The 144,179-nt window shown below is 37.8% G+C and overlaps 2 protein-coding genes and 1 long non-coding RNA gene across 4 annotated transcripts in view; 1 reads left to right on the top strand and 2 right to left on the bottom strand.

Moving 5' to 3' along the window:
* LOC145788454 (lactosylceramide 1,3-N-acetyl-beta-D-glucosaminyltransferase B-like) overlaps positions 1 to 43,106 on the bottom strand; it is a 58,439-nt gene extending 15,333 nt beyond the window's left edge. The window contains exons 1-4 of the mRNA XM_082600220.1: positions 42,836 to 43,106; positions 12,013 to 12,113; positions 5,022 to 5,173; positions 4,052 to 4,187 (exon numbers count right to left, since the gene is read on the bottom strand). Coding sequence (XP_082456346.1) covers positions 4,052 to 4,187; positions 5,022 to 5,173; positions 12,013 to 12,113; positions 42,836 to 43,106 — 660 coding nt within the window. The remainder of the gene's footprint in view (positions 1 to 4,051; positions 4,188 to 5,021; positions 5,174 to 12,012; positions 12,114 to 42,835) is intronic.
* A 29,158-nt stretch (positions 43,107 to 72,264) lies between these two features.
* LOC145765150 (uncharacterized) lies at positions 72,265 to 138,392 on the bottom strand. Of its 2 annotated transcripts, XM_082576924.1 has the most exons (13): positions 137,846 to 138,392; positions 137,043 to 137,117; positions 136,329 to 136,426; positions 130,801 to 130,964; positions 117,413 to 117,600; positions 116,677 to 116,734; positions 114,045 to 114,094; positions 111,817 to 111,967; positions 110,036 to 110,206; positions 106,453 to 106,619; positions 104,254 to 104,376; positions 76,375 to 76,560; positions 72,265 to 74,737 (listed from the first exon to the last, which is right to left on the bottom strand). In XM_082576924.1, exons 1-13 carry the CDS (start codon positions 137,969 to 137,971, stop codon positions 74,693 to 74,695), a joined length of 1,602 nt encoding a protein of 533 aa, XP_082433050.1. In that variant the 5' UTR covers positions 137,972 to 138,392; the 3' UTR covers positions 72,265 to 74,692. The 2 variants fall into 2 exon arrangements, with proteins under 2 accessions (XP_082433050.1, XP_082433051.1); XM_082576925.1 differs by lacking the exons at positions 72,265 to 74,737; positions 76,375 to 76,560 and adding an exon at positions 82,321 to 82,386 and having other exon boundaries at positions 137,846 to 138,387.
* Positions 132,195 to 133,709, top strand: LOC145765158 (uncharacterized). The gene is made up of 2 exons (XR_014288547.1): positions 132,195 to 132,262; positions 133,473 to 133,709. It is a non-coding gene; the product is annotated as an uncharacterized LOC145765158 (long non-coding RNA).
* Positions 138,393 to 144,179: the final 5,787 nt, after the last annotated feature.

Raw genomic sequence — 144,179 nt, 5'->3', positions numbered from 1 at the left:
TTATATACAGTCGTCGATCGGACGACAACACTTCTGGGCATGATGATGGCGAAAAGTGATCAGGACACGATGTTCTTCTTTATTGATTCGTTTATTGATATATTCCAACATAATAAGCTTGACGTTGAACGACAGAATCCAGGCAACAAGAGCACCAAATGAAAAACATTGGAACTGCTCTCCCGTGATTTGTCATAACCTAATATCCGCCATTTTCAAGTTTTCGAGATAAACGACCTTTTTGTGTTTAGCCTATAGCTATAAAATTAACAAGGTAAAACACTCGAAGTTGACTTTTGGAAGGCTGGAGCGGACAACCAAACAAAGTTTTTAAGAATGAAATTTGAGCCAGGTTTTTGTTTGTTTATTAAAATATGGCTTCTATTTGGTTTTGCAAGATAACTAGTTATAAAAAAGTATTAGGTTTGTATGATAAAACCTAATATATACTCTCGATGTTGACTTTAACCGCCTTATTGGCTTATTTAATGTTATGTTTTTGTATGATAAAGCCTCATATAAGCTAAATGTTGACTTTGACCACAGTATGTTGGCTTTGTAAGCCTAAATCAAACCTAAAGTACCGGTAAGCCTCTGGATTTCTCCCAGAACTGTGTAGCCTATCATTTCATCACTGTAATCTCTAGATGACTTTGCTGATATCACAAAAGCCTGCTAGGTTAAAGGCTATCGCTGATTCAAAATTAGTTGCTGGTAGCCCACTTAATAACCATGCCTTCATTTAAGGCAGAGGTGATGAACCTGCGGGCCGCATGCGGCCCGTCAAAGAGTTTTGTGAGGCCCGCAAAACGATTTGACAGTCGCTCATGCATTAAAGACGAAAGACATCTCAAAGCTGTTTTGTGCATTCACTGGTACACCTTTCCTTTGCTATTTTCTTGCCCTAAGCACTAACTTCGAAGGTTTAGAGTTAGAAAATAGGAAAGCTATAAGGCAAAATTGTTTAAACACTATTCACCAACTTCACCTTGTATTTTTGGTCGATTCCAATCTATGACGTCATAGAATTTTGACAAGCGCTAAGTTGTGTGGCCCGATAACTCATGTGTAGGCCTAATTGACAAAGTGGCCCGCGACCGCAAAAAGGTTCGTCACCCCTGATTTAAGGCTACCGTACTACATTGGCTCATTGGCTGCACAGCATCTGGGACAGTTGATTAAAAATGACTAAACACACTGAGTAGCGTAGCCTACTCCCGGGCCTCTGCTTTAAAATCTTAATAATCGTATGCAAGCTAAGTTATTTAGCGTAGGCTACCGTAAAGTCAACTAAGCCATTAGTACACCAGTAGGCTACGAAAAATCAAACTGATCGGCGAGACGTAAATGATACGGCATTTAATGAAAAGAAAAGCTAGTGTGTTCGGATGGACATTTTTAGGCTAGCCTACATAATTAAGCTTACTTAGTGCTTGACAACATTTTCGCCCAATCTACTTTATCAAACGCTTTTGAATCCGCTTCATGCAATTCAAGAGATGTAAGATGTTGTGAAATAGCCTGCTGCAATTGCTTCTGAAATTATGGCTGTCACGTGACGATATCCTGTTACGTGATTGGAGTAGATGAATATGTTAGGTTTCAGAAAATTATTTTTGCACAGATTAGAATATGTTAGGTTTCACCCACCAATTATCTCGAAAACTATACTACATTAGGGCACAAATTTTTGTCAGGAGATGCATGAAGTCTTTAAACGTAGAAAAATGCAAAAAAGTCATTTTCGACAAAATGGCGCATATTAGGTCTACCAAAATCACGGGAGTGCTGACAGTCCCACCACCAAAAATTAAAACAACGCTCTGTAGTCCTACATAGCCAAGTTGAATTCAAAAATTAAGAATTCTCCTTGAGTGAGTGAGAAATGAAAAAAAGACTGAGTTACAAATCAATGTTGTAGTTACGGTACTTAAAAAGAACCCTAATCTTGATTGAAAAAATACCACTGTAAGCATTGTTGGTTGGTTGGTTTGAATCTTTATCTTCGGACTGACAAAGCCTTGATAGATTATTCCTGGTAGTTTCGTATACTTGTAGAGGCTCTTGACGCAGGGCCGGTTACCAAGATTGGCAGAGTAAAGTTTCCGATTGTTGAAGTGTTGTTGCCGGGGAATTATTCCATTCACTAGGTGCCGCTGAATGGAGAGCAGTCCTGAAAGTGTGTTGCTCAAGCGGAGACCCCGAGAGACGAACCAGCGCCGCGTGATCTTGAGTCGAGCGCGTAACCGCTAAGCTAACGGGGCAAGACTGCACACAATTGCAATTGCTGTACACAACCACACAATATAACATAAAGGCAAAGTGTGTATGAAGCACTAGCCAGAATGCGATTAAGCATTCATATAAAAATTCAGTGCTTACATTCCCCTAGATTTCTAAACGAGACGCGGAATTGCGCTAAAAGCCCGCGGTATTTGTACACATTAAGTGGATTCCACGCACTCCAACGCGACGCCAGTGAAGCGAAGCGCGTGAGGTCACAGGAAACTCTCGGGCGCTACAAGTCAAAGCACATTAGGGAACTGTGTTCCGATAGCTAGTGCAAACCGCTACCACCACAGCGAACCAGCAGCATCAGGTTAAAACAGCCTTTGTAGCTACACCGATGAAATTTTAAATAACGTAGTAATCACATGTTATGTGAACGATGCAGCCGTGATTTTTTTTCCAACATTTTGATATAGGCTACCGCTGCACGTATGTAGGCTAGTGATAAAAATACGAAGTGTGGAAAAAAGATATTCATCAACAAGCCTTGTTCGGCTTTTTGACTTATTGAAGTTTATAACTAAAATGTTTTTTCGCAAATGCAGCTCCCGTGCTACTAAAAAGAGACGCCAGTTTATTAGTATGCTTGCGCAAGGCGGGGTAAGTTGAAGCTGGAAGGGAGAAAAATTACAAAAAGTCCAGGTAATCTGTCCACAACAGTTATGTTTGCTTCATCATAAGCAATATAACTTAAAAAGGTTATTAGCCCAGACGAGGGAGGCAGATATTGTTTGCAGCCCGTACTTTGGTCACCTCCTATTTAGATGTTTTTTTTTTTTTGTGTGGCCACCAGTTATAGTAACCGGGAAAGCGTCAAAGGGCTAAACTTTCATCATTTACTTTTGAATAGTAAAGGCAAGCTAGAGAAATGGATCTTGACGACGAAGCTCAAAGACCCACCAGCACAAACGGCCGTGTGTTCTACTACCATTTTTTGGCAAGCGATTACTAGCGTGATCTACAAGACTAAGGCGCAGTCTATAATGGACATATTCATGTGTTCTATTGCAGAGTCAAGTGAGGGCTGTGAAGTCAGATGAAAACTATACCACTCCGACTCTTCGATTTGGGACCTAACTGGCCACTCCGACTTCAGTGTTATCAGATTTTTGATGGTTGCCAGTGTTTTTTTATTTATTCTAGAATTATTTTCGATCTCACTTACTCGACCCCTTTGAACCAGAACCAGTGTTGCAGCGATCGGTAGCAACCTTTTGTCGCGACGGGTGCAAAGTCGCGACCCGGTGGTTGGGAACCCCTGCTTTGAGCAATGACGAGATAGTTCACATTAACAAATTGAAAATTCCGTTCCGAGCGAGATGTAATAAGCGTTTGGTTGTATTAACCGTAACGTATACCGGTGTGACATTTAAAGCTATGACGTTTTGTATCACGTTTCCAAAAAGCAAATGTGTCAAGCTGCCAATCAACTACGTCACAAGGTACATAGCGTTATATGGTGCCCGATTTACATTTGGTTATAATAACAGAACAGAAAGGTGTAGCATATAATTCTTTTAAGGAGTATACTGGTTGGTACCAAATAACGATCCAAACAAGTCAAAATTGAAGCTCCAGGTCCTTTTTAATTTTGAATTCAAGCTTTGATACATTAAACGATTTGTGAAAAAAACTTCTTTTAAATTTAGGCTATAGCAACTTACGTAGCCTACGTAGGCTACTTCTATTGCTAAAAGCAGATGCATTGATGTTTTTACAACCTAGTCCGACATAACCAACAAACAAAAAATAAAAATGTCACCGAATCTTGTCTTATGAGGCTTCCACAAGTTAGTGTATTTTCATCGTTTTGTGAATTCTTCAGCATATATTTTGCAATGAAAATTTTGACATCAATAAAAGCGTTGTCGTTTGCAATCATAAGATAATTGGCATTCCTAAAGACAAGATTGTGTTATCTTCAAAGAGATGTATTCTACAAAAGGTTGCTAAAGTAGTTATCAAAAGTGGTGCGGTGACACATTCGACATTCTGATCAATTAAGACAATAGTTGGTTAGATAAAATCTCTAGAACAATGGTTTTCAACCCGGGTGCCCCCACCGTTTATCCGGGGGTTACAAGAAAATCTAATACAACTGCGAGATAGGATTTTGCGGTGTACCAGCGACAGAAAGGAGGCCGCGTAAACTGCAAGGTAGGATTTTGCAGTGTTCTGTATGGATTGATGACTGTGACGCCACAATCCGTTGTTTGTTCCCCCACTAAGCTGTCTGTTTTTAGAAATTTCAGCATATAGCCCTCAGAGTTCAGCTGTAAGATGGTGGGATGACGGTACTTGTCAACAGTGGGACTGCCACGCTCTGAAAAAAGCGGTTCTCGTGGGGTCTTGTGCAGTCTTCGTTTCGCATTTTTATGATGATACTTACAGGGGACTGCATGAAAGTGATTGTTCTTTCCCCCGATGGTGAGATTATGATAACTGACAAAAATGTAGCCTACAGCATCAATTATTACAGCAGACGGTGCTGTATTAGGCTATTCTGGCTGAGAGTGTTCAATACAAAATTATTTAAAAAAAAATTACTTACAAGTTCGAAATTTGCTTCAATTGGACAAAAAATTGTTGTAAACAGCCCCAAGTACAGTAAATCCACGATATTAATTTATATAAAAGAGTGCTAAGTAAACCATAGCGCGTTGTCAAGTAAAATGAAGCGTAAGCTAACCAAACGAGTAACATAAATTGCGATGTAGCCTATAGCTCACGACCTGCAGTTTTCGTTAAACCACCACAATGCCAGAATGCCCTGCGATGTTGGATCTTTTGCAGAGCTTTGAACAATATCTTCGTACAAGCTAAACTCTTGTGCTATTGCGTCAGACTGATTACCGACGAAATCGAGAATAAACACCACCTGCACCTGCAAACAATAACAACTTAAAAACGTCGCCGTTATTGTTGAACCAAGTTGTCAAGAAAAAATAAGCAACTGGGATTAGTTGACTCAGTTGATGGCTAGTGGTTTCAAACACCGATTTTTGTTTTATAGTTTACGATGCAATCATGCTGTAATTTAAAAATAACCTTTAGGCTGAAAATTACAACAGCAAGCATGATAAAACTGATATTTATACCGACTTAAAGGTAAGATTGTCACAAATCAATGTATTCACAACGTTGTGATATTAGATTTATTTTAGCGTAGTTTTGACATTCAATTTTAAGTTGCGTCATAAACGATAGGCCTATCCGAAATCATAATACCAGAGAGGTTGAAGAAACATCTCACTCATTTTATCCGCTCTCAGCATAAATTTGAGTGCTTTGATATTAATCATAATACTGTAAATTCATTTATTTTCCTTTGGCTTTATTCCCTTTGATGGACAAAACATCTCTGCGGCTAATTGGGCGGACCATAAATGGAACTCTCAATGATAGTCAAGCACCACCAGACTATATTCGTTCATCCCACCGGCCTGGCCCTACAAAGACAGGCGTGTGTGTGGTGTGCACCTCAACCGTCTTCGTATGGGCGTCGGTCTTTTCCGCTCAACCATGTACCAATGGGGAATGGCTTCTTTCTACTCGTTTGAATGTGGTGCTGAGGAACAGACCGCAGACAACATCATTAACGATTGCACCATCTTCAAGCCACCTAGTGGAGTGAAAGGTCTACGTGTCTTGTATGATGAAATGAAAGACCGGCTGTTCTCTAGTAGCCTTCCAGCTTAGTCCGAGAACATCGTGAATCTGGGGTGGTAAAAGGATAGACACTCGGCCCCAGAGGGTCACACGACGACAACGACGAGCTTTATTCCCGACAGATACAATGCTAGTTTTTGTTTTATTCGTAATGGATGCCACGTCGGGTGCGAATTAGCCCACCGAGAATTCGGGAACTTTCCCGATGGGCCTGTTGATTTTTTAAATATTGGTTGATTGAGATTTTTGATATGTGTAGCAGGGATACAAAATGATCTTTACTCTTTCAGTTACACAAATGGGTTGTGAAATAACTTTCAGTAAACTAAAGCTACGTGAAAAACCGTTCAAGACGTAAATTTCTTCTATCCAGTATAGCCTTTTAAATTTGTTTGATGCTTCACAGACTATCACTTTCTGTTGCGGCGGAGTTGTAACCTATAATACTGAAAGGTTCCTCTTACTGCACTGGGTGGTAGGCTAAGAGCACAAGAAGATGTTTCGCTGTTTGAGGCTTGGTGTTACAAATGCACGGAACTGGGCCTGAGTCGTAGCCCCACTAGTACCATTGCAGATTTCATGTGGCTAACACCGGTTCGGAGTCGATTTAATGTTTTCCACTTTGCCAAAGAAACGTTTGCTCCTATATACATTATCTTCTGCTCCTATCACAGTCTCTCCATCTTCTTTTCGGCCTTCTTCGCTTTCGCTTCCCAACTTCCAATTGTCTCACTCTTCTTCTGACGTAATTTGTCTCTCCTTATCAAGGTGACCCAACCATTTAAGAGGTGTCTCTCTCAGCTTATCTTTCAGTACTAAAAAACCTGCAGACTATTTTTTCTAAATGGTCTGTGAAATGAGCATTGTGCGTTGTCGCACAGGCTACATCTTTTCGTTTGATTAAAGTGGGCCGCTTTTGTTTTTAAATTCCCGGCCAGTTTAATTTTCTAATCTGCCCCTGCATTGCCATATGTTAATTTCTCGATTTCTCGTACCACAGAGGTGTCTAAGTGCGAGGCGAGCCAAATTTGACAATGAGGAAGTGCCCACGGGCCAACAATCAATTAAAACATGCAGATTTTTTGTAAAATACAGCTGTGAGTGAAAGATGAAACTGACGTGTTAATTTCAACACCCACATCAAGTTTGGTTCGAGGTTAGTGGTAGAAACTAAGGCTATGAAAAAAAAGATTGGCAAATTTTTCTTTCCCATGCCACTGTAGCGCCCTGCGTTTCACCTTAGGTCTTTTTAACGTTTGTTACCGTTGTGAAATTTACAATTGTGCTTCGGGATTTTCACCTTAGGTCTTTTCAACTTTCCTTAGGTTTGTTACAGTCATGAAATTGTCGTGCTTTTGCATATATGTAACGTTACCCAGTAATTCAAGTAATTTTGTAGTTGTGCCTCAGGATTCTGAAGCGTGATTAGGGATTTTCGTTCCTCAAGAACTTGCATGTTAATAAGCTAAGAGCATTCTTGCAACCGGCAGTTTCAATCACATATGCATAGTTTTTCGTCTCTTCAACGTTTTAGTCTACAGATGCTTGATTCCTCAGCGAATATGTATATCGCGTTTTGGCCTACAATTCGACAGACAGAAAATTTTACTTTTGGTGTAGGGCGTATGTCAGAGTATGGTATAATTTTGGTGCAGCTCACCATAATATGATTTTGGTACGGTAGTGATATTACTTCTGGCTCCGTCAGTCAACGTTCAGTGTGCAGTTTCCTGGGTTGAGCGTATGATTTGAACTATGTTCTGTTGTGGAAAGACGATTGCAATCTTTTGAGTTAGGTGGTGACAATAAAAATCATATATGTAGTAAAGAAGTACAGACATCGTTCTTGGATCATTTCTGTCACATTGTTGTGCCCGAAATGTCGCAGTAGACTAGTACTACAGCTAGGTATGAGCGGATAAGTTAAGTTACCTGCTGTCCGCTACACCACTATAAGTGGAGGTTTTTCATGTTTTAAAAGAAAATATCAGTAACAAAGCTTAACAAATAAAAAAATTACCTTCGGTGGTAAAAACGTTTTCACGTGTATTATCTCATTGCACGCTAATAAGATAATATAATGAAGTAGGCTACAGTGTTTTAGCGGTTTCGACAGTATTTTAAACTTGAGAGCTTAAAGATATTTAAATTCAGTGCAATTCCAGGAAGATAAAACTTCAAAAAAGCATACAACTGTGGATAGTCTCAATCAAATTTGAAGTTCAACAAGATAACTCAATTACTGTTGAAAGAAAAGTTGAAAATGTAATTGAAAACTACGAAAAACATAACCGAAAATAATGAACTAAAAACTTTCAAAATATTGCGCTAAAAACCTTCCGTTTACTCAAAGGAAGAGGTGATGCAGAAGCAGAAGGACGGCCACGCTTCCTGGAGGTATTTACCAAAATCAAGGCTGATGCAACTTGGCCCTGAAAGTGACGTTGAGGTAGCATTTTTTCTCAGGTAGTCCCAGTAACCGGTAGTGTCTTCTATAGAGCAGCCAACTGTTGACCAGGCCAATACAAACGAAGTGCCAAAATAAATAAATGTACCATCTTCGGGATCGTATTCTGAAGCGATATTTGGCAAGAAATGAATCCAACATGTCTATGCCACCTATGTATTGGTTGTAGCATGGCCACCTTGAGATGCGGCCTGATTTGTCACATTTCGCAGATTTTGATTACAGCTACTGCTAGTGCTTGACTGACATTTTTTGAGATGTTTTTACTTTTTGAGGTTTCTTAATGACAAAAAAACTTTTTTGTTGCCTTGGGGAAGCAGTAGCAAATGAGAAAAAGTAAGTTGAAAAACGCAAAATCAGACTGTTATTGAAAATTAACAGTCTGACTAAAATCTCCAAAATCAAATTTTCTTTGTTTTCTAACATGTGAGGTTGTTAAAACCTATTGTGTCATCTGGGGAAAAGAATAAAGAAAGCGCAAAAATCTAATCTTAAGAAAAATTTATTTAAACGTTCGCCCAAAGTTAGAAAAACCTGAAAATTTCTGCAAAATGTGACAAATCAGGCCGTATCTTTAAGTGGCCATGGTTGTAGTTAGTAATTATGAATGGCACAGCCACTTGTACATGCTGTTTTGTTTTCTTGTCCCATTTGTTGCTGTTCTTCTGTGGATCATTGCAGGTTTGGGTGGAGAGTAGGGTGACAGTCAGGGCCCACAAGAGGGGGGGACAACCGGTGTATTGCACCGGTGCCCAGTGAGCTCACGGGGGCCCGACAAATGTATAAATTCACGCGTTAAAGTTGATTTCAACGATTTTGCATAAAATATTGTTCATACATTAGTTCCGTATGTCGATTGGGCCCCCTCATGGGTATGCCCTTTTTTAAAACTACAGAATTGTCATTTTTTTAGTTCAGGGGCCCGACAAAATGTTTAAATTTGCGTGCTCAGGTCGTTTTTGTATGAAATATTGTTTTTATATTAGTTCCGTATGTTGATTGGGCCCCCTCATGGGTATGCTCTTTTTTAGAACTACAAAATTTTCGATTTTTTGCATTCAAGGGGCCCGACAAAAAGTTTAAATTTGCGTGTTAAGGTCAATTTTGCATAAAATATTGTTTTTTATATTAGTTTTGTACTTCAATTGGGCCCCCTCATGGGTATAGGCCCTTTTGCAAAATCTTCAATTTTTTAAGTTCAACGGCCTGACAAAATGTTTAAATTTGCGTGCTCAAGTCGATTTTGCATAAAATGTTGTTTTTTGCTGTACATTAGTTTCATATTTTGATTAGTTTTGTATTTCAATTGGCCCCTCTTATGGGTATGCTCTTTTTTTAAGACTACCGGTACAGAATTTTCAGTTTTTTGCTTTCAGGGGGGTCTGACAAAATGTCTAAATTTGCGTGCTAAGGTCGATTATGCATAAAATATTATTTTTTATATATAAGTTATTAGTTTCATATTTCGATTGGGCCCATCACGGCCATTCTTTTTTTTTAAATTACAGAAAACACATATTGCAGTGTGAATGAATATTTCAGTTTAGTTCAATGTTTTAATTTCAGTGTTAGTTTGGGTGCTTTAATGTGAATATTTGGGTGTGTATGTTTTAAAAAGCATTTGATTGATCAGGTTAGGTTACAGTCATTACACAGAAAGTTTTCCATGCATTTTTCTGACATCTTGTCAATTTATGACACAAGCAAGCAGTGACAGTTATGTGTAATCATGTTGAACTGGCACAATTTTAGTTGTATATATATACATATCTAGTGAGTAGGCTACTGACCACTTGCTGCAGAAATGAAGAAAAAGTGACCTTCAATCGTGCTTGAATGCAGTTTCACCCAAACAAGCAAGGAAAACTAAAGGAGTAAAAATAAGAAGCAGCCTATTGATCCTGAAATGAAGTTGGTATTTCTTAATGTCATGAACAATAGCAATGCATTCATCCAAGTTTTCTCCCCTAGTCTCTGCAGATTTTAACGTCAGAAATGATATTGTATGTTAATGTAAAGCTGTATGCACACATATGCAATGTTATGTCAGCCATGCCGGATAGTGTTGCCATTTCTATCTTTAAAGTGGCTTTTTTACCCAGTTTTCGCCATGGTTACAATCAGAGTTAGGATTAAAGTTAAGAAGGGTTAAGGTAAGGGTTAGAGTTAGGAATAAGGTTAGGGTTTTGATCTTTGCCCAGGACTAAAAAAATTTCCAAAATACAAGTTTTCATTTTCAGCAGCTATAAACTTTTCCTGAAATTACGGCAGAATTCTTTATCTGGCAACGCAACGGTTTTATCTTTGTGTATAACTAGTGTGTATCTGTAAATTTAAAGTCATAAACACCACTACAAATCTGATTCTTTGTGAAGTAATGGAGTGTTAATACTTTAACCTAATGAATTCTTTGTATTCTTTTTTAAACAGGTTTTAAAATAAAAGCACTGTGCGGAACACTATGTATGCATTGGCCTTGTGGATTAACGCTCACTGCAAATTATGCTTGTGATTTGTGAAATATCACGCGACATGTCACGCTGGGGGACCCGGCAGCAACACCTGCACCGGGGCCCGGCAGGGCTCTTGGAGGCCCTGGTGACAGCCTTTTTGTCATACCACAGTACGGCAGCAATGTTATGATTAACTTCCACTCGATGGTCTACAGAGCCTCGGTCTTGTTTTTGAAGTTCTTTTTCACTTGCCAAAGTGCAGTTTCGCAATCGATTTTGTCGAACAGTACCAGAGTATAAAAATCCATCTGCATTGAGCTTTTCCAGAAGAGGGAGACTAGTAAACAAATTGTCTGCAAACACCTTATAATTGGAACTTTTTTCTAATTTAGAGACTAATTCTATAATAACATCTCCACCTTGACCGAGTTGGCTACGTGTTCCATCACCCCCTTGGTATACATCAAAATCATTCAACATGCCGCTAAAACCAGCTCTACCCCATACCTTGAATCCCCATGGGTGAGGTTTGCTTTTGATGTATTGTCTGATGGGGCTGGTCTGCCCCCTATATTGGCACATCATTTCATCAATTGAGCAATGTTCTTCAGGTGTAATTTTCAAACATTGCTCCCTGATAATACAAAGGTTTTCAACACAGGACAACATTGTGTGACTCGCGTCAAGATTAGGCTACTTTCATGTCGTTCAGTGGCCCATGTTTTAGCAACATTCTTATGCATGCACTTAGCAATTTCTAATTTCTACGCCACCTTTAGTGCAAGAAAACTTATGTTTTAAACTTGTCATGTCTACCTAAGTATCCCGCAACACGAATGAGTTGTCGAGGTAGCTTAATGAGCGCAAACTTCACCTCACAAATATACAAAGTTCCGTTTCTAAATTCGTTCAACAATTTTTCTAAAGTTAAAATATTCAAGAAAGAAAATAGAAGACTTGTCATCTAAACTTTTCGCAAACAAGCCAAAATAAGGAGAGCAGCTGACTCGAAGACTATAGTCACTTCGCTGCTTCCTGTCGTCTGTTGTATCGCATCTGTGATCGCAGTGTACTGTATGTTATCGCAATGGGCGCAAAATAAAACACGATTATTATTATTAGTTTGATGCTTACCATAAAAAGATCATTGTGAATATTCCCCCATGATTTTCTTATTCTTTTACGTTGAAAAGAGTTGTCCACTTTGCTGGTCACTGCTATGAGAAATCGAATGTCTGCAGCACAACAGCGTTGGTAACACGAGAGTTTAACCGTTAAAAATAGCTAAATGGCTAGAACAAGTTTCTTTACAATGAAAAAGAGTGAAGTGATTCATCGTACCCCACTAATCATTCCATCATGCATGGCTGGACTGCGAGATGCTATACTTTGGTTGGCATTATATTTTGAAAAGAGCCGCAGCTATATAGTAGGGTCATTATGCTGACCAACCTGAAAAAAAATTTCAAGAAAACGTTTTTTGGTGTTTTCCAATAGTTTTCGATTCAGAGAACAACATATGGATGGTTGGATGGTCATTTTATTTTTGTTTGGATGCGAAACGCCGAAACATACATAAAACAAAAACTGACAGTGTGCATCCAATGAGAGAGTGCGAAAGACCGTAGCTCTGAAGGCGTAGGAGGTCGTCGAGTCTGCACTCTCTCATTCAAATAGTTATACGAAAGAAAGTATTGCGTTTTTAAATATTGTAGCAAATTGACACAAAAAAGAAGAAAAGTTTTCCAAAATTCGAGCATCACAAAGGGTCTAAATATTACGTAATTCAAGATGGCGGCCATTTTACCGAAATACTCGTATATTTTACAAATCAAAAAAACACTGATTCTTAACCAATAAAAATGGAAAATTTAACCATAAACTGCATTACCCCAGTAATCTTAACAGTTAACACAATACTCTAACATTCACTTTTGACGTCATCAATTACATCATCATGACTTTTTCACCTATTTACCCGAATATTTACAATTTTAAAGTATGTGGAGATATTGTAAAAAAACACCGTGTGCGAAAGATATTCACAGTAAACTTAATCAGTTTGCCTCATCTCCGATGACATCAATATGCTAATATCTTTATTCATACGTACATTCATACTTTTCTATTACTAAATACGTTCAAAGAAGACTTTGATATATCAGAAGTCACAAAACTGTCTTATCTGGTGTGAGTTATAAATCAGTCATCAGTATCTTCTAAAATGGGTGCATTGTTAATATTTGCACAGTTGCCGTCATGGCAAGGACCACATGCTCTTGTACACTCTAGTCCATACTTCTTACAACGCACCTGAGTGTATTGCACCCAGTTGAACAATTACAGTGAACCATGTTAGTAGACTGTCAGGAGCAGGGTTTTTGTCTGTCATCACTGGTAATAGCTTATCCCCTTGAATTTTCCAATCCCATTTCTCAGCGTCCATTTGGGTACTTTAGGCCCATCCATGCCATCACTTGCAAGTAGCAGCGTAATGAGTGGTATATCAATGCAGATTCTGTCGGCAGCAACTGCATAAATGTGCTTGATTTCACAACTTTTTGCAAAGGTAGCCGTAACGTAATGATGCGAGCGAGTCAGGTGTTGTCCCATTAAATAGTGATACTACAGCCTTACATCCAGCACTTTCTACATCACCTTGTCCAGAGTGTGGTGCACAAAAAATATTTGAGCATGATCGCAATACAGAGTCTCCCTTGATAACTTTTTGAAACACTGATTTTTTTCCAACACCAAAGATTCTGGAAGATGTATCACAGCCTGTAAATGCATGAACAAACAAAAGATCAGTGCAGACCTGGTCCTCAAGTAAATCTTTCAGAACTCTGATGCTGTAGATAGTTGGCTTCCCCTTGTCTGATCTGTATCCTCTCCAATGAGCGTAGTGGTTTTCTGTTTCGATGAATCCACCGTTCCTCGTACTACTGTATGTCTACATCTGCACCCCCTTCTGCTTGAACAACATAACAGTCATACTGTTTTAGTCGAGTTGCTATCATATCAACGAGTGACTGCTTGTTGGCATCATTTGACAGGAAGTCTTGCTTCTTCCCAACAAATTTGGTAGTTTCGGTCACATTGACCTTTCTAGCAGCAGATGTTTTCCGTCTTTGATGTGCGTTATCCTTTGTACTGGGCCCTCGATATTCATCGAAAAACGAAAGTTGCTTTACCATACAACCCAGTTGTGAAAGATGCGTAATCATCCAAAATTGAACTATATAACTTCCAGCAGGGCAGGTTTGTCTGGCTTGCGTAATAGATTTTGAGCTTCAAACAAAGATGGTGGATATGGGCAGAGTTCGTACTGCATCACTTCATCCAAGCTTAGGTCTCCAGACTGCGACACAACCATAAACCTCTAAAACAGGAGTGATGGTTCTATCATTCGCTCATCTGCAACCTTGACTGCCTTCGCTGATGCCAATGTTTTCACCTTTGTGTTCCGTCTATGTGAATACGAAAATATCAACTGGCCATCCATTTTGGCAACAGTTTCCATACCAACAGCAAAAGGTTGTGTACATTCACGTCAACGTCAGCGTTCTTCCCAGTAATGATATTGCGCAGTGTGATCTCATCTTTAAATGGGCTATAGAGTTCGAGTGTATAGTAGCCAGTGTAATCCGATCTACTGTGTCGCTTGAAATTCTTGCTGAAATTCTTTGTGCTGTTTACTGATTGTATACCTCATCTCACAAAATTCTTGCATAGCACAATTGTAGGCAGATGATACAGGAGGTCCAGATGGCCCGCTGATGTTCCGTCATTCCACTGCCTCTTGTAAGCCACCCAGTACTTTTCAGTGATCTCATTAGCGTCTGTTAGATCACCAAGTCGCAACCTAGTCCAGCCCACAATTTGTCACTTCGCCTAATGACATGATATCCTTGCATGAACATCTGACACACATCAAGGTGTTCAATCTCTAAGACAGTCATCGTTTGGAGATATAGGTAAGCTGACTTCAGATAATTTGGGTGACTGCGGCAGCAAATATTGGCAGACAGTCGGATACACATGCAAATGCATTTCCCATGATCCAGTGCGATCGGCCTCGATAAGTTCTCGGACAATTCCCAACATACGCTGATAAAAGTTCAACCAAACCTTGCTAGTTTTCGAAGTTTCAGACAACTCGCATTTCTTTGCGGCAACTGAACAAGCAAGCATATCCATGCATGCTGATCTGGATAATATGGCGACATCTATAATGCCTTCCTGAGTTTGACTGTATAATTGCTCAAGTTCAAGCAGGCAAATCTCAAACTCTGGGTCACATTCAATGATCTCTGAGACAATTTGGTTGGTGAGACACTAGTCTACTAGGAGATGTCCTCGAAGCGCACGCTGCACAGCGTTTCCCTTCATCATATGTAGGCTACTACAGCATTCTCGCCATAGATTGTTTCTAGGACTTCCTTCAGTCCACTTCCCTCCATCAATGTCCCGATGGTATCAAACAGATTCATGAGTGTATGGAAACTAGCCTACTAAGTAACAAGACAATATCTTTTAGTGGACTTGAGTCTTCAACTTCAGCTACAATTCTAGAAGCCTTCCAAAACAAAAGGCTGATCAAAAGTTATAACAGGTGGAATGTTGTGCCTTGTTGCTAGCTTGCAGATGAAGTCAAGTGTGGATAGAATACATGTTTTGTCGCCAGGGTACACATAGATCATTGGTAGGAAGAGAACAGACGATTGACCTGGATGTTCACGCCTACTGTCCATTGTGTTCATCATACCTTGCCAGTTCGGAACTTTTACATTAAATTTGAGTGACAACTCCCAAAGCAAATCAGTTCTGCGGTCAGCTTCACGCAGATTTGGTGACGTTCTGACCTTGATGTTACTGCGTGCGTACTTGGCGAAACGGTAGTCTTTGGTATGGGACATTTGTATTATATATGACTTTGATATCAACCAACTTTTGTCTACCAATTGTATAGCAGATCTGCCTGCCAGAGATAACAGCATCAATCATTCCCATTCCATGGAACGTTCCCTTCCCACCTAAAGTTACTATGTTGTGGTCAACATTGTCAGCAGCAAACAGGAGCATTGTGTCTCCTACGGTTGCCTGTCCACCAAGGACATCCGGAGCAACTGCGGATGCTGCATTTTGCTCAAAGCGTTGGACTTCATAATGGGAAGAGCAATAACCCATTGCAGATAGGGTGTCAATGAGGAACCTGGAGCGATAATGTTGGTGCATTTGTACAGCAAGTCCCAGCTGTAAAGGAGCTACGACTGTTCTTGGGCGAACTGCTTGAATTATTGAGTGGCCAATACTTGCGTGCTCCTTGCGGGTGTCTTTTCCCACTAGAAGTTTCTGGAGCATATATATCGCAATCTTTGGGGAACATTTTCGAGAGTTGTAACTGTAACAGTAACTGTAACTAGCTTCTTATCGGCAGCAGCACTTCGCACATGTCAGTCACGGCAGAGAAAATATTGCGCAACGCTCCATGTCGTAACAATCGCTCAGTGAAACTGCTTGCTCAGAGGCGGCTATCTCTTACAGGCATCATGACATAATAATGATGTCATAATATCAATTGTAACACAAGTAAAATCGATCTATATTCTATTATAATGGTAAAAGAACAACACTAGACAATTATTTTATGAATTCATTGTCAACAAATTATGGATAAACAGCTATGTTGGTTCACAATTGGCAGTCTAGAGAGATTTTTTACTGGAAATAGGCCACTTTTTGTGACGTCAGATTTCAGACTTTGTGATGCTCAAATCTTGGTAAACTTTTCATATGTTGTTCTATTGAGGTTAAGCCAAAGAAAAAACCAATAAAACGTTTTCTTGCAATTTTTTTCGGATTTGCCCATATATTTCCTGTTTTGACCCTACTAATAATGCAATAAAAACAAATCAGGGAGAAAACCAAAATATTTTTTTGGAGAAGTAGGAAGGTAACACAAAAATTGTCCAACTACAGCCTTTACTACAGCATTTAGTATTAACATCATAAAAAGAGTACACCATGCCTAGCAAAAATCCAAGCAAAGCAAATTAATCTTGAAAGGTCGCTTGTAAAGCCAGTTATTGGAAAAGTTCAAAATTTGAAAGAAACCGTTCTTATACCACATACAAGGCAACCATTTGTTTTCTTTTCCCAATATAAATAGTTTTCCGAAGACATCCAACAATACTCAAAAATCGTCATTTTTCTGTATTCTAAGTTTTCTTGCTTACCAACAGGATTTTGTTTTTAAGTGACTTTTCAGCGATGGCTTGTATTTGGTTTCCAAAAAATAACTTTATCAATGTAACATGCTGATTTATAGATTCTACATGAAATTGTCATAGCCCACCTTGTTGTGAACAATTCTAAACGTTCATTGTAGATTGGAATGAAGCCACACTGCCACAATGATGCAAGGAAAGAAACAGCTTTTTTAAAAGGTGGCGTTGTGTAATTTTGTGTTAAAAGTGATTTTTTGCTTGATTTACTAAGAGGTTAGATTGTTGTGCAAATACCAGCATTTGTTGAATGCAAAATAGCATTACCATCTTTACAGAAGATCAACAATCACCTCAGTTAGACTTCAGGAAAAGCAAATTCCGGCATGAACAGACAAAACAAGATATTTGACATAGGCTACCTAGAATATAAGAATTTTAAAGAATGCGTGAAATTGATAAAATTGCAAACTTTGATGGTGTTTTTGGCAAGATGAATCACATGCCGCATACAGAAAGTAGGCTACATACAGTAGTTGGAAATCGTGGCAGAACACTAGTTTCAGATTTAGGCTTGCAGCTTTTGATTTTAATATTATGTAATTGTGACATGCATAACTTTAATCTTGAACTTTACATTGACGAATTAGACCGTAAACTCAATTATAATAATAATCTCAACGATCTTTCAGTGCATGAATGTTTTGATAAATTTGAAAGCATTTTCTCTGAAGTAGTAAACAATCATGCCCCTTACAGAAAAGCTACCCGTAAAGAAAAGCGCCTCAAGCTTAAACCGTGGATCAGTCGGGGACTGCTAAAATCAATTAAAACGAAAAATTCCATGTTTAAGCGTCTACATAAAAAATTTGAGCATGCAATGCATGAACGATATAAAACTTACCGTAATCTACTAAACCGTGCTATCGAGGCTGCTAAACGTAAATATTATCACAACACCCTAACAGAAAACAAAAACGATTCCAACAAAATATGGAAAAGTATTTATGAATTATCCAGTATCAAAAAGAAAAAAACAACAATGCCCTCTAAAGTAATTACTACAAATGGCAAACCTCTGACGTCTCCAAAAGACATAGCAGAGGAACTAAACAATTTTTTTGTTAACATCGGGCCAAACATGGCAAAAACAATTAAACAATCAAAAGACCAGCGTAATATAACTTCGTCTCCAGACAGTGTCAAAAACTCTCTTTTTCTTGATCCCGCAAGTCCAGAAGAAATATATAAGTTAATCTCTAATTTGAAAGACAAAAAGTCAACAAGGAAATCTGACTGTGAAACTAAATTTATAAAATATGCCAGCCCTGTGATCTCTTTCTTCCTAAGTAAACTATTTAATTTGTGCGTCACTACTGGAGTGTTCCCTGATGCCTTAAAAATTGCTGAGGTTATTCTGGTTTATAAAAAAGGTGATCCTCATAATTCCACCAACTATCGACCAATATCACTGCTATCTCCATTTAGTAAAATATTTGAAAAGCTCCTTCACACTAGAATTTACACATATCTAGAAAAATTCCACCTTTTGAGTGCTCAACAATTTGGATTTCGTCAAAATACATCCACTGCAATGGCAATAAGCACGCTGTATGACGATCTGTTAAACAATGTGAACAAAAATTTCTATACCTGTTGCATATTCCTTGACTTGTCAAAGGCATTTGATACAGTTGACCACAACATACTGACAAATAAACTTCAACATTGCTACGGAATACGTGGCACTGCTCTTGAGCTGATGAAAAGTTATCTTACTAATCGATACCAATATACCAAAGTGTCTAATTCTGCTTCAAGCTTGCAAAAAATCCTTTGTGGAGTCCCTCAGGGTTCAACATTGGGACCCCTTCTCTTCCTAATGTATATTAACGATCTTCCTTTAATGTCTAAATTTTCTACCGTGCTTTTTGTGGATGACACATATCTAGCTTTACGTGGTGAAGACTTGGAATCTTTACAAACAGAAACCAATACTGAACTACAAAAAATTGATGCTTGGCTACGAAGAAACAAACTCTCTTTAAACTACTCTAAAACAAGCTACATTTTAATAAACAAAGTACCTAAGCGTACTGTTGAAACTAATTTCAGGTTGTGTATAAACCAAACAGTGATTGAAAGAATGAAAACAGTTAAGTACCTGGGAATCCATGTCGATGAAAATCTAACCTGGTCCTCACACATTAAACATTTGTCGCTGCAGTTGGCTCGATATTCCGGAATTTTTTATCGCCTTCGTAACTATGTGTTAGAGGAAACATTGCTTATGTTATATTATAGTCTAGTATATAGTCGTGTTCAATACGGTATTACTATATGGGGTACTGCAGGTAAAACACTAATCAAGGAAGTTGACGTAAGACACAATAATATTATTCGCGCAATCACTAGAAGTACAAAATTCAGTCACGTCACTAGCTTATACAAATCTTTGAATATTTTACAACGTGAAGATATTTACAAACTCGAAATTGCAAAATTTGTGCATAAAGTTTCCAATAATAATCTACCGCCTGTATTGCAAGATTGTTTTATAAAACTTGATAATATTCACTCGCACAACACTCGACAACTAAATAAAATGAAGTATTTTCTTCCACAAATAAACAAATCCGTGGCACACAATCTTCTGACACATCGGGGTACTAAATTGTGGAGTGAATTGGATGAATGTATTAAAAGCAAACACCTAGCTTTGTTTAAAAAACTTTATAAAATTACCTTGTTAAGTTCTTATTAAATCGTTAAAATCGTTCAGTTAAATTATTTTATCTCATGTAACCTCGTATTTGTGTTTTTAAACGATATGATTCATTATATGCTCATGTTTTCCCAGCTGGTCTTGATTCAATATTCTACAAAACCTTATATATACAATTCGATTTCGAAGCTACTGTTCCATCCATCATTATATTTTATTGATACAGTTATAATGTCTGATGCTGCAATGTAAGATGATTGATGACAGGCAGCACCTTGACTGGTTAACCGCAAGGTTGTTCGGTGCTGCCAGACCTTTCTATTGCCATATTTTGATTTGTATGTAATTGTGTTTCTTTATATCGAGTCGTATTAGAAAGGCAAATAAACAATATCTCTCTAACCATCTATTTAAAATAGAATTTTTATGCATGTTGATAATATTGGAGTTTGCTTTATTTGTTCGTTTTAGGTATTTTTCAAATTTTCTTTTTACTGTACATGTGCCAGCTGAAAATGCTATTACTATAGCGAAATCGATTTTAACTTAATAAATTACACTAAGAGGTTAGATTGTTGTGCAAATGCCGGCATTTGATCTTCTTCTCTCGTTTGAATTGTAGTAGCTTAAATTGGCAATGCCTCCTCGTGCAGCCAAGATACGGTAGTTGGGTCCAGTTGTCGAATACCAATGATTCCACTTGGGGGCCGTAAGATGGAACATTCGTGGAGTATGTGTTGCATTGTTTGTTCTACCGCTCCGCAGACACATATCGGCGTATTATGCAACCCCACCTAAACAGATTAGCTCCAGTGCAGCCAACGTCACATCTGATGCTGTTCAATGTGACCCATGCCTTTCTTGAGAGGTCTGCTCCAGGAGGGATGGAGAGTGCTGGTATAACTGAAAACTGGGGAGGGATATGTGGCAGCTCGTTCCATTCCTGGGTCCATGTCTCTATGCAGCTAAAGTTCTTATCCACAAGCTGTGTAGCATATCGATGGAATGGGCGCCTTGATGATAAGCGTTGAGGTCTGACTAGTCCATTTCTTTGGGAGTGACTGTAGAGAAGGTGTTGAGGATCGAGTCTTGCATGCAAAGCCAGTTTGTGAGAGGCTTCTTCCCTACGGACATGAGCAATGCCAGCCAAAGTTGGCAGATATAAGCAGTAGGTGTGGGGCGGAGACAGCCAGTGATGATGCGCAAAGTGTCGTTAATGTATACATCCATCTTTTTTGTGTGTCTGCTGCGGTTCAACACAGCTGAGGCATATTCGACTGAGCTGTAGACCAAGGCTAGTGCACTTGTACGCAAGGTTGATGCTCGGGCTCCCCATCCTGTTCCTGCAAGGCTTCTCAAGAAGTTATTTTGCGAGGTAACCTTGGCACGGAGTGACTCGATGTGGGGTCTGTAGGTCAACTGCCTGTCAAGTTATACTCCAAGGTAAGTTGGATTTGCAGTATATGGTAAAGGATTTTCTTTTAGCAAGACAGACAGTTGACGCTGAGATTCCCGATTATTTAGATGGAAAGCAGAGATTGTTGTTTTCGACGCATTCAGTTTGAGCCTCCACTTGTCCAGATAGTCAGCCACCAGTTTCAGGTCAGTTTCAAGTTTTCTTTTCACCTCATGCCAGTTCCTGTGAGCGTATAGAAGAGCTAGATCATCCGCATAGCCATACTGTTGCGATGTAGTGCATGGGAGGTCACTTATGTAAATATTAAATAGGAGTGGCGATAGTGTTGACCCTTGGGGGACGCCATTTTTCAGGCGGCGTGATCTGCTGGGTTTTCCCTCGTTGGTATGCAGTATGAAGGTACGGTTCGTGATGGTCTCTACCAAAAACTTAACCATGTGTCGGTCAGGAATGAGTTGTAATAGTTTAGCATTTGATGAATGCAAAATAGCATTACCATCAAACCTACATAAAGTTTACCTTCAAACCTACAGATTTACCTTCAAACCTATTGAAAGATGACAACAATTAAGGTTTCAGTGTTTTGGTTCCCTGAGGAAGAGGCCAGGGGCCCTAATTCCAGTCTGGTCCCAAATTATTTTATTGCGTACTTCGACTCTAAAAGTAGGTTTACATTCACTGAATGTAATTTTTTGTTTGTGTGCAATATAGTTAATATGATAAGTCAAAAGTTCAAAATCATAATAAATAAACAAAGAAAATTTTAAACATTTTTACGATTTTATTGATTTCGCTCACAAACAGCTAAAGCTCTTCTGTCTCGTTAATTGAATATAGATTTTGAAGTCACATTTTTTCATAATAATGTCCTTATTAGGAGTATTTTAGAACAAAATAAAGTCTTGTTGGGGTTAGAATGGGGCAGAAAGGGCAGAGGCCCATTTTAAGCTTTTTCGCTATAGATAATATTGCGTTGCAAAACTCAAATTTCACCACATGGCTGGTTGCACAGAGAAAAATAAGAAGACAGCATTGAAAGGTCCTGGCGAAATACATTTGTCCAGTAAGGAAGAGGGGTAAGAATTTGTAACAGAACAGTCTTATATAGAAATTTGCAGCTGAAAAAAATTATTTATGCATTATTTCCCCATGCAAATGAAAAGCAAACAGCAATATAATTGCATTTTAGCTTTGTAAAAGAAAAAAGAAAGCCACTCCACAGTATCACAACCAATTAAAGTCATTTCGGCTTTCTTGCATTTCAGTTTCAAACAGATTGCATGTGTCTACCTGATTGTTACAATGATCTTTAAAGCACCCACACATCTCAGCAAAAGGGAACGTTGCTAAAAAACAACTATATTCTTGAATAATATATAATATAATTTTAAAGCAGAATAACATACTTTTGAAACAGAGAAATTAATATAAATGTTCTACAATAATGGTTATTCAAAATTTTAATTTGAGAAAATGATGAATCGCTTTGTCTTCGCGAATTCCAACCAAACTAAAAAGGCTGAAAAAACCATTGCTTGTCCATTGCGTTTGTGGGAAAATAATCTAAAACGTTTGCTCGTAAAATGGGACAGTTTATGAAAAGTAAATTTGATGTGAACGTTTTCCTATTTACAAAACATTCAAAGTTAGTTCGTATTTTCAACTAAAGTCCCAGACGCCTTCGTCTCTCTGCTCAAATTTTGTAGCCTATATAGTTTTACATGTTCGTGTGATTCGGCGTTGACGTACATCGGTATGTCCACCAGACATTTGACCACGAGACTGCAGGGCGGCTCGCTAGTGTGTGCTGCGGTGCTGCAGCACTCTCATGAAAGTTTTCAGAAGAAGTTTCTCAAATATCTTAGCATTTCCTCTGCCCAAAATGTATTTTATGTTCTCTGTTCACAGAATTGCTTACTGTTATAAGTGTAAATTATATTTGGAAAGTCTGCGTGCTGTGAAATATTTTTCGCAAGGTTACAACTAAAGAGACAGTCGACAGTGACGTCGTAGAGCCGCTTGTTTTCTTGAATTGCCTGTACAAGCGAAGAGGAAAGCGATGTGCTGTGTTTAAAACGGTTATAGGCAAATTGTTCGTAAACAATTGTTCGTAAAGCAATTGTTCGTAAGCAATTGTTCGTAAACAATTGTTCGTAAACTGTTTTTCGTAAAATGAAATCCGTAAAACAATTCTTCGTAAAGCATTTCTTCGTATACATCAATTTTAACTGCATGCATGAAGAAATGCTTTAGGAAGAATTGTTTTACGAAGAATTAATTTTACGAACAATTATTTTACGAACGATTGCTTACGAACAATTGCTTTACGAACAATTGCTTACGAACAATTTGTCGGACACCGTTTAAAACAGCACACGGCAAAAAGGCGAACGTTGAGGAAAAAAGGCAATGTGAAAAGGCGAAAAGTGTGTGGCGTCGTGGTAACGTCAAAAGCAGGTTACGGCGCAATAGCGACACCAGTTTGAATCCGCCTTCACGTTGTGAAATTACGCATTGTTAAAGTGTTACGCAATAAACCAATTAGTAGTTTACATTTTCGCTGATTAGTGTTATGTAAGTTACAGAAGAACGCAAATAGGAAGGCACTAGAAAAACTGATACTTTTTAGGATAGGTCTGCTTCCCATCTTTGGAAAAAAACTGCTTGAATTCAATATGTCATGCAATAAGCAACGTATCTACATTCAAAATGTAAAGTGACATAGTACCCTCATTTCTAGGTGTCCGGTCGTTTGGTCGACAGGACATTTGGTCGACAGACATTTGGTCGACAGGACGTTATAGGTCGACAGAACGATTCATTTTAGGGTTAGGGTTAGGGTTAGGGTTAAAGTTAGGGTTAGGGTTAGGGTTAGAGTTAAAGTTAGGGTTAGGGTTAGGTTAGGGTTAGGGTTAGGTTTAGGTTTAGGTTTAGGGTTAGGGTTAGGGTTAGGGTTAGGGTTAGGGTTAGGGTTAGGTTAGGATTAGGGTTAAGGTTAGTTAACTAACCCTAACCCTAAAATGAATCGTTCTGTCGACCTAACGTCCTGTCGACCAAATGTCTGTCGACCAAATGTCCTGCCGACCAAATGTCTTGTCGACCAAATGTCTGTCGACCAAACGTCTTGTCGACCAAATGTCTGTCGACCACATGACTGTCAACCAAATGTCTGTGGACCAAATGACCGGGTACCCATTTCTAGCAGTCACCAGCCGCCACTGCATGAGAGAACGGGAGGCATCAAAGACCATATCACGGAGTGTTCTTGTTGCACATATCGAAAATTCTACACTGACTGATTTAAAATTTTACGCAAAGGCAAATCCCAATTTGACACAAAAATTCAGGAAGAGCTGTTAATCAAACTCTACAACCCAAATTTAACCCTATTCGAACTAACGGGTGGACGGGTTCCGTCCATACCTAAAACTTTCATCGATTACATAAAAGCTACTGGCTCAAATTAGCTAAAATTTTATGACTTCCTTAAAATTATTCATCTTTGATTTAGTAATAAAATGACGTTTTTGTGTAGTATAGTTTTTTAGTTAACAGCAGTTTTTGACAACTCTACTCCCAAAATTATTTGCAAAACTAGTAAAAAATTAATCAGCGTGAAATTGGAGAAGGATTAAAAGGGATTAACTCCACCGCTAAATTTTGCGTCAGCAGTTGTCGAAAGAAAATAGGTCACGACGTCAAATCTTCGCTCTGCTTGATATCAGATGTGTTGCAATGTATTGTTCAAAAAAAATCAGTGAACCATAACAAGTAGACTGGCATTGATGAACAAATCCAGTTGATCCCGTGGGAATTGTGTTTTCGCAAACAAAAGTGCAAGCAGTTTGAACTCAACTTTGTCACAATTTTGTAATCGGTTTCTAGCAACAATTTCCCTATGTAAAAAATTAGGCTACGGAACAAAAAAACCCTCCAAATTTTATAATAAACAAAATGGTTGATAAATAATATAAAAATGTAAAAAAATATAACGTTGGTGTAATAAATAAATATTAAGATTAAATGTAACCATAATTTTACTGCATACTTTTAGTTTATTTTTATGGCTTTACGAAGGTCAAAAAGAAGACTTTTATGTCATGTCAAACTTGTCATTTTTGTGACTGGTCTTCAAGTATGCTCTGTACATTTTAGTTTACACAAAAACAGAAAAAGTTAGTTTCATTAGCTGTTGGAGCTTTTTTCACCAAAAATGACAGAGGTTCCCAGACCTGAGTTGAAAATTCATTAGAAGTTTGAGGTTTGAATTGTATCTAATGCTAATAGGTTATCTTAATATATAAATTTGCAAATTACAAACACTGAATAGAACCTTTTTTTTTGCTTTTTTTTTATGCAAGCAGGATTGCAGCCTAACGTAATAAAATTTCATGAAATAGTAACATCAAGCTGTGCAAAATAACCCAATTGAGATTAGTCAACATCGCTTTGTTTTGTAATGTTGAAACCTCATTTTTTATTGTTCTGCAGGCAAAACAGCAGTTTGAACAAAGTACAATTGTTACAAAGTCTCCTCAGAACGGATTTAGAACAAACATCCAGCATAAAATTAGGTTAGGTAAAAGAAACGCTCAAGCTGCTGTGCAAACATCGCTGTGTTCAGAACATATTGATTGCATTCATTCCTTTGTCTGTGCTATAACAATGCCAGCAAAGTTACAATTGTGTCTATTTGGTTTTTACAAACAGTATGGTGCACCAATTTCCACATAAATACCTTACTCAGAAAGCCCAACATGTACATTCATTTGTGAGAAAAATTTGTTCATGACATACAACCACACTTCAAACGCGCAACATGGCTCGACAACAATTTTCTGCAAGCGATCAGTTGTCGAACAACTGGAAAATTCTTTTGAGGAAAATCTTAACGATGTGCTAATGTCTGATTCTGATGAAGAAATAGATTATGAGCCGTCGACAGAAGTGCTTAATTTAGAGCAAAGTAATGTGGAATCAAATGCTGGTAGTAGAAGAGTAACTGTAGCAGTTTCTAAACGACAAGTTCAGGATATTACTTCGACCTTGAATGAGGAAAACTATGATGACGTGAATGTAGCCTACTTAGATCACATAAATCGTACGTAGGAATATTAGAAAATAGAGCTTCGGTAGAGAGTTTGTCTTGTTGAACCATAGGCATACGAAGCCGAGCAACGTGATCAAGTTTAGCATCTTCAAGTTTATTACATTTACATAAACATAAAACTACGCAACAAATTAAGTATCGAACGTTTTCGACATCACAAGATGTCCTCTTCAGGAATAATATACATACAAATTAACTACATCTGAAAAAAATACAATGGTTAACTAAATCTATAAACAGAAAAAGACAAAAAACTGCACAGTACTTCTGACTAGCTCAAACTCAACGATATAGGCTCCACGAGAATCAAAGGTAACTGCATCAAAAGGTGTTTGCGTGATGCAAGCCTGACATACATCGATATGTCAACAAGACATTTATCGACTAGAGCTGGGGAACACCTGAATTTGAATTCTATACAGAAAAGCGCAATTAAAGATCACATTTTTTCATGTACAGAATGCCAAAATAACGTTTCTATCAAGCAGTTTGAGATCATGTCTAGAGGCAGGTCTGAGTATCAAACTAAGATCTTGGAAGCCCTGTACATAAAACGTCACAATCCACTTTTAAACAGACAATTGTATGCTTGCGGCTCGTCTTTCTTGCTCTCTGTATTTTAAAATTAGTTTTTTCGCACCTTGCCTTTTTACCATATCATGTGACCTGTTTAACACCTTTTGATGCAGTTACCTTTGATTCTCGTGGAGCCTATATCGTTGAGTTTGAGCTAGTCAGAAGTACTGTGCAGTTTTTTGTCTTTTTCTGTTTATAGATTTAGTTAACCATTGTATTTTTTTCAGATGTAGTTAATTTGTATGTATATTATTCCTGAAGAGGACATCTTGTGATGTCGAAAACGTTCGATACTTAATTTGTTGCGTAGTTTTATGTTTATGTAAATGTAATAAACTTGAAGATGCTAAACTTGATCACGTTGCTCGGCTTCGTATGCCTATGGTTCAATATTAGAAAAAGGAAACAATAGCAAAAAAGATAAGGAAATTGGCTGGACAACTAAGTCACCGCAATAAACTGGTCGCCAAGCGAGGTCATGCGTTATTGTGGGAAGACAGCCAGAACTCAAAGATATTGCAACGCATGCAGACAACTGTGAGAAGGCATGGAAGCTATTGTTTTCTCAACCAATGATTGACTTGATAGTTGTTCCAGACGGTTGTTCGCCTGGTCAAACGTCATGTAGAAACCGTTCGGGTCTACTGAATATTACGTCATGGAAATTCCTAAAACATGAGCCAAAATTGCACCATCGTCCGTAAGACTCGTGTCAAACCTGTTGAAACCGGTTTAAACATTGTGCCTTTGAGTTATCACAAATTTTTCTGATTCATTCTCGAAGTTGTTTGTTGGAAGTCGGTCGCACATTTAACTGGTTTATTTGGTGCTTGCTAACTGGACAAATTCTCCGTCTTTTATCCAAGTAATCTGTATCGTAGTGACAGTTTTGAGGTGTAGGCATTGCATCTCCATTTCGATAGCCGCGGGCTAATTTTACAGGAATACACTTTAAGAATAGACGTTTCAAGGAGTGTTTCCTTTCGGTCACTATATGCAGACAAACGGATTCGGGAACTTTATGTTACAATTTTACCACGAAGAGATTATGGTTTACCGCTGTGACCATAAAAAATAAAAGACGAGTTCTTGTCAGTTGGTAGGTCAAGAAGAAATTAAAGCAAGAAAAATAAAAAACGAAATTGTTAGCTGGTAGGCCAAGAAGCACTTGAAGGCATAAAAATAAACGACGTGTTTGTTGTCAGCTAGTGCAGAAGAACTACTTAGAAGTACAAGAAATAATAAAAGAAGATTTGTTGGTTGGTAATCTACACTCTTACAGAAGCAAAGAAAAGTAAAAACATTTCTTCTCAGTTTGGTACAGAAGAAAAATAACTTTGACATTCATTGGCAAGAAAGAAGATTAAAAGACAATCCATCTGTGCTTGTAGATTCAAGTGGAAGAATCCAAGCAAGTTTTGTGGACTTTAGGACTTCATACCCGTACAGCTACGGTATCGTGCATTTAAATTCTTTTTTGTATTTTTACGGTCTTTGCAGTTAAGTTTTTTATAACTACTGTAGCCTAATAAATTTGTGTGTTTGTGTAACTTAATTTTTTTAATTGTTAAATTTAGCCCCAACATTTAATATGTCTACACTCGGTGGCGACAAGGACTCGACCGCCGTAGACTCGACTGAGTTTAAGCCTGATGATGTTCTTTGCGGTCGGGCAGGCCATTCTGGGGAGGGACCCAATAACGATGAGGCTAAGTCAGTTCGAGAGGCCCGGCATCTTAGACGGGATATTTTGACTCAAATTGGGGAACTTTCTGTAGCCCTAGGTTCTTTGAGTGATAAGCAGGAACTGTTAATTTTTCGATCTAACTTATCTAATTTAGAAGAGGAATTACTGCATTTCCATGCTCTTTTGACTAAAATCTTTAACTCTGCAATCTTGGCAGAACTTCGTGATAGGGTAGATCCCGAATTTAACTCTTTAAAACATAACTTCGAACAAAAAGAAAGTGAGTTCTCAGATAGGTTGGATGCTGACATACATCCTGAGGATAGCGCCTCAAACGTAAGCACTAGGATGTCTGAGAGCTCGTCACGGATAGTTACACAAATTAACCTACAGTTAAAACGAGAGGAGCTCCAGATACAAGCTGAGGCCGAAGCAAGAGCTGCTGAGGCCATCGCGAGAGCTGAGGCCATACGAGCTGAGGCTGCTGCGAGAGCTGCAGAGGCCGCCGCGAGAGCTGAGGCCGAAGCGAGAGCAGCTGAGGCCGCCGCGAAAGCCGAAGCGAGAGCTGCTGAGTTCGCACTCAAAGACGCTCAGTTGAGGGCTGAACAACGTAAAGAGGTAGTTTTAGCTGAATATCGATCAGAGGCGGGCTCCCGGCGTAGCTCTAAGAAGAGCTCTTCTAGGCATTCCAGAAATGAACATCAATCGCAGTTTAATTTACATAACCTTTTCCAAACGCCCGTTCAACCTGTGAGTGGACCAGGGCAATCCACACGTTTTCCAGCTGTTTCAGGAGGTCTCGGGGCCGCGGCTAAGGGTCTTCCGAATGCTGTAGAGCCAAGGTCTGTGAATTACAACCGAACTCCTCCCCCAGAGCGTACAGGTCACGGGGCCGCCATTAGCAGTAATGCTTTGCCCCCTTCAAAATTTTCTGCGCCGCTAGTTGTGGATCGCCCAGCTACACGTAATTTGGGTGGTTGTGAGAGGCGTATCGCGTCTCCTGATTTTAACGTGTGTGAGGATCGTGATCGGGCTGTGCATGTGACTGAGCCCACTCAGCCCATTAAGGGATATAGCTTGTCTTCTCCCGCTAAATCAAGTTCTCAACAGCAGGATTGCTTTTTTGAATACCAAAATAGTAGGACGTTTTTCGATAAGGCGGCCTTGATTGGTTACGATGGTAATAATATGCCATTTATCTTCTTTAAAAATCGTGTTACGGCCTTAATGGCAGCTTTGCCCTTTAAGGGGACTTGTTTGACTTTGCTACAAGCAGCTTGTGTTAGAACAGCTGCGCAAACGATTGCTAATTTGGTTTCTGACACCCCTGGCTTGTCAGAGGAAGACAGGATAGAAATGTCGTTAGCTCGCTTGTCCCAGCGTTTTGGGGTTCGTGGAGGTCTTTTCGCAGAACCAGAAATTAGAAAGTATCGCTATGGTAGCAAATTGACTTCGACCTCTTCCAGTGATCTGAAAGAGTTTAAAGATGAATTATCGCAGTGTTTGCTTTACGCGCAAGCTTATGGTCAGCGTGATAAATTGGAAGGACGTTTTGTTTTGGATTTGGCTAAGCGACTCCCGTTTGACGCTAAGCAGCGTTATCTTGACTTTTTAGGTGATCAGTATGGTGGCACTAATGAGCCTACTTTTCAGAGTTTGTTCGATTTTGTTGTACGAGAGGAAACGCGTAAGTCGACTGATTTTAGCATTATGCTAATGGGCGATTCTGGTGAGTCGCAGCAATTTAAAAAGTTTGGCAAAGGAAAATTGCCTTCATGTCCGGTTAGGCAGACGTCCGTAAAACCCCATGATGATGTGATGTCAGGGAGTTCGCAGTACTCGACTGTTGTTGGCGCACCGCGCGGTGGTGAAGCCAGACGTAAAAACCTACCGGCATGCATTTGTTGTTCGTCACGTGGTCAAGTTGAATATCATTTTTTGTCTAATTGTAAAGAATTTTTGCGCTTGACACCTAAAGATCGGAGAGATGTCATTGTGAAAGCTGGCAAATGCTTGAATTGTTTGCGCCAGCATATGGTTAGGGATTGCGTTCATGCAAATAACTGTCGTAAGTGTGGGCCTAACAACGATAGGAAACACTATTTTCTTCTGCATGATTTTTATGTGACGTCACATGATTCTCTGGATTCTGTTGGGAAAGATGATGCTCGTGCCAGAGTTCCTGTGCGTAATGTTAAGATTGGAAATGTTAAGGCAGCCTTTAACCGCGTTACTGCTGCTCGTGTTTTGAATCCAATGACTGGCAAATCGAAGTTGGTGTATTGTCAGCATGATCCTGGTTCGCAGTTGACGTTTGTTTCGAGTGACTTGGTGTGTGAACTTGATCTTAAACCGTACGATAAAGCGTCGTTTAAAATGGATACCCTGGCTGGTCAGAAAGCTACTTGTGCTGACCTTGTCAAACTCAACATCCAGTCGTTAGAGACAGATGAACTGTTTTGTGATATAACTTCGGTGGTTAACCCAGCTTGGGCTGATGATGTTAAAACTTTACCGCATAAACAAGATTTAAATGGTTTCCGTCATTTTCATGACGTGAATATGTTTCATTTGAATGATTGTAGTACTGTAGATGTACTGATTGGCAACGACAACGCTTATTTGATGTGTGCAAAAGAAGAGCGTGTTGGTGAAAATCGTAGTGAACCACATGCTTTGCTCACTCCTCTCGGTTGGTTGGCTTGTGGTGGTAAGTCACCCTTAGAGGAAAGCGTTGCTAAAGTGTGCAGAGTGCAGACGTCTTCAGAGTCGGATGTCATCTCTGGCTTTCAGCGTAACATTGAGTCTCGTGATATGGAAATAGCAGACCTGAATAAAGTCATTCAGGATTTGACGTTGCAAAATGAAACCTGTGAATTGTCTCGCAATGATAAGTTGGCTAGAGAACTTGTTGAACCGAATATTGAGTTGAAAGATGGTCGATTTGAGATACCTGTTCCGTTGAAGGAAGATATTGATCTACCTAACAATTTTGTGTTGGCGTCAGATAGAGTTGCTGCTTTAAGGAAGAAGGCTTTAAAACAACCTGAACTTCGTGATTTCCTTACTGACACCATGAAAGATCTTAAATCAAATGGCTATATTGAGCGTACTGGTGAAGCAGGAAATGTCAAGGGATTTGAATGGTATTTACCATACTTTGTTACGTCACAATTAAAAAAGCGCATTGTTTACGATGGCAAGTCTGAATTCCGAGGAACTTGTGTTAATGATGTAATGTTTTCGGGTCCTGACTTGTTAAACCCTCTGGTAGATGTCTTGGCTAGATTTCGGCTTGGTAGATTTGGTCTCATGGCTGATGTGACTAAATGCTTCTTTCAAATAAAGTTACCTGAGTCGCAAAGGGATTTGTTTCGTATATTGTGGTTTGAAGATGATGACCTTGAAAATGGTAGGATGGTACCATTTCGTTTTTGTGTACACCCTTGGGGAATAAAGAGTAGCCCGTATATCGCTTGCTTGGCTATAAAGAAAATGATCGAGCAGAATCCCAGCAGTGCTGGTGAATTGACTCTCTGCAATATTGCAAATAATATGTACATGGATGATTTTATATTTTCGGCTGATAGCTTAGAGGAAGCTCAGCAAATCACTCATGAATCAATTGCTTTGTTTGATAGCCGTGGGTTTAAACTTGGTAAGTGGAGTGCTAACAAGGAGGCTATGATTGTCTTGTCAAATTTGGATAATGAGATGCTTTCACCTTTGATTCGTGACATTGACTTTCAGACTGAAAATATGACTTTGCCATCAGCGAAGACATTGGGTTGTGTGTGGAAAACCGAGTCTGACGAGATGCGTATCGCATGTTCCTTAAAGCCCTTAGCTAAACACACGCGCCGAAGTATGCTCAGTCAGCTTGGACAAAATTTTGATCCGCTAGGCTTTGGAGCGCCATTTTTTCTAAAAGCACGCCTTATACTTCAGCAATTGGCGATAGACAAGTTTGATTGGGTCATCGAGGTCCCTGATAGCTTTGTTAAAGAGTGGGAGTCGTGGCTTCGCTCTTTGGACCTGCTTAAGGATTTTTTGTTACCGAGATGGTATTTTGCAAACTCTGGCAGTGCCGTTCGGATCGTGAACGAACGCCCTTTGGTACCTTTGAGCGACGACCCTAGGGATTTTACTGTCATCACCCCTGCCTCACTTGTGACCCCATACTTAGACCCATATTGTGCTGTTGGGCAACCACATGATCGTGACCAATTAAGAAGGGATTATCGGTTCAATTTGTCACTTTCTCAGCAGTTTTGGAGTAAATGGATCGATTTTTACTTGCCAGGTCTTCAGGGCCGGAAAAAATGGCTAAAAATGGCCGAGAATTTGGAGCCTGGTCAACTTGTAGTGGTAGGTTCTCTCCAGGACATTGGTAAACGTGGGAAGTATCAACTTGGGAGGGTGCATGAGGTAGTTCCACAAATTAGGAAAGGGAAGCCTGTGGTTCGTAGAGCTAAAGTTGCCGTCTGCAACTATGATGAGAGTACGGGGAAAGTGAAAGTAGACTATGTGTTGAGGGATATTTCGTGCCTCGCCCCCGTAAAGAACACCTAAGTGTTAGGGTTTGAGCCTGGTTTTGTCTGCGGTGGCCGACACTTGTCTGAGCCCAGAACAGTCGGTTATTATCGCAATCATTGTATATAGCATCATTTTTGCGTGTACCTAATACCTATGGTACCAATTTCATGTATCGTCGTGTTTATTCTTATTGCTGTTCATTCTTCGCATGCCCTTTGTATTTGCGTATTAACTTAAACGTGAGTGATTCAAACAATTTGTGTATCATGTGTTTTTATTCATTGGCTCACAATTGTCGTCAATTCTTTTTTAGTTATGCCATGTCAGACTGTCATAACTAGGGGCCGCTATGTTCCAGACGGTTGTTCGCCTGGTCAAACGTCATGTAGAAACCGTTCGGGTCTACTGAATATTACGTCATGGAAATTCCTAAAACATGAGCCAAAATTGCACCATCGTCCGTAAGACTCGTGTCAAACCTGTTGAAACCGGTTTAAACATTGTGCCTTTGAGTTATCACAAATTTTTCTGATTCATTCTCGAAGTTGTTTGTTGGAAGTCGGTCGCACATTTAACTGGTTTATTTGGTGCTTGCTAACTGGACAAATTCTCCGTCTTTTATCCAAGTAATCTGTATCGTAGTGACAGTTTTGAGGTGTAGGCATTGCATCTCCATTTCGATAGCCGCGGGCTAATTTTACAGGAATACACTTTAAGAATAGACGTTTCAAGGAGTGTTTCCTTTCGGTCACTATATGCAGACAAACGGATTCGGGAACTTTATGTTACAATTTTACCACGAAGAGATTATGGTTTACCGCTGTGACCAATAGTTGATAGCACAAACAACCGAATACGTTGCATGAATTTAGGCAGAGACGATGATGATCTCAGAGAAACCTATGAAACGAACTATTGGCATATATTGGTTTGGTTTAATGCGAGGTATGCTGGGTCTCAACAGTCATGAAATAAACCAATTATTCGCACCTGTAGTAGGACCGCCAGGGTTTGGAGCAACAATGAGCAAAAATCGCTTCAAGTTTCTCCATGCTTGCTTGACATTTGATGATCAAGCCACTCGCCAGACAAGATGGAACCATGACAGATTTGCTGCTATTCGCACACTGTTTGAAATGTTCAATGATAACTGTTCCAAACATATTATTTCAGCGGAGTTTCTGGCATTGGATGAAACATTGTATCCAATGAGAAATCGTATTGGTTTCAAGCAATGCTACCCAAGCAAGCCAGCTGAATATGGAATGCTCTTCAAATCGATTAACGTAACTAACTACAGTTACACTTTTACCACCTATCCTTATTGTGGAAAGCCGCTGGAAAATCCCACCGAGTATTATGTTTGTGGAACGGAAGAAACTGTAAAATACCTTGTAAATAAGCTACAGCTCAGTCATGATTTACAAGGAAGAAACCTATCATATGACAGGCTCCATTCAAGTATTCCACTTGCTCAGTGGCTATTGAGTCTAAATATAACTTGCGTCGGGACATTGCAAAGCAACAGAAACGGAATCCCTGCCGAAATTAAAGATGTCGGTCAGCCAGAGGAATTGTCTTATCAGTGTTATTGGGAGAGTTCTGAAAAGAAGTTAGTGCTACATTCCTACATAGTAAAGACTAAAAGTTCAGGAAAACGCAATGCTCTGTTGCTTTCAACAATGCAACCTCTTATTGGAACTACAAAAGAAGACCCAAAGAAAAAGCCAGCAATGTACAAGCATTACGACTTCACAAAAGGTGAAACAGATGTCGTAGATCAAAGGATTGGCTTTTATTCTTGCAAAACAAAGTCACGACGTTGGTCTACAACCGCATTTTGTTATATTCTGGACACATGTCGGGTCAATGCAAGCACAATTTTAGCTATGCAAAAAGGAATTGATCCCAAAACTCAAAATTCTTTTGATTTTGGTTGGGAACTTGCAATGATGCTGATCAAACCGCACATACAAATGCGGTCATGGTGCGGTCTTCAAAAATCCGTTCTAAGCAAAATAGTTACTATTCTTGGATGCGAAGGTTGCTATTTTTGCAGCCCTTCAATCACTGGCTCACCAGCAAAGAGGAAAAAAAGTAATTTGTCTAAAAGTAAAAACCAGTGCCAGCTGTGTGGTAAAGCTGTCTGTGCTATTCATGTGACGCAGGCTTGTCCAGAGTGTGCAATAAACATTGATGTTGAAGAGTAATGAATGCAAAATTTTAATTTATGCTCAATTGTTTGCAACAAAAATATGGTATGTTGTTCACATTCCATTTTGACTTCAGCAACAAGACTTCAGCAATCGCAAAACTTCACTCTGTCAATCTCGGTGACCGGGCCTGCGTCGGTGATTCAAAGCCTCTACAAGTATGCGAAACTGCCAGGATTAAGCTCTGCAAGAAGCTTTCCCAGTCCGAGGATAAAGATTCAATCAATCAATGTATTTTGATTTAGAATGATTTGTGAAAAAAAGCTTTTGTAGCCAACTATAACATTTTGGCACTGGTGTAACGGTCCAGGAGTTACTGCGGTCTGAAAGTTACCGTAACTTCTGGACCGCGTATACGCGGTCTGAAAGTTACTGCCAGTCCAGAAGTTACTAGAACAGGATTGTCAGATTTGACGCTTGCAGCAGATTTGTATAAATGATTTCAACATTGGAAACACGTTGAACTCGAAGACTTATCCACCATTGCAGTGAAGTTTCAGTCCATTTACAAGTTTTCCCAAGCGAATTTCGAAAAAGCACACCTACTTACAATAGCAGTAACTTTTGGACTGCTTCTGCGGCGTTGCAGTCTGGAAGTTCCTGTCAGTCCAAAAGTTATCAGGGATGCCCGGCGTTTTCGCAATCGATAGAAAAGCGAAAATTGTTTTAACTAAGTGTAATGAATTCATTGCTCTCAAACTAATGTAAGCTTTTCAATTAACATTACAAAATACTTATAATTATTAATTTGACCTTTTAAGTTAATTACCTTAAAAAGTTAATTATTTTTCAAAACAAAATTAAATAAAATTTAAATGAAATATTTGGCAACTCTTGTAACTTTTGGCCTGCAGTAACTCTTGGACTGCTACACCGGTTCTACCACTCAGAAAGTTATACTCTATTCTTTGTTATTGTTTATTATCCTTTTATAACTGTTTGATCCAATGACCGAAGTTCTTCTTAATCCTAGTAGCCTATTTCCATCAAAGATGCTACAGCTTTTCCTCAGAAAGTTTCCATAATTTATCGGAGTTAGTTCAGCAACGTAAATTTTTTTTTTGTGGGGCCCAGTTTATCAATAGGCCTACATATGCTCAATTACGAAATCTTCTTAGATCGACCCTTTGATTTTGTTTGCTAGCTACTGTGCGTAGGCCTATGTCCGTACTTAACCGGGAAGTTACCGCAGTCTGCAAGTGCAATAAAGCAACTTTCACCAACGGGGCAGTAGCTCACTGTTCTCAAACTAGACAACTACAGTTGAAATTTTGAAGCACCATCAAGTTAGAAACTGTTTTCAGAATAATTTGGAGCACAATGAACTCTTAGTGATTTGAATATGAAAACCACACAAATGCAATAAAGCTTGACATGCAAAATGAACTTGTAAAACTTGCAATGCTCTAACTACATAAGATTTTGCTCAATTATTATCAAAAATCTTTGAAATGGATGTACTCACTTCTTTTTGTAGCGCACTAATATTCTATACGTAATACTATTTTTTTAACATAGCACTTCTCCTATTTTCAAACTCTTGTCAAGCCCAAATTCAAATAACATAGGTTTGCTTGCAATAAAGCAACATTTAGCAAAGTTGAATGAATATGAATTAATAATTAAGCACTTGTTTGATCTCGATAAGCGTCATAAATAAATTTAGTTGAATTTCTCTCACTCCGTCGACAACACCAGAAACGATGTATGCCAAAACTTTCTTTTGATGGAATTAATTTTGAGAAAAAAAATATTTTCTCTAAGCTAATATCATCTCTAAACTAACATCAGCTTTATGTTCAAAAATCAACGCAATTGCTTTGGCAGGGAAAGTTTTGGTTTATTCGCCATCACAATTTGTTACCAAATTTATTTTATTGCTAAATCAATCTCACCTTAAATTTCCAAACGTTAACATAGGCCTACACTGTATAGGCCTAAATATAATTATGAAAAGTGCGATTGGAACACTCCAATGGAGAAGTTTTAGGAGTGTTCCAGACAACTGTTCACCAAATCAAACGTCATATAAAAACCGTTATGGTCTACTTAACCTAGCTGGCATCTTACGTCATGGAAATTGCTAGAAAATGTTTAAATATTGCACCATCGTTCGTAAGACCTGATGAAACATTGCATCACCACCTTTGAACACCTGTTTGAATTGCGTGACAATGTCTTTTATTATTGCGTCACAGTTACTGTTTACGTGAGTTTGAAATATCGCAAATTATTCTAGTCATTCGTAAGGTTGTTGCTTGAACGTTGGTCGCAAATTTAACTGTTTTGCTTAGTGCTTGCTAGCTGGACAAAGTTTCTGTCTTTTATCTAAGTAGTTTGTTGTAGTGACAAGTTTTAGTGGTCTACGGTGTTGCATCCCAATTTCGACAGCCAGGTGGCTAATTTTACAGAAATACAATTTGAATAGACGGTTTCAAAAGAGTGTTTCTTCGGTCATGACTAGGGCCATTTAAAGTCATTAAAGTCATATTTTTTTCTATGCATCAGTAAGTCGTGAAATCAATTTTAACGCAAAAACCGCATCCTTATGAGGTATATTAAGAAAGTTATGAAGTCATATAAAGTCATATTTTCCTGGTTAGGTCATAAATCAGCTTTTTAAGTTATATAGTCATATTTTTGAGTTATAAAGTCATGCCGTTGTATACTTTAAATAAAAAATACCAATTTAAGCGGTGAAGCAATTAAGCACAAAGAAAGTAAGGCAATTTCAGATTGAACGAAGGCAAACTGTAGGATTAGCCTACATAACTCTTACATTCACAGACCTATGTTTTATGAGGTCACACATTGAAATCAACTTAATACTCAAAATGGAAAGTTGTACGTACACCATCAAAGAGGCCCATGCTAATCTAAATGCCCTTGATTTCGGAAAAGATCCGCTTGAGCTCAAAAATTACATTAAGAAGCGACTGGACAAAAACGATGTGAAACAAATTATGGAGCTACAAAGACAAGACAATTCACCAGCGCCTTATGCAAAACTGCAGAAGTGTCAACCCACATCAGAATCTGTGGAGCGCTCATTTTCCTTACTAAAGTCATTTTTGCGTCCAAGTCGTAACTTCAAATACTTTAACATTCCACACTACATGAAACTGTAATACAACAGTGGTTTAAAATAAAAATGGATGTGTATTACTGTTATGTTGCGTATGTTTTACTTTTTAGTTCCGTGAGTGACGTTGTTCGTATGTAAAAATAAACGATTTTCACATCAAGTCATATAAAGTCATATTTTCCAAAAAATAAAGTCATATTATTGATTTTTAAGGTCATATAAAAATGGCCCTAGTCATTACATACAGACGAACGGATCCGGGAATCTTATGTTACAATTTTCCCACGAAGAGATTATGGTTTACCGCTGTGACCAAGGAGTAATGATTGACTGCAGACTTTTACACAGCTCAGTCACCTAAAACATCATAAGGGAGAGATTACTTTTATTTCCAAAGCAGATTGGCTACATTTACCAACGCCGTGTAAACTATCAAATGACAAACATTCAAACATTCGTGCATAGAAATAGATAGAGTTTCACTTTTAGCAGCATGATTGTTGATTTCTTCTTCACAAATGTATTTGCATTTGGAGTTCTTGCATAGATTACTCTAAAATAAATTTTGATTGAACAAAAGATGATTTTTCTTCATTTGCGTATTTTAGTTTCCAATACATCACTACGTGTTTTCAATTGTTATATTTGTTGGTAAATCATATATTCAGAGGTTTATGGTAGCCTACAACAACATACAACTTTTAAAAAGTGCGATAAGCCAGCTTTCGACTTTGTTTAGATCGACAATCTACAAAGGGACAGAGAGCACATTACTAGGTTTAGAAGTAGTCCTATGCACTATACACTATACAGCCTACTGGTTTTGAACTTTTGCAAAAAACAAAGTTTTTGAAATAACAATGACATTTTCGAAGTTATTTCTACAATTTTCAAACTAATAAAAACCCAAAGTCAAATAAAATTAAAAGTTTTTTGCTGAATAACATTTAGCAACGCTGAATCAACATTTCTAACAAATACGTTTATTTTTATTTTTGCCATTTAGCGATAATGCAGAAAAAGATTAAAATTATGGATCCAAAACTAGACAAATTTACATCGATGGAACCAAGTTTTTTTGACTAATATTTTTGCTAATGCAACATTGTTTTACGTTGAAAGACCGTCTCAAACTGTTGTACTGATTGCTTCATGCTATGGAAAGTTTACATAATTCATTCATCAGCAATTTCTGAATTTGATTTAGTGCTTTTGTTACCACACAAATCTATACTTTAAATTTGAAGTAAGTTTCATTGTGAAGCATGGATTAAACTAAACTGCTCGAAAAGTTTTTTGAGTGATTTTAGACTGCATCCTTCCTCAGTATTCAGTCAACCGAAACACCCTTATTGTCTTCATGTGCTTGAGGCATTTCGTTTTATTCACAAAGCAGATTGGTTACATTGAAACGTCGTATAAACAATGGAATGATGAGCATTTTAGTATGAACGCAAAAACTGATAACACCGGTCAGCAGCCAATTTGCTTCTGAAACTAATAGAGTCAATCTTGGCTAATTTGGGGTCGCTGATCACAAATATCAACTTGAAATTTGTTGATTAGCTCTAGTTTTTGAGATATGGCACCATGCCAAAATGTGCTTTACTTGTTGACACGGACAGCAGTGTGTGTTTATCTGTTGTAGCTTCCATCGATCAGATAGAGTTGGGCACTTAATATATTAGTTGGAAGGTAGATGACGTGTCTATTCATATTATTTTTATTTGACATATGTTTGAGTTGGGTTGTTTGCTTGCTTCTTTTGTAAAAACTTTATGTGTGTAGCCTTAACTGCTCTTTCTGCAGATGCCTCGAAAATGCATCAATAAAGCAGACAATTTCTCCTACATATGTGATGAAATAACTTTTTCTTCACAAAAACGAAGTATAACGGCCCTTACGGCTGTGGTCAGGAAAGCATGTCACTTGTACTTTGAATGTAAAGTTGGTGATCAGGACAAGAGTTGGGCCACTCACATATGCTGTAACTCAAATCTTCGGCAATGGCTAAACGGAAACTGAGAACATAAAGCAACTTCTAAGATGCATAAAGCATGGCCAACATCATTGGGAGCTGTGTGGTGACCTAAAGGTAGTAGCTCTTGTTATGGGCCTGCAGCTAGGTTATACTAAGTAGGCTACTGCTGTTTTCTTTGTGAATGGGATAATCGAGCGAAACATTCCCACTACAACTACATCAAGAAAGACTGGCCTCTCCGTCAATTATGACTCCAGGGGAGAAAAACGTTCTACAACCATCACTTGTTGAATCAAATAAGATTTTGTTGCCACCGTTACACATAAAACTGGGTTTAGTGAAGAGCTTCGTCAAGGCAATGAACAAAGCAGGAGCTGGTTTCACGCATCTCGACAAAAAAATTCACCGAATGAGCAAAGCGAAAATAAAGGAAGGTGTGTTTATAGGTCCCCAGATAAGGCACCTTCTCGAAGACGGTGAATTTGGTCAAGTGTTATATGGCAAAGAGAAAATTGGATGGGAAGCGTTTAAGTTGCTGGCTGAAGAGCTGACAACTAGGCTACACGAACAGCTGATAACTACACGGAATTGGTGTCCAATCTCATTAAAGCATACAGATGCGTGGGGTACAATATGTCACTGAGGATACATCTTTTGGACTCGCACCTGGATTTTTTCCACCAAATTGAGGAAAAGTTAGCGATGAGCATGGTGATTGGTGAGCGATTTCACCAATGCATATCTACTAAGGAAAAGAGATACCAGGGAAAACAGAATCAATCAATGCTTGCTGACTTTTGCTGGATGATAGCTATCTAGGGATGCCCCATTAACCGTATACAAGCGGCAGGGCAAAAGGAGAAGAACAGATAAAATAGATTAGAAGTTTATATTTGAAAAGTGACAGTTATTTGTTGCATATGCTATGCTGAAATATAAACGCATGCGATTATTACACCGTTTGTAGATTGTTACTGTTGTGTTCGATAAAGTGCACCAATAAGGCTTGCCATATGTAGATCAACATACAAAAATGAAACAAGTTTTTATCTTTTAAACTAGAGCTAATCAGCAATTTTAACCGACATTTTTGGATTCAGCGTCCAAAAATACTTAAGAATCAATAGTTTTCTTACCGGAAGCAAACAACTTTTGAAAAATTGTTGAACAGTGTAATTAGGCTACTCACAAAAACCCTCAAAACCAGCAATTTACTATGCAACCATATCAATTAAATTCAAAATAATAATTAAGCTGAATAGTTATCGAGACGTTTGTTGGTATGCTTGCGCTGTAATTTCTGACGACTTTCTTCGTGATTTATACATGTTCCAACGCAAGTCTAAAACAATTTCATTTCAAGTAACTTATTCCTTACAAAGTCACAAGCAGATTGAAGTCACAAGGAAATAGCCAACGCAATAACTAAGCATTATCTGAAAGTTGAAATATTCCTTGTAAATGCAGCGTAGGGATTAATGTTTTCTACTAAACGACAAATGTTTTTCGAAGCATAATATTGGTTGGTGAAAAGTTTTTGCGCTGGTTATCTGGAAAACTTTATCTTCTTGTACAAGCAAGTTAGCAAACATTTGTATTGTTTTGTGCGTTCCAAGATTTACTGCGTGACCTACATGACTACTGACCATTTCGGATTACATGCATGACTGGACCGTGCCTGCCTTTAACGAAGAGATTAGCGATTTCAAGGAGATCATGGTGGAGACATCAGACAAATTTAAAAAATTTGACTTTTTTTTAGCAAAAAAGCAATAGCAAAAAACTGGTGGAGTAGGCTATGTGTGTTCACATAAAATTTTAACCAGTTTGTCAATAATTTTGCTCTAACTTTGCGAAAAAAGCAACCTTGTAACGTTTTTATATCAAAAGTTATTAGAAAATGAAAGTGTGGATGGAATAAGTCCACACGTCAGGCCATTACTTCACAAAAATCGCCTAGTCCGAATGGGGTTAAACAAACAATTATTTGCCGGAGGAGCGTCCATTGTCCTCAACATTTACTAGATGTATCACGTACCCTGTAGTGCAAATTCTTTTGTAGTTACGTAATTGCCATTTCCTAATGCAATTTGTTTTCCGTCTGTCTATTTTCCACAATATTTCTTTTAATCGCTGCGTATTTCTTGCGGATAGCTAGTTGCTTTCAAGAAGTTGAAATTTGTTGCATTTTTATAAATATTTTCAGATTCATGATGAGAGCTTAAGTTAAGCCAAAAATGTTTGGCTGTTAAAACTATTTGTAAATATGCAAAATATATTGTTATAATGCTCAACCCTGTTGTATTGTTGTGTCTTGCCTGTATTTGGCACAAAAAAACAAATGCTCTCCCGAAACTATATTGCCTTAGAAATTATTTTAGAAAAAAGGAAAACATTTACCTGAATTGCAGAAGTTTTCCGGAGGATAATATGAAACTTTTGGATCGGATGGGAATTCGTCAAACGTTAAAAGATTATTTTTTAAATCTTTCTTTAAAGAATCCATTGACACCACCAACGGCTTCAGTTTTTTTTCTGGTATCTCTTCAGTTGCACTATGGTCATGACTTTTTTTTGTTTTTGATTGAACTTTAGTCGTATGTTGGTGAACCTTCCAATCGTTGAGCAAACTGTAAAATATAAGTCTTGAAATTGGGTAACAGGCTGCCATGATTACAATAGTGGGGAAAGACGGGACAAAGCGGAAGTGGCGCTAAGCAGGACATATAAGTTTTTTAAATATTGTTGCACTCTTACGCAATGTAGCCGTTAGAATATGAATGACAGTCATTTTTATAGACAATGCTGACAAATAAATTAACTGGAGAGGCGATCGCGTTTGTCAGCAGTATAATACTGACCCAAAAAAATGCCACCCACGAAAATGTCAATAAAATCAACAATGATTAACCAAATGCTTTTATATGTCAGATTTATGTAGAAGAATCATTGCCTGTAAAAATAAAAATAAAGTATTTTAGAAATGCCTTGGACAGTTAAAGAAAATAATTTTTGTGTAGAATCGTATTTTGAGACGAAGTCGATGGTGGCAGTGCAAGCCCGATTCAAAAAAAAGTTTTGATGTTGTGATTGTCGGACAAAAAACTCATGTACACCTGGATCCACAAGTTCCGAGCTCACGAAACAATATTAAACTTAAATGCCAAGAGTAACAGAGCTACCCATTCTGATCGGCCTAAGAGTTCTCGATCCCAGATCAATATTGATGCTGTCAGGGATTCGGTTGGTCACAGTCCAAACAAGTCAATACGGCGCCGCAGCCAAGAACTCGCAATTCTTCGGGAGTCAATTAGAAGGATCTTAGTGCAAGATCTGCAATTGTATCCCTATAGAATACAGATTAAGCATAAACTTACTCAAAGGGATAAGGAGATGCGTGTAGTGATGTGTCGATGGATCTATGACAAGATCGACGAGGACCCACACTATCTGGACGATGTTTGGTTCTGTGATGAGGCTCACTTTCTATTGTCTGGATATGTGAACTCAAAAAACAACATCTTCTGGGGAACAACACTTCCAGAGAACTGTCTGCAAAGGCCACTTCATTCCATCAAGTGCATAGCTTGGGTTGCAATCTCCAAGCATGGAATAATTGGGCCACTTTGGTTTGAAGACGAGAACCAACATTCAGCCACAATCAATACGGAGCGTTATCTAGGGGTTCTTAGGAAGTTTTGGACAGCCTTGGGTAGACGTTGTGAGGGATGAACAATGGTTACAACAAGATGGAGCAACTCCCCATACATCAAATGACTCATTGCGATGGCTGCGGGAACGCTTTGGTGATCGTCTCATCAGTAGGAGGTTTGATCCTGAATGGGCCTCACACTCGCCGGACCTCACCCCCCTCCCCAGATTTTTATCTGTGGGGTTATCTCAAAGATAATGTCTACAAAAACAATCCCCAGACTATCCCTGAACTGAAGACAGCCATCCTTATCCCTCACACCAACAACGTGGAAGAAGCCTACCAGGACTTTTGTGATGCAATAACATCAGCGCAAAACAATCTATCCCCCGCGGCCGACGAAAGTCCTACATACTGTGCTGGGATAAGGAGTGCGAAAGCCTCTACTCCGACTTCCTCCACGCCCCTCAGGGCAATGACACCAACAGTTCAGCCACAGCTCTGCTGGCAAGGCTGGACTCAAAGAGGAAGGAGCGCTGGACAGAAGCCGTTGAATCAATCGACTTCACGCACTCCAGCCGCATAGCATGGAGTACACTGAACAACCTAACTGGCAGATCACGTGCCTCTCGTCAACAATGTCCCATTTCAGCAAATTCTATCGCTTCAGAAATTGTGGAGAACGGAAAATACAAATCGAGAGACCGTGAATCAAATAGATCCGTCTTGCAAGAAATGACGGACCTCTGGAGGGTAACAACCCCAGACGGGGACAACATCTCGGGTGAGTTCACCCCGGAAGAATTTTCCGCCGCCCTCCAGCACATAAAGCCAGGTAAAGCCCCGGGCCCTAACCACCTATGCCCGGAGTTGATACTCCATGCTGCTGCCTCCATAAAGTCCTGGTTAAAAGACTTCCTTTCCTGCTGTTTGCGCCACCTGAGAATTCCAAGAATCTGGAGAAGAGCCCTTGTGGTTGCAGTTCCTAAGCCTAAAAAGCCTCCAGGGGACCCGAAGAGCTACTGTCCAGTCTCACTGCTCTGCATCCCCTTCAAGATACTCGAGAGACTCATCTACGCCCGTGTCGAACCAATAATAGACCCGCAGCTCCCCCGTGAACAAGCTGGTTTCCGACACGGACGATCAACCGTAGATCAGGTCACACTTATGACCCAAGACATTGAGGACAGCTTCTCGACTAAGAAGAAGGCTGGCGCCGTGTTTGTTGATCTCACGGCTGCCTATGATACCGTATGGCATAGCGGCCTTACCTGCAAGTGACTCCGTCTGCTCCCTGACAGACACATGGTCCATATGATGATGGAACTTGTGTAAAGTTTTACCCTCACAACCGGTAGCGGTCGTCAAAGCAGACTACGCCGACTTAAAAACGGTGTCCCACAGGGTTCAGTCTTGGCTCCTCTCCTGTTCAACATATACACCTACGACTTGCCCTCCACCATCTCCAGGAAATATGCTTACGCAGACGACCTGGCACTCCTGCACTCAGCAGGAAACTGGCAGTCAGTGGAGAGGAACCTCAGCCAAGACATGCAAACACTATCAGCATACCTCCAGAAATGGAAGCTACAGCTCAGCAAGTCAAAGACAGTGTCGGCGGCCTTCCACCTGAACAACTGGGAGGCACAGCGTGAGATAAACATCAACATTGATGGGGAACGCCTGCCCTAATGTGCCAAACCTACATACCTCGGCATAAGCCTGGACAGGTCACTCACGTACCGCCGGCACTTGAAGTCACTCTGCAAAAAACTATCTACACGCGTCGCACTTTTGAGGCGATTGGCGGGTTCCGGCTGGGGAGCTGGTGCTAAAACTCTTCGTACAGCTACCCTAGCCCTTGTTCATTCCACCGCTGAGTACTGAGCGCCGGTCTGGTGTCGTAGTTCTCACACCCACCAGATTGATACCGCCATCAACGACGCACTGCGTTCTGTGACTGGATGGTGGATGCCTGCGTCCCACTCCAACGGACTGCCTACCCATCCTAGCAGGCATCCAACCCGCTGAGCTACGCCATAAAGGAGCCACGATTTCTCTCGCTCGCCGCGCTTTGGACCCCGACCATCTCCTCCATGCAACATTCAAGCGACCACCACCTATAAAACAGCGGCTGAAATCAAGACTCCCCTTTGTGCCTGTCGCACAACAACTACTTAAGAACGCAGAAGAACTTGGTTTAAGTGCGGCCCACTGGACGAACCACATGTGGAGCAGGGAGTGGCAAAATCACACCTCCACGCTCCGTGACTTCATACCCGACGCCGATCTCCGTCCACCAGGGATGACCCACGCAAGGCTTGCGTGGGTCAGGCTTAACCGCCTGCGAACTTGCGTCGGCCGCTTTCGTTCGGACATGCACAAGTGGGGCCTGGCTCCTTCATCAGAATGCGAGTGTGGTGCCACGGCTCAGACCACAGACCATGTCATCCACCACTGCCTAACCCACCGGCCTCCACACGGTGCGCATGGTCTGAGGGTCCTGGACGACGAGACTGCTGAGTGGCTGAAGATTTCCTGCCATCCAATCTAGCCTGGAAAGATCGCTCATACGCCATCATCATCATCAGCCATCAGTGCCAAAATCAGGACAATTTCTAGAGAGGAATGTGCCAGAGTAATTGACAATTTTGCACGACGCATCCAGGTGTGCTTGCAACGCAAAGGTGGACATTTAGAGCACATCCTTGAACGGTTTGTCAGAAATCAATGAAACTGGGTAGGCATGTCAGGCAAAGCATGAACTTTATGTGTACCAAATATGGATAAAATACAAAAAAGAGTCTGCATTTTATTGATGTTTTCATGAGTGGCATTTTTTTAGGTCATCCTATTTCTTTCCGTTTATTCCGGCATTTGATTGTATTAAAAATTGTTGTGGTTGTAACGTAGCCTAATGATGATCCTTGAGGTAATTGAGAAAAGTGAAACGCTGTTTTCCACTAGCTCGTTTTCCTTTGATCTTTCCACAAAAAACAGTGCGTTCTGACTATTCCTTCCTCATGACTTGGCCAAAAAAAACTTGTTTGCCGCTTGATCATGTTTTTCAAAAGAGTTCTGGTTTGAGCAAGTATGTCTTCATTTGTTTTTTGGCTGATGTGTGGTATTGGTTGCATTTTTCGAAAAAAAAAAAAAAACGAATTTCAGCGGCGTTTAAATCCTTTTTGTGCTTCTTTTGCTTAGCATTTACATTTCACATCCATACAGCAAAACTAAGAAAGTTATGCCACGTTAACCCACGCTTCCTTGTTGCGAATTGTAAATGTTTGTTTTAAAGAATGTATGCAGTATTTTGGAAACCCTGTTTAGCTTGAGCAATTCTTGTTTTAATCTCTTTTTTGCATTTACCATCATTCGTATAACGAACGATCCAATGTCGCCTAGGCTATTTAAAAGAGTTGACTTGTTTAACTGGTTTGTTTGAAATTAGCATTGCAAGTTAGAAAAAAGTTTATTTTTTTGGTAACGATCATGCTTTCAGTCTTTTTAATATTAATAGTCATGCCAAAAGTTTCGCTTTCCTCTTAATTGTTGACTAGTTGGAGTTTTTCTTCTGAAGTGGCAATTAGTGCGGTGTCATGCGCACAGGCCTATCTAATGTTGTTTGTATTCAAACCTCCTATTTTAATTCCTTCGAGATATTCAATGGCACACATGATACGTTTGCTGTACAAATTGATCTAGTTGGTTATAAAAATCCAGAGTAGGGGGAGATGCGGGAGAGTTGAGCAAATTTTTGCTTTTGAGCCCATATTTCTGATTGTGTGATTGCTAGTCCAAATGTTGTGTGCTTATGATGAAGTAGAACCAATTGGCTTCCAATCACTCTGAAATGTTAGTGAATATTAAACGTGTTTTCAGAATTTAACTTCAAAAAAGTTTTGCCAAGTGGCACAACTCTCCTGCACCTACAGGAGAGTTGATCATGGTGTTAAGGAGAGTTGAACCGGATAAGAAGAGTTGATCCATGTAATATAAAAGTTCTAAGTTAGAGTAGGGTAGGTCTAAGCATGTTCTGCAAAAGCCTCATAAACCTTGTGAGTCATAAGTTTTACTTTCGACACACAATCCGCGCAGTTAAAAATGACTTTTTCTGTTGAATAGTAAGATATCTGTACGCCTAAAGTACTGTATATTTTCGCAACACAGAATTTTATGAGTGTAGACTCTTTTAAAAGAAATCATCAAGCTTGTAAACAGTAGCTTATGCCACAAAAGTACACCCGGATTTCTACTCGAGGTAGCTCTGAAAAAGATCTCCAACGTGCTGCTGATGCAAATGAACGTGGCACCTCGATTCGATCAGCTGCAAACGAATTTGGGGTCCACAACAGGTCCACTTTAGAGCGATATATTAAGAAACGCAAAGAAAAACGTCATGACAATTTTGGATACAAGAAATGTAAAACAGCTAATATGATATTTGCAATGGAAATGGAAACTGAGCTAACCAGTCACGTGAAAGACTTGGTCTCTACCTATTATGGCTTGTCAAAAGACAAATGTCGCCTGCTTGCCTACGAATCTGCTGTGAAAAATAACGTTGTTTGTCCCGATAGCTGGAAAGAGGACAAGAAAGCAGGACAAATCTTCTGGTTGGGATTCAAAGATCGCCAAAAGTTATCCATACGTAGGCTACTCCTGAAACGACATGATTAGCCAGGGCAACAGCATTTAATAGATACCGGTACACAGTTGGTAGGCCTACCTTCTTCGATAACCTTGCAACTGTAATGGATCGCTATCATTCCCAGCCACAAAATTATACTGTATTTAGGAAAAACAAGTTTTACTCAATGTGTCCGCCATTTGCGTCGATAACAAGTCGGAGACGTTTCGAAAGGGACCTGCAATAGTCACGAATAACTCTTTTGAGGTATTTACAGTAGGTCCATTCTTTTTTCAGATTAGCCTTCAGCGCTTCCAAACTTTGGTGGTGTTTAATCGAAACCTTCTTCTCCAGTTAAGACCAAATGCCAAAATCTAGTGGGTTCAGGTCTGGGGATAAAGGACAAAAGGAGGCCATTCTTCCTTGGAATTGAAAAATGACACATTGGCTGAAAGCCAGTTTTGCGTTCTCTTAGCTCCGTGTGAAAAGGCAGAATCTTGTTGGAATGACCAATTACGTTTTTTTAAGTGTTTCTTTGCCCAAGGCAGCAATGAACCCTTCAAGAATGTCATTTCGGTAGTTTTCTTGGTTTAATTTCACTCCTTGGTCTACCAAAATCAATGGACTCCTTTCTGATTCGTTGACTGCGGCCCACACCATTACTGACGATGCCGCCCCTTGTCTCCGAGTGACTACCCGCGGTTCCACGTCACCATCTCTTGACTAAACACGATCATTCTGACTGTTAAAATGATGCTGGACATCAAATTTCTTCTAATCGCTTAACACAAGGTTTGGCAGCGTGCCTCCTCCTTCATGCGTGAGGGAAAAACTCTGGTTCTGGAGAGACGTTTCTCAGTGATATTGGCATTTAGCAACTGTTTCTTCATGTGTTTGATTAGGCTCATCTTCAAATCCCTGAGAACTGTGAACATGGTTCCATAGGTCACGTTCGTCTCCTTTGCCAGTTTTTGAATTGGATCTCTTGTAAGTTACAAGTAACGTTAACTATTGATGACCCTGTAAGCCGTTAGGCTAGCTATTCAGTCACAGTGTAACAAATAATTCAGTAGGCCTAAAGCTAACTTGGGCTCTTTTATAGAGCTTACCGCAATGCCTGAAACATTTACATGATTGGCTAAACTGTTTTAACAAATAGGTTGAAGCAAAAGTTCAGTTGCTTTGATGTTTTTGCTTCAATAATAAACTGTTGCAAGCAAGTAGCCTAGGCCTATTGTTTTTAACCATAAAATTTTAACCATAAAAATTTAAACGCTAGAATTGTAGATTTGAGAAAACATTTTTTTTTATTAAATAAAAGGGAGAGTTGAGCCATGTGGTTCAACTCTCCTTGGCGTGATGGTTCAACTCTCCTAATCGTAGTCATTTTGAATTTATCCCGGATTTCTTCAAAACGCTTTTCAGAAGCCGCCTGATAATTGTTGCATACAATCACCTTTTCCAAAGGTACCCTGCACTATATTTGTAATTTAAATATCTTTTGTCGATTTTTGCATTTTCAAAAATAACTTTCTGTGGCTATATCATGAAGCCTCCTTGACTTGACAACAGTGAAGCTGTAATAACGTTTTTTCATACCACTAGTGACAGTAGAGTGCAATTATATTAAACAGGATTTCTGCTAGAGGCGGTGGCTCAACTTTCCCTGTGCCGCAACTCTCCTGCATCTCCCCTAAAAATCAAACAATTTTTGTGTAGCAAACGCGTGAATAATTTTATATCAACTTGATGCTGCACAGCAGGGGTTCTTAACCAGGGATGCACACACCACTAAGGAGCATAGGCGTAGCCAGGGGGGAAAGGGGCCATGGCCCCCCAAATTTTCCAAGTTTGGATTCCAAAGTTGAGCCCTTTGTTGAAAATATAATAAAATTTGTAGAAATTTATAACGTTTTCCAAGACATCTGGCTATTAACACCCCCCAGGACTTGTTTTAGACACACAGAAAGACACCAATAAATTTTGCAAATCGTAAATCGCGCAAAGTTTACGCGATTTACGTTTCTTTGAACTAATTTGTGGAAGAAATTTCAGAATGGCTTACTCTGTTGGGTTTCTGTGTAGTTGTTGAGTTTTTGTGCAGCTGAGTTTTTGGTGTTCTCTAATTTTAGCCGCAGTTTTTGCCCGTTTGTGTGTAAGAGCTTTAAAAAGTTAATAGCTGTTTATATGCTAATAACTTCATACAAATATTACCCTAAAAGTGTTTCTAGAAAGCGCTATAATCCATTATTTCAGTGTAATTTTTCAAAATTTTTCCGGAGGAGCATGCCCCCGTACCCCCCTAGAATACGCGTGCCTTCGGCACGCTCTTACCCCCCACCACTTTCATTGCTTCCCTTGCTTAACCCACCAGGATGCGCCACTGCACATCAACTGGCGATGGATTAAATCAAACACTTTGTTGTTTTCTTCAATTCATCAAATATTTGCCCCCCCCCCCCCCCAATTTTTTTTTCTGACTACGCCACTGCTAAGGAGTGCGAGACCTGTGCCTAGGCGGTGCCGGGATGCTGAATTATCAAGGTTTGTTATAATATGACGTAAGAAGCAAAGTTGCTCTACCAGGTTTCAACACAAGTTTCGAACTGGTAGGCGACTATTACATTTCAGCCAATCCTAGGAGGGGGTGCGAGAACTGATTGGTAATTTCAAGGTGGTGCCGACAAGGCAAAAGGTTAAGAACCGCTGCTGTACAGTATCTAAAGAAGTCAGGGATCTAAATCTCAAAAGTGCTTTCATGGTTGGCTTCAGAAATATTAAAAAATATTTGTTTAGCAACATATCTGTGAGGCCAAGTAGGACAGTTGTCTTGCTTTGCCTTATTAGCCAATTTGAATATCCATGCGTTAATGGATAAATTATAACGTTTTGTCGCTTCTACCTTTTTCTAGACCTCTGCTATGTTTGTCATATATTGTTTTTTCGTTGTGATGGTCAGAAATAAAAACAAACTAAACTGAATAAAAGCGCTTGGCGTGGAAGGAAAAAAATACTATAAATTACTGAGGGTGTAAAGGATTTTTGGACCACACACATCAAGGGCTAATTACTAACCTCAGTCCAGACTTGGACAACTATATATAATTCTACAATACTATAATTCATTAAAAATAGAGGTCTACTAGTGGACTTCGGGGTGGGGAGGGGACAAGATGGTGCTAGCACTGCCCAGTATTCTTTTTCGTTAGATACGTTTCTATGCTTTGATTACGCTAATGACGTTGGCTGCTGTCAATCGAACTATTAGGCTATAGTTTTTATTCATCCGTTTAGTTTAGCCCATTATTACGCTTTTCAGATTAGCATATCTAATATGTGACATACTCAAAGACCGTGAGAGTTTATATTTCACAAATAAATAGCCTTAGGCTACTCTTGACCAAAAAATATCAAATTATATCGAGTGCTCCCTTCCTTCAGTAAAAAAATCCTGCGTACACCACTAAACGTACCTTCCATACGTGTGGGTCATTGGAATGAAAAGGCCAACAACGTCGTCGACGTAAAACATTATATACGACGTCAAAAGTGTTGTATCACATTGTTTGTTTTCAATACAAAATCTACCCAAATGAGTGGCTTACCTGCTGCAAACTAACAAGTTATTGTCAGTGCAAGCGGAGTATGGTAGGCTAATCTTATAGGCTACAATGTAACTTACTGGTTTTTATTAGCAAATAGGCGCTTTTTTATTCGGTTTTATATGCTCCCTCCCTTTTTCAGAAAATCGTGCGTACGCCACTGGGTACATTGCAAAAAAGTAGAATACCACTAAACAAATAACTTTTACCAATACCAGACAGAACGTAATCCCATTACTGTTAACAGGAAGGGGCTAACAGGAACTTTAAGAAATCCCTGCATATTCTTTGAGCATAGTGCGTTTTTCTAAGGCCCGAAGATCTTATTGGCACCGTACCCAAATAATCCTTTTAACAGCCCCGCGGAATCCTTAGAAAAATACTGCTTGTTGAGGACTAACAGTGTTTAGCTGGAAAGATTTTGTGGCGTGTTTGTAACAAATGTAGGTCTTCTACTTTTTTAGTTAAAGGGAGTCAAACCTGGAGTCCTAAAATATTCCTGAATCAAAGTCTGATGTTGTTGATCCGAATTCACAACCTATGGTTTTTAAGAAGCATTTTTTGCATTTACTAAAAAAATAGAAGCCCACTAGTGGATCTCTGGGGGGGGGGGGGGCAAGATGGTGCTTAGCCTACATGGCACTAAACAATAGCAACATCCATCTTACATTTAATAAGACAGCATTTCTACAATTGTCTTGATGTACCTTATTCCCAAATCGATAATAAGAATGCAGGTGATGGCATGAATCAAAAGTTTCAAATGCATTTTTCGTGTTTGTATGCTCAATATTCTGATTTTCATAGCACTTTATAACTGCTTTGAAAATATTCTCGAACAAAATCAGATCTAGGCCTACTTCTGAAAAATAATCTGGTAGTAATAAACGTATTAGTTGAAAGTTGAGTGAGGCTGTTCACCAGGCATTTAGTTAAATAACATGATGCGTTCTACTGGTGCAAATTAAGCTAAACTATCACACGATGTATAAAGTGACAATCTGCTTTTATTTCTACGTTTCGTCAATCAGACACGACTGACTTCTTCAGGGAGCTAGACCAGGTAGTGCTACCTGTCTAGCATAGCAAAACACAGGACCATGTTGCTGAAATCAACTAAACATGGAAAATGAAAAACTTCTAGACAAAAGTTATCGCGCGAAAAGTTTGAAGCAAAGTGCCTTCCCTGAATCCGCTACTTTTATTACCGTTTGCAATTTTCTCTGTAATTTTGCAACATATTGAACACAAATTCTGGTCTGCACTCTGGGGTGCTGTTTATTATTTTCAAGGAGCAATGAAAGTAAAAAACATCCGCCCTTGCTGTAGGTTACGCAGTACGCACCTTTTCTTATAATAATCAAATGTTTAGATTAGACTATATTTTTGTTATTGTAGCCTACTGTAGCCTATGTTTCTCTAGTATTTCTTATAGTAGCCTACCCAAATTGTCTTATAATGTAGGCTGAAAATCTTACCTCACACCTGTTTAAATAGGCAAGCAAAACAAAGCAACTTTAGCGGGTTTAACAAGTTTTATTACAAAGAGATATAACATAATTTAAATATCAACTTAACAACCAAAAGTGCAATTAAAAAGCACATTGCCTCTTTTGTAACGTACGCTGACAATGTCTCGATTAACCAATTTAAAATCCTCTGTCGATACAGATCTAAATTTCAGACTAAGATCGTGGAATCAAACGTAATAATCCATCTCTCAACAGGCAGTTATTCGCCTGTGGCTCATTATTCCTTTTGTGTGTGTTCTATTTGTTTGTCACATGTCTGCAGCCTACTTTACACCTCGTGTGATCTCTTTCCCACCGTATAATTTACTCGTAATCAGTCTTGTATCATTTGTTCAGTTTGTACTTTTCATTCCGGAGTATCGTTACAGTTATAGTGCATAGTCAGCACCGCTCCGGCAGTTTGAGCACTCTGGCATGGTGGATGAACGTATTCGAATGTGGTTCTTTGCGTACCACATGTCTGTATCTGTATTTTTTTTTTCGTTCTTCCTTGCTTCTTCTTTTTTGTGTCAAATTACTATTACAAAACACAATACTTTCTTTCGTATAACTGTTTGAATGAGTGCAGACTCGACGACCTCCTACGCCTTCAGGCTACGGTATTTCGCACTTTCTCATTGGATGCCCACTGTACGTTTTTGTTTTATGTACGGTACGTTTCGCATCCAAACAAAACTAAAATGACCATCCATCCACAAATGGAAACATCACCACGCTGAATTACTTATATAGTAATCAGAGGTTCAAGTCTACTTTGCGTTTACTCCATTGTGGAGACCTTGAGGTCGAAACAGTGACGTCCTGTCTGCAGTTAATTTTCATTTGATGTATATTGCAGATTTAATTAATTCCTGATGAAGACACACGTACGTATCGAAAACGTTTGAGTTGAATTTTTAATTATGTTATATCTCTTTGTAATAAAACATGTTAAACCCGCTAAAGTATCTTTGTTTTGTTTGTTTACGGTTCAACAAAGCAAACCCTCTGCCAAAGCTTTACCTGTATAAATCCTGTAAAAGGAAGGCAATTGTTGAAGCTTAATTGAGTGACATTTACTAACTAATTTTGCATTTTCACTCAAGGACACACGACAAAATCGCCGCCCCTGTGATAATTTGAAAAACTTGTGTGCCCTACTCCGCTGACCAAGTTAATATAATGCGATTGCACAAGCCAAGCCAATAAGAAACATTTGCAAAGATGTATAAAATTTACATAGCTTCCTTTACAATAGTGCCCTTCCTATAAATCTGCAACCGCTAAATGGACATTGAATCATTTTGAAATAAAATGATGGTAACGAGAAAGAGAAGCAAGCTGCTCAGTTGTTATTTTTGAATTTAAAATCTTGTAAAGGACAAAAACGACAAGCCTTTTCTGTGGGCCGTGTTGCCGGATCTTCAATTTTCCAGTGCATGTGCTGAAATCTAGTAGGCAGCATTTGCATTTGGATTTAGCCTACTCCAACAGTAGCAAAACAAAATAACTTAAAAACACACAAATTATATAGGCCTGCACTTACAAAGGCCATATTTATCAACTATTATTCAGACTAGCTATTTAGTTTTTTCATTAGTAACTCTAACTGCTACCAAAAGTAGCAGCAGGTCATCCTCTAGTCAAATTTGATTGCTTGTGCTGCCTTGGTAAAGCCTGCATAGGTTATGCCAGTGGCGGTTGGTGAGTTCTAGAAACGGGGGTGCTGCAGACAGGCAAGCCTGGCCGCGTGTTTGAATACAACAGCGGGGAGTCTGGGGGGCCTCCTCCAAAAAATTTAAAAAAAATTACATTTGATTTGGTGTATTCTGAACGTATTTTCAGCTCTAAATTGTGATAAAGTTTGAGATAAAACTTGGCTTATTTAAGAGTTTCGCAAATATGTAATGTTTTGAAAGGGATGATCAACAAACAAATGTGAATAACACGTTCTAAATGGTAAAAGAGAAAACGTTTGTTTTTCTCCATTACCTACTCGACAAAAAATTCTTTCGTGGCCTATGTCACTTTACATTTTGGATGTAAATACGTTGCTTATTGCATGACATACTAAATTCAAGCAGTTTTCCCCAAAGATGGGAAGTAGAGTTATCTTTAAAAGTGTAATTTTTTCTTGTGCCTCCCTGTTTGCGTTCTTCTGTTGCTAAAACTACGTAATACAAATCAGCGAAAATATAAACTACTAATTGGTTTACTTCGTGACACTTAAATTTCACAACGCAACACTCGCGTTCCACTTGGGAAGACAGCACAAAGTTGTGCTATTCGTTTGTATTGGCAATTCAAGAAAACTTGCGGCTCTTAGACGTCACAATAGAGTGTTTCTTTTATTTTAACCTTGTGCAAAATATTTCCTTGCACACGCAGGGTTTCCAAATATAATTTACACTTATAACATTAACTAACACTTATAAAACTTATAACAATAAGCAATTGTGCGAATAGAGAACTGAAAATACATTTTGGGCAGAAGAAACGCTAAGATATTTGAGAAACTTTTCGTGAAAACTTTTGTGGGAGTGCTGCAGCACCGTAGCACACACTAGCGAGCCGTCCCTGGGCAGGGCCGGATTAAGGCGGGGGCTGATGGGGCTGCAGCCCCAGGCCCACCAAGAAAATAGGCCCATCGATAACAACTTACTAAGAGCAACTGACATGCTTATTATCAGGATCGAAAGAATAAAGGACGAGAATCATAGAACGAATGCTAACTGTGTAAACCAGTGGTTCTTAGGGGCACGCCTCCCCAGGAGGCGTCAGCTAATTTCCAAGGGGGGGTGCGAGACCTAACGTGCTCTACAACTTGAAACCGTTAATTTAATTGAGTTATGGTCGTGCATAATGGAACGGTTTCATAAAAATAGTCGGGCGCTGCAGGATAGCTAAACTACTTTGAATAAGGTAACAAATTTTCTTCATGGCCTACATGACTTTGTTAAAACATTAAGATCCCGATTTCAAGAATTCGAAGAAAAGAGTAGAGTATTAAGTGTCTCTCATCATTATATTGAAGAAATTTCATGAAAGAAGAAAAGAAACGTATGCTTAGATAGCGGAGGGGGACCTGAAGACACAACACTTGATCCATCCAGAAGATTCAAAGTAGACTCATATTTGCCAATCATTGCCCAAATTATTTTGTGTATGAAATCCCGAATTGCAGCATATGATCTTCTTTAAATAAGATTTTCGTTTCTGGCGGAATTAAACACCATGTCTAACTGAAACATTGAAAAGAGTGCAAAAACATTGCTTCACAATTATCCAGATGATCTAGAAGAATTACTGCCTGAAAAGATGATTCATTTTTCTGCACTGCTAAAACAACACCATTTTAACAGCAAATGTAGGAAAGAAACTCAAATGTTTAAATTTATCAATGAAAGTGAGTTGAAGTATGCATTTCCTAACGTAGGCCTATCTGTTGTAGCCTACTAAGAATGTATCTTTGTCTGATGATTTTTAATTGCTCAGGTGCTGAGCGCTCATTTTCAGTGCTTAAAAGAGTAAAGAATCAACTGCCTTCATCCATGGGCCAGAAAAGGTTGCATTCCAGAGCTGGTAATAACATCATCGGTGTCTATTTTTTTCCAAACCTTTGTTTTCAATGCAGAGTAGAGCTAAGAAATGTAAAGCTCTTCGCTTTGTCTAAATCCAGTAAACATGTCATTTGAATGTGTTAAATAATATTTCATTTTAATTGTGATAAGTAGGCTACAATGTGGGGAATGAAATATAGGCCTCAGATTACCATATAGCCCCAGGTCCATCAAAACCTTAATCCGGCCCTGCCTGGGCTATGCAATATACAGGTCCTTGCCATAGTGTAGTACAGCCTGACCAAGTGTATGCATGATGTGACTGGGGCTCAGGCATTTAAAGTCTGCCCCAATAGCTCAGTTCGCTAAGCGCCTGACTTTACAAACAAAAAACCTGCAAGATCAAACAGCGCAGGTTTGGCTCTCTGGGTGTGTGCTTGAGCAACACACTTCAAGGGCAGCTTTCCATTCCGAAGCATCTAACTGGTGAAATCATTCACAAACAACCATACTTCAACAATCGGAAACTTCACTCTGTCAAACTGGGTGATCAGGACCTGCGTCAGTTGTTCAAAGCCTCTGTAAGTGGCATACATAAGAGATGGAGGTCTTGGCCAATGCCCCTCACTCTTCAAAAAATGTATTTTTTCAGAGTTGTTGTGATTGTATAGTGCAAACTGTTACGGGCAATCGTTCCCCAAATCAAACGTCAAATAAAACCGTTAAGGTCTACTTAACCTGGCGCCTTACGTCATGGAATATTGCTAAACAATAAGCAGAGATTTTATCATTCTTTTGTAACACCTGTGAACTATTTCATCATCTTAAATCTTGAATTACGAAATGTTGCATAAGCCAAATTTACCTCGTGCTGGAATGACACAACAATACTATCGACTATTACGTCACAGATGCAAGTTATGTGGTTTCAAATATCCCAAGTCAGTTTTGTCATTTTAGAATTGTCGCTGGAAAGGTTGATCCAATATTAAAATTGTTTTGCTTGTGCTTACCAACTAGACGAAATTTCCGTCTTTTATCTCAGAAATCTGTATTGTGTTCACAAGTTTTAGTGCGTACCGTGTTGCGTCCGCTTTTCGACAGCCTGTGGCTATTCTTTGCTGAAATACAATTCGTAAAAAGACGTTTTCAGAAAAGTATTTTTTCGGTGTCATCGCATACAGACGAAAGGATGCTGGAATTTTATGTTACAACTTTCCCACGGAGATATTTTTTTCCGCTGTGACCACAAACATGTTATTGTTTAAAGTCATACTAAATGAAAAACCTGACTTAGTGATTTTAAACGTTCTTTGTGTTTCACATGCTACCATAAAAGGATTTTTAATAAATTTGGCCCCATTGCCGGCTGATCACCATTCCGCGAGTGATTTTGTTAGAGCTTTCAAAACGGGAATGGGCGTGAGCAGCGAAGCGTGCGATTATGAAGCTTACGTCACCAGCATCTAGCAATCAGCTGATCGGGCAATAGTTTTTACTGCGGGCGATTTAATTGCATGTATTTTCTCATTAACCAGAGCTTCTATGATTATAATCCGTAGTTTTTATACTTGGAAAATGAAATAATGTTGTGTAGTTCAAATACTGCATTGAAAAGAAATGGTATAGGCCTACACAATCATGCTTTTCACAACCAACCAACTCTACACAGAATCAGCTCGATTAGTTTTTATTTCTGACAATCACAACGAAAAATAATATAGCCTATGGCAAACGTAGCAGAGGTCTACAAAAAAGGTAGAAGCGAAAAAACGAGGACGTGTACATTAACGGCTACTGTGTAAATTCACGCTGGTCTGCTCATATACATTTCTTTGACTCACAAAATGGGAATTTTATGCAGATTTAACAGGAAATTGAATTTCTTTTCATAGTTTAGTGCATCTTTTTCTCGATGCAGACTAACTTATTACTAAGGCCATTTTATTTTAACCTAAAAAATCTTTTTCACTTTATGTTTGCTGAACGGAATTGCTAATTTGGAGACAAACAAGCCGAGAGCAAAAATCAATCATGCTGTATCTATCTTACAGCAGCACAAAACTTGATTCGCTAGAAGTATGTAATAGCAGTAGGCTATTCCTAAAAAATATTAAATTAATGGCTTGGTTTTGGAGCGGAAAACTCGGAAAGGCATAACGCAGCCGCATTAGCAGGGTCCGGTTGTGAAAATTCAGAGTATCAGCTTTTGGGTGCAGATATAGACCTACTCTCCCAATCAGCTCAATCAGATATAGCCTACCGAAACAGACCGACTTTATGCAATGTTGTCATGTTACAGCCAAACACAACACAATATGAATTGTCAGACATGGTAATTGCTATGATGCAATATTGTTTCTGCAATAGTCAGACTATGATGCAATATTGATTTTATGGACATTTAATTTTCAGCAATGCTACTACATTTATACTACCGCACCTCACCTTTCTCGTAACATTGCTAATATTACTCAACGAAATAGACTATCCTAGAAACATAGAAAACGTGTAAAACTATCCTGCAAAACTTCTTGAAACGCAACGCGTCTGAACTTTCCAACCCAGCGCGCGAAAAAAATTTTCATATTGCTGTCACTGCTGGACGCTGGTAACGTATTCTCGAGTAGTGTTTCCACTTTTTCGTCATTTAAAAATAAACGAAACATTGGACTTTGTGTCTTGCTAGCGCTTTTGAAAACATTTTTCTTTTCTGTAATTTTTTATGAAATGTATTCTTGAATGTTCAGTTTACGCATTATATTGCTTAATTCCCGTTTGAAATTTTCATTTAGTAGGCCTTTAAGAATGGTCTGAAGTAGCAGGGCCGTATTAACCACCCTCCGGCTGGGAAAGGAGAGCGCATGGCTGTTCAGAGCCCCACTCATTTCAGTTTGTTCGATGTTTTTTGCCTATTTGAAACGAAAAAAAAAGATTTAAATAGTGCTGCAAAAGCTTGATCTTAAAATCAATCACGAAAGACCGTATTTACCACTTTCAAAACTCCCGGTTGTGACAGTGTGTGTCAAATGTGACAATAGGCTACTGCTACAAAAGCTCAACATTTCATTGCGAAGGCTAGAATTTTGTATTGTTGACCACCATTGGAATGATTTCAAGCCACCTAACGGAGTGGAAGGTCTGCGCGTCATGTATGATGAAACTAAAGACTGGCTGCTCTCTAGTAGCCTTCCAGTGTAGTCCGGGAACATCGTGAATCTGGGGTGGTAAAAGGATAGACCCTCGGCCCCAGAAGCTCAGACGACGATTATGATGATTGGAATGATTACTTTACTGTAAATCAGCGAAACCAGTAAATCTATGCTATTTTTTTAGAGTTTATAAAAAAATACCCTCTTCATTTCTTGGAAAATATCCATGGTGTAGGATCCGATCAATTTATGGTATCAGTGGTTGTTTGAAATACTCGTATCTTTGGCTGTTAGGGGCCATAAAAGAGGAAAAGCTTTGGGCCTCTATCTAAATCCGGCCCTGCCTACAACGTAGAAGATGAGAGTGCAAGGGGAAGTCGCGCCACTGCTAAACATCTCAAAATTGGACAAAAATGTCCAGTTATTTGCGCAATTTATAAATTGTTACTTTTTTAAAATTATATTTGCAAAGACAGAATTTAGCAAATTTTGTTCGCACCCTCAAAATATTTTATTCTCCTAGAGTTGGCAAACTATTTCAGCCCGTCGTTACATGTTTCATTAATGACAATTTTTATTTGAGCTTAAGACCATTCGCTTTAAAAGAGTTGCATTTGCCTTCAACAGAAAAATTGAGAGAAAACGTAGCCTACCTTTTGTTTAATTTTATGTGGGCTACACTGTACACCAGGAACGTAGCCACAGGGGAGGCTTGAAGGGGCAATCAAAATTTTATCTTGCCCCCACAAAAAAGATGTAGCCTATGTTTTGATACTATTACAACGTCTTAATACCATTGCAATTGTTGAATGACGTTTCCATCTCAACAGTTGCTTTTTCACCCTTAAATTTTCTTTCTAGCCAAGTCAATGCTGGACACTAGTATTGTAACGTTGATTGCCATAGCAGATTTTGCAAAGTTGACCAGTCGACATGTTGTTATTCCTTTAAGCTGCAACTGAATAACAATTTTTCGTGCAGCCTATACCATATGTTTCGCTTTGCGACACTATTTCTGTGCTAATAGATCTCGTTAGCTTAGTTTCTTGAAAAGTAGACCTTTAATCAAAAAAAATTGATACACTTGCGTGCTGCGTTCGCATTTTCTCGTTATTTGTGATCGCTGGATACAATGTTAAAACACTCTGAAAAAAATAAGACTGATTGCAACATTCCTATTTAAATTATTGTAAATTCGTTTATCCTTAGTGACATATATTTAACCTCAGCAGGCAGGCTAGGTAACTTTTTAACAATCGTTTCATCAGCAGCCTGCTATAGACTACCCTAGACTTCAAATCTGATTTAGAGGATCAGGGTTTGCAATGTGTAGCTTACAATCAATTAAATGTAAGCCAACATAGACCTAAGGATGATAAACATTCATTGTGTTGTTTCATTCCACCCGCAACGACTTCCTGTCTCAGTGGTTAGGACAATTGAAATTTATCATGGTAGGTCTCATATAAGACGAGTATGAATCGAAATGAGCGATTTCATGCTCAACAAAGTAGGCTATCCTTTGTGCCTTTGGGCATATCGCATTCATTGTGAAGAAAGTGTCATAGGCTATGTTTCGAAACAAAATTTTTAAAAACATTTATTACCTTCATGAATAAGTGACATTTAAGATTTAAGTTGGAGTTTACAAAACAAGCGGAAGAAGTTGATACAAATGCAGAGTAGCGCAGTCATGGGTGAGGTTTAGAGACGCCGCTTTCTCACTGTGAGACATGTGAGGCGCCACAATGATTAGATTTGCCTTAGAAAGTGCTAGCTTCGAAGCAAGTTGAGCATCCGAGAAAACATCCGAGACAAGCAGACTCTCCATTCGGTTTAGTAGACAAAAGATGATGCAATTGTTTCTTTGTCGCAGGCTATCCAGGCTTACGCCCGGTGGTTGAAAATTTAAATGAGGTGGGTAGGAAGTCAAGGAAACCGATTTTCGTGTTTCGCTTCTGGCACGCCTAAAAGTGTCTTGCTAAAGGCGCAGCCACAATACACATGCTCTTCTTCTTCGTCGTATGAGCTGTTCTTCCGGACTATATGTTTGGGCATGATGTCATCAGCCATCAGCCATCAGCCATCAGCCATGCTCTTGAACAGTGTCGAACCGGCGCTCTTTCAAACGTTAGTAGTAATAAATGTAGATATAGGTAAGGATTCCGAGCTCGAGTTTTGACCGATAGACAGCTGAGAACCCAAGTAGGCCTACCTTAGTTACAGAGACCACAAAAAATCAATTGAAACTTCCTGGTCCGAAATGTAACGAAAAACAATATCGCGTTTTACAAATACCTTGGTCACAAAAAAATGTAATAAAACATCCTGGTTTGAATCAGTGGCGTAGCCAGAAAATTTTTTTTGGGGGGGGGGGGCAAATATTTAATGAATTGAAGAGAACGACAAAGTGTTTGATTTAAGCCATCGCCACCTGATGTGCAGTGGCGTATCCTGGTGGGTTGAGCAAGGGAAGCAATAAAGCTGGTGGGGTGTTAGAGCGTGCCGAAGGCACGCGTATTCTAAGGGGGTCCGGGGGCATGTTCCCCGAAAAATTTTGCAAAATTACACTCAAATAATGGATTATAGCGCTTTCTGAAAACACTTTTAGGGTAATATTTGTATGAAATTTATTAGCATATAAACAGCTATTAACTTATTAAAGGTAGCTCTTACAAACGAACGGGCAAAAACTGCGGCTAAATTAGAGAACACCAAAAACTCAGCTACACAAAAACTCAATAACTACACAAAAACATAACAGAGTAAGCCATTCTGAAATTGCTTCCACAAATTAGTTAAAAAAAACGTAAATCGCGTAAATTTTGCCCGATTTACGATTTACAAAATTTATTGGTGTCTTTCTGTGTGTCTAAAACAAGTCCTTGGGGGTGTTAATAGCCAGATGACTTGGAAAACGTTATAAGATTCCACAAAGTTTATTATATTTTCAACAAAGGGCTCAACTGCGGAATCCAAACTTGGAAAATTTGGGGGGGCCATGGCCCCTTTCGCCCCCCTGGCTACGCCTATGGTTTGAATGACAGTAAAAAAACAAAAACAGCAGAAACAGCAGCCTCAAAAATAGCACGGAAAGCAGCCAATCGGTCAAAACTCGAGCTCGAAATCCTTACCTATCTTACTACTAACGTCGAACCAGGGTTCTCATCGCTTGGTTAATGACATGGTACTCAGTGGTTTTCAACCGGGGCCTGCAGACCGCAAGGGTTCCGTGAAGCGTTTTCAGGGGTTCGTGAAAGTTTCCAAATTTGCAGCATGATTGATAAATTTCAACATTTAAAAATTGTGTATGTTTTATTTGTATATTACAGCAACTTTTGAACTGTGTGTCGCAAAGCCATGGTGCGTCGTTTGAAATTTCAACTTCATCGTAATAGTCGCAAAACTTCTATTAAATTTCTACGAAATTGATAGAATAACATCAAATCAGCATATTGATTATTGATTTTTGATCCTGTGTGCCAACATATAGCTCATAACATAACTTTTTCAATGTCATCAATCGTCCTGTGCGCCGTGAGTTCAGCAAATTCTTCTAAGTGTGTCACTTCGAAACTTATGAAATATTTGTTTATAGCAGACGCGATCCGATATACAAAAATTTCAGACAATTTTTCTAGTGGTCCACGACCGCTTCGAGGGCACCAAAAGGGGTTCGCCAAGACAAAAATGGCGAAAACCTCTGCTCTATTTGTTCCTTAGCACTATATGCGCAAGAAGAGAAAGACGCTAAGTCCCATTGGTGCACGGTTAAGCGAAAAAGCCCAACAACTTTACAAAGACAATTAGAACCACACACTTATCCATGTCTCGGTGTCGATAGGATAGCGGATCAGAAAATAAAACATTTTAATTCCATTCCGATTTCCATTTGTGGTCTGCCCAAGTAGTCGCAAAGATGTAAGCTACTCTTCGTCAGCTTCATAAGTTGAGCGGACGGTTGGGTGTCTTGATTTCAAAAGAAAGTGCTCGTTTGAAGAAGTACAGACGCGGTGTACAGTGTTTCCAATAAGAAATCAATAATAAAATAAGGAAAATCAGTCAAGAAAGGAAACTGGAACCAAGAAAACAACGAAAAAGTAGGGATGGCTGTAATTAATAGGCCACGACACAGTATAGCTAAAGTTTAAATTTTTTTAAAGTAGAAGTTTTTTCAATTAAAAATTAAGATTTGGAAATGAAACGAAGTTGAAAGATAACTTTTTCTTTTACAATCCAAGGGGGCTGCAGCCCCGCAGCCCCTCCACGCGAACCGCCACTGGCCTAGGCTACCTTCAACCTTGGTCATTTACTATCATTAGTATATCAAGTTGTATTAGGCTACTCTTGATCAAAAGATGTCAAATTACAACGAATGCTCCTCCACCAGTAACAAAATCCTGCGTACGCCACCGTATCCCCAATACGCGTGGTTTGAGTAATGAGGTTTGGGTTGAGTAATGAGTAAGCCAACTACGTCATCAACGTAAAACATTACATGCGAGACGTGAAAAATGTTATATCAAATTGTTTGATGTCAATGCAACATCTATTCAAATGAGTAACCTAGCTGTTGCAAACAAACAAATTATCGTCAATGCAAATTGAATATGGTAGGCTAATCTTATACAATACAACTTACTTGTTTATAATTGCAGTAGCAAAGACCTATGGGCGTTTTTTTAATTCGTTTTTATTTTGTTTCGAAAACTATTTCGAATTTTGTTTATTACTTTCATAAAGTTTTTTATAAAGTTGGTTCAAAACTATTCTGAATTATGATGTGTGTGGGGTTAGGGGCAGTGGCGTAACCCGACCAATTTTGTATGGGGGTGGAGCAAGGAAAGGGCAAGGTGTTTTTCAAGAGAGCCAACATCTTCGTGACGTCCTAAACGAAGGCGATATAAATTGGCCTACATTAAATTTGATTTTAGCATAAAATATTAATTGGCGATAAAGGATTAACTTTCTGCCTTGGAAAGCTTGGATTGGTCATACGATTGCACGTGCTAATTCTGCTTTGGTTATAATTGAAGGAAAAGAGGCACAAACGATATTTTCTATAAAACAAACATACCGAATCAAGATAACACATCATTTCGTATTAATATGAAAAAATTAACAGTAGGCCTATCAGTTGCAAAAATCAGTAATGCTCTGGGCTACGGCCGTGTGACACACGATAAAGAAGAACTGGCAAAAAGGACGGAGAAAAAGTAAATAAGAAGTCAAAATCGAACAAATTTCAAAGCAGTTGTAAAGAAAACTTTTCCTAAACTTCCTTTGGTTCATTACAGTACAAAGCGGTTATGGGCAACAGTAAATCAAGCTTGTAGATTTTGTGTTTTTAGTCAAAGTAATGGCCAGGCTGAAAGAACTGTCCAAACTGTCAAAAATTTGATGAAAAAATGTACGATGATGATATTGATCTGTATATTGCATTGTTAGAATATCGTAATGCGCCTATTGCTGGATTGCAGTATTCACTTGCACAAACGTTGATGAGCAGAAGACTACGTACAAAATTGCCTATCACGGCGAAGTTACATGTACCAAAAATTGTTGACGCCTACGATGATTTGTGCAACCGGTAAAGTCGTCAGAAACACTACTGTCTACTATGGCCGTAGAACTAAGTCACTGCCGGTAACATTATTGAAAAAGGGAGATGAAGTCCGTCATCGTAAAAACAAATATTGGGATAAAGCTAAGGTAAATAATGAAAGACATGAGCCTCGTGCGTTACAGGAAAGTCTAATGGACAAATTAGACGAAACCAGCGTGATTTGGGTAAGGCGTGTAATTCAGCACCTATACGTAGCCTAACTATGATTATCTAGATGCAGTGGCGTAGCTAGGGAAAGGGAATGTGCCGCCCGGGGCGGATTCAGATTTTGCCGCCCCTTCAAGAAAAAACACGTGAAAATGAAATGCGTTTTTTTATCAAATTATAATCAAAATCAAAAATCCTAGTCTGAAAGTGCCGCCCCCAGACGTGCCGCCCGGGGCGGTTCTCCCTTCCGCCCCCCCTAGCTACGCCACTGTCTAGATGACATAGTTTCATCCAGCTTCCCACACAATGCTCAAGTGTCATCCACACAGAGCAACCTAGCGTCCCTACCCAAATGAAAAAATTACTCCACAGGTTGTTGAGAATACTGTACTGCTAACAGCACGTCACGATCTGGAAAACATATTAAGACACCTGCAAGATATCGTGATTGAATTATTTATACCGTGCTTGTGATTTGTTATCAATCGTTGTGAATGTCATTAGTAGGCTAATGCTTAGGAACAGCCTGCAAGAAGGTAGGCACTTTAACGTAACACACTCTTCGAAAAAAATAACGCAATCATGCGAAATGTATAGGCGAATCAGCTGATTTCAGTCATATGACACAACACGTGATATTCTGATCGTCTTTCTCGAAAGATTTTGATACAAAGAAATTCAACGGAATGCATCGCCACAACCAGCGTGACCTAATGGGTCAGGGCAAAGGAGTAGTAATTTCGATTGCATGGGTTAGATTCCCACCCTCTGCTAATACTTTTTTTTCTTCTGCAACTGACGAACAAGGTACGAGAACAACAACGACAACGAACAAGGTAAAGTTGAAATAGCTGTCAAGAGAGATTCTTGATCCTTGGATTGACGGTATTTCATCTAGGTCAAAGCGTTTACAAATTCTTCTTACGGTACCTCTGCTTCTCCATGACGCAAATTTCCTTCTATCATTTTTTCAGATAACAAGTTAGCAATATCAACCAGTAGCTGACCATTGTCAGTGTCCGCATTAGGGGAAGGTATGGACCCTGACCATACCTGACCCATGAACCACCCCCCTTCCAAATTCGAATAAAACTTTATAGTAGATTTTTTATCAACTAAATAAGTTGCATTTAGTTCAATAGTATTTCTTGGAAAGTTTTAGATGGAATCTTTTAAAATTTTGCAAGTTAGAGGGTGGGGTGTGATTTTGAGGTGTTTTAGTAAAATTTCTCATTTGCGTTTGGAGCTTTACAGAAACTTAAATGCAGCTAGCAGCGAGATATAAAATTCAGAAATTGTAATGGGCTATATAGTGCAGGATTTAGTACAGTTCATTTAGACTTTACTTCATTCCAATTAAGTAAAGCTAAGATGAAACTTTGTCACCAACAGTTCTGACCGATGATCCACCAAAAGTTTTGTCCCTTGAACCACATAGTTCATGGGTTAGCACAATGCATAATTGAGGGACAATAAACATGTTTCATTTATTTTTTATTTTAGAAATTATTGTGTATTGTAAGTGGAGTGTACGGTATTATAAAATGACTGGCGAAGCTGGTGATGCCTAATCGATTATTTTTGTCCACTCCCCACCACTTGCAGGAACGACAAAACAAACAGTCGACATTAAAAAGTTTTGAACCGACTTTTCGCAGTTTAATATTGCTTAATCTATTTCTGCAAACTTTTAGCAGTGTGCTCATTTGCACCCTTGAACCACTCTGATCACCGTCAATGTTGTCAAATATTGTTGTTGATCCTATAATTATATGTGGTTGAATTTTTTACACAATATACTGAAGTGATCACACTATGTTGTGTGGAAGTTTCGTCATCATAGAGTGATTAGTTAACCAACTATAGCTTTTAATGTGAGAAAGTGGCTCATCAGTCCATACGTTCCCCTACTGCAAAGTCTCATTTGCATACTGCTAACAATGCTCTGAATGAATTGATTCGCATTAATTGGCACCATTTTAAAATTCTGTATCAGAGGAATATTTCTGAACATTAAATTATCTTTCGCTGCTAAAGCCAACTGTGCTTTTTCTCCTGGATTTTTCTTGAAACTCTCAAAACTTAATTCGTATTGTCCTTTTTATTAAAAGTTTGGCTCTAGGTAAGTTGTACTTCGAGACTGAAGTTCAATGGATAGCCTAACATGGATAATTCTTGCAGAACATTATACATTTGAAATCAGTAAGGATAGCATAGGCATTCTCTTTGGAAAACCAGAGGGTAGGCTACGCTATTAGTTGCTCGAAAAAGCAGAGAGTAGGCTATACTGCGTATACCGCCGTACACCCTCGAATAGCCTACAGCACTGCCTACGTAGTCTATTTCGTAACTGATTTTGCAGAGCTCGATTGAATCACGCGTGCAGCCTTAAACAACACAACTGACTGTGTGACAAATCTTACATTTTGGCTTATCGAATTTTCGCAAGAGCTCGAGTGCTGTTTTTAAATCCTACTCTGCGTTGGACACTACTGGTATACTATCTGCCTAAGCTACTATCAGGGCCGTGTTAACCGCTCCCGGTGCCACGGTCGATTAGGGGCCACTCATTTTAGTCTGTCTAATGTTTTTGACTGTTTAGGAAAACAAAAATTTACTAGAAGCTCAATACGCAATAGCTTAAATCGTGCAAGGCTGTATTTACTGCTTTCCAAACCCCGACTTGGGACCTACGGTACCTCTGGCTGGTACCTATAATACTCATATTTAGTTCGTGCAGCGTTTTTCGGCTTGTAATTTCACATTTTTTTTCCTTTTTTTTTTTAAATTTTCTCGCTCCCTGAACCACATTTTGTTCATCTCGGCGATATTGGGCAAGCATAGTTGAGGATTAAGGGAGTGAAAAGTTTTTTGTGTCTAAAAAAAATAACAAAATGATGCAATATTCCGATAAAAACACTGCTCACTCAAATAGACTAGTAAATTAATAATTAAGTTGATCAATTTTAATGTGAATTGAGATAGGTTATAAAGTGAAAATGCTATCAGTGACTGTGAAGGCGGGGACACATCAGGTAAATTTTCGAAGTTCTAGCCTGCTGAAAGACTACACTAGGCTATGCAAAGTTTCAATTAATAAAGTTATTGAAATTTTTCTGTGGTCGCGAATAAAAATTACCGTATTTGAAATGGTAGGCTAACTTAGCCTAAATGTTAAACCAAAACTTCCACCCCAATCCAATTTTGATGAATTTAGTTAGCGCACATACAAAGCGTGCATCTTGATAAAAAAATTATTGTTCCTAAAAAGTGGCCAAAACAAGATTAGGCTATATTTGCAAATATTTTCTGGGAGGCATCGTCACAGCTCCCCACACCTCCATTCCATTTTACTTTTCGGACATTAAGTTTTGCGTTGTTCATTTATGTTAGGGGAAGACGGGGCAAAGCGGAACACTTTTCGTAAAAACGTAATTTCAGCAACAGTGATGGTTGGATTTAGTTAATTTCTTTTTTAATCGAAAGCGAAAGCCTTAGTTGGTCAGCATATTTGGTTCGAAGATCAAGCGGAATCTTTCTACTGTTATAGTACAAATCAAAAAAGATTTTTTTTTTAAATGTCCCGCTTTGCCCCAGCCGTGGGGCAAAGCGGGACACTTCATTTTTGCCTGATTTGGTGCTGTTTAGCCGTTTCTCTCAAAGACAACTTCTTGCTTTTCACATCTTCTATTGCATTATTAATATTGATAGCCTGTCCGTCCATCCCTACCTATGTCAGTTTTTTTCTTATAGCAACGAACCATTGTCAGAACTAAATTGTGTAGGTCTACCGGTACAATATAAATGATTGCTGATAAATATTTTACAATCTTGAAGGCTAAAAGAGGTATAAACAAAAATTCAATTTACAGAAGAACCACAGATACAATCTAGACTTCTAGAGTCTCATGTTGCCCTAATGCACTGTCCCACTTTGCCCTAATACAACAGTCCCACTTTGCCCCAAAGTATAGCCTTTAGAAAATAACATCTCTGCTGAAACCTGTAAAGTTTGAGGTAAAAGTTGCTTTTGTTACCAACAAATACTGTCTCACTGTCTAAGATAAAAAGAAAGCTACCAACAAATTCGCTTATGCTAACGAATGAGGTCTACTTTTCCATCTCTTTCTTACAACAAACCATGCCAAAACACATTTTACTTCCTCACGACACGCGTTATGCTCTGCCAGTCGCCATTTTTTTTTACAGCAAATACAGTTTATAGTTGCCTAACTAGTGCTTCTGGTTAGAGGGAGCCAAAGAACACAAAACGTGAGAAATCGCGATGTCCCGCTTTGCCTCATCTTCCCCTAAGTTTATAAATTTTACTTTGTTAAAACTCTAATTTTCCCCCAACTTTTTTTCTGGATACGCTACGGTACTGTATTGTCGGCATAGCCTATTAACTATTAAAAAATCTTAAAAGTTGTTTAACTCTTTGCTAAAATGATGAATGTAGGCTAAATTGTCTCCCAAAATGCGAAGTCGCAGTCGGTACAACTAAACATAGGGGCCCACTAGTGGATTCCGGTCACATGGCCCTGACTAGGCTACTATCATGCTTTTTAAAATAGCCTACCGTACCTATAATTCTATCCGTTGGTGAGACTGTAAAATAGCATAAGCTACTCTTGATAAAAAAAAAGTCAGGTTATATCGTATTCTCTCCTCCCCCAGTAGCAACCTTATTTGCACTGCGTTGCCTTAGCGCGGACCGCCTTAAAAAACCCACACATGTGAAAATTTTGAGCTTGATTTGCCGCAACGAGATGTATCCACCTCGGAATTATGCAACTCAATGACACCCGTAATGACGTGTCTCTCCCGTCCAGTATGTTTGTCTCTCTCACTTAAAAACGCCAAATTTTTAAGGACCTACTTCATGTTGAAGTAGCTTATTTTGAATTCAACTCAACGTCTCATTTTTTTTTCAGACAAACACTGCGTCATTCTTTTCCCTGGTTTTAGTTTTTGTATTTCAAGAGTGATGCAATTTCATTCTATGAAAACGGCCCTGTAAGGTCTTTTAGTTTTGTTTAGTTAAACTCCATAGCCTTTGCATTTTTATGTAACCAAAAATGGATTCCTAACACATTGTGGAGTATAAGTATGATGTTTTTGATCCGATTTTGTCCCAGTTTGAAAAACCTTTTAGACACCATCACTAAAAATAAGGGCCCGCTAGTGGATTTAGGAGAGGGAACGAGAGGTGCTTACACAGGTTAGGCTTATTTTTATGTTATATAATATATAGGCTAATTAAGTTTAGAGTGCGATAATTTAGTTTGAAGTAGGCCTACCATAATAAATGGCATTTAAAATTTAAACTTTCACAGTGAAATTCCATTTATGCTTTTATCAAGCTAATGATATAACATGTCAATCAAACTATTATGGTTTTTACTTATCCGTTTATTAGGCCTACTATCATGCTTTTCATATTTACTGTAGCCTACATATCTATTAATTACATCCGTAAATAAACTGACATACACAAAGACCGTGAGGTTACTCTTGACCAAAAAATGTTAAATGATATCGAATGCCCTCCTCTCCCAGCAACAACCCTGCGTACGTCACTGAACGTATCCTCAATGCGTGTGGTTCATTGCTACGTCGTCTACATATTGTTTGTTTTAAATACAAAATTTATTTAAATTAGTAAACTTGCTGCTGCAAACTACAAAATATCGTCAATGCAAGCTGAGCGTGGTAGACTCATACAATGCAAATTACTTATTATTAGAAAGTGGGCGTTTTTTAATTCGTTTTCGTTTCGAAAAGTATTTCGAATGCTCCCTCCCTCTTCAGAAAACTCTACGTACGCCACTGTCTGAAAATGCGTGGTCGGGTCGCTGTCCCAGGGGTAGTGAGTTGCAGAGCCTGTCACATATTGTCAAAGAAAAGTTTAAATCAAAACTACCGTACTATTTCCGAACATTAAGGGCGTGCGCAGGAAGACTGTATTGCAAAAACATGTGAATTGCAGAGATAAAATTAACAACAAGGACACATGGATGAAAGTGGGTGCAGCAGGTGAAAAACTACAGTGCATTTGAAAGATTAATACAAAACAAGGTAAGCTATTTAATCTCTAGTTCGATTCTGGGCGTGTGCAGTTGACAAGCTCACTTCAAGGACAGACCTCAGGCCTATAGGCTACGCTATATGATCGAGGAAAATAGGTGTCAGAGAAGACTTCCTCAGACCTAAAATAAAAATGCTCCCTTGGCTAGTTGTTATATCACCTTGGGTCTTTGTGGACTTATAATAATTAACACTTTAAAGACTGCTAAAACCATTCAACCATAATAACATATCACAGGAAATCAAAAAAGCACCTGAAATACTGTATATCAACTGCGGTACAAATCTTAGAACTGCATAATTATACTGCCAAGGATTTGATGAAATGCAAACATGGATACTGCTGAAGCATTATAAACAATGAAATAAGAACACAAATATAATTCTATTGAATAAAAGCCGGTACATAGCCTACAATAGCACAATATTGTAACATGTTTATCTTCCATTACAAGATTCTTATAAGTCAATCATCCTAATAAACGAAATGTTACAACTGGGCTATTTGGAACGTTTAGCTAAATTTCAGTCTTCACCTTGTCCAATTGCAATCATGCCTTTACAATACCTACTGCACTGAAACAGTATTGTTTCAATTCAAAGCACAAATTTAGGTTATTCGTTTAACAAATGGGCATGGCCCAGTGGTGGGGCTATAGCGCTATTTCCAATGAACCAATTAATAGAATGAAAGCAATATGAAACTTGATTAGAACGTTTTAACACACAATCAGAATCTTGAAAGTTAATTTACTGTATGTCAATGTCATTGTGATCAAACAAGATGTACAATCAATAATCAAACTTAACCTGACGTGGCGTTTATGACGCAACTCCTACTTGACAATGTTACCTGCCTCATTTGGTCCATTATCTTCCGAATTGGACTCTGGTGAGATCGGTGTTATGACGTAATGAAAGTTAAATTTACAAGACTCAAGCTTCAAAGAGACGACTAAAAGAACGGAATAGAAAGTTCCTTTCATTAGGTGTCGTTATAATAACGTACCTAACAGTAGGGTACATCAAACCTCCTTTAAGAAAAAAATTCTCATGGCCGTATATAAAAGTTGTGCTTTTCCTAAAAAAATTCAATTGTGTAAAATATTACAAAATTTGCATGAACTCTACCGGGTCCACGTCGAAAAAACGAAAAATAGGATCATTCCATATGAAAACAGCCAATATGAAAATATCTCGAATATGATAGCTTTAAAAAGGACTATCATATTCGAGATATCTTTATGAACAATGTTACAGGCAACATGAGCATTTTTGCATTACTAGAATACCGTAACACAAAGTTACAAAAGATAAGATTTACTCAAGGGCACGAACTTGACAACAACAACAGATTGCTAAGAAACAAATCGCTGTGCTTGGTCAAAATAGCATCATGATAATGAAGTGCTGATTAGGTTAATCTTCAAATGTTAGCGGTTTTAGAAACAGTAGAAACAACGTGGTGAGCTTGAACACACACCTCTGGCTCTGGCCCGGAGCCGGAGTTGAAAAAAAATGACCGGAATTTGGACGGAGCCGGAGCCGAACCAGGAGGTTGTTCCATCTCTAACCATTATCAACTCTTTTTCCAGTTTTAGCGGCCACAAGCAAAAAAAGATTGAAAACCACTAGTTTATAAGCAATGGCCAGGAAACTTGCATAAAACACTGAAATTGATCATTTAAACTCACTGCAAGAAAATCAAATCAAAAAGAAATTTATTTATTTTAGTTCACCCAACCCATACGACGTGCACTATTTTTCATAGGTATGTCACTTATCCATTGACTGAATTACGATAACACCACATTGGATCAGAAAGTGCCAGAGAAAAATTGTGAAGGAAACTATGTAAGTTAATTTAATAAAATTAAAATTGCAAGCCTTGATGGCATCGTCACATAGGGGGTGGGAAAACAGATTGTACGGGTATGAAGTGCGCATATCATGATCAAAAATTTAAATTGCATGACTCACCTCGAGAGTAGTCAACAATAGCAAATGGAAAGAGCATTGACGGTAAGCAATGAAAAACTGAAGCCCTTGTGGTGAAAACTCATGGCCCGACTGACTTAACCTTTTTCAAGCTAAGTTATTAAAATCGATTGGCACTTTTGTGCAGTAGCTACGATCATGCTGTGGATATGTTTTAAACAATTTTCTAGAATACGTTTCGCAAAAATATAATAATTACTTCAACACGATTAAGCAACAACCAACGGTGTGTAACAGTGATAATCCTATCACAGCACGATAACACAAACAGTGCAAAAATTAAAAAAAAAAATTAAACTTCTTTGTTGGCCAATACTTCCTCAATCATTCCTTCAGCCTGTAGAAAAATTGGTTACAAAAAGAGTTATGAAATGGTTAGCGTGTGCCACTGAGATCAATTAATTACAGAAACCAAAAACGTAAATGACAGCCATTCGAATCATTTAAAAATTATAACTGCTTACCTCTTAATTAAATATTGCAATTGGGTAACTTCACATGAAGTGGTCCAAAAAACAACAATGTTTAAGAACATCATGAAATTTTTAATGGAAATTTGATAGATTTATAGAGCTCACCAGCCTGATATCAAAAAATCAAATTGGACAAGAATTGACCAGGGTAAGATAATTTAAGTTGTCAATACAGTAGTCACCGCTCATAGAATTCAAAAATATTAAATCCAGCTGCTTTTTGAAGCCAAATTCTGTAGAACGGAATATTAGCGTAGTGCCAAATACTTCGCCTATTGGATCCACAACTATGGTTAGTGGATCCACTTCCAAAACATCTGGTCACGTAGTCAAAGGCTAAAATACAGTAAAATTTTTGAAACAAGTGAGTTGTTGTGATGTTACAGACACTGTATATTGCACGACTATGCTTTGAAAACATGTGTTGACGACTATCCAATGAGACTTAAAAGATTTGTATCTATGAGAATAACGTTGGAATAAAAAGGATAAGAAACTGCAAGAAGTAAATAGGGCTAGCTGTGTACGGATAGATTGACAGACGCCCGACGTAGCGACGCACAAAGGAAGTTTACAAAAATGTTTTGTGGGAAGATATGCGTTTTGTACGTTTCTCAATGGTATTGGCGTTTAGCAACTGTTTCTTCATGTGATTGAATGGGCTCATCTTCAAATCCTTCTTGAGAACTGTGAACATTGGTCCATAGGCCACGTTCGCCTCCTTTGCCAGTTTTTGAATTGGATCTCTTGTAACGTTAATTATTGATGACCCTATATATAGCTTTTTGAAGTCAGGTTGGTGAGCGCCATAAGCTTGTTAAATTTCAACCTAAAGTTCCACACTGTAATATTCAGGTGTGGATCACTTGACAAGCAATGTAATTTTACAAGCAAAAATCCAAGACATTCCTGTTTATTTAGACGTTCCACTGGATATAGTGACCAGTCGGCCACACTGAGTCAGAAGACGTGGAGCCGATACCCGGTCGAGCTTTAGCAAAGATTTAAAAAAATTCTAGTGAGTTTCATTCGCGGCTGCAATGAAACTGTCTGCACATTTAACATCGAGAGTATATTTGTGGGGGATAAGCTATAATGCTAAAGACATATTAACACTGAAGTACTCAAACAGCAAGTAGGCTTAAAACCTTCCTAAGAGAACACAGCCAGTTTCTTCTATCAGAAGGATCATTCATTAACTTAGGTCTAGGAGTTATATAAATTAGGTGTTCTTTTTAAATTAACATGCAGCATCGACCAACACCATTTCATACAAACTAAACAAACTGATTGATTATAAAAACCGTTGTTTGAGTTTAACACAAAAATCCTTGGAACACTCTGTTCAATAGTTCAAATTCAAGAGTAAACAAAACTAGAGTACCGTGTTTGTTTGTAATCATTCAACTCCGCAGAAGACGCACTTTGATATTGTGTTTCTCGTTTTTGTTACTGCACAAAAATCTAAAGTTATTTGGTAAAACCATTTGAACAAACCTACCCAGACGAAAAATGTAGCTGCCCCAGCGCTAACGTCACGAATTGCTTCTAAATCTACATCCCCGATGACGTCACACGCTCTCTTCGCTGTAGGGACTTGTATGTTGATGACGTTGCACTGTGCGATGCGACGTTTTAAACCCTCTTTGCCTGTCTTACCCAGCAATGTCTGGACGTTGAGCCATTTCTGCCAAAAGAACTTTCAGTTATTGAGGAATAACGTCTGTGTTTATCGTTTACTTGCATGTATTGCAGGTACGTTCAAATGAAGGATTGAAGGCGTCTACAAGTTTTAATAAAAATATACACAGCAGATACAATCTACACCGTTTGCAACAGATTGGGTATGTTTGCATTTGCACAACAAAATAGTAAACTGACAAAAAGCTGCATTATTGCAAAAAGGAAAAACTTTCTTGATGGTTAGAAAAGAAAGTGAATGATTGTAATATCCTCGGATTGAGAAAACCTCTGTAAGAACAATGTTGTTTTTGTAGACGTGTTCTTTATAAATGATACCATCCACTTGGTGTAGTTGAATAAAGGGCTGTCTTAAAAGTGCTTTGCTCAACCAAACATGTGGGGAATAGAACTATTGCCTATTCATTTGAAGAGCCGAGTGTCTTTCCACTGGGCTATTTGAGTAAACCAGTAAAACGTAGGTTATTTCGGTGCCTGGGGTAGAACTTGATCAACCATGAGCAGAAAATTTCCTTTCGCATGATAAAAAATTAAGCATGTGCATAATAATTGTGGATGAGAAGAAACAACGGGATGTTCAAAAATAACATGGAAAAACAGGTAAAGGATCAGGCATACAAGGTCGGACTGAACGAGGAAGATGAGATGGATAGAGTGAGTTGGAGAAATGGGGTTAAACAATCCCTGCAAAGAAAGAATCAGTCACCTTCACTGGTAACAATAAAACCCAATGTAGATGATGATGAGTAAATGCCGATTAGTTCGATTGCGTTGAACTGTTACGTAAAGCAAATGTATAGGTTACAACATGCCGATGCTTATTTAAAAAAAATAGTCGCCATAATGTAATATTTTAAAGCAGATATGCCGTTTTTGAACCAAAAAATCTTGAAGTTTATTTCACATCGATTTAAGTTATTACGTTGAGCGCTGTATTTAAAGTATTTCAGGTTGCGTCGACCCCGTCACATAAAATAAATGTGGCGCATATTTTCACAAAAGATTTTAAGTCAAAACCATGTCACAAAGGGAAGAACCAAGATTGAGGACGTCAATGCTGCTGCATTTTCTTTTCGAAAAATCAATACGTTTTATATTTTCAATTTCAAATCTTGCGGTTATACGCCGCATATAGCACACCCAAGATAAAACACCATTGATCGTTGAGTTTGACAAAAAATCCTAGTTTGAGAATTTACAGAAAAACCATAAATATATTTGTGATAAAAAGATGTCGGTTTTTGTATTGTTTAATTCACTCGGTAAAACTAATCTTGATCTTAAAAGTGATTACTTTTTTACATGACGTGACAAGTGAAAAGTTCTGAAACTTAGAGTAAAACTAGATATAAGATAATGCAAGGTAACACAGTGTAATGTGAGGGAGCTACTGTAGTTCGAATTTATTATTAGATTAAAAAATACATCAAATATAGGTATTACTTTCTATAACCTATATAGCTTGTTTCAACCTAAAGGGGGTTCATCAGAAGGTCCTAAAAAATATAAAGCAATAAATTGGCTTTTTTGCTTGGCATTAATCACTTTTTGTAGTATTAATAGTATTTATTGTTTGATTAAAAGATATATGTAGATCAACTTTATGAGGTGTATGCTGAATAGTTCATGTTATCCTGGGATTTAGAAAAACGGGATTTCCAACTAGGCTGCGTTAACTGCCAAGAAGAGTGCGTTAAAAAAGCGTTGCCAAATGTTTTTCAAATTTTAAGAAAACCGTTATTTTAAAGTGGTGGTCACACAAATCTAGTCCATTCAAAACTAGATCAAAATTTGAAATTACAGTCTAAAACAACTTGTAATCAACTCATCTTGCAGTGATAGTTACAAAATTATTTGATCTAAAAAGAAAATACAAGTATAAAAGTTATACTTGATTAAGCCTTTGAGACTATAAAAAATTTAAAGAAAAACTACGCTTTAGAATTCTAAAGTATCATGTGTCAGGTGATAAAGGCTGTAATTTATTTCTGGTTATAAGCTCTGTAGGTAGATTGAATTTGCAAACGTCATTACGCTTTGATGAAATTATTGAGATAATAAAAATTACGCAAATATAATTTTAAAATAATTGTTCCTAGGCAAGACTTGACGTACCGCTACTGTGAAATACACTTCAACGGAAATTTTTAAATAAAATCTGGCAACACTTAAATATAACACACCGTCTTCTTGGCAGGTAGTTGGACATCCCGTACTTATAAAAATCCCTGATGTTATCGCAGAAAAGTATCTTTCAAAACTCAATAACTAACTAAAGGCTTTAGGCCAGGAGTGTCCAACCCGTGGCCCGCGGGAAAGTTGTGAATGGCCCACGCGGTATTTTTCGAAATGACACATTATCAATTTAATCGCTTACGTAATTTATGGCGAACTTACATTCCGAGAAATTAGCAATTATTGTTTGCTTTCTTTGCCTGTTACTCTAAGCTCTAGTGCGGGGGTGCACAACTGTTCGAGTTAATTTTATTGCATCACAGTGCACATTGTTACGTATCACATTTTCCAAATTGTTACTTCCACAACCTTTCCACACAATGGTACTCATGCTTCAAGAGTCAATCAGTCAGTAATATTTTTTGCTTCATTGAGATACATCTGGACTCGCGCAAAACGCACTCAGCAATGAAATATCTTCCACACTGAGCAGTGATATAAAAAAGATGTCTCTAAAGAAAAATATCAAAAGATTCAAAGATCGGCAGTGTTGGTGACCTCATTATTCGGCAGCACTTACTTGTGCAAGCAAGTTTTTTGAGGGATGAACCATGTCAGATCCCTTGTGAGATCACTAATTTCTGACAGCCATATGAAAGACTCGCTTCGCAGTGCTATATCGTCCATCTCACCGAATATTGCCTAACTTGTTAGAGAATAACAGTGCCAAACTTCACATTATAAACGTCGACGTGTCGTAGAAACTTTGTTGACTTTACTATGTCTTGGTGTGTCTATTGTTCTTGTAATTGTAAAAAAGGATAATACACATTCCTAAGAATAGAATTTTGGTGTGAGAGTTTTAATTAGAAATTATAAGACAGCCGTTTCTAAGATTACAAATTAGCATTAAACACTCAAGTAGCCCCCCCCAATCATTCGTAAACCACATGTGGCCCTTTGGCCAAAAAAGTTGGACACCCCTGCTTTAAACAAACCAAAACTCAAACTTTAGTCAATTCATGCCTACCGTATCTTCCTTGAAAAATGAGTTTTTTTCAATCAATATGAGACTAAATGTTTTTGAAGAAAAGGCGGTCAACCATAACTCCGTTTCGTTGGAAGAAATGTTAACTATTAAACCAAACTCAAAATCGGCAGCGTTCTATTAGATGTTGCTTATTAGTATCGAATTTAATTTGGATAATTTATAGAAAATAATAACAATAACCATGTTTTTATGTTGCGCCCATTGCAACAAGATACAGTACACTGCGATCACAGATGCGATACAACAGGAAGCAGCGAAGTGACATATAGTCTTCGAGTCAACTGCTCCGCTTATTTTGGCATGCCTTAAAGTGTCTTTGCCGAGACACAGCCCCGTGCTCTGGAGCGGTGTCGAACCGATGTCCTTTTGAACGCCGCGTCGTCTGTTACAGTAAATGTATTTTAATGAACTAAACGGTAACAGACGTACAATTAATCACTGTCGCTTGATGCAAAATCTAGGAGCTATGTGCCAAGCTGTACTTCTCTGCTATAATCACGACAGTGTAAGAAGTAGTCTAATGACCTGCTTTCTAAAAACATGACTGGAGTAAGTTATTGATCTTTCCAGTCGACGTTAGTCCTCACCTTCAAAACTGAAAGACAAGCAAAGTGTGCAACAAGGTCGCTAGCTTAGTTCAGTAAGAAAGTTCGCTTTCCGTAAGACCCGGTGTGGATGGTGTGGCGCCAAGTTGATAAAATTGCAATAAGTTCTTTTTTGACTAAGCGTTGTAGCTTTAGTTTATGAAATCCTTGCATAACAAAAAGCAACAAAGCAATTTTCAAAAAATACGAAATAAACTTTGCGTTGGAAAATTAGGCGCTAATTGAATTAACAATGTCATAATTTTCTAAAGAGGAGAGTGCCATGTAGCAAAATCTATTCAAACTATCTTAAGTAACATGCTTTCAAAATAGTTGCAAAATTTCAGAAAATTGACTTTAAACCTATTTATATTTATAAAAGCTCACAAGGAATGTTTATTGAATAAAAAACAGTATTACTTCTAAGAAAGTACAATCACGTTTTAATTTCATGCAATGAAACTGCTTGTGTTGATTGAAACGGGCTTCAATCAAATTATTAATTTTTGTTCCAGAAATGTTATTACAGCTTGACAAATCCGCTCGTCGTTATTTTGAGAACGTAAATGCCAAGTATAAAAGATCTTTACTTAAAAAAATTTTATATTCGACATTTCAAAAATTAATACGTAAGACAAGATTGCTGTTATTCGTGTATTGAAAAATAGTTTACGGTCAGCATATTATAAATCTAGCGCTACAAAACTCCTTTTTTCGCGGCATAAGCTTCAAGAAAGTATAAATTAGTCATGAAAAGTGATTGATCTCCAGTTTTTCATTCTGTTTCGCTTTGTCCTGATGTTGTGCAATTCAAATAGTAGCGTGCTTCGCAGGCACACGGTAGAAAAAAAAAGATGATTATTGATTTTCAATAAAAATCTGGTGCTTTGAGCAATACATCGAAATACCGTTTTAAAAGAAAGCAGAAGAGATTTAAAAGATATGCCTAGAAAGTACATGTTAAGAAAAAATGACAAACGCAAAGCATAGATGTTTTCATCATATTTATGTTGATTCGCAATTGTTTGTTAACGTAGTAGCAGAAGAGTCTGTGGCAGTCAAGCCCACGTTTTTGAGGAGTGCGTGTGTTTAGAGACTTTTGTATAGTGCATGCCACCGATGGAATCACACACATATGCATGTGAATGTTAGACATCTGAATTCATCTTGCTTTAGATTTTAGTAATGTGACTTAGTTTGTTTTTACTTATGACTTCATTAATGCCCTTGAAAGGACACAAACTCTGTTCGAGATGTTCCACTCTTGAAGAAGAGGAGCAAGAAGATGATGAAAACACGAAGTATTTTTCTCTATCATCGCTCAGTGTAAAAACAAACCAACAGTTTTTGAATGATTGTGATGATGCAACCGCATTCAAAATCTCACGAAAGTCGAGGTATAACACTGTAAGTTAGTTTGTGGTCAGCTTGAGTGTAGTAAAATAGATTTTTATAACTAGTCTAACTAGTAAATTCTTAACGTGTATAGTTGAAGTAAAACATAATGACAATTTTACATTAATTCAAGTGCTTGTGATTTTTATTTGCTGTCCTTTCAACATAATGTTAATATCACAGCAGTTAGAGCATATATAATGTCCTACTTTAACTGTGCTTTCAGACCTACAGTAAGCGCAAACGATCTACCTTCGACTGACAGAAGAAAAAGCACAAGGAGGCAAAGTAGAGTGAAGAGTTTCCCAAATGTGGACCATCAAGAAGCGACAGATGAAGGTAGGCTGAAGAAGAAAAAGTGGATTAAAGGACACTGCAGCTGCCGTGGATGTCGAGGATACAACATTCATATATGCGGAATCAAAAATAATTGCAACTGCAACAAGATCAGTCAATCCATCCAATGCCGAGACTCTTTCACACAAACAGAAGACTCTTTCTGGAATTCAGATCATGATAACTTTTACCATTTTGTTTATCCGTCCGATCACTGGAGTGACGCCACCAGCGAGTCAGTATTTCTAATCGTTTTACAGCGTTTGGCAATCTATAAGAGGAGAAGTGATGATATATTAACAGAAAAATATGAGCTTTCGTTTAGCAAAATAAAAATAAAATATTTGTAAATTGTAGAATAGTTCAAATTTTGTAATTACTAGTAGGCTACTTATTTGCTTAAGGCGCTGCCAAAAAAGCGCTTAAACTGTTGAATATATCTTATTCCGCGAGATACGGAAGTAGAAATATTACCGGAAAAATTACTTTAACACAAAAATAACTTCAGGCAGTGTTTTGAGATTCACAAATAACATTAATTACAAATCAGATAATACCACAATTTTAACGGAAACGATGCCTTTGGGCTGTTATACACAGATAGCAAACAAAATTCTGTTCACTTAATCAATTCGCTAGGATATTGATAAGTTAGAAAGTTTTAGAGATATTTTTTGAATACAGTAATTTTGTTTTTCATATAAACACTACGATGGAGTAAAATATTTTTTTCTTATATTAAAAAACCAGATGTCTTGAAATGGGGTGTATAGGCCTAAAAACAACTTTCAAAGTAATTTTGGTCACCTGCAACCTGTGCCTAGGTGGCTAAATGCCCCGAAAGGTCATGTGACCTTTGAAATCAGCAAAAAATTTCATAACTTGAACACTGGTTATACGCTAAAAAGCTAGTTTTTAGCTTAAAATGCTCAGAAGGTCTTTGTTTACATCTTCTATACAACATTTCCTTCTAAATATATCACATCGATCACAAATTCGCACAAACACATTTTTCCTGAAACATCAAAGTCGAAGCAAAGAAAAACATTGTAGCCTATACCCTATGGAGGTGTGCAATGTGCATAACTGCATATACCAGTCTATTCTATACCATTCCTAAGCCAGTACAATAATATATCTATTCAACTACTATGCACTTACTATGTTACACTGAATAAAAAACGAAAATTGGGTTGCTTTACAACTTGTGCATGGTCACTGATTCATGCTACTTAATAAGTTTGCGGATCAGTTCAACGCAACACCCACATTTAGAGGATGTGTGTTACTCAATTTGGTACTCACTGGCTAAGACAAATGGTGTTTAGCTAAAATTTATTTCAAGTTCCATGTTTTCATTATCTGGTCATTATTTTTCATTGTTTATCATCACTATATTTGTGGTTAATACATTAATGTCATGTTGGGGTCACTAGATACTATGGCTTGCTACTTCTTGAAGGAGTAGAATTAAACCATCTATCCTGGTTGATGCTTGGTATATTTCGTTTTTATGTGTCACAAAAAAGCCCATCATCAGCTTTGAGTACCGTACCGTACATTAGAAGAATATGCAAAATATGCAATAAGATTTTTTCCAGTTGGTTTCAAATCAAATAACAAGATTACTGATAGATAAGTGATATGAAAAAAGTTTTTTTTTTCATTCTACTCATATAAATACTTAACGATTTCTGCCATTTAGCAGTAAAACTGCAAAGCTGTCTCCTATATTTCTTCAATAACTCAAAAGCCCAAGATTTACGAAAAAGATAAAGCTTGTGTTTATTAAAAAACATGTGTGCAGGTCAGACATAAGCGTGTTTTCCAGTGATGGAAACATCAACTCAAGTGACTCACTTGACTCTACAGAAAATTATAATTATTGCTGCACTTCAAAGCCTGGCCTAAACGCTGGTGAGTGATGTAAAACGTAAATTTAATTATTTTGTCGGTAATAAAGGTGCAATAAACTATTCGAAACATTGCCATAAAATCTCTAGTAACAAAATTTACATAACCCACAGTACTAAGCTTCTAACTTTCAATTAGGCCCAATCCTCATCAAAAACGTCAGAGGAATTGTCGACTCTTGCGTACGGTAGTTTACTCATTGAAAGTAGTTTTACTTATTTTGGAATTATATTTATTATGTTATCTTATATACGACTTAACATGGCCAAAATACATAGCAATCTACGTTCGAATGCTGTCAAGATCTGGCTGAAACATCTAAAAGAGATGAGATGCAAATACCATATACAGCTACGACTACTGCTAATATGCCTTTTTGACAGTTGCTATCTGCCACCCTTTAATCGATTTTCTTAACTTCTCTAGATTCACAATATAACGCAACCAACAAGACCAAACACACATGTCAACACTATCGCTGTACTTCTGGAAGGATTCCTTCAATAAGGTAAGATTGTGAAAATTGGGAAGCAAAGAAAATGTCAGGCAATTTTAACATACAGTAGAAATTACCTGCGGTATTTACTATTTATTACTTTTGAAGATTAAATTAAACATGTTATCTCCTTTTCAAGTCTAAAACTATGAACATAAAACGTTACTTCACTGGTTTATAGCCATTTAGCATATGGCTTCAGAGCCTCACAAGCAAGCAGCATTTTGCATATACTACTGGTATCACGACGCGCGGCATCTGTTGAATGCAAGCAAGTCTGCCTCACCAGGACATAGGATCACATTTTGAAAAGCTGATAATTTCTTTACGTGGTTGTGTACATCTACTAACCTATAAACTACTTTCTTTGGATAGTATAATAGGCTACACAGATATAGGCTATTTCATTTGATTTGTTCGAATCAAAAGTTAAATAAAATATAAGGTTACATACAACAAAAAAAGTCGAATGCACACAAAACTATTAGTGACGCTTTAAGGTTGCAAATTTTTATCTAGATCAGTCACGTGAAATTGTTACCCAGTTGTATTTTGTTAAATTACAACTATTAAGAGTTATTAAACATTAATTCTTATCATTAATAATAATGCACGTCCAGACCATGACATAGTTCAAAGAAAATGAAGGGGTGTACCAGCAAACATCTATAGGATTGGCCCATGATACAAGAGAAGGATCCCCAGAGGATACAAACTGATATGAATGAATCAACAAGTGAATAAAAAAATAACAGTTAACCTCTCAAGTACATGTAGCTCCACACAGAGTGAAATTTACATGCCTTTTGACTCTTTTTTATTTCTTTAAAAGTATTATTGACTCAAAAAGAATGTCTAAAAAGACATTACGAAAAGTAACTACGGACAAAGGCCAGTGTTTCGATCTTCAGATCTCTTCAGCGTAGTAAAGTGAAAGTAGAAAGTTGTCTTGAAGCGTTGGTTGAGGTGATGATTTGAAACTTGAGTGATTGTTGTGAGACAATGAGACTGGATTTAAGTTTTAAATTTGAACCTCAGCGAAACGTAGTTTTACAGCCTGTTAAAAGGTGTGATTTTTTTAAAAGAATTTGTGCTAAGAAATGGCAGGAATTTGTTAAAAATAAAAACTAGAAAAAAAGACAAGAATTTGCAACTGAGCTAGGACAAAACAATCATCTGAGATGGATCTAAAATACAAGAAATTAGATTCTAGCGGCACATATAAGTATAAAAATTCAAAGAAAATGAAGGGGTGTACCAGCAAACATCTATAGGATTGGCCCATGATACAAGAGAAGGATCCCCAGAGGATACAAACTGATATGAATGAATCAACAAGTGAATAAAAAAATAACAGTTAACCTCTCAAGTACATGTAGCTCCACACAGAGTGAAATTTACATGCCTTTTGACTCTTTTTTATTTCTTTAAAAGTATTATTGACTCAAAAAGAATGTCTAAAAAGACATTACGAAAAGTAACTACGGACAAAGGCCAGTGTTTCGATCTTCAGATCTCTTCAGCGTAGTAAAGTGAAAGTAGAAAGTTGTCTTGAAGCGTTGGTTGAGGTGATGATTTGAAACTTGAGTGATTGTTGTGAGACAATGAGACTGGATTTAAGTTTTAAATTTGAACCTCAGCGAAACGTAGTTTTACAGCCTGTTAAAAGGTGTGATTTTTTTAAAAGAATTTGTGCTAAGAAATGGCAGGAATTTGTTAAAAATAAAAACTAGAAAAAAAGACAAGAATTTGCAACTGAGCTAGGACAAAACAATCATCTGAGATGGTTGACATGACATAGTTGTTTGGAAATATTTTCTTAATTTATCACAGCCATTGCGGCCAATATACACAGACCATACCAACTTACAAGTTTCAAATTGCACTGGAGGCCGATCTGTTAGCAGCCAAAATCACTCGTATAAGTTGAGTTTAAATTAGTTAATAGATATACAGTAGTCTATGGTAGTTAATAGATATAGTAGTTAATAGATATATAGTAGATATAGCCTACAGTACAGTAGTAGTCTCCAAACCCATGGAAGGTCCTGCTATTATGAAAGAAGAAGTAAGAATCGCTATGAACAAAACAAAACATGGAAGAGCAGTTGGACCAGATAATATCTCAATTGAAATTATCGAAGCTTTAGATGAGTGGGGTTTAGACCTAACCACTGAGATCTTAAATCATATTTATGACACCGGAAACATCCCTAGTGATATGGTACGTTCCATATTCATAGCTTTACCAAAGAAAACTGGAGCAACAGAATGCTCACTCCACAGAACAATTAGCCTTATGAGTCACCTAACAAAGATCCTACTCCGAATCGTGATGATGAGATTGAGACCAAAACTAAAACCGGAAATTTCAACAGCACAGTTTGGATTTGTCCCAGACAAAGGGACCGGAAATGGAATTTTTACATTAAAAATGTTAACAGAGAGATGTATAGAAAAGAACAAGGATCTTTATCTATGTTTCATAGACTTTTCTAAAGCTTTTGATAAGGTTCAACATGCCAAATTATTCCATATACTGCATTCTTTAGATATCGACGGTAAAGACCTCAGAGTCATACGAAACCTCTATTGGGAACAAACGGCTGCAATACGTATAAATAACGATCTTAGCGAATTCAAACCGATACAACGTGGCGTCAGACAAGGATGTGTCCTATCTCCAGACTATTTCAACGTTTACAGTGAGATGATTTTGAGAGACATCGAAAATATGAATGGAGTAAAGGTTGGAGGACAAAATATAACAAACTTGAGATACGCTGATGATACAGTCTTGATAGCAGAATCTGCAAACAATCTACAGGACTTATTAAATTCTGTTGTCAATAACAGTAAAGCAATGGGTTTAGAGTTAAATTCAAGAAAAACAGAATGCATGACGGTATCAAAAAAGAAAACTTATCCAAATTGCAACCTAACACTCAATGGTGTTACAGTGAAACAAGTTGATAAATTTAAATATCTTGGATACATTGTAACTTCCGATGGCAGAAGTGACACTGAAATTAAAAAGAGAATCGCCATAGCAAAGGATACTTTCAGTAAAATGAGCACAGTCTTCAGGAATCGCAACATGACAATAAAGACCAAAATTAAAGTTTTAAAAGCATATGTAGAATCAATTCTAACCTACGGATGTGAATGCTGGACAATAAGTAAAGATATGAAGAAAAGACTAGAGGCTGCTGAGATGTGGTTTCTCAGAAGGATGTTGAGGATATCTTGGACTGAAAAGAAGAGTAATGACGAAGTTGAAAATTGGCAAAAGTAGAAAGGAGATTAATAACAACAGTTAGGCGCCGGTTGCAATTTGTAGGTCATATTCACAGACATGGAGATTTGGAAAAATTATCTCTATTGGGGATGATACAGGAAAAAGAAGCAGAGGTCGACAAAGATTAACTTATTTAAACAGCTTGAATCAATGGGCCACAAACACAACAGTTAAAACGAACGATTTTACACGAATGGCAAATGACAGAGAAGCTTGGAAGACCATGATCGCCAACGTCTGTATCAGATCAGGCACATAATCATCATCATCATACAGTAGTCTCAAAACTATCATTTCAAAAGGATATGAAGAAAATCTAGGTTAAAGTTCAAATTGTAAATTACATGTTCACCCTGCAGTCCGCACGTTGGCAAGACCTGTATACTGTATATAGGTCGCCATGATCACAACTTAAAATCACATCGTGGTAATGTTTATGTTTAGACATGTTTTTTGTGGACAGAATATTCTCAAAAATTATTTTAAACATCTTCGTAGAAACGGTCAAGTCTTACAGTAAAACAGCTTTTACATATTTTGTTTAAGTTGAGATAAAAATCTAAATTTTGATTTTGTTTCAAGCTACACCGACCTGACTGTAAATCAACAAAGTCTCAAGTCAAAAAGACCAAGATCTTGTTGCTGGCTGCTGCCAACGGAGGTGTGTTACTTCATCAGCACATAGCAGAACATTATATTTTCAAGTAGCAATAACGACCCAAGTGGTTTGCAGCACGTTAGCCAGGGATTCAAAATCGCATCAATTTCATAACAACACATAATTTTCATTAAAAAATGTTTTACGAGACAGTTTAGTAATATAGGCATAAAATACTTTTCAATGGAATACGTGACACACTAAATTCACAGTTACGCCTAAACCCTACAAGATGTATGAGCAATGCCACCTAAAAACAGCTCAGTAAGCAGAAGAATCGATGACATGGGGTAAGATATTGAATAACTTATTGAGAAGTTGAAATCACAAAAGTTCTCAATACAAATCAATAAATGTATATACAATACAGAAAAGTGAAGCAGTATTTATTACAAAAACTCCTACTGTTGAGCACTTGGAAAATTATGATGATAAAAGACTTCAATGATAAATTTCATGATTTGAAAGCGATGTAGTTCTCCTCTTGGTTGAATTAATCATTTTTAGTAGAGTTATTAGCAGTATCAGAAAAATACCGATAGAAATTGTGTAAGATACAGCAAAATGAATCCATAAAAACTTTTTTCAAGATCAAAGGAACCTCGATCTGGCGAACCGAGGAATTCGAAAATAAATATCTTTGCTTGAGTACGTCGACCAAGCAAAAACTGATGTCATCCGTCAACTTATTTAGTCAAATGTGGGTTCAATGTTTTTATATGCTAGCTGCATCTAAACTCTAAAAACATCAAACAAGGCGCTTTAAAGAGTGAAATTAACTAAACTAAAATCACAAACCGTGTGGAGGTATAGGCCTACTAGCACTCCAGGATGTTCCAGCTAAGCATCTCAGAAAGTTGTTGCGTGTTGATAGCTTAGCATGGAGGGCTTCAGCGTGTTGTTTATAGGTCAATTGCCGATCGAGCTTCACTCCTAGGTAAGTGGGGCATGGGTTGTGTGGTAAAGAGTTTCTATTAAGACCGATAATTGGCGCGTGGATTCCATGTTGCACAGGTGAAAAGGTGTGACGATAGTCTTTGCCAGGCTTAATTTCAACCTCCACAAACTCAGATGATCTGCGATTTGGGCGATGTCGTCTGTGAGGGATTTCTCTACCACATGCCAGTACTTGTTACAGTAGAATGGAATAGTGCCAGGTGAACAGCATAGCCGTACTGTCGTGACGTAGTTTTGGCATGTCACTGATGTAGATGTCCCGGCTGTACTGCCTATCATTGGTCTTCAGCAAGAAGGTCTGATTCGCCAGAATATTTGTGAAAAATTGCACTACATTTTTGTCTGGGATCATGCAAAGGAGCTCAAATGTTAACCCTTGGTGCTACAGTGTCACAAGCAGCAGTGAGGTCCACCAAGATTAGTCCTGCCTTGTTGCCCTTCTCGAAACTTTCCTCAATATCCTCGGTCTGCTGGACTGCTTGATGAGTAGTGCAGCATCCGTGCCGAAATCTAGCTTGTTCTTTAGGCAGCTGAGGATCAACAACTGGTTCGAGTCTAGTTAACAGGAACCGTTCCAGGATCTTATATGGGACGCAGAATAGTGATATCGGGCGATAGCTCTTGGGATCATCAGTTGGCTTGTTTGATTTAAGTAGTGTCACTAGTCACTACAGTGGCTTTTTTCCAGATTTTTGGTATAGCCTGTAAGGTTAGGCAAGCAGAATAGAAGCTTTTCCATCATGCCAAATATTTGGTGCCACAGTGCTTAAGAAATTCTGGGGGGATGTTATCAGTCCCTTAAGCAGTAAGCAAAAAACAGTTTTTTGTTTCACATTAAGTGGATCTGGTCGGTTGTGAGGTTTTTTAAAAGTGGGGCTTAGGTCAAGAAAGGTTGAGAGCCACCGCTCTACCAGGTCTAACAAAAATAATAAAATTTATTTCCTATTTTTACTAGGAAGATTATTGTCGTTCAGCAAGCATTTCTATGCCAACCAAACGGAACCGCAACATTCATCAGAGCATGCCAGCTATAAGCTATTCTGGTGGCAAAGCAGACAATTCTTACATCTCATGCGCTGAGGTAACTTTTATTTTCATAATCACAGACTGAGACTGTTCACCAAGCATTCATTAAAAAATTTTTGCCTTCTTCTGGTAGCTAAAGACGAGGCTACAAAACGTAGAAAATGATAATGAGTTAAATTCTGAGGTATTAACGACTGACTTCATAATGTAATTAACAAATAGATCTTGCTCTGTCAAGGAATAAAACGTTGACTGCATACCGCAGACAAATACTATCACATGAAGAAGAAATTAATAAACTGACAGGCTCCAAAGTTTAAAAATCTGAAATTCTGAGTTTCAACTTGCATTTCTGAGAGCAGGAAGTGAGATTTGCACAACAACGATGGTAGCGAAAGACCAAGAGGTAACCAAAGTCAGCTGCCACCCATACGTATAATCAAACAAATCTTACAAGACTTCCAAGATAGCAAAATCGGCAATGATTTAACGTCTGCAGACGTAAGAACAAAATTAAACACAGACAACCGATAACAATAAAATAACAAAACAAGGCAGCACAAAACGTAAAGACTTTGTGGTGTGGTTATTGTATGAATTCTTTAAAAAATATTTGCATTTAAATTTGAAAGTATTGTAAGATGTTTCTCTTATTTCATTTCTTTTAAATGTTTTGTCTTCTCTAGTGGCTTCCCAATGTTACTGAATAACGTCCTTAGTTAATCATACTTTTTTGTTAGTCTTGGAATGATGGCGTTACTGAAATTCAGCAATACCTCACCAAAATTATCATTTAGGACATGTTTCAATCATGCATCTAAAACATGGTGTTGGCATGCAATGACAACAAGTCTTTCTAGTCCAATAGTTTTAAAGCGTTTCTGCAGACGTGTGACCACACCAAGACGTTTTTCGGTGTGTTTGCTACAATTGCATCAGATACAATTATTTTTGTTGATGACCAGATCATAATCATCGAACATAGTTTTATATTGTTTAATTTTTTTCTATCTTTTCCATTTACTCGTTCAATAACAGCAAGTCTGATTTTCCTTTTTTCTTTCTTTAAAAGTACTAGACTACCCGATATTTTTTCTTTTGTATGGTCTTTTCATCAAAATGCAAACACCAGTGCTCATTTTTTTAAGCTGTCCATGAACTTTGTTTTTAATCCTTTTCCTTTTTTCATCACAGCTCGTGTAAATACCACTTTGAGTTGAAGTGGGTATGGAAATACCACTTTCTGACAAGATTTTGAAAACTGAGGACTTTTCTTGTAGTATACTTAACTTTTCTATGCTCACTAAACGCTCAGCAAACTTTTTTTAGGGGGAGATGGCATTTCAAATGTTGTACGACCACTGGAACACTGTTTTTCTCTTCTCTTTCATATTCTTCACGACCACTGGAACACTGTTTTTCTCTTCTCTTGCATACTCTTCACGACCACTGGAACACTGTTTTTCTTCCACATAGTACTCAATTTTTGACATATCTTCCCTGTTGCCATCTACAAACTCTTCTGTGACTCTAACTTTCCTTTCCTAGATAAATTCCTTTTTATATTTTGTTGTGGTGCAAACGTATATTTCCCCTTTAATTGACATCCGCAGCGCATAAAGCTGTTTGTCTTCTTGGCAGAGTCATTCCCTTCTCATCAGCTATATTGAGCAATTTAGTGAAATCACACTTTCACAGGTCGTCGGTTAGGTCTTTCATACATTTCAATTACCTTCTCAGTTTTTCTTTAAACAGTTGATTTATCTTGTTCAATTGGCAAATTCAGCGTATTCCATAATTGTTTCACTTCATCCACTAGCAGCACAATTCTCTTCATTTACTTTTCACACATGAAGATAAAGTTTTGTATCCATCCAAGATACATTGTTCCTTTGAAATTTTTAGAATTTGATTGAGAGTATCCATAGCTGTAGCCTATGCTTTATCGACGTCTTATCTTCCTGGAACCGCATTAAACTTGAAGGCTAAATTTCCATCATCTTTTCGGAAAAAGGTGCATTCTTTGAAAATTTTTGCTCTCAAGTTGAATGTATTATAGAAAAAGTTAAAATAACTTCCTTCAATATATCATCATACAATGAGTTAATCTATGTAATAATATTGTTTGAGATGTTTAGCTCTTAAGTTTAAAATACTGTGGAGTGGAAACCGTTAATACACACTTACTTCAACATAACATTAACGTGTAATGAGATGAAAACTTTTTCAATACGAAGGATGACGTTTTTACTTGTTAAGCTCGATTACTGATGTTTTCTTTCAAACCATGAAAAATCTCCACTTACGACAGCATGGGGTATAAAAAAATTTCAAAAACATTTTTAATAGCCTCTAGTGCTCATATATAAAAAGCTTCTGTAATTATGAAATTGAAAAAAGGTTTTAAGCAACACGTGATGGTTGCATACACGGGACAGATTATATATTTTCTGAGCTCTCAAAGTCATTCCATCAGAAAGCAAAATATGTTCTTATGTTTTCGTTATATCTACGACTAATTACGCTTTTATAACCTATGAATCTTGTTTAATGCTTTTTCATTTATGAATAATGACAATCTGTCCAAAGAAGATGGATTAATTCCTATGGCAAGAACACAATCCCAACGAAACAATGCATTATCGAAAATCGTATCGATCAATCACTGTATAGGTCAAACATAAGATGTCTAATTCTGATGAAGTGGTTAGAATGCTGCCTCGGGTCAGCAAATTTAGACATCCAATGTTTGACCTTGCAATCTTACTGAATATTGTCTTAAACTGAACGATGGGAAAGCAGAAACATCAAAGTTGCATAATGGCAGTTGACGATGAAAAGAACAAGTAGAGGCAGTTGTTTTGGCACACTAAGCTGCTCAATACCATGCTTATACAACAGCACTGTGAAGAAGATCAATTTTCGTTTTTCTTCACAAGCTTGTCAATATTTTAGTTTATATTTAAATGGCACGGTCATATATCAAACTAGTATGAAACTAAACTTATCAACTGAAACGCAAATATCTTTACAGTAAAAATAAGTTTAATGAGTTGATAGAAAAACAAAAGAAGACGTCTAAATGGATATTTAGTTTTGTTTGGAAGGAGGATCAACGCAAAGATTATTGATCAAGAAGGTGTAGTATTTACGTCTTACCAACATTGTGGTTGGCCTGCTTAATCTAAGAAGCGGGCGATGCCTCTGGCACTGCAAGCAACCTTTCCCTTCAACTGCTTTGGCTCCGGTGCTGGTAGATCGGAGATCCATTCCAGGTCCGGTAAAACCGAAAACTTTTAACGGTACCGATTGTGTTCTTTCTTGCATAACGCAGTGAGAATAAGTCGGATAATAATGTGGTAACATTGTAAACCTGATATAAAATTAAAAGCGACCCCTGTAGCCAAAATACCTAGCTGTTGTAGAACGACTAAGTAAAACTATAAAAACATTGTTATGTTTGAAACTACTCAAAAAGCTCAGTGGCCGAGAGGTTTTGCCTTTGGCTCTAGTGCTGGTAGTTCTGAGATCGATACCAGGTCGGGTCAAACCAAAGACTTTAAAAACAGTACCGATTGTGTTCTTTCTTGTGCAAGGTAGTGAGAATAAGTCGGGTGATAATGTGATGACATCGTAAACCTGATATAAAACCCTGTCGCTAAAAGACCTGAGCTGTTGTAGAGCGACAATAAACAAAAACCATAACATTATTATTATGCTTGAAACTATATGAGAAATTTGTGTTGCGGGCCTTCTATATTACTTATTGCTTTTACAGTAGTTTGCCATTACTTCTTATTGTTTTGTGTTTCAGTGAATAAAAGTCTTAGCCAGGTTAACAAATTTTCATCACAAGGCGCACCGGTTGTAGCTGACCAAAAAACAAAATCCATACATTTCAGTTTGAAGCTTGTTGTCTCACCATCACAGCATCGACCGCCGTGTAAAACATCAAACATCACTGCTTTGTTTCCACTTAAATGCAACTTTTTAACTTCCTTCCAAATACGTTGTGTTACATCAACTGCAGCTATACCTTCTGTACAGTTGGGGCCAACGGATTTTAAAGCTTGGAGCAAAAAGGCGTGGGTCAAGGAACTAACCACCACAGGATCGAGTGCAAAGATTAACGACATCGCGATATTTAAAAAATCGGGAACAATCATAGCAACAGACGGAGAGCAAGGCAGTGTACGTACAATGATATCCATCCTATTTACAATGACTTAATTGAATTTAATTAAATTTAGTTCTATTCAAATATTATATAGCATGACACCCTTTGCTCTTCATGCCCCAACAATGCATAAAGCCAAATATGACGTTTTTCGCAATCTATAGAATGCAACGTGTGACAACCCACTTGGAAGGCGTTATATGTTATTCAAAAACCTCTTTTGTCTCAGTGGATGGGAAGACAAGGAAACCAGCCTTTTCGTTCACCTTCAAGCATGTCATTCAGCGTTTGCCAAGGAAAAGGCAAAGCTTGTTCTCCACAGAAGTCAAACCGATAATAATCTTTTTATTGTCAGACAGAGACATTCAACAATGTGTTGTTTATCCCGCCATGTAAAAGAAGAGGCTTACATTTGGTCACATGAAACCTATGCCAGAAATAATTCTTTCAGCAACGACAATTAAAGCACTAAATATTTCTTAAACTGTCTTATCATTTGCAGTTGCACATATTCCACAGCTCTGGTGACAAAACGTTGGTTCGGGTCCCAACTTGGCCGATATGCGGCAGGGGAGTTGTAGTCAGCCACGATGAAGACTATTTGCTTGCCTGTCATATAACGGAGGTGAGCGCTTCGTTTTAACCTGTAAAGTGATTACAATTGTTGTTTGAGCGAGTTGTTCTCACTGGGCGTAAGACCACAATAGTTGATATCAATACTCCCAGCTTTTTATGACGCATTAATTTCGCTTCGTGCTATTCGCCTTTGTCTGAACGGCGCTATGAAGAAACCGAGGACCATTGTTTCCAATAACAATTGCAGTCTGACAGAAGTAATGCAATGATAATGCGACTACATCAGAAAACAAAATTCCAACATTGATTTCTCCGGAATAGTCAAAACGACTAAATGAAGCAAAAACTACAAAATAAAACTAAAGCTTATTATGTTGTGGACTGGGAACTCTCCAATACTTTACAAAGTAAAACGTCACCATACAAAGTGGACCAACGCCACCATTCTTAAAACTGAAAAGGATTATACAAAAAGATTGTTCACAGAAAAATGGTACATAAACCAGAAGGCACAACATGCTCTTAACCAAAAAGATGGTCAGAATTTCCCCTCTGTGTACAAAAAATTACTTTAACTTTAGCTTCACCTTTTCCATTCTCAGTGCGTCTTCTCTATCATTGTTATTGCTAATCCCATTGTTTTCTGTCTTGCCTGATGTCTTTTCAACGTTTCTTGACAGTGACCCAATAGATAGATAAATTTACGCTGTTGGAAAGTAGCCTACTGGTTTTAGGCATTCACTGCATTTAGTTTAACCTCTAGGTATCTTGTTGCGTGTTTTAATTCTGATTCTTGCTGCTTTACTCTATTCATTTTATCAGTATGTTTTTGTGTTGTGCCATCGTTGCTGAACAGGTTGTGTTAACCTGTTTTAGCCACCTTGATAAAGTCAGTCGTGCTGACTGACGAAACGTCGGAAATACAAAAGCTAGTTATCATCTTTAACATCACGAGGTAACCTAGTAAATAGTCACCAGAAGAACGCAAATTAAATTTATTACTCTACAAAGTCATAATGCAACGAAAAATTCTGGAAGTCGCTAAATTAAATGCGCACAGTAACTCGAGTTGCGAAAAATTCATTACGCACTTAACGGGGGGGGGGGGGGGGGGCAAAAACACAAGGTAATGAAAATGCATAAACTATACACAAAGTTCTGCATTCTGGCTAAAATCATCTGGCGACAAACATCATGGCAATAAACAAAAGCATGAAATGCGTTTGATATATAGGAGGCGGATGATTTGAATTAATCTACTTCGAGCTTGGTTTATTTCCAGAGGTGTCATCACTGAAACCATCATATTTACTTCAGTTTCCCAGCGGTAGTCTACTTAAATCATTGTCAGGCAATTGGTAAAAAGCATACAATGAAATAAATTCAAACTTATAGTAAATTATTATTTGTGTGAGGTTTGTACATAGCGCCTATCACCGATTAATTAGTTTTTGGAAAATCGAAATACAGATCGCTTTGTCAGAAACAAGTTTGACATAAAACGTTTTAACTATCGCAGTTCATTTTTAATTATGTTATGTGGGTAGGTTTGTGTGTACGATGAGAAGGGAAAGTCGATTAAGCGGAAAGAGATGGATCCGATGTCGAGCTGCTGGGCAATAGCACGCAGCACGAAAGGTACAATTATGCACATAGTCAGTTTACAATAATTTACTATTTTTTGTTTTTTAGCAGAAAACTACAACCATTTCAAAAAAACACTTCATCATATCGGGATGTAACTACAATCTTAAGGATTTTTGTAGTAAATTATTGTAGCAGTAAACCTGCTGTTGTAGGAAACTACGATCTGGCAACTTAACTAAATAGCGTCCTCTGTTGAATTTATTTTGTTCTTTGTCGGGCTACACGAACATCACAAAGTTAGGTTTGCGATACCTTGGTCCCTCCATATGCCTTTTAGTGATGCCTATCTTATTGCGACCAATAAACTGCTATTTGTCTAGGGTCATATTTCATAAGCAGCCCAAAAAGCGGAATCATCATTGTAACCAACAGTGAATGTGACATCATCAAACGTATTGGCGGAAATGCCCCTGAACACAAACCAGACCACTCAGAAGAAAAGTAAGTGTGTTTACCATAAATAATGGCGGCCACAAAGTAGATACAGTAGATGAGAAATTTCGACATCAAAGCAACATCTACATTTGCGTAGAAAAAAGTCACCATTGCTGAAACGATTTTGCAAAAGTTCCTTGAAAAGATTGAAACGTTCAAGCAACTCTACCAAAAGAGAAAACAAAAGAAAAGATGACAACCTCACAAACATATTAGAACCGGAGACTATTTGTGATAAAGACAAACAACGAAGAGTTTACTTGGTAACTCCACGATACATAGCTGTGAATAGTCGAGACCAGGTAAAACTTAGTAGGTTTACGTTACAACCTTACCAGCACAAATTGTAGCAGTGCTAAAGGTTAATCAATGCGCAGTAAATATTACTGTTTCTAATTTTTTCGTTTATCTGACCATATTTATTTTGCAGCGTTGTAGGCCTGTTCTGTATCTATGTTATACTTGTTACTTTGCCCACAAAACCTGAACAATTTTTTCACAGCAGTACTGGATTGTCCAATTCCAGTTATTCTTTCATGCAGTAATACTAATGATGGAAATGTTTTTATATAGCGCTGTATCAACGGCAGTCATCAGTGCCGTAATACAGCGCAACAAGTACATTGTTACGTTGAATCTATCCCACAGTTCTGAGTGCCAAGCAGGAAATAATTGATTGATCGAATCGTTATCCTCGGACTGGGAAAGCGTCTTTGAGAGCTTGATTCTGGCAGTTTCGCATACTTGTAGAGACTTTGAACCACTGACGCAGGCCCGGTTATCGAGATTGACAGAGTGAAGTTTCCAATTGTTGAAGTGTTGTTGCCGAAGAATTATTCCATTCATTACATGCCGCTAAATAGAGAGCAGTCCTTAAGGTGCGTTGCTCACACCCCGAGAGTCGATCCAGCGGTGTTTGATGTTGAAGCTTCTTCGTTCAAGAAGTTATGCGCTAGCCACAGAGCTATTAGTGCCATAATTTTTATAACATCATTTGTATGACTCGACAGAGCATCGAACTCACGTCTATCCACTCATGCCAGCGAGGCAATAGAACAACTCAATCCCGTGACTTTTGTTTACAAATCAGCTCTTCTAAGCAACTGGATCGAGTTCTAAGCAACTGGATCGAGTTTGTAAAAATTCAAACCAATTTACAGATCCTGGTCACAGACACGGGGCAGCGATGTGTGATCGTGATCAACAAGGACCTGACGCTCGCGTTCACTATAGGAATGTTGCAAGGACATTGTAGAAATTGCGGAAGAAAAGGTAACGAGGAGCAAAGTGCAGCGCTTAATCCATTTTAGCACCACAACGATAAAGCTAGAAATAGAAAAATAATTTGATGATTCCTTTCAAAAAAGTCGACCCCATTTTAGAAATGAAGATGTAAACAAAACAAAAAACAATCTTGGTCTTGAAACGTTTGCCGACCAATCAGTTTAGTTTCTAAGTTGGGTCTATTGTTACCATAGCCTTCAAGTTTTTATTACAATAATAAGTAATAAAGCTGGCTAGCATACGGTAGTACCCCTACACACCACTAAAAGAAGTAGCAAGCTAAAACTCACGGTTCAAGTAGACTGTATTGCTTTTTATTTATTGTTTGGTCTTAAATAATCAACGTAATGCGAACTGTGAAAAACACAGTTTTTCAAGAATGTTGGTTAGTTACACAATGTTAACAGTACTGCATGTGTAATACAGTTGCCAAAAAGCTGCCAACTCTAGCGGTTGGTGACGTATGACGTTCCAAATAACCAAAATGTTAACATTTACCTACTAGTTAAAACATAAATTAATATTTTCAGTGCACTATAGTTTATATGAGTCTACCACAAGATGTGTTCAACTTTTAGATCATAAGCTGGAGCAAGCTCAGCGCGGCGGCAGTGAAACGGCAGAAACGCAGCTAACGGAACCAGAGAACAACTCTATTTTACTACCGCAAGAAACAACACAAAATGTCGAACAAAACTGGAAAGCGTGTCCAATTCATCACACTGAAAAAACACACCTACCCCATAGAAGGGGCCACTGCAACACAAAATTTTGTCAACAGTTACAATGTTGCTGCCTCAAGACAGAAACACAAACTACGAAAAAACAACGAGACACATGTCAAGGAAAATATGCTCGAAAAACATCCAAAGGTAAAATACGTTGTAATTTCAACAGAACTGCCAATGATGAGATGTTACGCTATGCCAACTGTTTGAAAAAATTTGGTAAAATCGACGTGAAAAATGAAAACTCTGGAAATCCTAAAGAAACACAAAGAAAGGAATTGTCTTCTAACCAAGAATGCTCTGCGATATGCACAGAAGCAAACAGCAGGTAAACTAAGCAGAAAACCCTTCACTAAAGTACATTCACTTTTGGAGTATTTAAGAGCCGGAGTCTCGGGTTTCGGTCAGAGTCGGACCGGAGTGGGAGTTTGAAATTCTTGGGGGAAAAAAAAACAGAAGCGGCAGTCTGACTTCTTCCTTTTTTTTTTTTTATTTAAAAATATGCTTTTCTGAAAATAGAGAAGGTATAAGTGTTATAGTATAAAAAACCTGGATTGTGGTTTATGGTTTGCGTGCGTAGTCGGAATAGAATTTAGAGTTAATATACCCAACATATTTGAAGCAAGAAGTGAAGTTTGGAGTTACACACTTCGGAATCGGAGTGGAGCAAGAGTCCAGAAAACCTGACTCCGCACACTTATGCTGGACATAGTTTGTTACAAACTTTACATAATAGTAAATAATAAAATACTTTGCATGATTTTTGCATCAAAAATGTTGCAACTGGGGACATGGCAGTTACCCTATCCTTGGCAAAATCAATAGGAACCTCACTACTGGTAGCTTACATTCCTTCAACAAAACGTAGCTGCATATTTCTCATTTTTACGACACAGGTAATAAATATTGAACTCACCGACATCAATCCGGGACTCAGTGGTTGGGGGCCACAATCAAACCAGCAACAAGTTTTACATGCAGTTCGTGAGCTGGTGCTTTGAAATTTTAATTACAAAAAAAAGAATATTTTCGAAAGTGATTCCAAACTAAAAAGCAATGAAGTGATTCTTCAGAGAAAATGTCTTGCTGAAACATTCAAACTAATGACAAAGGATCGGTACAACGAGAAGGCAACGTCGCACAATTTTCAAAACGAAGCTCACTGCTATTTTCCTTCATCTCCAAAAGCAAGCGACCCTTCAATTAAAGAAATTAATGCAAATAGCGAAAGCATCGAAAATCTACCCAAGTGAAGAAACTGACTTCGAACGACGATATAGTTGAAGCAAAAAAATTATACATTTAAATATTTCTTAAATCACTCTTAAAAAAAACGTAAATTCAGGAAAAATTCAGAAACTATCAAAGGAGCAAATAACTAAATTATTGAAGCATTGCATGCGCCACTTGCCGTTCTGATTCCTGACCAAGTTTATCAATTGTAAAGCAAATATGGTTTGTCACATATTGTTGTGACAGAGTTACATCACCATTGAGGCAACGAAAAAACAATTCTAAGCGAGATACTTTTTTCAACCGATCCATAAAACATTGATTTCTTGTTACAATCAGACTAAAATAATATTTTGTATAATTTACCATAAGGTATTCTATCTGATTTTTCGTTTTCAAATAATGTCAGCAACAGAAAATAAATTTAAGAAAAAAATTCCAAGCTGTGTCAACGATGTGACAAAGTGATAAGTATTGATTTGAAATCACCAACTATACGTAAAACAAATGTAAAATAAACGTAGTTTTGACTGAGTTACAGGACACACCTATTTTCACCTCAATAAAATCTATTCATTCGGCTTTGTTAGAAGTAGAAAACGTACCAAAAATGTAGGCCTATCCAGAACAAAGGTATCCCAATGTCAAAGCTATTACTGACATCTTCCAGACTCCATCTAACTAATTGACTGCATTCAGACAACCGTGCTATATGTGCGACATCGGCGAACCGCAAGGTATTTGCTTGGACAGCTACGACAACATTCTACTGGCCGACAAGGAACGCCACACTGTGTCCCTCTATGACAAACATGGCAACTTCATCCGTTATTTGCTGACGCAAGAGGACGATATTTCAAGACCCCGCATCGTGAGGCTCCTCAGTGCCAACAAGATCGCGGTGCTCGACGATGCTCCTACTATCAAAATCTTCACGTTTGTATGACGTCACCACACTATCATGTTGAAACAAGAGGCAATGTCAAATTAAAAGCATCATCACTTTGATGAGGTTTATTAGACCGATGTCGTCACAAAACTTAAACTTGAGACAATGCAAGGAGAAATCTACGATTACATAAAATAATTATTGCTGTGTTGTAGAACGTAGATTATAGCCTATCGCTAGATGCCAAATATTTTCTTTTTTTTGTTTGGGGTACAATAACAGTTAGTGGGAGAGGGCAGATTATGTCCTCAGGGGATAATCTGTTTATCACAAATTGTGTAAATGTTATGTTGGGTTGTTGTAATGCATTGAAACGATTTTCACCACGATCTAATTGATTTGTTTTTGTAGTTTCAACATTGAAAAACTACAGAAAAATGGATTTTCTCGTTAAATGAAGTAGATAGACAAGAAATTATTGTTTTAATCTCGACTTAGAGAGATAAACGAGCAAGAAAGAAATTTCTTTGGGCCAGCAAGGAAATGTGACTAAAATCAACTAGCATTTATTTACCACTCATGATAGAGAACAGTTGACTAGTGGAAAGTAGGAAGCATAGCAATCTATAGGTCACCATGGTAGGAAGTTTAACCACAAGAAGTTTTATCCGTGGTGAAATAAATTTTCTTGTCACAGTTTTGTTGTTTAAATTGTTCTTTATTACAGTTTTGTTATGTACTGTACTTGTAGCCATTCTGCCACTGATGCCGTCGAGAACAACAGATTGACGTTTCTGCTTGTGGTCGAAGTGTTGCTCTTACATTGGATACACTCTCAGACAGTGGCCAACCTTAAAGGCATACTAAATGAAAATTTCAAACAGGAATTAAGCATTAAAATAAGTAAACTGAACATTCAAGAATACATTTCAAAAAAAATTACCGAAAAAAAGTTGTTTTCAATGGCGCTGGTAAGGCCCAAAGTCCAATGTTTCATTTATTTTCATTTTTTTCAAAATGACCAAAAAGTGCAAACACTGCTCGAGAATACGTCACTAAAGACAGCAATAACAAAAGCCACGTTACCACATCTGATGTTTTGAGCAAACTGTCTGATGTTTTGATGTTGAAATGTGTTGTTTTGATGTACATACATACATAGCCTACAGTCAAATCCCCCGCAGTAACAATTGTTGCGCGATTAGCTGATTGCTATAGTCTTTAGTGACGTAACTGTCTGCTCAGGCCAAATCTCGTTTTGAAAGCTCTGGCAAAATCACGCGCGCAATGGTGGTCAGACCGCAATGGGGCAAAATTTTATTGAAAATCGTTTTATGGTAGCATGTTAAACACAAAGAACGTGGAAAATCGCCAAGTCAGATTTTTCCTTTAGTATCCCTTTAAGATTTGAACTAAAGTTTTTTAAAAATTTCTGTGTCACAAGAGGAAGAATGTTAGTTTGTAAAAATTAGCTTACCGACCGGTCGATCGCCACTCGCAAATAATTTAAAAATTGTCTAGTCTATTGCATCATCACGTGCTGCAAAAGTTAGATTGGTTCTAATTCGCGATAACAACTTTATGTTCTTAAAAAGCGCTGTATCAATCGCAGATATTCGTTGCTCTAAGCCAGGGGTGGCCAACTGCTCATCGATTGTGATAGACTAGACAATTTTTAAATTACTTGCAAGTAGCGATCGACCAGTCGGTAAGAAAATTTTTACAAACTAACATTCTTCCTCTTGTGACACCTTTACAGTAAATGTATTTACATTTATTACACATCGTCAGCACCGAGCAGCATATTCGTACTTTAGTTAATTTAATTCATTTCATACTTTAGTTAATGAATGCAAGTCACAATCCTAGCAAAAAAAACTAGCCTATTTCTTTTAACGCAAGCAGCAATTAAATTGGAAAGTGATTGCTACTTTTTTACCAAGTGCAAAAGCAGCTATTTTTTAGTTCGATTTTCGCACTTGGAAGTTCCTACTTGCAACATCATAATGTGCTTCAATTGGCGTGTTTTTATACCTACTAAAGCCCAGATTAACTTTATCCAGAAATAAATTATCTGAGTTAATCAACAATTTTCTCAGGAATACTGATTGAAAAACGCGTTTTAGAAATCTTGAAGTCCACACAAAATCCGACGCGATCGACCAGTTAACACTTGGCGATCGACGTTTCGACCACCGCGGCCTGTACAAAGCGATTTACAAAGCAGGCAATATCAGGGCAGCATTGAAGAGGCGCGGAGGAAGCTTTTCTTTCTTTTTCAAAATAAATTCGAAACAATTTCGAACAGAAGCAATGCGAGGAGAAATTTAAGAGCTAACCTAGCCATACTTTCATTCATTTTCATTCCTTCATGAAAATGTCGAAGGCATATAAATTTATGTTCACACGACTTGGCTGATTACTAGTTTGCAGATCAGACTTCAATGAAAATGACTTCAAGAACTTAGCTGAAGTACTAAAACCTTATAAAAAAGCATCACAGCCATTGAAAACTTACTGGAAAGAGAACCCGTTTGCTGTGAAGATGAAAGTGCACACAACGAGTGAAAAGAGCAGTTTCGCAAACTAGTCACAAGAAAACCAGCAATGTGCCAACAAATTGCTTTTTTGCGATAACGCAAAGTGTTTCATCCCAAACTCATCATCATCATCCAAACTGACGTAACAACAATATCATATAAACGAAAAGCATGAGTCGAAGTAACCTTGTGGGATTTCAAATTTTCGTTTCCAAAGTAACTGGTAACTACAGCATTCTCAATAAAAAAACATTAATCAAAAAAGTTGGCAACAACCAACCTTGGTTTGGCTCTCAGGCACTCCAACCAGCAAATAAGTGGCGATCATGATGCTATGGATGATCTGCATCGGCTTTTGATAACTTCTGATCTCTGCAATGGTGCTCTGCTTCAGTTCCAAAACCTAACAAGCATGTAGAAGCGTTGGTTTCTACAAATCGATGTTTTCTACAAGAAGCTAAATTAAAAACATAGCATGGGATGGTTTCATGTCACCCACAATGAGGTTCCAACCAGTTTCGCTCTTGCAAAGCGTAAAACTTACACATCCTCGTTATTAGCTATCTTAAAGACGCCATTAATGCAAGCGCCAAAGGTCAAAGATTCTTGTTCTGCGGGCTGGACTAGATTGTCTGATAGTTTCTGATGCACGTGCAGATTAAACAATGGTGTCGTACGAGTAGGTAGAAAATACAGTCGGTGGGAAGGAGCACATCCCCACTGCGTCATTGCGTCAATTCACTAAATCTCCATTTAAGGATAAATAGTGTAGTGGTCTCTTCAGGCCGATTTCATTTATACTCAATCCGTCGATTTGGTTCACAAATGATAAAGGTCTCGTACTTATTTAGGCTACTTCTTTCGTGTGAAATAGGATTGTTGGGAGTACAGGGCAGATGATGGAAAGCGAGGCTATAGTGTAGCTTCGCCCAATGCTGCTATGCCATGGATTCCATTTGGCTCCTTGTAAATGGGACCTTCAACAACGACATGGTCAGTAGTTTGTTCATTCGCACCGCATTTGCAGGCCGACGAAGGAGCCAAATCCTACTTGTGCATATTGGAATGGAAGCAGCCGACTCCTGTTCGATTTCTATTGAGATTGATCCAAGTCGGCAGGAGCAAGTCCATACCAATAGGGCGCACCACCAGCTAAGGTATAAAATCATGGAGTCTGGTCCCAGTGGCACACAATGTTGCATTCTAAGTGCCTTCCATATAATGTGCTGCGCTGGTGGTATGATCACTGAATGGTAATAACAGCTCTATGGCAGCTGGTACAAAAGGGTGCTTGACTTTGATCGCAGGTGAGATTCCTAAGGTGGGATGTTGAGTTTTGCGTGGAGCAAGTGGTTAGAATCTTTGGCCCGGGGGCCAGGAGTATAATGGCTCCCTTTCGGTGAAACTAAGCAGGTTGTATGCCTGCAAGGATTGGTAAGTGCTCTGCTGGAGTTGGGCGCAGGCATCCAGAGTCACAGTACGCAATGCGTCGTTGATTGGCCGATCGATGATTCAGCGGTGGGTTGCAGTGCGATAGTGTCAGCAACTGCACGTTCAAGCTGTGCCTGCTAAACGCCTCAGCAAGGCGACAGTTAGCTTTTTGCGAAGTGACTGTAGATGCTGAAGGTATGTGAGTGACCTATCAACCATCCTAGCAAGTATCATCTGGAGGCTCTGGGCAAGGCGGCAAAACCTTGCCGTTGATGGTCACTTTCAGGTCACGCTTAGCCTCCTTATTGTTGAGATTGAAAGCTGCCATCACAGTTTTACTTTCGCTGAGCTTCAGTTTCCATTGATAGAGGTATTCTGATATAATCATCAGTCGTCATGTCCTGGCTCAATGTCATTTCTAATGATTGCCAGTCTTTCGCGAAGTGCAAAATGTCCAGGTCATCGTGCATACTTGTCAGATGTTGACGATGGCAGATTGTGCATATAGACGTTAAAAAGGAGGGGTGCCAAAGCTAATTCTTGTGGGACACCGTTTTTGAGACACCGTAGTCTACTAAGTTCTAAACTCTACTAAACTCATTTACTGAGTCTCGGGGGAAGAGATAAGATTCTCATTACACTCAGCCTTCCGCATTAATGAAAGGTGGCCAGTTCTTCTTAGCCACCTTTTCTTCAGCAACTACGCCAAGCCAATTAATTACACCTTGGGTAAAGATGAGCGGTATTTTTAACCATCAGCTTAAGCCGGGTGTTGAACCAGGTTCACATTGTTGGAAAGCTAGCGCCTTCTCCGATATGCCATTCCATCATTAGTGTGAAGTGTGTAATCCTACTACTAAAAATGTTAGGTCTAGATGTACCAGCCAGTGTGGAGAAATCCAAAAGGCAATTTGTGTCATCACAAGCTATCCTTTTAGCCGAGAGGAACTTATTGTATTTTTCTATCAACTTTCCACGACCCTCGCAATCACAATTCTACAATTGTCAATAAACAACGAAAAGCCTAGTAATCTAAAATGTCTCTCACCCCACTGCGTAACCTTTCCAAGCGTCGAAGTCGGAGAAGCAAATCATCAGCAGCAACAACTTCTTTGGCTAAAGCTTGTTCCGACTGGTCAAAACCGCATTTACGAGCTTTTTCAACTGCCTTTTCAAGATCAGATATCAGTCGCTTTGTCATTGCGTCTTTTAACACTGAAAACAGAATGATCGGTTATTAGGGCTTTGAGAGTGTAAAGCTTTTAGATAGTGTAGTAGTGTAGTACAAATAGCTTCACGAACATGAAAAGTTTCCTTTTTGCGTCCTCATTTTGTGACCAAGACTTTATATTTTTATTACACCGCTGTATAGGTGGTAGTGATGGAATGACTTCCGATTCCGGCCAAGCTCCGGTCATTTTTTTCAACCCCGGCTCCGGAAGTTATAGTGGTTCCGGTCCAGAGCCGGAGATGTGTGTGCAAGGTGTGTGTGTGTCTGTGGTCAGATTCATAACCTTGAATAAATCTTTTTTTTGTATCACTATCACTATTTCCAACCCTAACATTGGTCAACCCGTAGCGCCCAGGAGAAAAAAACAAATTGTCAGAACTTTGTTGTCAGGCGGCGGGCTGCATTATTGTTCTACAGAATAGATGAATAGATGTAGAACAGAATAGATGTAGAATAGATGAACTATTTATTTGTGGGTCATTCTTCGTGAAATCATCCAAGCCGTGTCGCCCGTAATCAAAGATTTTCATGAGATTATACACAATTGTAGAGCTTAGTTTTCTGAATAAAACAATACTAATTTGAGAAAAATTGGGTCAGCACTTTTTAAGTTGCGAGTTGTGACCCTTTGAAAATGGTCAGTTTTTTCGATTACTGAAGGGTGGGCACGCTTCCCTTCATTTTGCTGTGAGAGAGATGTTCTAACTTTCCTTTTCGCAGCACGTGTCCTAAAAATTGAAGTTGATTTTCTTTGATATTTTTTAGTAGATTCTTTGTTTGTTTGACCTGATTTAAAACAGTTTGGTTGCTTTTTCTGTCAGTTCAGGAAATCCTCTGCATTTCTAGGAATGGCCACATTTCAAATCCATTTATTCTTTTATTAATTCATTTGGCAATTGTCCAGGTTTCTGAATTATATTTAAAAATTGGATAAATGTAACACTTCAATACTCTGAATCTGGTTGCCAAAGATATGTACTTGTTGCATAATATTGATTTCATTTGCTGGAAAGAGGCTTTTGCTTGAGCAACACGTATATTGAACTCTTTATCATCTTTGGCGTCCCAGTTTATTGTTGTCCCAAGATACCGAAAACTTTTTACTTGTTTTGTAATTGTTCTATTCATTTTAATTTGACAGATTGGAATTTCACTTTCTTTTTTCTTTGTGATTATCATCGTTTCCGTTTTCTTTTCATTCATTTCCAAATTCTTTACTTCTTTCATTTACTTTGTTTAACAAATTTTGTAGTTTTGCTTCCGAATCAGCCACCAAGACAGTGTCATCAGCATACCTCAGGTTATTAAAGTTAGCGCCCCAACATTCACGCCAGCTTCATCATCAAAACATCGGAGGGTGATCTCACTGTATAATGAACAAAGGCTTGGAGACAGCACGCATCCCTGTCTAACGCCTCTCTTGATTGATATCCAATCGCTGATGTTGTGATTGATGTTTATTGCTGAAAGTTGATCAAAGTAAAGGTTTTGAATAATACGTAGGTCGTAGATCCCTATCGTCAATTCCAATGTTATCTAGCATCTCTAGTAATTTGGTATGTTTTACTCGGTCAAATTGTTTCTACATTATGATAAAACTGTCACCTGTTTAGTTTAATGCGCTGTTATTAGGCCTATATTTTTTATATGCCAGTGCAAATTGGTGATTTATCAACGCAGGTGACTAATATCATTAGTTGCTTTTACCCTATCCTACCTGTCCGGATAGTTGGTTAAGCGCCCTACTTTGTGCAAGAAAAAACGGCAAGAGCATAGCAATCTATTGGAAATACACAGACCATGCCAATTAGTAAGCTTTAAATTTCACTGAAGTCCAATCTGCTGAGTGCTGAGCTTAATAGCAGTTACAGAAAAACCGCTAGTAGGGTATAAGTTGCGAGTCTGAGTAATCGTTTTTTTTTAAATACTTTGTGTACGTTTAAGCTACCTTTAGCTTATGCTGCTGATCCTCTTTCAAACATTTGACTAGATTTGGTAACTTGTGCTAAAAATCCAAAAAGCGTTCGATAACGCTGGTAACATGAAAAGATTTGTCATTTTTAAGTGAACCCATGAGTTTTGAAGTGATTGCAGAATTAGTGCTCACATTTTAGCAATTTGGTTTTTCAAAACTAACTTATGTTAAGTTTACATAAACATACCAACAAAGTGCTCGAAATCAGTTTTGGTGCGTGGTACTATTGCTCATGTAGGCCTATTTCCTTAAATCAGTTGGCTATTGCTTACAATGATGTTTTCCGTATGGCAGGCAACGTAACTTACAGCGTCATGTGACAGCTAGTACTATCCAAGTAGAGCAAATTCTTTTGAGTTTTCGTGTATCACTTCTCAAATGTCTTAAACAGCTTCTTTTATCGATGCAAGTTTTTTAAATTTTGATAAAAGTGCTCTGTAACTTCGTCAAATCGTCTTATTTCAAAGGTCACAGTCGCTGGTTACTCATTTACAATACTCCACAAGATCACTGCTTTTGGGGGGAGTGGAGCGTCTGCCACGGATGTTGTCGAAGAACACTTGTACGTCCATGAGGCTCGTCTCAGTTTCCCTATCCCTTGCCGGCAGATTACCATCAACACCTTTCTTTTGTTTTAACATCGAGGTCTTCCAAAGTGAGATTCAAAACAGAAATTTACATAAACGTTTCATACAACATCAAATAAGCAAACACAAGATTACGGCCATCCGGACGCGCATATCACTTTGAACTAAACTGGCAAAAACAAAAGGGTGTTGCCTTTCCTTTGAGAAAAGTATTTCCCGCAGGTAAACACGCTAACAAATAATTATGCAAGGCGTGAGCACAATCAGTTAGGCCATGCCAAGAGCCAACAAGCGGATTTAGCATTTCACATCAAACAAACGAGCCTTAGGAACAAACGAGCCTTTATAATCCGATAACCACATTGAAAACAAATAAATACTTAAAAATAAAGCGGTTCCGTTTTTACTTATTTTGATGTGATAATTTCAAATACACATTATATTTTTATCATTGGATAGAGTGTTTATATTTCATTAAATATGTAAATAAAGTAGATATTACCAAAGGCCGTAGGTTTCGGCCTCCGGCGGGAGTTGCAATTCTCTGGCCGGAACATCCTGCCTCCGGCCAAAATGTTGCCTCCAGTACATCACTAATAGATGGCACGTATGTTCCAGAGCAGCAATTTTGCCAAAGCCTTTTGAGTAATGCAAAACCAAACTCGTTTTGTTTAACCACCTTTGATAAAGCAACCGTTTCGGAAAACGATTCTCAAACAGAACGTTACTTTGATTTATCTATACAGTAGTACAAATTGACATCACTTTTATCCGATAATTCAATTCTAGTGTTTTACAACTGATTGTCCACCGGAAACGTTAACATGGTAGAACTTACCCTGAGAACATTTAAGCATTTCCAGCAGCCTCTCAGCTTGGCTTAAAAGCTCATCATGATCCCGTTTGCGGACTTGGTCTTTATATTGCTTTATAGCAGGCTCAAGAAGAGACTCATTTTTTGTTTCCATGGCGTGCTCCAGTTTATCATACACCTCTTGGTGAGCAGCAGCTAAATGTTTGACATCAACTATTATAACAAATTAAGTTAACTACACAGCAGTTACAACTAATTCGACAAATTCTAATTATCTAAAAAGATGTAACTAATAATATAATGAACTTACAAATGAAACAAATAATTGTGCCAGGAATCTTCTACTGTACACGTAAAAAATAAAGAAATTATAGTTACGAGCGGGTACAAACTTTAAGCCTAAACGTGATAATATCATTTGGTCACAGAAATACAGTAGATGGATAGATTCCATTTTCTACAGTAAATATCACTGCATCATTTTCTGAACAACAGCTTTGTTCTGTTTGGGAGGTTTTGCGTTCACGTGCATTTGAGTAAAATAAAAATGCGATACAAATGCGGCAAAATTAAAGTTTAAATTAAGAACCGAATCATTAAAATAGAATACAACAAACAACTTGCGGCAACTTACAATTCATAATTAAATATGGCACAGAAGATCAACGTACATTTAACACATTCTAACACAGTAACTAGTCTATAAATACTGTAAGTTCCTTTCCAAATCGAACATTTAAAACCACTTGTAGCGTTCCCCAACTAAAACTGAAAGGCACAGCAAACATTATAGTCTTGAACGTGTAACTTTATGATTACTGTTTTTTTTTTAGTTATTCAGGTACTCAAAAACTTGGAAAGGTTTTATCAGAAAATTTCTCACACCAATGGCGCAACAAACAACTATGTAGGGGGGGTAATTTTAATTACAACTTTAACGCTGATTTCAGGATACAAAGGATATGTTAAGCCTTCTGGTAATGTACTTTTGAAATTTCCATCCAAAAACGCCCGCTACCAAAATGAGGCGATGGGATGATACAGCGGATAAGGCGCTCGCTTTCCAGTAATGCAAGCCTGGTTCGACTCCCGGCTAAGCTGGTTGTTGAAAACACTGCTCACTACCTAGGGCGTAATAAATTGGGTGGGCATTGGACAAAAATACTGAAGGAAAGGCGGCCGAGAGAAAGGAAATGGCCACCCTACTCTTCTCAGTGCCGATGGCTTAGTACAATGAGAGTCATCTTCTCATACCTGACACTTGAATCAAGTATGGGACCACCTTTACTTTTACACAAAAAAATAGTTTTTAAAAGTAAGCAAAGGAATATGAGTAGATACAATGTTTTCATTTACAACCATCAACAGAATGAAATAAAGCTTTTGTATAGAAATTTCAAAAACAAAAATTACCAAAGGTCTTGGAATACCTACTGCTCTATCCTAAATTTAAGGCAAAAGTTGGATTTGAAAAAAAATTGTCAATTTACTTCCCTCTCTCTCCTACTATCAGCAGTGCATTTTACACAGTAGACTATGATGTTATGGTTTATTATCCAATGTCCCTCTATAACAGCAATTTTTACATCATATTTGCTTTATGACCATATTACTCCAGGACTTATTGCAATTGGCAAGAACGAACACAATTGATAGCATTTCTAAAGTGTTTGGTGTGACTCGACCTGGCATCGAATCCAGGCCCTCGTGTTAACTGTGAAAAAAATCAAAGAAAGTATTTTCCTGACTTTTTTTTGTAAAGTATACTGTATATATGATTTCTACTACAAAATTAAGGTAAATACCTCTTTCTTTTTTGCGGGCGTCTTTCAGAGCCTTTTTCTTAATTCTTTCCTTTTCTTCGTCTTCCACTTTTTGATTTATTTCTTTTTGCTTTTGTTGCTCCTCCTCTTTTAGTTTTATTTCTCTTTCTATTCTCTCCACCTCTTTAAGTTCCTGGTGGGACAAAAGGAAACCCCACGAGTTTTACAAGCTATATCATCTCATAGCGAAACTAAAAATATTTACGTTGCAATGATAAAAAACGATGCATTGATGATGATTGAATGAATAAACTGCAGGCTTTAATATTTTGCTAGGAATACATAATAGCTGTGCAATGTATCTACACTTAGAAGACATGACAGTAATTTAGCAAATACACGAAGCTTAAACATTCACCAATTGGTGTTTATAGGCCTAGTATGCTGACCAGTTTTGGCAATATCTGTAAGATTTAATTTAAAAAAGCTGCAGTGGTTAACATTTTCCCAAAGTATGCCCAAGGCTCGGCAGCTTAGTCATTACTGGGTGTGTGCGCCTTCGAAACAGTTCGGTAGGCATGGGTTCGATACCCTGTCGGGTCATACCAAAGACTTTTCTAAAAGTGGTAGTACTAACTTCGTTTCTTCTTGGAATTCAACGAAAGGAATAGATTCAGGACAATAATGTACTAGATTGCACCTCTATACGGCTGCACTGACCCTGTCTGCGATGGAAACAGCGTCATAGTATATAAAAACACACATTATTATTATTATGACCAGCAATTCAAGCTTTCCTAATAACGCTTCAGAACTGAATGGATTTCCACTTTTCTCATGCTTTACATTGTAACGCCCGGTTAGCTCAGTAGTTACGTGCTGGACTCAAAATCACGCAGCACCAGTTCGACTCTCGGGGTGTGCGCTTGAGCAACGCATATTAGGACCGCTCTCAATTTAGCGCCATATAGTGGAAGGAATAATTCCCTGACAACAACACTTTCATAATTGGAAAACTTCACTCTGCCAATCTCGATAACCGTCCTTACGTCAAATTCTTCTACCAGTATGCGAAACTACCAGAAATAACCAATCAAAGCTTTGTCTTGTCCGAGGATAAAGATACAAAACCAACCAAACCAAAAAAACTGCAGTATCAAAACAAAACTCATCTTGGCAACTGCTCTTCCTTTCCACTGACGACATAATTTTTTTACATCCTAGCCTACACAGACATCAACAAATTAATAATAATAACAATAATAATAATGTTAGTTTTTATATAGAGCTGTATTCATCGCAGAATGTGTTGCTCCTCAGCGCTATACAAAGCAGACAGTGTCAATGTGTAACGACAGTGTAATTGATTAATTAATTATTATTGATAAACTCGTCGTTAACGCTCGAGTAGCGGTAAGACCACAAAAAGGTGGAAATGGAAGATTCTAAAATATCATTTAGAACTGTTTTAAATTAGTAAGTCTAATTTAAGTAACAACAGTCATTAAACCTTAGCCCTCCCTGATACAATACGGTCAACTGCTTTAGCCTTATGCTATTCGGTTGCAGAACATGCCTGCCCAGTGTGGGAACGCTCAGCACACGCCAAGAAAATTGACCCCATATTGCACCAAAGCTGCCGTTTGATTACAGGTTGTCTCAAACCAACCAACATCACGTCGCTGCACATTCTGTCTGGAATTGCTACCCCCAACATTAGAAGAAGCGTGACCAGCAGAAAGGAAAGATCTTGCCAGGACATGGATTTGAGACACCCACTGTATGGCCAGACTCCAGCACACAGGAGTCTGAAGTCAAGAAAAAGTTTCCTTGCCTCAGTTGTCCCATTAGGTCAAGACGATGTTGCCGCCAATGTGCGGGTTTAACTATAGCAGGAGGGACTGGCAGCCGGACCGACATTGGCCAATATGGAGCTCACATCCATGGAGGGCCTTCCTCCCGGAAAGCGTGAACTGTTGAAGTATTGGCGATGCCTCAACCGCTTAAGAACTGGCACTGGCAGGTGTAAAACATTAATGAGACATTGGGGGTATTCCATGGGGAGCACAAGTTGCAAATGCGGACAGGAGCAAACAATGCAACATCTACTCGAATGCCCTGACCTAAAAGCAAGGTGCTCCGCACAGCATTTGGCCAAGTTCAACGATCGAGCAAGAGCTTGAGTGCCTGAGTGGTGCTCTGAGCTACGGCCGTGTGACACATATTAAAGAAGAAGATTAAACCTTAAAATTAAAAAAGCTCTAACGAACCTGAGCAGTCTTTTCTGCTTTCGGTCTTTGCATCTCTCCTTTCTCTGCATCTAAAACAATACAATGTATTTATAATCACACAAAAAATTAGCGATGTCATAGATATGTAAACAGACAAAACAAAGTAACTTGAACGGGTATAACATATTTTATTACACAAAAAAACATAAAATAATTTAAATAAACTCAAACGAGAATTAATAAATTCATAAAATGAGAACTTTAAGATAAATCTGACTATGCACTGTAACGACTTGCCGGACTGAAAAACACTAACTCAATAAGTAATACAAGAATAATTACGAGTAAATAATACGGCGGGAAACAGTTTGAGTTTATTTTAATTATTTTATATTTCCTTGTGTAATACAATGTGTAATACTTTTGTTGAATGTGACTGTTTAGGATGTATCTTCATGGTCTTTGCAAATTGCAGTAGGTAAAAGAATTTTTATCATGCATGGGTCGTTGTGCTGCTGCGAATTTGCATTTTTATAAGTGTTGCTACTTTCAAACGTTTGCTGAACGTTAGGTGTTTTCTTCATTTTGGACTCTGTACTGTTTATTCATCTTCACTAAACGTTTCTACAAGAGGTTAACCACAGCTGCCTTAATGACCAGCTATTGTGCTTTTCGTAAAATCTCTACAATTTATAAAAGAAAATTTGTTAAAAGAGCATAATGTTACGGAATGTAATAATTATTTCACTCAAAATTTTTCTTAAGAATATAATCATATATTGCATCGTACTCTAAAAGCTAAACAAATGGATTATCTGTTTCGCTAAGCAACGTGATCCACATCTGGAAAATCTGAGATATCTTTATTACAAAGACACATTTTTCCTCTTGTTCGTGTGTGTGCTTAAACATGTGATAGTGAAACATGGCTTATCTACTTGTTCTGCTTTGAAGCTTCATTTCGCATGTTCGAGGCGGATAAACAGAAGTTTTCCTGTTACCCCAAGGGGTAGAGCAGGGGTGGTAACAAACACCGCAGAGATGCATGGCTACCGCATACACGCAGAGCTTGTTTTCCATTTGGTGGACTAAGTGATTACAGTAGTTAATTGAAATGGTACGTTAGTGAGTTTTTAATTGCCAGTAGATTTAAGAGTTTTACAAAAACAATGCTATTTATAAACAAGGCCAATGCAACAACTAATCAAAATAGATGCCAGCAGCACAACACACTGGTAAGCAAATCAACTCATCAGCAATGCAAAGCTTCACCACATTTTCAAAATACATCTCGTAAGCATTACTACGTGGCACAGCCTGTAGTAGCATTGTGCAATGCGGCATATGTTTGCAATGTGTTCAATCCTGATTAAGCAGCGGCGTGGAAGAGGTTCGTGGAAGCGAGGACAATGCATGATTATTTCAATAGGGACATATCATCCTCGAATACTCAACAATGTGTTCCAATAATCTCGTGCGATTGTATTTGCAGAGATAGAACAAACTGTGCAAAACAAGCTAAACACAATGCAGTAGTTCTGTCATTACACAACGTTTAAAACTCAACCTGCCACGTGGTCGCCAGTTGAAAATACTCATACTCATACCCTTTGCTGCATAGTCAATGCGTGATTAGAAATTCAATGTTTTCGATGTTGGAAATTCAATGTTGGAAAGTCAATTCTTTTGAGTGGAAATTCAATCAAAAAAAAAGGTGCCTGTTGTGGACTAATGATGGACCAACAATACACTGACATTTTGAAAAATTCTACTTTAAACAAGCATGCTATACATGTAAACTGATTTGTTATTTTCACATAAAACACTATGTTCGTAAGTCTAGTTCTGAATAAATAAGACATTTGCTGTCTTATTCATAATTTTTACTCGTGGTCCAAAACTTTTGGCCACGGCTGTATTTTTAGAAGCAGTGCTGCCAGAGTCTTTTATGGCATCACAATTTATTTTTTAGTGCTAGACTCTCCAAGCAAAAAGCTCGGGAAACTTATCACTTTTTGAATTTATTTTGTGTGTAAGTAGTAAGTTTAAATCGCCCTTGGTGCATTTGCAAGTGTTAATTGCAATTGTAGGCCTAGTTTTGTACTATTTTTACAGCAGATGAAATAAAAGTTTCGCTTTGTTTTCTCTCTCTCTCTTTTCTAGGTTTGGCAGCTGCACAAATTAAAGATGTTGCAACCTGCCAATTTAACTTAATAACTTATTTCAGTCCCAAGCACGTGTTAATGTCCGTGTTTTATCGCTGCTACCTTTTTCTAGACCTCTGGTATGTTGACGTGTATTGTTTTCGTTGCAATCGTCAGAAATAAAAACAACTGCACTAAATGGACGATAGTGGTTTCCAAACTCTGTTTTATCGATGCATATTTTAAACCTTTTGGTATTGCCACCTTTTTTTGTGCCAAATCTGTGTGTTTACTTTGTCGTTCTCTACATGTTCGCGTCAGCAATGAAAGATAAAATTGTTATCAATTGAATTGATTCAATCGCTATGGTTCAAAAAGATATTAAGAACAGGCTTTGCTTGGAAACCAACTCCATTTCCATTTTCAAGAGACTATTCTGGACAATTTTACAGGAGAATAATAATTTTTTATCTGTAGTTACTAAACTTTTCTGTGAGTCATTTTTAGAAATAAACTGTTTTGTATACCTGCTATTGTGAGATCATCTGTGTGCTGAGCGCCATTTTCAATCAATTGTTCAATCATCTGAAAATACGTTTTTATTCATATTAGGACTGGACACGGTTTCATTACAAAAGACGAGAAAAATTAAATTAACTTGATGTATTCATTTATCAGCTATTGAGCGTATATTCGATTTCCATACTACAAATGCAGAAAAACGACTTTACATCGAAAATAAAAACATGACGTTACGTCAATTTTAACCTGAAGTGTGGAAATTTAAGCATTAGCAATTAACGATAGTAAATCACAGACAGTGTTCGAACAAAAAGGATTCTTATCAGCAAAGATCAGTAGTCACTATTGCGTCAGAAGCTACTTTATAAATTTCAATAGCTCAACCCAAATTTAATGTGAAGTCAACGTTATTTTCGACATGTTAAAGGAAAAGCTGATTTGTTTTCACATACAGTAAAACTTTTTTGTTTTTATGAGGTACGGTAATTTAGTACATTCTCGATTTCATTCCGTGGTCACTGGTGACAATGGTCCGGTAACACAGTATCGCCTTTACAACAATAGAATTATAACAAAAACTACAAGACCACTGTTGTTACATCCACCACGTGGAAGGAGTTGAAGTAAAACTAGTAAACAAATCTAAATACTTTACACCAGGATTGGAGCCACCATTTCCTCATACATTAAGAATCTATCTCCATATGTAAGGTGTGGGCATCCAAAGGAATTTACTCTTGCCTGATTTTTCTGCCCTTCGAACATTTCCTTCCTTTTCTTTTTTTGCTCTTGCTTTTTTATTTCCTCTTCCTTAAACCGTATTTCTTCTCTCTTTCGCCTTTGTTCCTCATCCATGCGGCGATCCTGTTTCTTATGCAAGCGATCCTTCTTTGTGCCATGCTCTTTCGCGTGGTTTGGCAATGAAGGAGCTAAACAACACATCTAGTTAATGCACTTTACAACAAAGTAAGCTACAACAAGAAACACGATAACCTGCTATGTTACGACATAATTCGTTCGAGGAAGGTCGACAAATAAACGAAAGATACTTTCTAGAAACAAACTAAATACCCACCACCCAACTTAAGGCTACACTTGAGTTCAAACAAAACCAACAAGTTAGCTAAACTGTGACCCTAGTTACCCATAGAGTGCAAATTGGGTAACGGTAACAAACTATCAGCATCCGTGTCCTTCGATTAAGTTTGATTTTTTTACAAATAGAAACAACTGATGTTGTGTCCAAATGTGCAAATTTTCCCAAGTTTGAAGGCATAGACAACATTTTTTATCGTTATGTTTATTTAAATCATTCACAAAACTACACTCAGAAAAACTTTTGGAAGTAATCTATATTACTATAATTAAATACTTTATGGAGGTTGGTGCACAGACTGCAATTAAATCACGGTATTTTGAAAAGGGATTAAGAAATCAATGGCAGATGGACTGCACGAAATGCTTCACAAATGCAACAAAATTTATATAATCTCAACAAATTAATGGGATTGATTGTTTAAAGAAGACAATAAACTAACACACATACATAACAGACTCGAGTTAAGTCAAAAGCAGAGTTTTGCAGAAAACGCTTTATGTTAGTTTATTGTGTTGTTTGAATCATGTTATTCAACCTCATACAGTTTGTTGTTTCATTATTTGTATGTAGTATTGTAAAACTACTTCTCAACTAAAGTTATACTATCTTGAAAATAACATTGAAATTCTTCAAAAGTTTTAAACTTTTCCCATTGGAAAACATTTGGTTTTATTCCTACCGAAGCTGGTGAAGTAACCGGCGATCTTATGATTTTCACACTAGAATCATTTTCTGTACCAGTTAAATCCGCCTTCGTTTAAATCGAATGATTTTATCTATTATTGAAGTTTTGACGTACAAATTTAGGTTAAAATGTCGCAGAAAAGACCACTTTACGCAAATGAAAGATATGATTTTCCACGGATAAAATTATCGATCAAATTAAGAGATTTAACAAAAACGCAGTGAAATATTTTTAGTTATTTTTTTTTACATTTTTGCGTTCATATACATTGCTTTCATACCCCATTGAATGGAAAGTTGTTTCCAGAAATGAAAAAATAACAAAAATCCATGCGAATATACCTGTCAAAACCATAGGAAAATTCAGATTTTTTCACATTTTATATGACACTTTTAGATGATACAAATTTAGATAATTTTCGGCTTTATTCTAAACGTTCACTTTAAGTGTCAGGATAACAAAAGCAAGTTTTTTTTTTTATTTATGAGCAATCCCAAGTAGCGCGGCCAAGGCAGGGACTCACTTCAAAATTCCATTTTTATTTTAACAAACGTTTTGACTTATTTTTGAATCAGCAATCAACCAAAAACGTATCAAGCGCTAAATCCATGACACAATGTCTCTAAAACTTGTCCATGGGCACTGACCATTTATCAACTGATCGATTTGTATCAGGACCTGGATTTGCTACAGTATTGAGTTATTAGTCAATGAATATGTTAGAAAAAGGGCTTTTTAAAATTCAGGCCTCGAAATTCGTTTTTGTTGACGGCGGACAAACGTGTCCGGTCTGAGCAGCTACCTCGGCGGACAAATTAAGTCTCACGGCGGACACACCAGTTTTAGCGTCGATCGTCATGCTTACTCACTTTTTGAGAACTATAGCTACGGTTTAGAAGGCTTTTTAAAATTTCAGCGAAGTCACTCTGAAAAGCTTTTATCGGACCAACGACGTGCGCTTGAAGAATGAAAGCGCCGTGTAGCTGCTTAATTCGCGGCATAACTGATTAACTTCCACCGAACGAGATCGTGTGGCTTCTTGCGTCACAATGCTCTGAGCACGAGTCGGAAAACTTCTACACTAACGCTACTATTTTCTGCTATGCAAAGTTTCACAGGCTTTTTTCTTTAGGTTTACTTTTCAGTGTCATGTGAGCGAAAGTGACGTAAAGGATGAAGAAAACATTAGAAAAAGCACAATTATTTTTGCCCTTTTCGTGATGCGGTTGCCTCTGCAAAATAGTAGGCTATCAGTATTCCACGAGATCACGGCAGGCTCGGGGTTATAATCAGCGCAGCCAAGGCCATCCAAGCATATGCGCATGAGAGCTTCAATAGTATCGATCTTTAAAGACGTGCGCCAATCTCCACGAGATCACTGCTGCTTGTCGCTGAGATACGTAATACCGAGATCTAGCCTACTCCTTGTCTTTTCTCCAGACTGGCTAATTGAGGGAAAAGCGTAAATGCGAGCTTTTCTTTAGCGATAAAATATGCGATTTCAAACAATCTCTTCATTTTGATTTTTTCGTTGTCACTCGTATTGTTGAAGGCCTTAATGATCGGAAATTGATGGCTTGGGGTATTGTCGGCCAGTCTGCTGAAGCTGCAGCCATATGAGGTAACGATGTGTTGTGATCTTTGACAGAGCTACCCAGCAAACATTGATTGCTGGGCCAGCATCGGCTATATGCTGGGTATGTTGGCATAAGGTCGGCAATTTCGTCCAACATTTTGCCAACATTGCCAACAATACGCCAACAATTTCAATACATCTTATTAAGCGTTCAAAAAGGTCTCAAAGATTTTATTTCAGGTTTATTTGTTTTAAACTTGAAAAATACTAACACAAACCTCTTTTCATGTGGTATTGCTTCTAAACACAGTTGTGTGATTGGTTAACATCGGTCAGAAGCATTGCCAACGTTGTGCCAATTCATAACAATTTCGGTGTTTTCTTTCAAATTATGCAAATGTATGCCATCATTTTGCTACAATTTAAAATTTTAATAATAGGCTATCAATGCTGTTATTATTTTATGATACCGTACAAGTATATTATGAATATTTAAGACCAGCGTTGGTCAGAAGAGTAGCCAATGCTTTGCCAACAAAGTAGTTTCATTTCAGTTTGTTTATGCCAAACTGAGCAGAGGTCTAGAAAAAGATAGGAGCAACAGAAACGCGATAACGTGCTTGATACCGAAACAGTTTAAAGTTTCCATTCGCCCTACACGTTTCCACAAAATAAACAATTGCAACGTTGGCTATATGCTGGATGTGAGGGCACAAGGTGAGCAATTTCGTCCAACATTGCCAACAATACGCCAACAATTTCAATACTTCTTATTAAGCGTTCAAAAAGATCTCAAAGATTTTATTTCAGGTTTAAGCTTATTTGTTTTAAACTTAAAAAATATTAACACAAACCTCTTTTCATGCGGTATTGCTTCAAAACACAGTTGTGTGATTGGCTAACATCGGTCAGAAGCATTGCCAACGTTGTGCCAATTCATAACAATTTTGGTATTTTCTTTCAAATTAAGCAAATGTATGCCATCATTTTGCTACAATTTAAAATTTTAATAATAGGCTATCAATGCTGTCATTGTTTTCTGATACCGTACAAGTATATTATGAATATTTAAGACCAGCGTTGGCCAGAAGAGTAGCCAATGCTTTGCCAACGAAGTACTTTCATTTCAGTTTGTTTATGCCAAACTGAGCAGAGGTCTAGAAAAAGGTAGGAGCAACAGAAACGCGATAACGTGCTTGATACCGAAACAGTTTAAAGTTTCCATTCGCCCTACACGTTTCCACAAAATAAACAATTGCAACGTTGGCTATATGCTGGATGTGAGGGCACAAGGTCGGCAATTTCGTCCAACATTGCCAACAATACGCCAACAATTTCAATACTTCTTATTAAGCGTTCAAAAAGATCTCAAAGATTTTATTTCAGGTTTAAGCTTATTTGTTTTAAACTTGAAAAATACTAACACAAACCTCTTTTCATGCGGTATTGCTTCAAAACACAGTTGTGTGATTGGCTAACATCGGTCAGAAGCATTGCCAACGTTGTGCCAATTCATAACAATTTTGGTGTTTTCTTTCAAATTATGCAAATGTAGGCTATGCCATCATTTTGCTACAATTTTAATAATAGGCTATCAATGCTGTTATTATTTTCTGATACTGTACAAGTATACTATGAATATTTAAGACCAGCGTTGGTCAGAAGTGTAGCCAATGCTTTTATTACTTATTTCCATTTTTAAAAATATCAATAGCCTACAAACCTTTTTTATGCGGTTTTGTTTAAAAATATGTTTCTGTGAGCAAGCATCGGTTAGAAATGTTGCCAACGTTGTGCCAGTTGAACAACTATTCTAAAGTTTTCTTTCAATTTATGCAAATGTACACCATCATTTGCTACAGACCAGGCCAGTGAGAAGATAATTTGGGCCCGGTACCAATGAGATCTTTGGGCCTCTAAACAGTTTTAAAATAACGCACTACATCTAAGTATACGCGGTAGTTTGTTTGTTTTTCCGGACACTTTGAAGAAGTTACGGGCTCCTAACATTATCCAGGGCCCGAGTTCAAAAGTACTCCCTGAACTCCCCTGACACCGCTACTGGTGGGCAATTCCCAGCTTCAGGAGCAGTCATGTTGCGTCGAAATCTCTCCTCAATTTGTTGAAGCGAGATTTCACAAAACGATTGCTACTTTTACTTTCAACGATCCGGCAAATCGTTTTTTCTCCTCCCGCGGTGCATAGAAAAACACTGCAGGCACAATAATTGTTGTGAAAACTCCATTATGACGTCACTACTTAAACTTTGACTGGGCAATATGACGTGTTGAAGTGAAATAGGCAACAAAGCTTTAGAATGCGGCGATGTGTTATATCAACGTGAGCAGATGCAATTTAGCAGAAGAACTTGGTTTGTTTTGATGAAGGAAGACAAAGGCCATGACTTAATCCTTTGCTAAAGGGATTATGACGTCACTCGATTCACTTCGACTGTTCAAGCATGGCGGTTGTGCGCAATACACAATTACGTGGAGAGCCGGAGAGCCGAAAGCACAATGCTTATGTGAACAGCGCTAAGAGGAATTTTCGCTTCTTGCATCGAAAATATAAAAAATCGAATTCAACTGAGATATTAGTTTTAGAAATGATCAATTAGAAATGAGCCGAAAGAAGTTTTAGAAATGATCAAAATGAAACAATAGGAATGACTTACGACAATGTTTATGAAAACCTGGTAAGTGAATGTCTTTTATTCATTGAACCTGAAATAATTGTGTAAAGTCGTTTTTGTCACTAGGCTACGTTTACACAATTTAAAGAAAGTTATAAAACTCAATTTAGAGAAAGTTATAAAACTCAATGACCAATGGAAAACTTTCATATGAAATATTCTCGTGACAAATTTAGTGCCAGTGCTCCTAGATGAGTGCTAAGAAGATATCAGCAAAGTAGCAGAGCTTGTGATGTCCCACAACATGTGTAGGGTTATGCTCAATCTTTGATTTTGCTGCTCCGGCAGTGTTTGCCTGACTGCTTGAATGTGTTTGTATTTTTATGTCGTGTGGATAGGTCTGTGATGGTTGTAGAGTATTTGCAAATGTAGCTTTCATTGCCATCAACTGAATAATGATAATAATAACATGTTTTATTTTGCGCCCATTGCGACAACATAGCCTACAGTAGCCTACACTGCGACCTACATACGCAACACACGACTGGAATCCCAAATAAAACTTTAAACGTTGGCTGTCATTTGTAACAGTCGAAAATTTCTGTAACAAGTGCTGAAGCTTTTTTATATGATGGATGAAACCCCTGTCATTACATTCGATTTACATTTTGCAGGTGGCAAATTTAAGTTAAGTTGTTGGCAAAAATGCAAGCGATTGTATCAGTGGACTTATTCCAACTATTATTATCGAACACAACACAGTTCAAGTCATGTCGAGAACAAAGAAAGAAAAAAAAACATCGTGAAGTCTAAGCACTCGTTTTATTGTTTAAAAAAGAATCTGAAAAAGGTTGTTCTTGGTGAGTACGGATAAATGTTTCTACTACGACTAAATAATTATGTCATAACTATGCCATTTTGCTCTTTTGATTAATGTATGATGTAATTGTGAAGAGTATTGAGTAATGTATGAAAATGTTTTAGTGGTGTACTCGCATTGATGTGAACAACGAACGTGGTGGTTAGTAGGCTATGTCGGCATTTATATACTGATTTAACACTTCTTTTTTTTACTTTCATGATTAGACATAGTGATGGCGCACGACAAAGCTGCTGCCGTGCAGCAAATTGATGAAGAGTTTCAGAGTGATTTCGAAATTGGAAGGACAGGCAAGGTGGCCGAAAACGGCAAAAACTAACTTTTGGTGAGCTTGTTGTATGTTTGAAAGACAACTGCGAATGTGCTGCTTTAGTTGTTGAATAACTATCTGTACACGCAATTAGAATGTATTGGAACTTGATTATCGCTCTGCGTGGCGCAGAATCGAATGATAAGTTTTCTGTCACGCACGTTGGAGAGAGGGATATTACCATGGATATTACATTGATATTGCAGATTGTCAATTAACTTCGTATTATCCTGGACAACAACTGATCAAAATCCTACACTGTTGCCAAACAGCCCTCTTGAATTAAATATTTTTGTTTCATTCGCAGGAATTCAGAATGATAAAGATACGCAAGAAAAAGCTGCTGATGTGCAATGAATATCCATCTGTCAATACGATTTGATGTAGCTTGTTTCTAATACATGTGAAAATATAAGAAGCTCGGCTGTTACTTTGCTTTGTCACAAAGGGAGTAGTGTTGCTTATAAATCCGTGTTGCTGCTGTTCTTTCGCCCAAGGATTAGCTAGGTTCAACAATAAACTTTTGGTGATGAGCGAGGTTTAGGTACAGAGACGTTTGGCAAATGTAAATGCCAATGCTGTTCAGATGTTTTATGCACCAGCTTTGGTCAAAGCGCGGGCATCACAATAGTCAATAGGTCAGATGCAGCGTCATGGTGCATAAAAGTCAACCAGAATTTAGGCGCCAGATGAAGCAAAATGGTGCACAAGCCATCTTGCCAACGCTGGCCAGATACAGATGCCAACGTTGGCAACATGAAGCAAAATGGTGCATAAAACATTTTGCCAATGTTGGCAAGATACAGAAGCCAACGTTGGCTAGATGCAGAAGTCGACGTTGGCTAGAGGCAGACGCCAACGGTGGCAAGATGCAGACGCCAACGCTGGCTAGATGCATCCAAATGGTGCATAAAACATTTTGCCAACGTTGGCAAGATGCAGAAGCCAATGTTGGCTAGATGCAGAAGCCAAGGTTGGCAAGATGCAGAAGCCAGCGTTGGCAAGATGCAGACGCCAACGCTGGCCAGATGCATCCAAATGGTGCATAAAACATTTTGCCAATGTTGGCAAGATGCAGAAGCCAACGTTGGCAAGATGCAGTAGCCAGCGTTGGCAAGATGCATAATCCAACGTTGGCAAGATGCAGAAGCCAACGGTGGCAAGGTGCAGACGCCAACGCTGGCCAGATGCATCAAAATGGTGCATAAAACATCTTGCCAACGTTGGCGTCTGCATCTTGCCAATGTTGCGGCCAACTTCTTGCCAATGTTGCCCCAACAATCAATGTTTACTGGGTACCTTCGTTGTTCATGCGTCTTTCACCACTAAATTTCCCATATTATGCATCTGTTGCTGCATCACTGCTGGATACATTCTGCAGTATTCGCACCACATTAGACTTACTTGACCATCGTCGCCTTTATACCGTAGCCACTTGAACTTTTTTTTCTTTGATCCACTTTTCGATTGCAGCAATACTGCACACGCGTTTTTGAGTATTAATAACCGTGGCGGTGACTTTATTATTTTTATCCACTGCCGTAGAGCAAGTAGGTTAATCGCCCTCATTGTCACTTTCAGAATTTTCCCTGGGCCTCTTTTTTCTTACTGTAATACCAAAACTTAACAAATGTTGCTGCATTGTGCTGTAATAGCTCGTACAATCTAATTTTTTAACCAAACCAACCTATTGCCATCACTATTAGGCTACTCGGAGATCAAAGCCAGACATTGTGATGTAAGACTTGAACTAAGTTGCGCGTGATTAGTGTAGACTTTAGAAGTATCGGTACTCCCATCGATTCTTAGTAAAGAATTCACCTTTGTTACGCGGATTCAATGTCATCAATCGTTGGAGCACGTAGAAATCGAAAGTTTTCCTGCTTGAATGGAAGCTAAGGGATACAGTATTAACTTTTTCTAGATGCGCGCTAGAATGCACGGAAAACTATATTTTCGCAACAATTCTTGCAAACAATCAATACGGTACATGGGGCCAACAGTTTGGAACAAGCTTCCCCCTACTATAAGAAATGAATGCAAAACTGTAAAAAGCTTTAAATCAAAAATGAACAAGCTAAATCTTCCTTGAAATAATCCTATCTAAGTATAACATACACCAAACTTACTAATATTTTTTTTTTTGCCCAGAAATGATAGATCAATGTGTGTAGATTTATTAGCAAAATAGTAAGGTTGTAAGTACTCCAACTGGCCTTCTGGTTCTTGTGTTTTTTTGTCCACAGAAGTTCTACAGAGTCTGCAGAAGTTTTTCCATCCTCTTCGACCAATCACCATCTTTCGATGAAGCGGTGGCCATGTGCTCCAACCAGTTGTTTTATATCAATATCTTGGACTGGATCGTCATGCTATTGTCTGATTGTTTATCTCTTTTTCTAACATGCCGAATTGGATTTTTTTTTTTCTTTTACTTTTGTTATGGTTTAGGGCAAAGGCAGGTTAGTTGATACAACTTTCACATTTAGTGAGATTTTACTAAAACTGTTGGATATAGAAACACCATTTATGGTGCTAAAAAAACTTCGTTTGTTGGGCTAACTTTCCCCCAAGTTTAGTCTGTTTGATGTCACTGGTTATCAGTTCAGACTCATTCAAACATACATCTCCGGTTTGTATCAACTAACCTTCCAGGAAGGTTAGTTGATACAAGATACACCTATGAGGTTAGTTGATACATGGAACTTCTAGTTGATACGATCAAAATACGCCTCAATTATAATGAGAATATAATATACTTTATAGGCTACTTTTGAAATATTTATACTCAAACTACTGTAGTGTAGATAGTAGAACCATATTGCCAGGTCAGAGTTAACCAAAATCCATGACAGTGCTGCAGTCTTATAGTGTTATCTAGTGTAAAATGTGATAAAGATATTTTACATCCGGATGTTCTTTCTAACGCCAATCTGTTATACAGATTTGGAAATTGACATAATTGTCAATTCTTATGACAGCCAGGGTTTACGTAGGCCTACAACGTACAGTAAGAGAGTCTTCAGTTGATCTGTAGCATCCAGTGGTGTAGCCAAGGGGGGGGGGGGGAGGTTTGGGGGGGTTACAACTTCCTTTGGCACTCGTGTGACGTCACGAGATTGAGAATGATGCTTTCAGTCTCTATGTCTCTAAAACAAAGTTTGCCTAATTTTAAACGAAACTGCATCAAAAGAGCGAGTTTTGCCAATACCAAACATTCAAATATCTCAGCCAGGAATTAACAAGAAAACATAGAGACAGCTTTATTACCAAAAAATGCCCAAGAAAACATGATCTTATCTTTTTGCTATGCCACCGGACAGCACCATTTTACAGGAATATTTATACCCACATGGCCACATCTTTGTTGAAAATGCTCTCAAAATGCACGAATATCAAAATAATTTTTTCAAATTTTCTGGGGGAGGCCCCCCAGAACCCCGCCGCTGGGTGTCGCCTTTGGCAAAGACGTCGTCGGGCTTCGCCCGCCGGCAGTCAAAACCCCCTCTTTTCAAAATTCCTGGCTACGCCACTGCATCGATCAGTTTTTCTTTTATAAAACTGGGGCATGTTGTCAAAGAGGCCTTATTAATTCTGTGATGTTGTCAAGTTCACAGGTTCTGCAGCTTCATTTACACACAGCTCAAAAGTTCAACAACTAATTCCAAACCAATTTACAGAGTTTCACATGTAGGCCTATTTTACCTGAAAATATGGTTGAAATATTGCAGGTCACTGAATGTATGAATGCAGGTTAGTTGATACAGCGTATCAACTAGCCTTGGCTAAAATGTATCAACTAACCTTTTCCTTACTTTTATCAAAAATGTGTCTGCCATCAATCTAACTAAGTCGGTTAAAATGATTTGATTTATGCAATGATACTAGGCTATACACCTATATACTGCCTGTCGCCAATAAGCAGAGGTGGGCAGTAGCGCGCTACTTTTGTAGCGGCGCTACTAGCGGCGCTACTTTTTTGGTAAAAGTAGCGGTAGCGGCACTACTTTTTAGCTGGAGTAGCGGCTGCAGTAGCGGCGCTATTTTTTTTCCAAAGTAGCGGTAGCGGGAGAGGCGCTACTTTTTTTCAGTCGCACTCCCGCTACCCGCTACTTATTAATTTAAATTGAAAAAAATGCTTGTTTTTTTTGCGATATTGGCGTGGTCAAGCAGCTATATAATCGGCTTGGTTGCAAAGTTTCGGTCTTTTCTAGCTGACGTCAACTTCTTCGGCGAATATCTCCGTGTGATGAAGCCTATCTGCCAGGCTTTAGACATTCTTCAGGGCGAGTCCAAGACATATTACGGAGTCTTGCTTCCAACCATCACAATTTGCGAGAAGAAGTTGACCGAGATCAGTGATCTTGTGACCTGTGAGAAGTTGAAAGCGAAAGTCCTTGCGACCTTGAAGGGGTAAAAAAACGATTCAACAAGTACTTCAACAACATGAAATGCGTTATGGCATCATATCTTCATCCCTCCTACAAGACGTCGTGGCTACAATTTCTGCACTACGTTTCCACGGATGATGCTGACGCACTGCGAGAAAAAGTCAAGACAGATGTAATTCGACTGTTGCGGGAGACATCCAGCCAGGTTGATACCGAGAAGAGTGACACCAACACCAGTCATGACTCCGAGGATGTATTTTTTGGAGTGTTTGCGCCATCCCGTGAAACGGCGGTGCAGAAGGAAGCAGCAATTGTGGACGCCTTTTTTTCGGACAAGAGCAAGTCCTTGAGCTTTTTGAATACCGAGTTAAAACGTATCTGTTCATTAATACAACACCCCCATTCCTTCCAGTGCTGCGGTGGAGAAACTTTTCTCTGTTGGAAAAGATGTGCTTAAGCGAAAGCGGGCAGGACTTAGTGACTCTCATTTTGAAATGCTCGTGTTTTTGAAAGATGCGTAACAATAAATTTCCCTTAGAATGTGTTTTCTATAACGACGTTAAAATGACAGCGTAAACGAATGATAACATTCGTTTTCAAGGTCATTTTTGCGTCACTAGGGACTTGAGTGTTTCCTAGTGTCATTTAGACAAAAGTAGCGGAAGAAGTAGCGGTAGCGCGCGCTACTTTGGCCCGAGTAGCGGTAGCGGGTAGCGCGCTACTTTTGTAAATTGGTAGCGGGTAGCGGTAGCGCGCGCTACTTTGGCCCAAGTAGCGGTAGCGGGTAGCCCGCTACTTTAAAAGTAGCGGGTGCCCACCTCTGCCAATAAGTTAATCTTTTACCGTTTTTCAAACACTCAAGAATTAACTGAATTGTAAATTTGAAATAATTTACAAAAAAACTCAATTTTTGAACATTTTGCATTATTTTACAAACTTGAAATTGGATAACAGCGAAATCATCATGTCACCACTCAATCATTATTCTTCACCAGTTGGTGGCGGTATTTGTACAAAATCCGTTTTCTGGAATCCGTTTTTAGTGGTGTATCAACTAACCTTCTGTATCAACTAACCTGCCCTTGCCCTAACGTGTAAAACATACGGTAGCCTAACCCAAATTTATCATATTTCTGTGACATGCCACTACTACATCCCAGCTGGCGATGCCTGTCGTTTTTGCATTAATTCAACGTTTGCTAACGTTGGATCAGTGTGGAGGTGACGAGTTTAGCTGACTGGGGTCTAAAATTATTGCTTTATCAACGCAACTTTTACCAAAGCACGCTTGATATCTTCAAGATATAACTTCCCTGGGTATAATTGAATTTCCGCAAGATGATGATGTTGTTTTTGTTTGTTTGTTTTATTTGTTTTTGTCATTGTTTTTCTGTCGTCAAGTTATAGCCTATCTATTTTGTGAGTCGTGCAAGGCCTATGGTGCGTTGCGCTTGAAATGGCTTTGCCCGTGGCAGGATTTTTTTGTGGGGTTTTCTTTGCCTGCCTTGCTCTTCTTTGCTATGAGCTAAACGCATCAAGACGTGTTCCCCTTACGACCATCAGCACTCTTGATAACGCACCATGGCCGATCTTCATAGCAACTGTCCATACAAATCTTAAATATATCAGCTAAAGCTATGTGGGCTAATAAAGCTATAGCCTAAATATATGTTGTTTATTTGTTTGTTTTTTTTTTGTAACATTTTATTTTTTATTTTCCCTTTATATCTTAAATTTTTCTGAAGGTGTTGCGACCGTGCCAAATTTCTTTCAAATCAATAACTTACTTCGGTCTCAAGCACGTTTTAACGTTCGCGTTTTGTCGCTTCTACCCTTTTCTCGACCTTTGCTATGTTGACGTGTATTGTTTTGATATGATGGTCAGAAATAAAAACAACTGAACTGAATTGTTCGTGCTACGCAATGACGATTTGTATCACTAGTTCGGTATAGTTCCTGTGTTATTTTTCGGCGGACAAATATGACCGATCTAAATGGTATTTCCCACGGACATCACATGCTGTGGCGGCGGACCTGACCACCGTGAATTTCGAGGCGTGGAATTAAATTAAACGTGGTCATTTTTTAAATTTGGCCATAAGCTTGGTCATTTTTAGTTTTATGCGAATATCGTTAATTGTCGAAACAATTCTCATTTTGTTCTAAAATATTTATTTTTGGGCTAAAATAATGTTGTGTGGCTTTCAACCTAAAAAGAATTTCAATAATAGACATGATTTGTTTCTTTTAGAGATTTTATGGCAGTGCATCATCTTTTTGCTGCATAAATATCGTTGACGATTGGCCATATTTTGGCTGCGTCTATGACTTGACGGCCTTGTCCAATCTCGTCCTCGTCCAAAGACCACGTAACTTAAATCACTCACACACCGTCTCTATCTGCAGCCACTTTGCAAAAAGGTAACTTCTGATGGGCTCGAATTGAGGTGTTGGGCTTACACCGACACTTGACGTACAGCCTGTTTCACCCTAAAAGGAGGGTCATCAGAAGGTCCTTAGGCTATAACCCAGATATCATCCTTAAGTTTTTCAACAAACCTTTTGTTTCTAACAAATCCCAATGATCAAAAGTGGGGCGACTGCAAAGATCCACTTCAATTTCGCAAAAAGTTACTGGAGCATCACTGAGGACTCTCTGTCGGAGAAATTTTCTCCAGCAGGAGTCTGAAAACATGTTGCCATGAACTGCTTGAAAAAGAAATCTGCAAAGATAAATAAATAAAACAGTAAAAAATATCAACTAAACATAGAGTCTTAGACCATGAGCGAATATAGAATTTGAGAAAATGTGCGATAAAATACCTTTTGATAATCACTTAACTCGCAGCACTTGCATTTAGTCCATACTATCTCTTGACATTTAGTCACTGATATAGCCTAACTACTGTCACCTGAGTTTCGTTTACATGTGGCCTAGGCAGAGTTTACCGATTTTAAACAATTTGTGATTTATTTGAGATGGAAAGAACTCAAATGCAAGTGCTGCGCTAACAGACCGTTTTGGTTGATTCGGGTTTTATTACTGGAAAGGTTGACCCACGTGTACCTACCTCTGTTTAGTGTTTACTTTGATAAACCAGTAACTTTTCTATTTAAAGAACACTAAGCAATGGCACATTTTCGAAAAAAAAAATATGTGCTTTACAGACATAAGCTCGTTGTTTGAAAAGTAAAAAACAAGGAGAAATGGTGTCGGCACAAACCTTTGAGAATTTTGCATTTTATGTTTAAAATTTAAAATGATGATCTTTAATAGAGTTTAAAGACGAGTGAGTAAAGGTCCACAGTCAGATATAAAATGGACCATTCGTTAGGAACGTAAATGCCCTAAATAAGTCAAAACTTGACAAGTCCTATTCAAATTTAACATTAAAATGCATTCAAAGCATCCATCTCTGAGCTAATTACAAAGATAAATTAAATTTTTGAGCGTTGAATAAGGCCTGTTTCGACAAATCAGGTATTAAAATGTCACAAATAACTACGTGGCACACAGAGCGGGAGTAATTAAACGGTGTTTACGACAGCTACCTCTTTCAGCTTGCTCACAATAAGAACAAGTCGAATAAAACAAAAAATGATGTTATTGTGACAGATTACATCAAATTAACATAAAGCAATGACGGTTTTGCACTGTATGAAATGGTCCATATATAAACGCGGTAAATAATGTGTTTGTTCGCATTAGATTTGGCAGGTCTTTATCTCTAATCTTATTGTTTACGATCGTTCTGATCGCAACAACCAATACAATGGAAGAGATGATTCAGATCTTGATGAGCTGTCTACACCAGGAAAGCATGGGTTGGCATCAGCCTGCGCAGCAGAGACGGTTGGGCTTAAAGACGATGCGCCGTAGTGTGTGTGCGACGCACCGGCACTTCCGGGTGCGTGGGAGATAAATGCGAAGAGCTGGGGCTGCGATATCAGATCAACTGGCCAAGTCGGATCATATTGGTCATGCGCAAAGCGAAAAAGCTGAACTAGAAAAGCTCAAACGGTAAGTTCTGTTTTCGTTTGTTTAGGCATAATAGATTCTTCAAACTGTGTGAAGCATAAAAACCTGCTAAAATAGACGTGAATTTTATTGTTCGAACCTACAGCAATATAGAGATAAAAAAAACAACGCTTAATTTGTTTGAAAAAATATAAACTTTTTTTTCCTTTAAAGTTATTTCATTTTATCTCTTCATTTGAACAATATTTTAACTTTTCCATTAGACTATAGTGTTTCACCATAGTTCCATACCTCAAAAAAAAATGAAATTTTGAATAACTTTAAACTAATTTTAAATACATTATTGTACTCGTAGTTACAATGTAAATAGAAATCAGAACAATGGTAGTCAAGTTCCACGTTCCTTCATTTAGCAATAGGTACAATGCAAAGTAACCAAAATCTAAGTTTCAGACAAAATCTTCTTCCTGGTCATCAGCATCTCCGCAGCTTTTGCTGCATTAGCTTCCCTTGGCTGGGATTGTTGTGACGTAATGCAACAAAACTGCGGTTATACTGGTCCATGGACGATCAGCAATGAGCCTCCGTTCAAACCCTCAGCAAGGATTGAAGGTTGAACACAGTAAAGGATAGCCACATTAACAATTAGTTTATTCTTTATAAGTTTTAACAAAAAGCTTTGTAAACACATCAGTGAACATTAATGTAACGTCACTAGAAGTCATTAATGTATCGTCTCAAATATAACAAAACGAAAAAAAATCGTTAAAAACAATAACAAAGTAGCTTGAGATAAAAAATATCGATACTTAAAATTTCTGCAACTGAGCATGCGTGAACAGACACCAATGTTTAAATGGAAATAATCACAGTTAGATTGCGTTTTCTAAAAAAAAATCGCGAGGCTTTGAGGAATGTTTCGACAACTAGTATTTCAATTTAAACAGGCCGACTTGATAGAGGCAAAGCAACTTAAGAAAACTCTACACCTAACCTGCTGGATATCAAATGAGCACATTTCTCAACATAAACACGATACAAAATACAGCCTAGAATTGCAACTTAAACAATTACCCAGCCACATTGCGAATGTATTTCGTCGTAGGCATATGCAGCTGGAGCAGCACGGTAATACGATACAATTAATAGAAAAATAAGAACAATGTGCGTATATTCCGGACTTCTGTTACCATCTACATGCAAACTGGTACTTATAGCATAGCAGTCAGATAAAATTCCTATTTTTTTCAAGGTTCCAGCTATACGGGTGTGACACAAAATCGGTTGGATTCAACTCACGCGAGCGGATGTGATGTCACAATCCAAATAGAGATCCATTGTGTCGTTTCCGTCACGGTTAGGATGGAGCAGCCTCGCAAATGTGGAATTGATTTCTATGGCTTGATAGAATTTCTATAGAAGTTGCCTTTCCAATAGCTAATTCAACGGTATTTTTAATCGGCCTCGTGCAATCAGTGAAGCTCTTGAATTGATGTGAAAATTAAAGTGGTCGGAGGTGCTAAATGTTTAGTGACTGGTGAAATTCGAAGGCGTAACAACTTTGAATTTAAATGATTTTTAGTGATAAAGCGATTTTGTATTGTTCTGTAAAACAGAATGGGTAAAAAAAGGGTCAAGTTGACAAGTGTTGGTATACACCTTCAAACTAAAAGCAGCTGTTAGAATATGACACTAACAGCTCGCACAAACACTTCCAACTCGAAAACAGGATTTAGTCTAATTTTGTACTGGAAATTTGTTTTGACAAATGCTGTACTTTATTAACGCAATAAAATAATACTGAGCAATGAAGTGATTGAAAGGAACGAGTAAACACATCTAATTTAAATGAAAAATCATCAACTTAACTATCAAAAGTTTCCATTTTTAAGCCGTTTTAACGTCGAGACGAGACGTCGACTTTGAAACTATGTAAAAATGACTTGTAGCTGAAACTGTATGGTTGCTTGTACTTCAAATGCAGTGCGATATCCACGTGAAAAAGAAAGACAAACAAAATATATATGCTTGATGCCTGTTCTCATATCAAGACCTGAACGTTCTCACTGTTAACTTCTTTATAAGTTAACTTCTTCTTTATGTTTTGATTTTTTACTTATTTGTAGGAGGGTGGTAGCTGACTTCGTTGACCCTGTGGTCTTTCGCTGTCATCCTAGTACCAGCACCACATCCAATGTATTTATTGATGTATCTATATACTAATTGATGAATAAATGCTGTAGTGCAATAAAAAAGATTTGAACCTTGCAAATATTTAGTTTCTTTTAACGCTACATACCACTCCCTTCTCAAGAAAATGCTTCCACAACAACAGTAAAGCATAGTTAAGAAGAAGTATAGGAGAGAAGACAAATATTTAAAAAAAATCTAATAGTTAACAAATTTTTAAAAGTTCATTATTGTTCAACAATTTAAAATCAGTGTAACATTTTAAGAGAAATTCATCTTTTCCAAAATTCAACCAACATGATAAAAAAAATCCTCAAAATTGTACAGTATATAAACGTCAGCTGAATTGATAACACAAACACAAGAGACTGAAGAGCTCAGACAATTCAATAAAAAGACAAAGTATATTGTGCGGAGTTGAGATTAAAAGCCTACATGGTGCTAAATATTAAAGAATAATAAATATCAAAGTTAAGTTCCATTTCCAGCGAGATACAACTCAACCTCTTTGAAGCTGTTCAACTGTCATATGTCGCATTTTTTACTTCTCTTCATCCCTTGTGTTTTGTTTTTTTTAAATCCCCTAGGCCTAAATGACGTCAAACGTGACGTTTTTTCGACCTACATTACGCAATATGACGGTTGTGACTTTATTTCCCCGATGGAACCATGTAATATTAAACAACCTTTTTGGAGGTAAGCTTTAATCACAGTTAAATTAAAATGACGAGTTAATAGCATTTACATCAGGATACGACGTTGTTTCAATCAATTCAAACGCTGTCCGATACCAACCAAGATTAGTTCGTATCTTTATGCCGTTAGATGATATACAAGTGATGTAGCTCTGGCAAGCTTTCACACATCTTGACGATTTAGAACCGCACTGTGGCCTCGTTCGAAAAAAACAAACAACATTGTTTTAACGTTTACGTAAAATGAGCTTTGATCTATCGGCGTCTAAGTGAGCTATAAGCTACTGGTACCTTTGAGAACTGTGATAACTTTATCATCATCATGTGTTTGTAATGTGTTTTTATATGATAAGTTAAGTATTCTTCTGTAGCGCCAGAGTTGACTGGAAGTCCAACTTTCACTTCCATATGACATGAGAAAAGTCTTAACTTCAATTGCATACCTATCTCTTCTTCAAAATTCTTTACATTTCCAAAATGACGCTTTTGCTTGACCGAGTCTTCTTTTTGCATCACTGCTGCATCTTCCATTTTGTATAATTAGAGACCGAAGATAGGTATACGGGAGTTTAATTGTTTTCTTTCCGACTGATTGTTATTTTCTATTTTCATTGCTTTTTTACCAACATTGTCTGTGTTTTCTTCAAATTTAGTTTCAGTTTGTACTTTTTGCTGATTTGATTAATTCTATCTACACTGTCTTGCAGTTTTTTCTCAGTGTCAGACAGAATGATAGTGCCATGCATGTAGGTATGTTCTTCACTTCTTGAACATTGAATACGACTCCAGATAAAATTCTGTTGCCTTAGCATAAAGTTTATTGAAACAAAACAAAAAACGAAAATTAGTATAATTTCACTTTCAAATAAAAATACAGTGCTTAACTAGCAAACTTTGTCCTGGGAGCCGAAATAGTTTTGTTACCTGACTATTCTACGTTTTTGCTATCGTCCATTCCCACAGTTATTCAACATTGCATATAATAATTTTGGGTAGCCCCGATCAACTTCATTCCAATTTTATACCAATAAACGGAAGTAAGATGTACGAATTAAGTTTCACAAAATCAAAATCATTATTTTGATATATTCCATAAAGAGGTATATATTAATCTTAGGGTTGTATTGCCAGCTAATTGGTAGAATTTACAAGTTGAACATTTTTTATCTAATTTGTTGTCTGTATAATTGATGGTGCACAAAAACAACTTTAGCTGCCCATACCTGGCTTTGTCAACAGATATAGCACCTCTATGCTCATTATCCAACAATGCAAATTCCCACTGAAGATCTTGCACCAAGAAATACCGTCGGTCCATTTCCTTTAATAAGGTTGATAATCAAGATAATGTATTGATAATCAAGATAATGTATGATATGAAAGGGAATCGAAAAGTTCAAATGTGAGAACCTTGTGATAAAAGAGTTAAGTTAAAACAAAAAATGAGACACTGGATGCTGGCACATGACAACTGTTTTCAGGGATCAGGTAATCACTGCAAAGCAAGATAAAAAGTAGCAAAGGCTGTCCGGTGTCCACACCAACTCCACAAATGTTACATGCCAGATATTAACCACCTAAAACAACCAACTAAACAGTCATTTCTCTATACTAAACACACAATTAAACAAATGTAGGTAGGCTGTCTAATCTTGAAAAAACGTATTTTAAGCTATTGATTGTAACTAAAAACTAAAAAGTAATTTTGCAACATAGTTTCAATACAAACGCAAATAGAACTTGTCTATTTGCCAAAGTATTCAAACCAATAACAAACAAATTCTAATACTTTGTTGTTGACATGAAAACTATGTATGAGCAAATATAAATTTCAGGCTATAAGAATAAGGGTTGTAATAAATTTAATTTTAATTAATAGCCACACAATATTCTGAATTGACAAAATATTCACTATTTAGAGTTTAGACTAAACATACCTCCAAAACACTCTTCAACTCTTCCAAGACAAGTGAATCTGAATTTCCACATATATACTCCATGGATGCCGCAACCTGGTGGATTTATTTACAATATTAATTTGAAATAAACAAATTCTTTTCTAACCTCATCACATTCCTGCCATCTCAATTTCAGGTTTAGATAAGTTAACATCCCCGTCTTCTGTTTTCCTTCTGATAATCTTGTTCCTCAGTTTGTCAGCTTAATACATTTTTTTACTATAAATGCTCATCTTATGTTCAAATCATCCACTTCAGATTCCTTTTGATACGTTTGAAAATCATACTATTTTAAAATATTATTGTTGTCTCAACAGTTTCAATCAAAATCTTAATTTAGTCACATCACCTTAAATATTATATGTACAGTAGCCTATACAACGCACTATACAGTATCTTAAATAATATTGATCATATTAAGACAATAAATCAGTAAAAAAAAGTGAAAAGATTTTGTTGTGAGGTAAAATTTTCTGCGATTAGTTCAATGTACTGTTTCTATTTTGTGAAGAAAATTTAGTAAAGTAAAATCATGAAAAACAAGATATGGAATTCAAAATAGTTTTATTTTTCTACTTGGTAATGTTCAAAATCACCACATTTTTTATTCACCAAACCAGATTCTGAAAATGCTTTTTTTCAACAGTTAATCTGACTATAACATGCATGAGAGTACCAGTACGCTCTCATAAATAGCACATGAAGAGAAAAAAATTTCTGTTGTCAAAAATTTAGTTTGAATCAGCTGAGAAATGTAATACTACCAATCTTTAATCACTTACCTGAGATAAACTAATTCCGCCAATTCGAAGGTCATTGAACATATTAGCTAATTGCTGTATTGTGAGCTGCCCATAACGCTGTACATCATGAGCATGAAACAATTCATTTAATGCAGATGTTTTCATAGCAATTAGTTTGAAATCTTTGAACACACACAAGTTTCTTTAAAGAGAAAACTCTTTTTATGCAACAGTATATGCCACAATGGTATGACACATGAAATAGTGACCGCCCGCTAGCTCAATGGTTATGCTCCCGGCTCAAGATCAAGCAGCACTGGTTCGGCTCTCGGAGTGTGCGCTTGAGCAACGCATTTCAGGACTGCTCTCTATTCAGCGGCACCTAGTGAATGGAATAATTCCCCGGCAACAACACTTCAACAATCGGAAAACTTCACTGTGCCAATCTTGGTAATCGGCCCTGCGTCATGATCCTCTACAAGTATGCGAAACTACCAGGAATAACTTATCAAGGCTTTGTCAGTCCAAGGATAAAGATTCAAAAAACCAAACTAAACCAATAATACAATTTGGTACCGGTAATCATACCTTATTAATACAATCAATAATATTACCATTATCAATGAAATCAAAGGAAAAAGATAATGTTTGCATGCTGATTAAGTGAATAAATAAGCAAATGCAGCAGCCATAGTTCCTTCATAGTTTTCTTTTCTATCATACAATGCACTGAACTTGCATTTGATTTTTTTTGTTGTTGTTGAAAACATGCTAAAGTCATAGAAAGGGTCCGGCACTAAGGCACTTCCTCTATAGGCGATCACAAATCTAAAACTTCAACGAATCATTACATGACATACAACTCTAAAGGTTTCGCTCGAAGTCGATCTTTATACCATCGATGATTAGCTTTCTCCCACGTACAGCATTACAATGTGTGTTTGCTTCTGATGTTGATGGTGGTTTAAAAGCTAGTAGCGATATCATTTTCAGAGGAAACATGAAAATGAAAGTTTTCGGTAGCCTACTGTGACTGGTGATATTTGGAATGTTGGGACATTTCTTGTTGCACAAGCAGCAGATGATGGTGATGTACAAATTTTCAAAATTTATGATCTTGCTGGAATTAGCGCTATATCATTCAATGTTGGACAATTAACCATTGTTAAAGCTGATAATTTCACCTCTACTTGACTAAATGCTTATTATAATTTATTAATAGTTGTACTGATGAGTTCTCTATGAACGAAAACCGGTTCTGCAACAAATAAATTGCAAAAAGAAATTGTAATGCTGTGTGAGAGATAGCTAGTCATCAATGGTATAAAGATTGACTTCAAACAAAAATTTTAGAGTTTTATGTCCTTGCTTTTGATCATCTTAATTTCATTACGTATGGAAAAATCTTAAAATTTTCATTGACAGACATGTGTCTATGACATTTAATTCAATTAATTCCAGCACACTACAAGCGTAAGAATTTGCAATTTGTTTCGATACAGTAAATCAATCATTTACCTTAGTTTTCTAAGAATGTTTAGCATAATTTCTGTGTCTACTGCAACTCACACGTAAAAAAACAATTTACTGTCTAAAAGCTGAGGCTGATAGCGACAGAAGATCTGCTTTATAGGCTAGCCAGGAAATTGCAACAAGTGCCAATGTTCTATCTGCAGGTGTTTCCTCAATCCTCAGCTGTGTTGCCTCACGCATAACTGAAATTAGACAATATAGTTTTGTCTATAATATTATGCAAACAATCTGAATGATAGAAGAAAAAACAAATGTGATCACCAGCATACAGTATAGTAGGATAGCAAAATGAATACCAAAATAGTTATACAATAGTTATATGCACCCAAATGTGTCACTTAACCAGAACTGCTGTTTTTATTTTGAAAGGATAATTAAGACAGTGGCAGTATCTAGTGCAGCGTTTCTTAACCTTTTCTGACTCTAGTACTCCTGAAAACAGGCCTGTGCTTTGTTTTATCGAAGTTGATTCAGGATTTGGTATTTGACTTTCATTCACCAACAGATATTCAATTATAACCATATGTAAGTGAATCAACTATCTTAAAACAACTGCACAGTTTGTTAGACGACAAGAGATTTCATTACAAAATATATCGCCAGCGATCTGCAAGCATGTCAAAATTTTGGCGCCTCCATTCAACTTTGGCCTGCACTATTGAAAGAAAAGCGATGTATAAATTGATTATTTTGTTTATTCTTCAATGCCATATCAACTTCCAACAAAAATTTAGAAAATTAAAATGGCATTTTTTTTGATATTATACTACATGCATTTAGAACCTCCTACAGTCTATTTCAGCACCCCCGGTTAAGAAACGCTGATCTAGTGGCAGTGTCCAAATAAAGCTAAATGAATCAGTTATTACTGATTTTTTTTATTAAACGACATCAATGTGATGTCATTTTCGAGTGCTAAATCTGCAATAACTAAAAGCAATGTATGAAAGAAAAAATCTGACTTGGTTTTATATCATCTGTCATAAACCATAAAAAACTTGACTCATACCATAGAAGAATAAATTTTATGTGACATATTATATATACTTTTGAATATAATTACCAAGCACTTTTTTTTGCTAACTCGCAAGTTCATCCACCCCAATAGCTCAGCTGGTTAAGCACCCGACTTTGCACACAAACAAACCTCAAGACCAAGTGGTGCTGGTTCGACTCTCAGGGCATGCGCTTTAGCAAACTATTTTAAGGACTGCTCTCGATGCGTGGCATGTAATAAATTTAAAAATTCAGACAACACTTCCACAAATGAAAACTTTGCTCTGACAAAACTCGGAGACTGGCCTGCATCAGTGGTTTAAAGTCTCCACAAGTATACAACTATGAATCTAAGGCATGTGAAGGCTTGTAGCCTATTTACAAAAGCACTTGCTTCAAAAAGAGACCTTTAAAATACAGTTTACTAAAAATTTATGCATAACCTTTGAAGAATTGCATTTCAGCTGTTCATTCATTGATCATAACTTCCTTGATTTTTTGTTTTGAATGTCATTAAATGATACAATTTCAAAGTTGTGACATCTAGTAACTTTATTGTGCTTTTGCTCTGAGTGTCTTTAAATTATTTGATTCAATGTTGTAATACATGCATTTTTAAAATTTTGCAGTTTTTAGTATCTGAAGTATGTTGTAGGGCAAAGTGGGGCGTGTTGTCACAGGGGCGTGTTGTCACGGCACGATTTCCATGTGATAACCCAAGCGTATAACCACGAGTTTTCAATGGAACGCATAGTTTTCAGTTCTCTTTCGTACAAGCAGTGAAGGTTAATAAATTTGCCACTACAGCAGAAATTATGAGGAGTGCCATTGAATTTTGGGCAAAATCAGGTTTTATAACTAAACTAAAATATGGTCTGGCAAACTAAGGTATGATCATAACTGATCAGGAAAGGTACCATTTGTTAGCTTTAAGCCTGTTCTTTTCATCATACCAAACAGATAAGACATGCAAGTAGAGATGTACACATGGTTGTTCAAACCACGTGATTTCATACCATGGGGCGTGTTGTCACAGCCGTGACTACACGCCCCGTGGTGTGCATTTTTAATATTAAAAAAACATAAAAAATTATTTATGCTTATACAACGAGGTAATATGCATACTTGTTAAAATACAACGCTTTTTTAGGTAATAAAAATTAATATTAGATAATGATACACACATATATTCGATAGTGACACATAATTCTCAAGATGACATTTCTATTGTTTTTGACAATGGGCATAAAATTTTTACCAATATGTTGAAATTAAATTTTTTTGCATTTCGCATATTTTTTTATTCGTTCAGCCTGTATTAAAACCATTTTTTGTTGGTTTCTGTCATATTTTAGTCATAAAGCATGTGCAGAAATTTTGTGACAACACGCCCCGGGGTGGGGCGTGTTGTCACAGAGCATTCACTTGCATTAAACATGCATTTATGTAAAGACGAAATAATCCAGAAAAACTTTAGTTGTAGCAAAAAGAAGTCAAATGATACCTCTTTCAATTGCACTATCTAGCATCTCGATACCATTGGTACAGAACGAGAAATATGCTGATTTGCAAAAATTGTGACAACACGCCCCACTTTGCCCTACTAAATAATAAATGTATGAATAGAGAAATGCTATAACAATCAGCCATGGAACTTTATCAACAATGTTGATGGTCATGACAAAAGCAAATCTTAACACATTGGAGGAAAACATAGCTATTTTATTTATTACCAAGAGCTACCGGTATCAGTACGTTGGTAGGTAAAGAAAACTCCACAGGAAGAAATCTTACAAGCACAACAATTTCAAAAATGCATCACAGATATAGGCTATTGCCTATTTTATTTTTCTGATGCAGTTATACTTCTTTGATCAATAAAGGTAAAAATTATACTTTAAAAGGTAATTATAAAGTTAAAAAGATATGATATGTATATACCGTAATCAAAAAACAACTAAAATAAAATGCCTTTGGTTTGGTTGGTTTTGAATCTTTGTCATCAGACTGACAAAGCCTTGATATGGGATTCCTGGTAGTTTTGTTACTTGGAGGTAGAGGCTTTTGACACAGGGCTGGTTACCGGGATTGGCACAGTGAAGTTTTCCGATTGTTGAAGTGTTGTTGCCGGGGAATTATTCCATTTACTAGGTGCCGCTGAATAGAGAGCTCCTGAAATTCATTGCTTAAGCGCACACTCTGAGAGTGGAACCAGCGCCGCGTGATCTTGAGCCGGGCGCGTAACCGCTGATCTAACGAGACGGACTTTATAATCAATTATATTTAAGGTAATTTATCAAAAAACACACTTGAGTGTGGAAATCACAGAATGATAAGTCTAATGTCACACACTAAAACTGCTCTTGAAAATTGTCCTCCAAAGAATACAAAGAAAGATTATACCGGAAATATCTCCTTGCCAATATGGATTCATGCCTGACAGAGGAACCAGAAATGCAATTTTTGTAGTTTGCATATAATACTGTGTGAACATTCAATTCAATACCAACTCAATTTTAAGATGTATTTCTGTGTTTCATAGATTATCAGAAAGCTTTCGATAAAGTCTGCCATTTCCAGCTTCTTTCATCACTAAAACGAATTGGGATTGGTGATAAAGATTTCTGTATGACACACAATCTATACTACAAGCAGCAAGCCGCTGTCATGCTTCCCGATGGAATCACTGAATGGATGGAAATAACAAGAGGTGTTCGACAGGGCTGTGTCATGAGCCCAGATCTCTACAATTTGTACAGTGAGCTCATCCTTAGAGAACTGGAAGAAGGAATTACTATAAAAGGAAAACTTACAAATAACATTCGATATGCAGATAACACAGTCTTGCTTGCAACGTCACAATGTGGTTTGCAAATTTTACTAGATGCAGTTCAATCATCTAGTGAAAAATATGGACTAAAAATAAACATTAACAAAACCAGGAGCTGGTATACAAGTCCCCCCCCCTCCCCTGGCAACTCATGACAAAGAGGAATTGACCTAAACATGTGGATTGAAGTGTGTGAACACTGAACAGTAAAGCAAAGGTAAAGTAGTTTCACCCTATATGTTTGGTTGAGTCCTGTCTTTGACATGAGTTACCAAGGGGGGAACTTGTATACCAGCTCCCAAAACCAAAACTCTGGCAGTCTCAAAACGTCTTCCTGAACTAACAATTTGTATGTACTGCAATGATAACAAAGTTGAACAGGTTCAAAAATTCAATTATTTGGGCTCAATGCTGAATCCAAGCATCCGATGTAAAGAAGAAATTAGACGACACATTGCATTATCAAAGTCAAGTTTCAACACCATGGCAAAAATCTTTAAAGATCGAAAGCTCTCCAAAACCTTAAAAATTTGTTTGTTAAAATGATTTGTTTGGTCAATTTTGATGTACGGATGTAAAACCTGGACACTAACAGCAAAAACCCAAATAAAGCTTGAAGCTGCAGAAATGTGGTTTCACCAAAGAATTCTTAAAATTCCATGGACAGCTTTTCGAACCAACAGAGCAGTTCTCCAACAGATGGGCTAAGAACAGCAGATAATGAGATCTTTAGAAATGCGACAGCTGAAATTCTTGGGTCACACCATAAGGAAAGGCAAACTTGAAGATTTATCTTGATCAGTGAAAAAATACTGATAAGTGAAGATAAGTGGAAAAATACTAGGAAAGCGGTGAAGAGTAGCTCAAAGATTCACATTTTTGCACAATTTTCAACCACATATCAAAAATTAATTAAAAAGGGGTTTGACACATTTAACCTTAAATAAACGTAAAGTTTTTAAGGGATCCACGTAAAGCAGATACTTATGCGTCGAAAATTTAAGAAAAAAATAA

The sequence above is a fragment of the Aplidium turbinatum genome, chromosome 2 (genome assembly GCF_918807975.1).
Source record: "Aplidium turbinatum chromosome 2, kaAplTurb1.1, whole genome shotgun sequence".
Classification (NCBI taxonomy): Eukaryota; Metazoa; Chordata; class Ascidiacea; order Aplousobranchia; family Polyclinidae; genus Aplidium; species Aplidium turbinatum.
This window is presented reverse-complemented; position numbering and strand designations above follow the sequence as displayed.

What these genes read in the sequence shown, in the direction of transcription:
- LOC145765150 (XM_082576924.1), bottom strand. Translation starts at nt 137,971, where the DNA reads ATGAAAACATCTGCATTAAATGAATTGTTTCATGCTCATGATGTACAG. An exon ending in CGCCCGCAAAAAAGAAAGAG is followed by an intron (nt 110,207 to 111,816) that starts GTATTTACCTTA and finishes TCAAACATTTAG; the next exon opens with CTGCTGCTCACCAAGAGGTG. An exon ending in AATGCTTAAATGTTCTCAGG is followed by an intron (nt 106,620 to 110,035) that starts GTAAGTTCTACC and finishes TTCTGTTTTCAG; the next exon opens with TGTTAAAAGACGCAATGACA.